Consider the following 144,179-nt stretch of genomic DNA (forward strand, 5'->3'; position numbering starts at 1 on the left):
TTGTTAATGGTGAGGGGAAACTTAAAGAGGAGGCATATCAAAGAATCTGAGGTTGTTTTTGATGTTCTTCAATGGGTGTTAGAGGATGTGATAGGAACCGGATCTTAAATGTGCATGGGATGAGAAGAAGTCCATCCCTATTCCTGACTTCTGCATACATGTGTTTGGTCAAGAAATATGAGAGAAAGTAGAGGCATCCTGGATCCCATGTGTACAAAAGCCTGTGAGCTGAAGCCTGGTTGATGAGATATTATGCAGTATAGCTGTGGCAGCAGATGACTGATGTACACTGGCTTGGGTTTTAGACCAACTATCTGTATACGGCATGCAGAATGTGTTGGTGAGTGACCAGACAGGTAGCAGAGAAAGGAATTGGTGACGAATTGACTTTTATATTATCTGATTGGAAGATAGAAATATCCTGAACAGATGGAATAAGGCCATGGAAGGTGTGGTTATGAACCATGTCTCTTTTAGAAGCAGAAGGGTGGGGTGATGTTGGATAGGGGAGGTGACATGGTGAGACTACTCGGGTCTCTACTTTGAACTCTGGGCACACCCCTTCTGTAATGAAGAATCACAGGCAAGCAGGGACAGTAAAGGGAGGGATGAGGGGGTGTGTGGTTAGGGTCTGTGGAGTTGAGGAGAGCAAACATGCTAGGAAGTATTTTTAGAAGTCAGAAGAATATGGCGCCCTCAGGAAGGAGAGTTTGTCTCTATAGGTCAAGAGCACCATTGCTAGCTTGTGAGAAGGAGGGGTGGGGAGGTCTTGGTCAGCCTAGGTACATGAATGTGGGGTTGGGAGATGAGGGATCTGAAAGGTGTTCTAGAATGATCTACACAGGGACAGTGGCAAGCCATGGGAAGGACAAGAGGAAGGGCTTCTGGCCCTTCAGCTGGGAAGGCTCTACACTCCGCTGAAGTCTGATGGTGCTCCAGCATCCACCCCGGTCTGTTTTTGTAAAATGAACCTTTTGGAAGCCCCAGCCTTCCCTGCCTGACTGGTACTCTGATGATGCACCAGCCCAAGGGCTCCTCTCCAAGGTGACTGTGTGGAACAAGATTTAGAGATCAGTTCCCCTGGCCTTGAGGGGAGAGCAGTTCTTACCATTTGTGTGATCTGGCACCATACTCAGCCCAAGCTGGGAGTTTGGTGTTGAGGTGGCCCACACAGTTTCAGATACCTCGATGGTGTATACACCTTTTTAGCTCGTCCAGGGGACCATGGCAGGAGAGGGGCAGACAGTGTAGGCTCAGAATCTGAATGCTGGTTGAGGTCCTCTGCTCCCAGGCTTGAGCTGTGTGGCTCTGAGCCGAGTGGCTAAACTCTAGGAATGCTAGATTTGTGTAAAACGTGTATGTCAGGGTGGTTGCCTGCCCTGAGTCATGTGAGAAGCAGGTGAGGGGCAGCCTGAGACCTGGCTGGAATGTTTATGCTCTCACTACAGGCTAACATCCATCCTATCTAAACAGAGTATTATGTGGCAACCAACATGATTCTGCTTCACCTACCAACCAGGTGCCTGGTACTTTGCCAGATACTGGGCACTCAGAAGGAAAATCACCTCTGCTGGCTCTGCCGTTCTAGGACCTCTGGGATGGGACCTTGAGATACAAAGATCTTGCTCAAGCCTTCCAGTGTGTACTTTAGGAACTAAAGTGCTAAACTCAGTACACAGAAGCAGCTACCCAGAAGTCCTTCGGAATGGACATAGCTCGGATTTCCAAGCAATCTGTGACCTTTCCATTGTATTTTCCCTCATGTTCAAGGTACCATTCAGCATCTCCACCAAGTCCTCTCTGCCTTTGCTAGCCCACAGTTGTAACTGGGGTGAGCATCCTCGACCTCTATTCTCAGATACTGGGCATCCTGTCCTCTGGGGTGCCTCTCTATAGCCCACCCTACTGCCTTCATCTTTTAAGCCCTCTGATCAGCTTTAGCCCAGGGTTGACCAGGGCAGACCTGCTGAGTTGGCACAAATTGGCTCTAAGTCTGGGACAGGATCTCTGACATCAAGGAAAGATTTTGGCAGAGGTGGCCAGTTGCCCTCGAGGATTCTGGAACTTCTATCCCACCATTCATTTTCCCATTATGATGTTGTGTGGGCCATGAAACTCCTGCTGGTCAATGGACCTAGTATGGAAATGATGGGTATCAGATGTAACTGGAGACATTGGAGAGCTTATGAGCCATTACCAGCTTCTTGTGCAGTGACCTTGAAGGCTATGTGCTGAAGGAGGTGAAGCTGGTAATGCCCTTTTGTAAAATTTTATTTATTTATTTTATGTATATGAGTACACTATAGGTGTCTTCAGACACACCAAAGAGAGTATCAGATCCCATTACAGATGGCTGTGAGCCATCATGTGGTTGCTGGGGAATGAACTCAGGACCTTTGGAAGAGTAGTCAGTGCTCTTAACCAGTGAGCCATCTCTCCAGTAATGTCTTTCATGACAGGCTAGGTCACCACATGAGGGAAAGCCCCAAACCCCTGAAATTGCCCCTAGAAGAAACTCGCCTTGTTTTACGTTAGTGGGACTCGAAGTTTATTTGTTTCTGCAGCATTATCCTGTCCCAGCCTGACAGACACACAGTTAACTCTGGTCTTTGTTCTTGGATGAGGTGTTATGAACAGGGTGACCAGAGGCAAGTGGTATTATAGTCGTAAATATTGTGCGGAAACCACTGCCATCTCTGTCTCTTGGAATAATTCAGGGAGGAACATGTTAAGTGTTAGGCATATAGAACATCTCAGAACATGGCTGGCACAATGCTTCGTGTCTGCCATGCCATTTAATATCCTTTTACTATCCTTTTTAATAAAGCATGATTCAAAGATATCAAGCTCCCTTATAGACATACAGTTCAGAAATAACAGAGAATCAAGAACAAATTTCAGGTCCCAGGGTCCCAGTGGACCTGGGTTTCATGTGAATCATGTGGAATCCTGTTCACACCGTCTGGGGACTTTGTCCCCTACTGGGCCCAGACCTGTTTTCTTGACTGGTTTACTCAGTTGAGTGACAGCGATCTTATCAGAAAGGTGTTGGGCTTGCTCATGGCTAAGGCAAAGTCCTCTGGAGGTCTGACTTCGTTCACAGGTGTGTGCCTTTTCTCCAGTGACTTTCAAAAGCTTCTGCATAGCTGCTAAACTCAACCCAACATGATCTTGACTAAGGCGGCTCTGTTGCACCCTCTGGTGGCCACCACCACTCAACATTCTGGATAGCACCTTAAGTCAAGGGGTCACAAGGAACTGGGCAGGTCCTGCAATTATTAGTTCAAACCATTGTGTAGGGTTCATGTCTAGAATTCTTCTGCTAGGAGCACCACCTAGAGTCCTCGCCTCCAGGCCCCAAATGCCATGATCAGTGTTCAGGACACAGTGACCCAGACCTCACTTTTGATGTGTTTGCTAACTCCACCCTTTGACGCACTACAAGTCTCCCCGAGTCTGTTTCTCTTCCTCAGAGAGATGCCTCATCAAATTAGTGCATATGAAGCCATAAGCAATGCACTCTCTTGTTTTTTATGGATGTGACTGCTGTCTGGTTATGACTACTGTCTGGTTACCTGCCTGTCACCATGACTTCTGACCTTCTGGCAGAGTCCTATTCTTGCCCACAGTCATCTGCAGTACCCGTTGCCTTTGATGAAGCAGATACTAAGCCTGCATTTTCTCATGGCACCAACTGTGGCATCCCTTTCATAGAGGCCCATCTCTGGATGCTGGCTTTGACCACCAATTCCCAGGACCCCTAGGTACCCGTGTTCCAACCAGAGCTCCTCTTAGGGGAAAGAAACCTTCCATCCATGGGTAGACCTAGATCAACTTGAGCTCCTTGCTTGGAACAATGCTTCCAAGAGTGTCTCAGAGTCCAGAGGCAGCCAAGGAGGCCACCAGAGGAGGCTGTGCCTAGGTGCTTGAGGCTGAGAAGCCCTCAGCCCATGGAACTTTCTATTTCAGCAGTATTCCTGGAACCCTGACCTGAGATCTCAAAGTAGACACCAAGATCCTTTGTTTTAGGTCTGCCCTGCGCCAGGAGTATGCCTGTGCTAAGTGGATGAGAACCTGAGAGAAACGGCTTGATTCCCTGATGGTGGACCATCAGTGTCCAGGGGCCCCCACAGTATCCAGGGGCCCCACAACCCTGACCTTTGCCACTTTTCCATCCTTTTTGTTATCCAATGACACCATCCAGAAAAGGATTCCACCATCATTTTCCCCCACAAGAGCTTCGGGTGCTTTTTCTGTGAGGTAAGCAACCCAGGCGCTCCGCCTCAGCAGCCTGACCCCCACCACCTGGCTGCCTGTGTGCTCCTGTGCCGGTGAACTGCAGGCGGGTCGATGTGGTTTGACTCAGCTCGACCCTTTGTGTGGTTGTCCTCAGTGTCCCACTGCAGTCATGTACATCCATTGCTGGGGCTGGTGGCCTCTCTAGCCCTTTCTTCTATTTCTTAGACAGTTGTCTCTCCTCAGAACTCTCCTTTACCTGTTAGCATCTGTGATCCAGACTCAGGGCTTCAGGACCTGCAGCCTGACCAGGCCTCACTCCTATGACCAAACAGTTCAGACACAAATCCTCAGCCCTACTTCAGGGCCCAGTTGAAGTGATGGAGAAGCTAAATCAGCAAACAGTAGAGGCTAAGTATGTTCTCTTTTGCTATAGACTTGAGTATAAGGCTTAGCACTGCAAGGAGCTATGGACGGTCCTCTTGGTCCTCCTGACCATTTGAAATGTCCATTTAGTTTCGTGTGTGTATGTGTGAGTGTGTGTGTTCGTATTGTGTGTATGTGTGTGTATATATCTGTGACTGTGTGTGCACATGTGTGTGTATGAACATGTGTGTGTATGTGTGTATATGTGTGACTGTGTGTGCACATGTATGTATATGTATGAACATGTGTGTATTGTATGTGTATATATGTGACCATGTGTGCACATGTGTGTTGTATGCATGTGTATGTGAGTGTGCATACTATGTATATATATGTGTGTGTGTATATATATGTAACCATGTGTGCACATGTGTATATGTGTGCACATGTGTGTATTGTGTATACGTGTGTATATGTGTGTGTGCACATGTGTATATATGTGTGCACGTGTGAGTGTATGTGTGTGTGTGTGTCTGTACACCTTATTCTGCAGTACTGGAGCTGAAAGTTGTAAAATACTAGATGTGAGAACCAGGAACAGCCAGTTTCTGTGAGGTGACTGAGAATTAGGATGACTGAATTTAGCAATGCACATGGAAGAGAATTCACTTTACTTTCTGGTTCAGGCCCTGGACAGTCCCCCTGTAGGACCTGAGGGGCAGGGAAGTGAGGAGACGTTCTTATGGCGGTAGGAGTGTCTGAACCACACCCTCAGAGATGCCTGTGGTGAGTAAGTGAGGCTGAAGCAGAGGCCAACCCCTCCCAGCAGCTCCTGCTTAGCTCTTCCAGCCCAGGGGTGCTGGGCCTCTAAAGTCCACTAACACTTAGTAAGGGATGGGCCTCTGTGGACACAGTGTATCAGAGGACTTGCGCTAGCTCTTTCATGATTTGAAAACCCAGTGATGCTGAAATACCTTACATCAGACACAGGAGCAGCCTGGGGCATTCTCTGGATTCGCCATGGCACTGTGGCCAGATGGGCTGTCCTGAGGGATGGCATGGCTGCTGTTTCAGGCCACTATATGCAGGAGGTGCCAGGGAACCCTTAGTGCTTTACAGCTAAGGTACATTCCAGGAACTCAGATCTAAGACCGGGTGTGAGGAGACTGATGCACAGGGGACAAAGGAAGGAAGCCAGGCATGCTTCCTATAGCATGCTGCCACCGTGTGGCTGCTCGTCTACTGCGCAGCTGAAACCATAAGCCAGGCTAAGGTCTGTGTTGGTTGAGTGTATGTGCATATGTGTGATGTGTTATATGTACATGTATGTTTTATATATACCCATATGCATATGTGTGTATGTGGTATGTGTTGTGACTATGCACACTGTGCATGTGTAGTGTGTGTTTTGCCTCTCTGTGTTGCGTGTCTTCACGTAGGTTATGTGTGTCTGCAGTTTGTATGTCTATTGTGTGTGTGCTTTGACAATGAATGAACATGACCTCCGGTAAAGAAACACATGTGATAGAAGAAAAGGAATTCTAGAGATGAAGAAGCCTCCTGGAGAAGATGCACGGTGAAGCCTGCCACTGAAGACAGGAGACAGGGATGGAGACACAGGGAGCAAGGGTAAAGTCACACAGGGCTGTTGCTCAAGTGCTGCCCAGTACTGGGCTGCTTGCAAGGCCGTTAGATGTGCTAACCGAGTGACTAACTCAGTAACTCAGTGAATACTCAGTGTGTCGCTATCCCACCTTTACCAATAGAGGTCAGGCACAGGACCACACAGCCAAGCAGTAGCCCCCACACTGCCTGGTTCTAGGGCCACATCTGTATATGTTGTCTTGGACCAGCAAGGGGAAGCGAGGTGGCATAGAATCTGTAAGGAGGGATCACAGGCACACACCAACTTCACAGGGCAAAGTTCCATTGTAAGGCTTCTGGAAATATTTCTTTAAAAATCCAAGGAAGAGTGCTTATGTCGTTCAGACCTGGCCTGTGTCCCTCCCAGGGTGTGGCTATCCACTCTGTGTACACTGGGCCTCAGCCAAGCAAACATCAGAGCCCCTGGCCCTGTGTCCACTTGGGCCTCCTAGGATGTTTTGTTTCTGATCTCAGGCCCCTCTGAAGATTGGCAAGGTCAAGTCCATGTGACAGATGAGAGAGCAGAGGTTCAGGGAGGTTAGGTAACTCACAACAGTCCCACCGCAGGGAAAGGCTCCACTCTGTCTCCGGAGCCCCCTTCCAACGGGGAGGAGGGCAACATCCCAGGAGACCCTGGGAGATGATGCATCCAGCCATTTCAGGACTGAACAGAACCCTGAAAGAGAAACTGCACCAAAGCAGAACTCCGAACACACCCAAACAATAAAATAGCTCTTTTTATTCACTCTGATTCGATTCATTGGAAATATTCAACAATAAATAAAACGGAGCAGAGGCTGAGGAAGGCAGACTCCATAACATCATTGGAAATGCATTCAGACCAATCAGGAGGATTACAACATGTGGGCAGGAGAAAGCAAAAGTTTAAATGGGCGATGCTGGGCCACAGGAGGCAAGGAAGGAAAAGCTTTTAGGCAGAAAGTGCTTGGAAAACTTTGGCTCTGAAGCAAACTTGGCAAAGGGCTAAAGTAACTACCTGGAGGTGCGGGAGGTACCATGTCTACCTACTAGGGCGAGTCAAGCGAGGTGCAGATCAGGCTCTTGGGAAACGGTTAAGGTGATTGTGCAAGGGTCTGGGGGAGCAGGAGTTACCCATGATCACCTAGTAGGGTGTGCAAGATCCGGATTAGGCTCTGGAGAAACGGTTAAAGCTGTTGTCGCAGGTGGAGCCAAAGTAAAAACTAAGTGAGCAGAGAGGTTGGGGAGGCAAGATGGGGTTCAGCAGGCGGAAGCAGGCTCCAGGCCAGGCTGATGATGCCTTTACTATACTCGGAGGCTGAAGGCATGGGGCACTACTCTGCTGGTCTCTGCCTTCTCTCTTCACCCTCCGGTGTTTTGTAGAGGTTTTAGGTAACACCTGGGGCACAGGAGAGGGCAACACAGAGGAGAGCCGGTGCTGATGCTATCTGAAAATTGGCTAGCCAGGCCTTGGTGGCTGAGCTGCTGCCTAGAGCCAGTCTTTCTCACCTCGTAGCCACCTGGCTATGATGGAACCTCCAGCTGCCAGCTCCTGAGGGCATACAGCTGTCACTCTATCCTGTGGGCGGGATTACCTAGGGCCTCTCCCACCCTGCCTGTTGGGAGCCACTTTAATGGGGCACAGGTGAAGCCACCCTCTGGGTTCTCAATATCCACTGTGGTCCTTTCCACCTGGGACAGGGAAGTCACATTCCCAGGAGGTGTGATGGTCCTCTAGCAGACCCATGTGGTCACGGAGGAGACTGCAGCACCATCTGTATCCTTCTATGGTCCCCAGATCTTTATAGATGATCAGGGCCCTAGATGGTTGCTAGTCTATCCCTGTTTTGGGGGTCTGTTCCACTAACCCTGCCCACATGGCTTCCCGGATGATGTCTGATGCCCAGAAAGCCAGGCTAAAGGCATCAACATCAAGATTTTCCTCTTTGGCTTGTCACTTTCAGGAACCAAAGGCTACAGATGTGAAGCCCACCACCAGTGTAAGAAACACCAGCCTCCTGGTTCACTGCAGGTTAGTAGTCTGGGTGCTGATGAGAAACCCCACCCCCCAATTCCCTTGGCCTTAGTAGATTCCTGTGTACTGGGAGCCAGTCCCTGAGCCCAGGACCAGCTCCTCTGTCAGCCAGCCCAGTCAGTCTCTTTGGGGAAGGCTCTTCCTGTTCTTAGCCACCCACACCCAAGGAAAGCTCCAGTTACTTTAAACTAATTGGTGCACTTCATTCTGGCCACAAGGGGCTGTATTTTATTCAGTTAAGAGCGCACTCCTAAGCCAGTGAAACACAGGGGAGGGATGAGGGTTGTGGGAAAGAGAACCATTGGCTGCTTGGCTGGAAGAGGAACAGAGAGAGGAAGAGAGGAAGGCAGGGGGGCAGGGGGTGGGGGCAGGGAAGGGGAGTGGGAGGGGCTAATGAAGACCAGAAGAACTTGAGCAGTGCTCAGCTAGAAATGGCTACACTCTTTCTGCAGACACTTGCTCTCTCGCGGCAGAACCCAACGACGCCTGAACCGTCACCCCTAAGCCAATGTCCACTACTTTTACTTTGTCTTCGGGACTGACCCGCTGACCCACAAACATCTGCTGAGTTCCTCAAACTGGGACCCTTGAGGAGGTTGAGGAGGGCCTTCCACAGCAAGGACCTTACAGGAGTCCAGCCTTTTCAGCCAAGGGTTTTATGTCAGAAAGATTTTAAAAGTGAATCATATTTGTCCCTCATTTAAAAGCCTGAATTCGGAGTCACTGAAAATTAAACAAAAGCAATTTCAAAGCCACTCGCAGGACAGACTCCTAGACAATGGCAATCTTAGCGTCTGCTCTTTGGTGATGCCTGTGAACAGACCAACGTTGAGAGGGGCTCCTGAGCCTTTACTTGCAGAGGGGAACCTGAGCAGGGGGAGATCTCCCAACCCTCAAGACACCTCTCTCATAATCTGCCTTGATGAAGCTGTCCTGGTCTTTAGGGACTACTTTTCAACAGAAACAGGAGTTTCTCTTATTGAGCATCTATAAGGAGGTGGCAGCTGCCTCCAAGTGTCTGCTCTCCTCCCTTCTGCAAAGAGGAAGAAGGCAAGTCACTTGTACTAGAAAGGGAGGCGACATGGGATTCTACAAAGGATCTGCCCGCCAGCAAGCCCGGAGTCCAGATGTTTCAACACATACATCCAGGATGCTTTCCCTTCTGCTCCTGCTCCCACTCAACCAGGCAGAGCAACAAAACACACTGTGATCAGCTGTGGAGAAGAGTGTACACACGGTCAGCTGAATTAGCAAATCAATAAATAATCAGGATTTCCGTAGAGGAAGGAGGGGAGAACAGACAGAACTCAGGAGAAGAGGTACATGCATTTCAGTCATAGTTCTAGGGTATCCCCAGTGCGACCCCCAAAGAGTCCAGGAAGGTGGCTGCTAGGGACTTGGCTCAACGTTCAGGACCCATGGGAGGATGCTGGTTGTTAGTGGTCCTGAACCCAGCAGTCTGAGGAAATAGAAGTAAGCACCCATCCCATGCCTGGCATACTCTGGGTGGTGCAGACTATCATTTGGAAAGAGATTTTGAGCTATGCAGTAAAGCGAGGTGCTGGTGGAGGTCCTCCTTGTCCAACTGGGGACTTTGCTTCATGTCAGCCAATGCATGCATTTCTTTCTCAAGTTCAAAGGCACATGGAAGTGGTCAGACCTGTTCTGGCCATCAGTATCACGACGGAAGGGGATCACACAGAATGGGGACAAGGGTTTCACTCCTGTCAGCGATCCATGGCCAGGTTTTCGTGGAAGAATTCTGGAGTCAGAAGCTTTGCCTAGTCATCATCGGTGAGCTTTTTGAAGAAAGGGACAATGGGGGTGTCATATCAAGTGACAGGCTAGGCTTCATGCAAAGGAGAAGGGTATCTTGCCCCTCTGCTGGTGTAGCCCAGTGTGGCTCTGCTCTGCAGGTGACTGTCCCAAACATTCCCAGCCAGAGTCTGAGTTGAGCATGAGGCCCACAGTTCCGTGGCAGCCTCTAAATGACTTCCCAGAAATGCTCACTCTTTTGAATACAAGAATCTTCAGGATTTATTTTTCCCCATCCCCTTCCTCCAATCCAATCCAGGAGACAAAGTAACTGGTGTCTGGAGGCTAGACCTTTCCTGCTATCTGCTTATTTTTCCCCAGCTAGGGGACAGCAGTGGGGAAGTGCTCCCACCTTAAAGGGGCCTGAGACTTGCTCTGTATCCTGGGAGAGTTGGACAATGTTGCTAAGTAGATGATACCAAAATGAAGGTGCAAGAGGCTGCCAGAAAGCCTGGGAACACCCCAAGTTCAGCCCTGGAAGCTTTCAGAACACACTGGCTCCAGGGGGATGCTGGGGCTGCAAACTGAGAGGTGTGATGTGTTGGGTCCATTCTTCGTGGGTCACAGCATCATCTCCCCTTGAAGATGCGGATTTTGTTGATGGCTGCCAGGGTAGTTGTGACGTTGTACTCAAAGTCGCCATCGTGAACTCCCGTCTTTCGGAATGCACCCGCTGATGGGTTGTTCTCCCAGTAATGGTGCCAATTTCCTTTGCTGTCTGCCCCAAAGCCATATAAGTCCACCTGTGGGGCAAAGCCAAGGTGAGACCCACAAAACAAGACCATGGTAGTGGGGTGGGGGAAATAGGAAAGGTAGCCAGTGTTTGCCCCTGAAATTTGATGTTAAATAGTAATGACTCATAGAGACTTTCTAGCCAAGTCATGTCAGGAAAGGCCCTAGGCCAACTCCAGCCCAAAGACAATTTGGGGTGACTTCACATGGGTGGTCCTGAGGTGGACAGGGCCTCTACTGGAGCCCTTAGGGGTCTTGGAGAGAAGGTGGGGACAGGGGCTTGGAAGGCAGGCAAATCGTCCCTCATCCAAGCTGACTCTTGACACATCAGATCATTTCAGAACCTCATTTCCTCCTATGGAGAGGAGGCCAAGAAGTATGACCATAGAAGGTAGGTGACAGGCTCTAAACCTTTCCTTCTGAGGCCAACATCTGAGGCTGGGGTCCATGCACACATGACAAACACAAATGGCTACTCATTGTACACCTAACATTGGGCTGACAAGTCAAAATGCAGACAGACCTACTTTCTTTAGTTGCCATTGAGCAGATACTAGGGACATCAGAGACATACCCATCAAGTCTTAACCTTTCCAGCTTATGGGATTTGTGGATAGAATGTCACTTAGAGAGACAAGAGTTATATTCAGGGCCCCCTAGGGCACCAAGGAGAGGCCACAGACCCAAGGTGATAGGAAGTTCTTTCCAAGAGTGGACATTTGAGTTGGGTCTTAGCTAATGAGTAGATGGTGACAAGTCTGGAGTCAGTCAGATGAGCATTAAATGAAGGACAGAGCATCTAGCTGCAGTGTGTGTGTGTGTGTGTGTGTGTGTGTGTGTGTGTCAGCCTGGAGCTAGAGGCGGCGAGCACAACAGAGCTGGGACAGCGCAGTTCAATGGCATTCAGTTTCTCAGCACAGGCCTGCCTTGGAGCGGGGATCTCTGGGTGGGATTGCAGATAAGAGATGGGAGCGATGTCTTTGAAGTCCCACTCTGGTTCTCACAGTTGGTGGGTAGTGGAAGCCCCAGAGGCCTGGTTGGCTTCCTGGCAATATGTGTGGGCCAGGGTGTGGATCCCCGAATGGCTCTAACAAGCAAGTCGGGGCTGGTAGCTATGGCCTTTATAGCTCTCCCAGTCTAAGCACTTTAGAACTCCCTTATTCATTTTGAGCTGTATCAGAGCTTAGCTATCCTTCATTGGAATGTATCTACAATCCTGCTCCTGAGAATGATATTATTATTTCGACACTCTTACACATGCCTGGTGAGACAGGCGCCAGGGACCCATGAGGGAGACATGGTTGGAAACAGTCTCTCCCCCCCCTCCCTACCCTGGACTCCCTGAAAACATGGAGTGATAGCCTTTGTTCTTGCAACATACAGGAGGGTGGGGTGTCATACCTCATCACAGATATGAATGGAGAAGATGATGGAGAGGATGCCAGTCGATGGATACCGCCCATGACCCTGAAGCCAGTTGTCAAAGACATACTTGATGAAGGCTGGGTGGTAAATCAGGATCTGCAGGGAGAACGGACTGGGTGAGACCAGTTAGCAAAAGACACAAAGCATCTAGTGGGTGCCCCACTGCTGTGGCCATAAGAACATGGTCATGAAGGGCTCTGACAAACATCCTTGCATTGGTGGACGTAGTGCTGGGGACACTGTTGAGAGGGAAGGTTTAAGAGTGACGTGGGCCGCAGGCAAGAATCGGCACAGAAGAGCTTCAAAGCGCTGGAGGAAGCCTTGAATAGGACAGAAAAATCCTATGGGGACAGCGAGTGTGACCCAAGACTCCAGAAGTGTTCTAGGAAGAAGTATGAGGGTTCATGACAGTGTTACGCTGCATTAAAAATGTACCCATGGGCCACATGTTCTGCCCGACACTGATTGGAAACTCTGACCTAAGGCAAACTATATGAAAGGCTTTCCTCTCCTGCTAATGAAGACACTAAGGCTCAGAAAGGCTAAGCATGCACAGTGTTACACATCCAGGGAGGTCTCCCTGTGACAGGCATGGCTTTGGACCTGACCCCCGTGGCTGCCTTGGGGACGGTGAAGGGGACTTTGGGAGCAGCAAAGGGTTTAGGCAGATCTCTGGAAGGCTCTTCATTTCTCAGCCTTGCTTCAGGGTACTGGGGTCATAGCAGAGAGACCCACTGTCTAAGATTCCTGTGGCTTCTTTCTGGGACCGTGGTGCCCAAGGCCAAGAACAGCATGCTGTAGGCCCGGAGGACTTCATCTAGTCCTAGCATGATCGAGGTAGGCTACATCCCTGGGAAAGTTACTGTCCTTCTCTGTGCCTCCTCAAGTATGACAGCGTATGCAAAGGTCCAGGGCGGTGGGGTTGGCACACATGTTCCTGCTTCTGCCCGTGACTGGGCCAGCGCAGTGCAAGGACCCACGGGAAAGGAGGCGAGAAAGAGGGGAGTGTGTTCAGAAACTCACTCAACTCAAGCAACTCAAACACAAACAGAAACAACTCAAAAACAAAAAACAAAAACAAAACCACAAACAAACAAACAAACAAACAAACAAAAACCCACTGAAGCCTATATTGCCCAGGATTGGCTGTAGAAGGTTTGGGTATTTCTGGAGGGTCACATCTGTGGCAAGTTCCCAGGTGGTACTTCTGTTCTGAAGACACTTTGAAGACCTGTTCTTAGCAGCTTCACAAGTGCCAGCAACTGCACCAAGCCAGGGCCTGGGCACTCTGAACCATCACAGCACCAAATCTTAGAAACGAGGACAGAGTAAGAGGGTCCCAAGCTGCCTCTTACCTTCTCTTGTTTCACCTTGATCTTCGGGGGCACAGGGACATAGGTGCTGCAGATGAGAAAGAGGAGGTATTTAGCATGGAGAGTGACACAGCCAGGTTGGTGCAGGTAGGGAAGATTAGTACCCCAGAAGCCATCTTCCTGCCCCAGCATAACTCCTGCAGTGGCTCCAGAAAGGCACCAGGGGGGCGACACTGGCTGGTTTGAGAATGTTCTATAGCTAAATGGGCCAGAATGGAGACTTGCTACAAGCATAGCCTTTCAGCGGCCTAGGGATATTTGTCTCCATTCTCCAGAACATCTGTGCTTATTACTGGGGCTCGGGCTGATGCTGGGGAACTGACAGGAGTGACCTATGGCTGTCTCTAGCTGATGCGAGCAGACACAGCAGACAAGGTTTAAAATCCACTAGCACATGGAATATAACTAGGACAATTTAGGCTCCCCGTGTGGTGCAGTATCAGGGGAGCACCTTGAGCCAGCTGCCTGGCCCAACCTCTTGCTGCGTCCTTCCCTCCCATTCTGTACCCTGAAGGCACTGAGTTCTTGGAACCCCAAGTCCTTGACTCTGGCTCTGTTCCTGGGAGACCAGGGCTAGGACTAGGAGTTATGTGCACATCTGGAAATAGAAGCCACTCCCCTTTGAGAAGAGTCCAGGACCGAGGAATTAGACCCAGATGGTTGCATGGGCTCTGGGTCAAGTACAGTGTTGGGCAAGTGGTTTGGCCCAACCACGGTGGCTCCCTGGAGGCCAGAGCTAACGAGAAGCACTGCTGGGGTGGGGCAAATGAGATGCCAAGTGATAGGCACCATGCCTGGGGAGCAGATGGCACCACTTACTGTTGGGGAGCCAGTCACTGACTTATCCACAAAGTATTGCGCGGCACCTCTGTGTGCCTGTTCTGGGCTGCCAAGGGGCCCCCAGCCCTGAGGATCAGCATGGAGCTGATCTACCTGCTGAGTCCTTTCCTGGGCTTTATCTAAGAGATTTCAGCGAGATGGAGAGAAGCAAACCATTAACACGAAGTTTGCAATATCAATGCTAGGAGGTGAGGGAACCAGTCAGGTGGGACTTGTCATCTCTGTGCCGGGAGGCATGGGGAAGAGGAGTCCTATGGGACAGCCCGGCAGGAATGAGACGTGGTGGGAGACAGATGGACACCGGGCAGACGCTAGAAGAACTTACTGAGTGATGGTGCCTGTGGTGGTGGCACTGATCACCCACTGCAGGTCGGTGGTCTTGAAGGGGACCAGGACCATGTTGACATTCTCTCCCAGCTCCCGGAAGCTCTCAGGATACACGAGATGGTGGGTGGTCCGTCTCCCAACATCTGCCTCAAAGCCCACTGTGGGTGCCTTGTTCATCCTGGAAGGGGAGAAAAATAGGGTGTGTGGTAAGGATGCTGGAGTTGGAGTGACCTGTGTGGTAACTGAAGGTGAATCCCTTGTTCCCTAGGCTTCCGTTTCTCTCTGTGTACAATGGGAACCTTGGAGATACAGGCCAGACAGGCCTGGCAGAGCAGGTCTGAAATTCCAGATACTTGAGAGGCTCAGCCTGGAGAATGGTAAGTTCAAAGCCAGCCTGAGGTGGGAAAGCAGCTAGGTCGGAGGAAGACAGCTTGCCTTGCAGGCACACCCACATTCCATCCCTCATTCAGCAAAACAGAGGCCAAGGCATTTAGTTATTTATTTATAAATGCAAGTTGGGCGGGTCTTGCCCTCTTATCATTGACCACCTGTGTCATAGGTGACATAGTAGGTGCGCCTTTTTTGTTATCCAGAGCCTGAGCTCCGTCTACCAAACGATAGCTTTGAACTCGGGTCTGACTGACCCCAAGCCTGACTCTGCCTCTCATCATGGCCATTCCCACAGGATACTAGGTACACAGAGAGCCAGGAAGGAGAGCCTATGGACCTGAAGTCAAAGACACAGAAATAACATTGTTCCAGATTCTAGAAGGTACCTGGGGGATACCGAGTCCCACCTCTAATTAGGTTCTCTGTTCCCAGAGCAATTATGAGTATGGATTATGGTAAACTCAAGGTATGGTGTGGTGCTTTTTCCCGCAAGATGCCAATTTCACTAGGGGACAGAGGAAGCAAAGTTGGCATTAAAAGTCTCTGGTTCAGTGTCTAGATTGAAAGCTGAGGGCAGATTTGACTTCAAATTTTGCTGCTCAATACTTTAGGTACCAAGTCCCCAGCCCATTGAAAATCTCTAGCAAAACCCTCTTTATTATAGGCCACCTTGCTAGGAAAAGATGAAGAAACTAAGAGCCAGAGGTCAGTCAGTACTAGTGCTGCAGGCCTTGAACCTTGGCCTTCTGAGCTAAGCCAAGGTATTTCACACACAGCTCTGAGGAACCTTGGGCTCGGGTCCAGTGCTCACCTCAGCACGAAGTCGTGGCTGTCAATCTCAGGCCCATACGACGAGTCCTTCAGGTTACCAGAGTTTCCTACAACCGCGCAGCGTCGGCAACCCACCGACCTCTTGTCCAACATGGGGTCCACATTCCCAGGCACCAGGCGGAACAGTTCCTTGACCGTGTCACTCAGGTTGTTGGGTTTCCTCTCTCTCTGGAGCCTCTGGGGCAGAGAACAGAGGGGATGGCCAGATTGGCTCCACTGCCTCTGGCTGAGCAGGCTGGCTCCCTGGCCACCAAACCCAGCCACTAAATGTAAAGGCACAGCTGACTGACACCCCCCGTCCCAGGAAAAAAAGACAGGAAGGAAACTCATTTATCCCTTCTACAGGTACTCCCTGGGAACCTTCTGTGTGTGAGCCCAGGGCTTGAAAAGCTGACTTTGGGGCATATAGGAAGGGACCGAGGCCAATCCCTAGACATGGAGGACCACTGTATTTACTGAATCCCACATTCACATCAACTGCTCAGATCTAGTTTTGCTATTGGTGGCAAGTGAGACCAGCCTGGATTCAGGGTACACCCTAGAGCCAAGGCCACACACGCTTCCTAGGAGAGGATATCAGAAATACAGGGAAACTTTGGGATGTGGGGGCAGAGACTGGGTGCTGTAGCCGTGAGTCAAGTGCTGACACAAATGGTCGGCAGCAGCAGTAGCAGCAGCAGTAGCAGGAGAGAGGCATGTGGGGAAAACTCTTGGCCTCCAGAACTGTGACCTGTGACCACCACAGATGTCTTAAGCTACCAGGTCCATGGTGATTTGTGATGGGAACCACAGGAAGGAAAAAAACAGCAGGGCTTTTCTCTGATATATGCATAATAGACGTTCGACAAACAGTTGCTCAGTGAAGGGATGGTGGGTGGGGTTGGTGTGTGTGTGTGTGTAACGATACTCTGAATGTTGTCAGATGCCTGGTGGGTCCCCAGGACACCCCAACCCCACTCCCAGACCCTAGTCTGCTCACCAGCCACCACCGGTACGTGTCCTCCTCCATCAGAGCATTGTGGGCTGTCAGCAGTGGCTGCATGGTCTTGTTGAAGCGCTGGTCGAACCAATAGGAGACCTTGCCCTGGCTGATGCAGTGTCTGCAGGTGCACGGCTGTGGCTTGATGAACTTGCGTAAATTCTCTGAGAATTCCAGGACAATCTGCTTGGGAAACCAGGCACTGGACACTCCCATGTTGTAGTTCAGGACAAAAGAAGTGAGGAAGATGAAGAGTAGGAAGAAGGTGAGGTACTTGAGGGTCCTCTTCCTTATGTTCACCATCTCCACCCTTTGCTGGGACCTCTGTGTGGATGGGAGGGTGGAAGAGGAAGAGACCCCCTCCTAGAGCTGAGAAGAAATCTCAGAGACACGGGAGCAGGCGGCAGGGAAGGGAGTCTTCAGGGAGGCCTCAGAGGCAGCTGGGGCAAACTTCAGCCTGTTGGAGACACGCCTAGGTTTGTGGTCTCGACATCCCCGTGTGGCACACAAGGGTCGTCTGTGCAGTGCTGTCTTGGCTGTCTTGGCTAACGGTGTGGTCTACTTCTTCTGCATCCCAAGCAAAGTCAAGAATGTGGCTTGACGACCCTTGAGTGAAGCCTGGGAAAAGCAATGTTCTCCCCAACTCAAAAGGGATCGAGCTTAGTTAGTTAATCTCAGCCTGGGGGAACCCCTGGACCATCTGTAGAAGGGTCTCCGAGTAGGGTGTGAAGCTGATTGGTCACTCTCCTCCAGAAAGCGGGTCTGAGGACAATCCTTAACTCGAGCTGTGTCTCCTAGGCTGTCACGGGGAATGGGGACTTGAAGGATGTCTCCTGGAAGGCACAGGGGTTGCTGAACATCTGTGTAGAAAGGAAGAAAGAAAGATGAAACTTGGTGACCTGGTTACAGAAATTATTTCTCTCTCCAGACTTCTGCCCCAAGCCTCCAGGTCTCTCTGTGGGCTACACTGGGGGTGGGGTTGATACCATTTACTTGTTTTTCTTGCTTCAGGCCTGAACTTTGCCTCCTCATCCACCTGAGTTTGTCGCTGCTGTGCTCTCAGTCTTGTCACCATGGACAAGGTCGCTCTGGCCGCTGTGCTTTGCCTAGCAGCCTCAGACAATACACCCTAAAATCATGCATCAAAGCAAATCCAACCTCTCTCAAGTTGTTTCCTGCCAGGAATACTGTCACAGCCAAAAATCAAACAAACAAACATCCAAGGACCTAAAACAATGGCCAGAGCACGAAGCTTAGCTTTATAGTTTCTCAGTTGCTGTTTCTCTCACCTTAAACTACGAACCTCTGCACCTTACACATAGGCAAATGCCCTGCAGTGACAGATAATGGCTCAGAACCTAAGTCGCTTACCCCGCGGTGGTTTCCTATGCTATGGATGCAGCCTCTCAGTGTTGGACATAGTGTCTGAAATTTTAATCTATCTCTCCACCCTTTCAATCACATCTCTGTTTGGCTCACTGCTGTCCTGGGGGGTGGGGAGGTCAGCATGCACCCCGTGCAGGGCATGGGCAGCTCTGTCTCCGCTTTATCTCTCCTCTTTCCCCTACTTCATCTCCCATTCCTTAGGCATTCCCACCCTTCAGGAGTTCTCTCTTTCTACCTGGAGTTCTCTACTTTGCAGCCACTCTCGGATGTGGGAGGAGAAAGGGTCTTACCCGTGTTAGACCCTGTGTCAGACAGAGAGGCTCCGGTGAGCTCTGGCGTTATCTCCCCTCTTTATAAACCCGAGCAGGTGGCTGGGCAGGAAGGGACAAAGTAACAACTGGGGCCTCCACAGCCCCTGCCCTGCCCAGAAGGGCTCAGAATTAGCTAATTATCTCTATGTCACACAGTCTTTGCGTGGCAGCCTTGACTCACGGCCCAAGGTCTTTTGGCCAAATCTTGTCCTTCTCATCACTGAATAGTAGACCCTCTCTGGGCCTCTGGGCTCTGGTTCCTGGCTTCATATGGCAGAATCAGAAACCAGAGAGAAAAGCCCAGGCCAGTGGAAGGCCTCCAACATGCTATAGCGAAGGGAGCGCCTTCCTCAAACTGCTCTCAAGCCCTGTCCTGGCCAGTGGCTAGTCAGTGCCACCAAGTCTTCTTATGGGAAGTTTTCAGCGGGGGCCTGGCCAACAGCCCCGAGCAAAAACAGTCATAGAAGGCGCACCACACAGTTCCTGTGTGTCGTGGACTAGGCGCTGCACGTCTCTGATCCTTGCTGTCTGAAACATTGTTCCTCCAGGCTGATGTGAGGAGAATGACTGGACTGGTATAAAGATGAGCATCTCAGAGCACGGAGTATGAGTACTATATGAATCATGACTGTTTCTATTCCTTGAATCCCAGATGCTTCCTGGGTACAGTGTAGGCCAACAAGATGGCTAGACTGTCTCAATACCAGGCATTAAAGAATACAAGCCAGGTTTCTGGGCTAATATCCATTTATCAATGAGTTCTTACCATGATTGATCTTTTGAGATTGGGTTACCTCACTTAGGATGATGTTCTCCAGCTCCATCCATTTGTCTAAGAATTTCATGAATTCATTGTTTCTAATGGCTGAATAGTACTCCATTGTGTATATAAACCACATTTTTGTATCCATTCCTCCGTTAATGGACATCTGGGTTCTTTACAGCTTCTGGCTATTATAAATAGGGCTGCTATGAACATAGTGGAGCATGTGTCCTTATTGCATGCTGGGGAATCCTCTGGGTATATGCCCAGGAGTGGTATAGCAGGGTCCTCCAGAAGTGACGTGCCCAGTTTTCTGAGGAACCGCCAGACAGATTTCCAGAGTGGTTGTACCAACTTGCAACCCCAGACATAATCCACATATCAAATGATGTCCAAGAAGAACGGAGGAGTGGCCTCCAGTTCTGGAACGGCTCAGTGCAGCAGTGTAGGGCAATACCAGAACAGCGAAGTGGGAAGGGGTGGATAGGGGAACCGGGGGAGGGAAGATGGCTTATCAGACTTTCAGGGAGCCAGGAAAAGGGAAATCATTTGAAATGTAAATAAAAAATATATTGAAAAAAAAAAAAAGAATACAAGCCAGGGACACCCTGTCTCCGTTCCTCCAGGTGGTGGCACCTGACTTGACTCTTCAGTGCTTTCTGAGGACCCAGAGAAAAGGGGTCCTAACGTATGGTGTGTGTGTGTGGTGTGTGTGTGTGTGTGTGTGTGTGTGTTAGGAGTCCCAGAACCAGAGATACAGCAAATAGGCAAACAGTGAGGCTGATCCAGTGAGACAGCAGCTAGTTTTGACTCCCCAGTGGCTCCTCCACAGTGGTTCTACTTAGTTTCCACCTGCCTGTCCCTCCGATTCCCTTCCCCCATGCTTGAGAGTACAGATGTCCTGCCCTTTGGAGCCTGGGAGAGTAACACCCCCTAGGAGAGGCCTGTCACCCTCATAATACTGGGCCCCAGGGTTGGATGGGGCCACCTCGTTCTTTGTACTTTGCAGTTCAGGGTCCCAACTGCCACCTGGTAGGCCCTCTGAGCAACCCTGCGCGCTGGGCTTTGACTAGAGCAAGTCTTTGTGTTGGGTTAGGTCTACTGAATGTTGAGCCTATCTTTCCTAGGTGATAGGTAGGCCCTGTGTAGGTCATTCTACCTCTCTCGGTGGGTCTGCTCCCTAAGGCAGAGCGATTGCACTTCTTTAAGGATCTATAGAAAGTAGGAGCGGAGCCTCCTGGCATCTAACATGCGTGGAAATAAGTTATCTTCACCACCAAGGCACGGGTGATGGGATTGAGGCTCGGTGGGGAAGCTTGGGACTGAATTCATACACCCAGGAACTGAACGATGAATTTGGACTTCCTCCTCCTCATTAAATACGGTGCTTTCTCAGACTTGGAAATGAAGAGCCTAGACATCCCCCACCCTTCCTTTCCTGTCTCTGGCACATCAACTCTGTGCTAAGCAAGAGATTCCAGGAAGCAGATGCTGGCCCTGAAGGTCGCGTCCCCTGAGCAGGATCTGGGGGTTCTGTGTTCTCATGCAGGGGTGTGCCTCACTTCTGCTTTAAGCCCTCATTTGGAGAACCCACGGTCCAGTGAGTCAGAGCTGGAACTCGCCCGCCTGGAGCTCAACAGTGCAGGGGAATGCCGCCTTCTCTGGTTTCTGTGCCATCCGTGACCGGCAGCTGAGGGATTCTCAGAGCTTCTTGCTGCTGACACCAGGCCACTAATGTCTTCCCTGAAGATGTTCCCCAGTACAGGTGGCTGGGGAACCTGGGAGACTGGAGATGTTGAAATCTTCCAGGTGAATTCTAGAAGTTTGTAGTTACAGACAAAGCATAGGGGCAGCCAGGCGCTAGGGAGGTATCTGCTTTTAAAATGGCTGATTCCTTCTCGTAGGTCTCACTGCTGTTTACCAGCCGAGGACTTTCAGGGACCTGGGCCCCAGTTTGGGTCACTGTCTACCACTGTGGGGGGATTACCTCCCCTCCTCCGTGTCCCCTCCCCCTCCCCCTCCAGTGATGCAGGGCTTGGGCAGCAAAGATCTCCTTTTTTGAGCTTTCATTGTTTAGACAACTCTGGAGTCAGTTAGTTGATGTCTGTGTTGATAGAACAGAGAGAGGCGAGGCCTTTCTTCTGCCCTACCTTAGTGGCGGAGGGTGCAGGTGGCTTCACATTGCCGTGCAGGACCTGCCTTCTTCTCTACCTCAAGGCGGAAAGTTCCTGAAGCTTCCTGGTTTCAGGGTCCTAGGCAGAATGGGTTCCCTAATTGCCTGAGGTCTCACACCCTCTCCCTTTCCTCAACTTAGTAAATGACTAGTCTCCATGGAACACTCATTTTCCTTCCATATTCTCTCAGACGGGATCCTCAGTGCTTGCCTTACAGACCCCTAGGGTATCTCCAACCAAGCCTGGCAGCCCACATGACTCTCCATTTTACCTCTACTTGGCTGGCCCTGCAAAGACAGAGCTATAGCCTAAGAGCCTTTGTGCACAGTATACTCGGGTGTAATGGATACTTTTCCTTGTCAAATTGACTAGATTTAGAATTACCGTGGAAGTACAATAAATCTTACCAATGTGGAAGGAGGTAGCTGGAGGAGTGGGTCAGAGGTTTAGAGAACTTACTGCTCTTATAGAGGATCAGGGTTTGAATCCCAGAACCCACATTGGATACCATACATGTACCTGTATGTAATCCCAGTTCTGAGGGATCTATGCCCACTTCTGACCTCTACAGGCACCTGTACATGTACACATGCACACATACACATATGCATGTACACACACAGACAATTTTTTTTTAAAAAGGGATTTCTATGAAAGAGGTTGTCTAGAAAGGCGTAACTGCGCTGGGAAGACCTATCCTGAATATAGGTGACATCATACTGGACTGAGTGAGAAGGAGAAAGTCAGAGCGTTAGCATTCATTCCTCTCTGTTTCCTGACTGTGGACGCAATGTGCTCAACCTCCTATCCCTCCCTATCCCTCCACTGTGCTACCCTTGCCAAGGTGATCTATAGCCCAGCTGTGAGCTGAAACAAACCCTCCAATGATGGTTGGAATGAAAAATGGATCATGTATTTGAATATGTGGATCTCAGATGGTGACACGGTTTGGAGAAGTTCCAGAATCTTTAGGAGGTTGAGGCTTGCTGGAGGAAGTACGTCAGTACTCTTGCAGATGTTGCTTTTGGTCAAAGTAACCAATATACCTCCCTTCCTTCCTTAACCAATATACCTCCCTTTCCTCCCTCTTTCACTGAGGAAAGCAACTGGTGAAGCTCAAGCAGCCGGAGAATCTCTGAGCAACTTTCTGGGACCCTGTTCTGTAGAGGAGGAAGTTAGGCCCTGAGAGGCCGACCTTCTCAAGGCTCCTGGAACTGGCAGAAACAGTCAGTCCCATTCACCAGAATGCAAGGTAAAGGCCTTGACTAAAGGAGCGAGCTCTGGGTCAAGGCTAGGAAGGACTCCGTCGTTCCCCAAGTCAGTCCTTCAGTGTCATGCTGCCTTGCCTGTCTCTTGGAAACCTGCAACACTCTTCTGAACACAGTAGGTGTGGTGGAGGAGAACATAGTAGGTGTGGTGGCTCCTCCAGCAGGAGACATCTGCTAAGCCTGCCTAACAGTGCTGCCAGCTGGGGACCAAATGTTCATTCAAATGCTTATGGAGGACAATCTCATTCAAACCACTGCTGGATGTGGGCATTGAGAGCTTAAGGTTTCACCCTAATCCTGGTTCACTGTCTCTGCTTTTTTGCTCCTGGTACAAGACATGAGTCCTCAGTTTCTGCTCCAGCTGCTATGCCTGCCACCCACTGCCTCTGCTCTACTACCATCCTGGACTTTAACTGTCTAGAATCATAATCCCAAATAAATTCTTCTTCTATCCGTTGCCTTGGTCACAGTGTTTTATCTCAGCAACAGAAGAATAACTAACACACCTGTGTGTGTCATGGTCACCAGTAGATAACGAAGCCACAATCTGGGCCAGAGCCAGGAAGTATCATGACAGTCCCTGGGTTAAATCCACTCAGAGGGGCCAGTGCCTGCCAAGAGGCCTCTCCAAAGACTTAAGTGACTCTGAGATAGCTAACCAGTAGCAGCTTAAAGGTTCCTTGGAACAAATGGCTCTGCAGACAGCTGAGGCTTTGTAAGGATGGGGAAGAAGGGGAAGAATCAGATTCATCTCAGCATGTAGTACTGGCAATGGCAATAACTAGTCAGGATTGTGGAGATCTGGGAATCCTGAACAGTGCTTGGGCCAGTGGACACTGCCTGGCCTTGGAGTATTCGGAAATGTGGACTCGAGATGAAGGTAAAGGGGATCCACAGCCAGTGTGTGAGAATCATCAGGGCTACAGTGACCTACAAGGCTGGAGTGTAGAGGGGGCTTGCGACACTCTAAGGAGGTTAGACAGCTTTATCTTCTCTCAGAGACTGCAGAAGTTTAACTCTCTAGAGGCCTCAGGTTCCACGATCCATCCTGTACATTCATCGATCTTTCCATAACCAGGAGGTGCTAGCAGATGGGAGAACCTGTGGCTACACTTGCAAGACTCTTTCCGGATTCTCTGACCTGCCCCTCTTGCTGATTTCCTTGCTGGGAGGATGGAGGGAGCAAAAACTCCCTTGAAACAGTGGTTAGCGATTCAGGACACAGTCTAGAGACTCCGTGAGAAGCCTGATTAACCAGGATTAGAGTCACATGGGGGACGGTCAGGTTGTGTTTTCATATTCTCAGCAGAACAAAAGGAATTTAAGTCCACAAATCTTCTTATGTGGATGGAAGGACGCTCAACTTGGAGTGTGACGGTGTGCAAACGGCATGAGAGGTGAAGAACTGGGAACCTGGGAAATCCTGCTGTCTGGGTACCCAGGTACGCGGGTCCTCAAAGGAAAGAGCATCCCTGGTTTGGATGGTGTAGCAAGCACAGCACAGGAAAGGCTGCACAGGAACCTGTACCCCACTGCAGTGGCCCCTGAAACCGTCAGTGACTCCCAAGGAGTGCATGTGAGTGAGATGTATCAGCCAGGCTGCTCGGAGCTAAGCTTCAAAAGGCTCTTAGGTGAAACAGAGGGTTCTTTCTGCATTGTCCCTTCATTTTCACAGGAATACTTTAATTCTGATTGCAAGGGCATTCGGCAGTCCTGGGAGAGGCTGGGTCTCCCTCTAGCATGCCTGGGATGGGCACTCAGACTACGGTACAGAGCCTGGCATTCACCAGCAGGTACCCTGATATGGAGGGTTCGGGCATGTCCCTGTGTGCAGTGGGGTCTTAGGTAAAGCTGCCTAGCCCCTGAGGTAAACAAAAACTTGTCAGAAGGAGCCACCCTCCCACTTGACAGTTCACTGCACTGCATTCAAGTTACCTGTTGCTATCTCTCCTAAATTCAGGAAATGAGAGGCATTGCCCTAGGCAAGGGACCATTGGGCAGTCCTCTCAGAGAACCAGGTTGGGGTACAAGGCTTGAGTAGAAACGAGACCAGCAGTGTAGAGGCAGAGAGCTCAAAACATCAGCAGCCAGGAAAGAAACGCGACTGTTAATGTCTCCCCGTGTGTACCATTGTTGGAGAAGCCTGAGCACTGTGATACAGCCCGATGCCGGGGAGGGCAGCACAGAGGCTGTCTTTAGTATATAGGCTGCTCTGTTGAGTGGCTCTGGGAACCTCAGCCTTGCAGCTCAGGGCTCATTTTTTCTTAGTATACTGGAAACATGGAGATAGGAAGGGCTGAGAACATAATTCATTGTGAGTGACAAGCCTCCAGTCACAGCCAGACGTGACTCCTGGGTCATGCTGCCATGCCTGTGATGATTACCATATGCTGGGGAACAGAGATGTTCTGATAGCACATCATGCTACCTGATGGGTCCCTGGTGCAGTGGGTGGTCACAGAGGCACTTCCTCATCAATCATTCCATGAACACAAGGCTTCAGGTTTCATGGAGAAACTCACTAAGAGACCGGCCCCTAGGTCTGGGGTCAGCTACAGAACCATAGCCTGCTATCCTTCTGGAGAAGACAATGTAACAACTCCTCCTCTGTCCACTAGAACAGAGTAAGAAAATGCAGGCCTTGTTTCCAGGAGGGTGTTAACATGCCTGTCCCTTCTCTGGTCCCCTCGCACTTCTGTGCCCAAGGCAGAGATCAGATAGCTGTATTTTTCTCCATCTAATCAGCCTGTTGATGTGTCCACTTTACACATTAGGATAATGGAGCTCAGAAAGGGGACTTCACTTGCTCCAATATGGAACATCTTATAAGAGTTAAGCTAAAAGCCAGACTAACCACCGTGGCTGCAGAGCCCACGCTCTTTCTGCTGGGTCTCTTCCTGTGGCTAGAGCAGCCTGCTGCCTCAGGAAGTTCATGCAAAGCGGGGAGCCATCCCACTCAGTCCTGCACCTCTCAAAGTGACCACAGATGCTATCCTCCCTGTCGAACTGAGGACGCATGCGTGGAGGACAGAGGTGTTCTGAGCTAGTACCAGTTACGGCTGGAGGTAGAGCGGGAGCAGACCCAGGCAAATCGGCATTTAATTTAGATTTTCCCATGCCCCCCACCATGCGGCCAGTTCTGAGTATGGGGAGGGGTGAGGGGCCTGGACCGTGCATCTCTGTATCTCTTGCTGCCTATCAAAGGACCTCTTTAGAGGGAACACAGAGCTTTCAGAGCTTCAGGTTTGGGTTCATTCGCTTTAAAATATACAGGTGTCCTTTTATCTCTTCCTAGCACCTGTGGTTAAAGGCGGGTCTGGGAAAGAATGGCTGTTCTCCCTGGCTCTCAGAGAGATCCCAGGGCTGGGATGCAGGAGGGCACAGGTGTTCTAGGCAAGGGGAAACACACACACACACACAGGTTAGGATCAGAAACATCTCCTGAACCTTGCTTTCAGACTGTCAGTGCCTTCGACATGGCCTCTTCCATACAATGTGTTATTTAGATAATTTAAGGTACAGATCTTTCCTAAGAACACTAACATGCTCGGAGCACTTCTATGTGAGGGAGGGCACCGGATGGACGCGTAAAATAAAGCACTGTTCTAAATAAGGGCTGGCCCTTAACGTTTACTATGGTCCATTTTTTGACCCTTGTCATCTTTCCTCTCTTAATCATCCTTCCCTTTGTCAGGGAAGAGATTGCGACAAGTAGAAAAAGTGGAATTTGAAACTTTCAAGCATGTGTGTTTATGCGTGAGGGTGAATGTGTGTGCATGTGAATATGTGAGTGTCTGTGTGTGTGTGTGTGTGTGTGTATGTGTGTGTGTGTGTGAGTGTGTGTGTTGTACACTGGAGTTCAGAACAAAGATTATCATTCTCAGTAAAGAAAAGGAATAATCAAAGCCTGAAAGGCTGAGTGTGAGTGTGAACTGGCTTTTCCTGAGTGCAGAGAGCACCCATTGGCAAGGCGCACGGTGTGTATCTCTATAGCTCACTGACTATGCAACAGGGCCTTCTTCCTGACCCAAAAGTCTGATGTCCTCCGCAGGGTCTGGAATCACCTACAGCCTGAATGGTTAGTTACAAAAACATGAGAGAGAGAGAAAATCCAGGCCCAGACTCCCGCCTTTTTGCTTCCTGTACCTCTCTCTGCCCCCAAAGCTCCTCAGCTCCTCCACGCCTGGAATACTATCCAAGCCCTCATCACCTCCACGACACCCTACCTGAGTGACCCGCTGAGCTACAATAATGTCTCTCCTGGCAAGAGAGGCCATCAGTGCAATAGTGGCACCGCAGCCCTGGGAGTACCAATCACTCTTTGGTGATGAGTTCTCATGCCTGGCTAAGAATCCACACCTCGGAGGGCACAGGGAGAGGATGTTAATATTGTTTTATGAAAAAGACATAGCGTCAAACTACTTTTTAAATGCTTGTTTTATATTTATATTCCTAGATTAGTACATCACTCAGCCTTCAGGAGAGAAGCTCCTTTTTGTACTGGATGGTGGTTGATACAAAAACTCACAACTGGTCGAGTGTAGAGAATAGATGGTAGCTGAGTATTCATGTATATCACACACACACACACACACACACACACGCAGGCGCACACACACACAGGTACACACACGTACCCACATAAGGACACATACACACGCGCACACTCATGCACACACACACAGGTATACACAAACACACTCTCATGCACATGTACATGCACAGGTATACACGCATGCTCACACTTGAGAGTATGCATGCGCATGTGCACACATCTATAATACACCAAAATGTATCATCTGCATCACACCTCCTCCCTTTAAAGGCTAGGGTATGTTGCAAAAAAAAACAAAAAACAAAAAACAAAAAACAAAAAAAACAAAAACAAAACCCAACACCCCCCCCCCCAAAAAAAACCCAAACCAAACCAACCAAAGAAAAAAACCCAACTGTAAAGAAACAGTTCACAAAAGCCAGGGAGAAACAATGTTTTCTGAACATGTCAGGACCACTGTACTCATGAATTAATAGCAGCTGTGGTTCTCTGCTCAGGATCACAGCCAGTTGATACAGCACTGTGTGTGTGTGTGGGGGGGGGTTGCGCATGCACACTTGTGTGCGCACACTCGTGTGTGCTCATAAGGCCCAACCTCTAGCTGAGACGCTATTGCTACTTGATGGACACTCAGGAAGAAGAGTCGATTTTCTTCAGGAGTGTGGCCTCTGGTAGGTCGACCACGCTTCAGTGGATCATCTTACACTTACAAGGGTGAAACTAACTGAACACAAATGGGTACAAATTAAGAAAATGTCAAAAGATGACATCAAGTTGGGAGGTCTAGGAAGAGTTAGACAGGAGTAGGGTAGATATGATCAAAATACATTATACATATATGTTAAATTCAGAGAATAAATAAAATATATTTATACTTAAACACACCTTGAATTCCCATGAAGGCATTAGTTCCATCGTTACTAAAGTATTTGTGGTGTCTCTACCATGTCTCTGCTGTGACACATGTTGGGATGACTGGCACAGGAAGAAAAGGCCTTGCCCTGGGAAAATTTATTTTTGTCATTAGGAAGATAAGCAGTGACTAAGAAACATTAAAAAAAAATCTATCCCAGCCAAGATGGCTCTAAGGGACTCCTTAAGCTAACAGGCCTAGGAACTCGCATAAGCTGTCTGCCCTGCCCGGGGGCTCTTCCCTGACAGATCCATTCAAATCAGGATGGTGAGTGGGGCAAATGACACCTCCTAGGACAGACCGGAGAATTGTCCCTATGGCCTGTGCATTTTCATGCTCTAGACCACACAGAGATCAGTGAACATCACGGGTTGTGCAGAGCTGAAAGGGAGGGCCTGAAGCTAAGCCTCCCCCATGTTCTCCTTTCCACCCCTCCCCCAGCTCTGTTTTTCATGGTTCCCACCCTGCTCCTAGAAGAGAGACCAGGAATGCCTTTGACAATCACCTGGACAGCAGGGATGTGAGTTTTACAAATAAGGAAACTGAGGCTGGGATATATATATATATATGTATATATATATAGTTTTTGTTTTTTGTCTCTGTTTTAAATCATTCACTCTTCACATAGTAACTGTTTTTTCTAGTGTTGCCATGGTTGGGAGACTTCCTTCCCATCTCTTGTGTTCTCAGGGGTCATGCTGACACTCATTACAAGGTCAGGCTCCACGGCTCTGCGCCCACCTGTTGCAAATGGTGGCACTCTGCACTTGAGGTTCCTGTCTCAGAGTGCAATCCACTGTATGGGCAAGCATTGGTCCAGGCCTTTATTTGCCTCTCAGAACTTGGGAAAGAAAGAGTGGAGCCCTGTGACCCTCTGAAGCCTCCAGGAAGCAGGGACTGGGTAGCACATTCACTCACAAATGACATAAAAACCCATCCTACCCACAGGTCCAAATATTTTTATTAATAATATATCTTAGTAACAGAGCAGATCTCTGTCCCTGACTCTTCCTAGCCAGAGCACCCTATGTCTCAGCACTGTCGTCTTCTGGTCTCCACCTCCTCTCCCCCAAGGGTCTTTGGGGTGTTTGCATTTTTAGATAGAAGGCACCCAAAACCAATTGACCTGACTGAAAAATAAAATCAGCCATTATCAACAGGACCACGGTAAGCCAACGGATTCTGTGTGGATATTGGGAGGAAGAACACACAAGACAGTGGGTGAGAAATATCTTAACATTTACGTTTTGGAGACTGTGAGAACAAATTAGCCAAGAACTCTCTGCAGTATGGCCAATAGGGAAAGGCTACTAGGATGACCGGTCCTCACAAAGAGCTTCCTGTTAGAGACACCTTTGTTCTGTCCCCATTCAACTGACAAATGACATATTTTTCTTATTCCCTGCTGACATCCAATACGATAGGTTGTTGCAGATGACAGACAGGAAGATAAAGAGGAGTGGCAAGGTGGCAGTGATGGTTGGGGAGGTGGAAAAGGAACAAACAGATTAGTCAAGCAGGAAGAGAGCAATAGGATACCAAGTACATTCCCTGCCTCAGGGCCTTTGCACACACTGCTGTTTACACAACAGACTCCTTATCCCAGTCTGCAAGGATCTGACCCTCCTCCAACCAGGGTCTGAGTTTGTGCTAGAGACTGGGTTCTTGACCTTCCTGAATAACTGTTTCTTATCAGGCATATGGGATCAGGATAATCTGATAAGGCTCAGAGAACCAGGCTTGCTGGCAAAGTCACAGCCTGTCCCTGGGGTGGGGTGTAGCAGGGCTGGGTTGCATCACACCAGGCTGGAATTTTGGCCTGTTCCTTATGAAATACTTACAGGCCCTCCCAGCCTGGATCCAGACAGAATGGCTTTCTGATGATTCTTTTTCCAAGTGACTGAAATCCAGTTCACGGAAGATTTAATAATTCCTTCTGGGCTCCCAGGAAAGAACTGCTCAACTATTCCCAGAAATGTGGGATGCTGGCCTCAGACAGGGAGGCCCAGCAGGCAGAGACTGGAGTTTCAGCCTGTGCATTCCCAGGCCATGGAGGGTCTGGAGATATTAAGGCTAGTCCAAAGCTCCAGCCTGCAAGCCTAGGGCAGGAATGCCAGGGTTTGCAGTGTGCAGGGTGTTTCTTTGCTAAGAGTCAGAGGCCAGGAAACAAAATCCCGGATTGCTGCTAGGAGCTTATTCCCTGCTCACTGCTGCAGATGTCAGAGACAATCTTTGTCACATCTCTGGATTAGAGAAACATTCCGATGGCCTCACCTCCCTGCTTTAACATCTGAGGTTCAGAGAAGATGGAACCAATTTAGGGATGTTCACCAGTCTGTGATGGCGTTGAGGCTAGGACTTGGGGTCCTTGGCTGTCTGAGCATATCCCTTATAGAATGACCGGCTGTAGGAAGTGGACAGTGGGTGCCTGGCAGATGCCAGCGACACCACGTGTTGGAGAAGAACATCCAGATAGAAGCCATGCCCACCAGCTGCCTCTGCACCCCTCTAGCTCCAGCCTCCGAGGCCAGCATCCCATCTCGACCCAGCCTTGCTTTATGAATACAGCCTTCTGCTCCACTTGGAATTCCTTGCCTGCCTTAGTGATGTGCAGAGGCTCACAGTCCTATCTCTGAAATGCATTTTGAGAACCAACACGAAGCAACAAAATAAAGTCGTTTCAAATTTCACTGAGGGCAGTACACTAACGACCAGCAAACAGCTTCCTGGTAGAGACAGCCTTGTCCTGTTCTCATTGGATTTTTCTGAGTTTTCTTGTTCCCCCTGAATCCTATAGGCACTTGGAGATGATAGACAGGGGAAGACAGAGAGGAACGGTTGCTGTGTTGGTGGGAAGAGGGCAGACTGGACACACAGAGAGTCAAGGTGGAAGACTGCAACAGGGGGCCAAGTACGTTCCCTGCCTCGGGGCCATTGCTGTTTTTAGAGCAGTCTCCTTACTCCAGAATCGTTTCCTTCAGACTTTGTTACTTTGTGTTTATTCAGGCACACAAGTATGTGCAGGTACACACTCAGAGGCCAGAGGTCAATGACAGATGTCATTTTTGCTAGGACCAATCCGCCTTGTGTTTCGAGACAGGGACCTGGGATCACCAATTAGGCTATGCTGGCTGGCCAGCAAATCCTCGGGGATCTGATGTCTTAGTGTCCCTGGCGCTGAGTGTAGGAATCAAACTGAGGTCTTCCGACTCACGAGGCATGACTTTACTGACAGAGCCACCTCCATCACCCCTCACTGAATTTGTGACTCTGCCCAACCGTCCTCCTGACATTTTAAAGCCACCTCGCTTCATTCCCTAGTTCTGTAGCATTTCCCTTCCTGCCTTAAACATGAGATGACAGACACTGCAGCTCAACTGACTTGTTTTCCTCTGTGTCCACCGCTGACCCTGCTGATCTATGCGATTGGAGCTCAGTAGTCTGCCTTGCCCTGGGCCCTAGTGGAGAACAGTGACTTGGGACACAGAAGAGTACTCAGGACTGGGAACGATGTTCTTCCTGCCTGTGCCTCCCAAGGGCTGAGAGATCTCAGACTTCTCAGGCGCTGAGACCTCAGGAGGAAGAGGAGCTCGTCGGACAGTAGAGTCCACCTGGGGCAAGCATCCTTGAGACCTGGAGTCTGGAGTTTGGCTTTTCTGGTTGGCCCTGGGTGAGCAAATCATTGTTTCTGGGGGAGGGCCTTCCTTTGGCTTTGCAAAAAACCAAACAAGTAAAACAACCAAGCAGTGTAACTGTCCAATCAACCACCCAAGACTGTGTCACTGGGAGTGAGATGTATCTGTGGGCACCTCTGTGGGCTCAGGCAGGATGCGATGAAATCATGAGGAGGCACCTGGTCCCTGTGTGGGCTCAGGGTCCTGCTTCCTAGACAGCTGGGTCCTCAGAGGGCATTTTGGGCACCCGGATTCCTGTCAGTCACTCAGGTTTCATTCCCCCTGCAGAATATTGGAGCTCTGGAATGTCCTCACCACATTCCAGCCCTCCGCACCCTCCGTCTCAAAGGTCCCAACACTGTCTGATAAACCCACAGTCTGCGTGAGGTCACATCATAAAAGCCACAGCCCAGCCTTTGATGGAGGATACAATCAGCCCAACACCATCCCAGACAATCAGAGCACAGAGTCTCTGCAGTCGAGGAGAATGGGGTGCTTACCGGAAGTGCCCGTTAGTGGAGTTCCATAACCTCTCTGAGTCGCCGTTTCTTCATCTGGAAAACAGAAAAGAAGGGTTCAGCTCCAGCATCAAGAGGGCGGATGCTTGTAGGACCCACAGAGGGTTCCTAGAGTTTGCCCAGCTCCGCCTTACACAGCAAACACAAACTTGTGGAGTGATGTCCCTGTTAACTGTTCAGTGCCAGGGGAAAACACCCAAGTACCCAAAACAGCCCTGGGCAGAGGGAAAGAGCCATTTGTCCCGACTTCCTGTCCAAAACTCAAACAGCAAAAGCTCAGGAGAGTAGGCTTTTAAGACTCCAAAATGTTAACTGTGGAGCACTTGCCCCAGAGTCTAAACTACCTGGGGACGCTGGTGGGTCTAGCTCCTCCCACTCCTGGGGTCATGATGATTAGGGCGGGAAGCAGAGCTGGGGGCAGGGAATAGCCTCTTCCTGTGGGTCCACCAATACAGGCAGAGCCTAGCACACATCCCAACCTCCAGGGCATAGCGGCCTCCCAGGGAGGGGGAAGCGAGAAGAATGTGAGCTTCACTTAAACCATGAGGTCACAGCCTGGGCTGGAGATAAGGGTCTTAGGTGAAAGGCCATGACCTCTGACTCAGGTGTCTGCTGCAAGTCACCTAAGTGTCTCAGAATCGAGATTTATTAGGTGGGTTCTGAACACTACAGAAACCCAGCCCATGAGGGAGGAGGGGCTCTTAGAGGTTTTAGCGGTGGGGGAGAGACTCTCCTGCCCTGCAGTTAGTTGATGAGTAGCCAATGCCTGCATTCAGCATTCAGCTTGTCTCTGATTCCCAGGGACAGAAGCAGGCAGAAGTTACACCCTTGAGTTAATGTGTGTCCATCATGACCCTTTGCTTAGGGTCTCAACAGTCTTCCTTTAGGTAAGAAAGAAAGAATCGAACTCACAGACAGGAGGACTGTCCCAGTACCTATTATTTATTTCCCTGTAGCAGTGGGAATTACAGTCAATAGTGTGGAGGCTGTTGAAGGTGAAGACAGCTTGAAAGGCACTGGACCAAACTTAACAGTCATAGTTCACTCTGGGGCAGGAGGCAGAAAGAAGCTTTGAGTTTATACCAATCTTTTTTTGGGGAAGGAACACATAGCTTGTAGTTTGTAGAGGGAAGGACTTGAATCTGAGAATGAGGGAGGACTGATGTTTGGTTGAACTTGTGCCCTAAGTTCTGAGATATCACCAGACATTATGTCCGGAATAATGGCTCCTCCCAATTATTCTTCCTGCCAGGAGGAAAAGAACTTTCTGAGAGGCCAGGCCCTTCCCTCTCTTTCACTAGAATATTTCCATGGTCTTGAACCTGGGTTAGCTGAGGGATGCCATAAATAGTGGATGACCCAGCGCCCAGGATGTTCATGGTACATGTGTGTTTAGGGACACTAGCTATGGATCCAGATGTCTGGGGCTGTAATTCAGTGGCTCTGCACCCTTAGTGAGTCACAGCATGTGGTTACCCCTCAATTTCCCCATCTATAAAGAATGCCAATAGTGATTATCTCCCATGGTTGCTGGGGTGACTCAGAAACCAAACTAAAGACAGCACTGAAGACATGTATTATAAGTGCTATTCTATCGAAAGTCTGGGTATCACCCTCGTCACCATCATGGTCATAACCACAACTAACATCACCACGACCACTATCATCACCAACATTATTACTGTATTGTGCAAATAGTTATTCCCTGCCTTGTACTCATCGGTACTATTGCTGTCAAGATTATCATCATCAGAAACATGAATATCAACTCAGCATATCACCATCAATGCCATCACCATCATTATTATCAGAAACATCCACCATCACTATCATGATCAAAAAGAACACCACTATCATTGCGGTGGCCATCTGTCTCAGTTTCTTTTCTGGTGCTAGGGCAAAATGCCCCTACTAAAACAACTTAAAGGATAAAGGGTTTGTTGGGATCATAATTCCCCAGATTACCGCCCATCACAGAAGAAGTCAGGGCAGTGGAAAATTTAAGGGACTGTTATAGCACAGTCAGTCAAGAGCAGAGAGGAAGGCATTAATGAATGCATGCCTGTGGTCAGCTTCAGCTTGCCTTTTCTAATCTTAAAAGTTCAGGACCCCTATCAAGTAACTCCCCCACTTTCTTATTCCTTTATACCCCATTTCAGCCATGGATTCTCTTGTCCCCCCTCATTTTCCTCTCTCTCCTCCCCACCCCTCATGGTCTGCTCCATTCTGCTCGCCATGTTTAGTTTACTACCTTTTCCCCCTGCTCTCTACTCCTCTCAATACCTCTGGCAATTTTCTCCTTCGTATCTACAAGAAAAACCTTCCCCTCAACCTCAGAGAAGCCATGTCCTCACTTGATCCATCTGGTGCCTGAATGAAACAAGGACGTGACCACTTCTAGGTAGGGTTGAGGAGACGGTTTTTATTGTAGATATGAGGGAGGGCACAGCTAGAGGCATCTGGAAGAGTCCAGACTGAGCACGGCCAGCAGAATACATGGGACCATGAGAGGAGAGAGAGAAAGGAAGAACGAGAGAGGAAGAGAAGAGAGAGGGAGACAAAAGAAGACCAAGAAGGCAAAAAGAACTTAGCACATAGCCAAAATGGTGAGGTACACAGGAAAGGGAAGTTAGGGAAGAGAGGCAGAGCTGGGGGAGGAGGGCTGGAGATGTTTAGAGTAGGGGTGGGAGTGAGTTCTGACACTGTAACAGGTACTTTTGAGGCTGAGAGAGACTGGTGGCCAGAGTCTGCTTTGATATGTTAATAGGCACCTCCAGTTTCTTTAAGACCTAACAGTGTAGAGACCCTCAGTTTATACATCTGGTGCTGTGTTTTATATATTCACCTGTCTAGGGAATGGTGTCATTCACAGTGAGCTGAGCTTCCTACTTTAATTAGGATTATTGAGATAATCCCCTGTAGACATGCCCCCAGACCAACGTAATCTATACATCCTTATCAGATGATTCTAGACCTTATCAGGTTGATTATCCATCTTGAACTGCCATCACCATCCAGATAACCATCACCATCATCGGGACAGCTGTCCTCACTACCACGGTCACCATTGTCATCACCCTCACTACTGGTGACCACCGTCACTATTAGTCACCGCGGTCATCGTCACCTGCTCTAGGCTATGTGGTGCACATTTCCCATTTTCTTGTGCTTGCTTCCCAGATAAGGAAGTTGAGGTTGAGAAAGAAAAACAAATAGAATCAGTCATCACTACTATAGTTAATAATAGTGAGCTACGAGGAGGTCAAGAACTGATGCTTCCCCAGCACTGCTGAGGTGGGTCATGCGTCACCAGAAAACACAAAAGGGCAGAGTCATAGCCAGGCAGAAAAGAAAGGCCGTGAGGAAGGAGGGAGAGAGATCTGCAAGTCCGGAGGAGCCCTCACCAGATCCAATGCTAACACCTTGACTTTAGACGTCTAACCTCCAGAACTCATTTCTCTCCTGTAATCCTGCTGCTTACAGGTATTTCGCTATGGTTGCCCTCAGCAAGGGAATTCAAGGTTCTAGCTATAAACCCACCTTAAGATGGAGAAGCTGAGGTACAAGGCAGTAGTAGATCATGATGCTGATAGTCACACTACAGCCCAATGACAGAAGTATAGGTAAGACTTGGGCACCCAGCTGCATAACCAACTGGCTGGTAGGCAAAGGTACTGCGCAAGCATTTGTTCCCAGCCTCTTATCCCATCCACTTTAGGAGAGGGCAATACACAATCGATCCACCAATGTCACACAGCCATGCCGCTTGCTCTGGAAATGATGTGTGCCATCTCTGGCAGAAGGTACAAATGAGTGGTCCTTTCGGGTATCATAGAAGCTAGTCATGTCCCGGTTAGTGACTGCCTTCAGCCTGATCAAGGCAGAGAGAACTCCCAGAGCAGGACAGAGCCACAGGCCCAGATAACATTCACTTGCCTCAGGAGCAGAATCCTTTACTAGAGTTAAGTGTTAGGTATTGTTTGTATGCAGCAAAGCAGAAAGATCCAGAGTACTTGCTAGCTACTTCCTACCACTAAGCCTTTGATTTGTAAAAATCTATGCCCTGTGACATTTAGCACCTCAATGGCCATGAATAAAGCCACTTCACTTCTCTGACACCCTGTCCTCAAGTGCAAAAGAAGGGTAGCGTCAGCAATCACTACAAGCTCACAGAAAAGAGATGACCCAAAATTACCCTTCAGAACTTTATTGGGAGAGCCTTGTGACCATGGGCAGCCCTGGTGTGGCCTTGAAGCAGGAGAGAAAGAGAGAGTGGCTTTATTATATATATATAGATAACATGGTGGTGGTCCTGAAGAAAATAGCCTTGAATTCCTGAGAATGAGGTAGGGCTTATTCTCTTAAATTAAGAGAGCTGCAACAGGGTGTGGCCCGATTTCTGGGGGAGGGGAAGAGAGAGAGAGAGGAGAAAGGAGGGTCTGTGTTCTAATGTGCCGTGGACCTGTGTTCTTAGGCAATTACAGGAATTATGCGAGAGACTTAACACTGTGGCTGACAAAGGAGAACTGGGGAATAGACAGATCAGGATGACTGATGTAAGAGGATTGTAGACGGGCACAACGGGCTAGATCTAAAGGACATTGCTTTCACATATGCTTATAGCAGCTCCTCTGGGGTCCACTGGGTCGGAAGTTCACATTGCACTTGGATGGTGTGAGAGATTCTGCGAAGGGAAGGTTGATATCTATTGTTAGGCACCCAGAGGCACAGATGGGACAGTACGGTGGAAGGCACGTGTGGGACGACCCCTACTCCTTGCAAGATCTTTTTTTTCCGGTAGCCCAGGAATTTGGAGATCTGCCAAGCTTCATCCCGCTGTCTTCTGCTCACATAGGGGAAGCAAGTTCCCCCGCCTCCCCCCAAGCTTCCTTCAGACCAAGGTCAAGTGTCACCACTCTCAAGAGTGGGCTGCTCGGAGTTTACACATCACACCATGTTCTGAGTCACTTCCAAACTCCTCCTTTGCCTGGGAAAGAGCTGTCACACTTGGCGTCTCTAAAACAATCCACAGGACCCAAGGGACATTGGGTGTCTGAATCCCAGCCAAAGAAATAAACACCCGAAACCTGCCTGTCCAGTGAAGTGACCCCAAGGGTCACCGGATTTGTTTACATCCCAAAGAAAGCCCAGTCCTGGGTCCTGATCAACGAGCCCTGCTTACTCTTTTGCTGCTCAAGTTTCCTGACATATCATATAGTAGCAATTGCTTCACCTTAGAAATCCCTTCCCTTCTGGCCTACCACCACACAGGGCTGTCCCTGTGCTGTAGGTCAGAGTCAAAGCCAGCTCTCTCACCACTCCAGAAAGCTGGTCCCCCTGCCCTAACATGGGGCCATATCTATGCTGTGGATCAGAATAAAGACTAGCCTCAGCAGGAGCTCGGCAGCTCCTTCCGCCTGGCCCTGCTCCCGGACCCCTCTGGAAACACCTCAAACCGAGACACAGTGAGAGGTTGGTCTGAGCTGTGAGCATCAGAAAAATAAAAGCCCTCTGAAGTGATGCCCTTCCCAGTTCAGAGAATTTGTGGAGAGCACGATCCTCAGCGCAAGTCCTCTGGCTTCATACGCTGCGTCAGAAGCCTGCAGTCACTTGGCAAAAAAAATTTACCAGGCCCCCTAGTACATGTCATTCCTGATCCTGGCAATGTAAACAAGATGAAGTCTTTTCTGCCCTGGTTGCTTGTTGAGTCTAATCATACAAACGAGTAAACAGTGAACAGGTTTGTAGGAAAGCTTTGAGTCTTCAAGGCAAGTAGAAACTGAGCCCCACACCCCCCCTGCTGTGATGGACGGCATGAAACTGCATGAAACTCTCGTCTCTCGTCCAGATGCTTAGGGTCTTTGCAGCATCTGCCAGCAGGCTGATCTATTAGTTGGCATGACAGGCTCTCCCAATGCTTCAAAGCTAATTCTAATTAAAATTCAACCTTAGAATGAAAACATAGCTCCTTGGTTGTTCTAATCAATGAACCAATTAGCACTACTAATTCAATAAGGTAATTTGATCAAAATTAAATAGAAAAAAAAAGTCCCTCGAGGGCACCAAAATTCGGGTGCTTATTAGCCCGGGGGCTGGTGGCTACGGCCACAGCCCATGCTGCTTGCTGTATAACTCACTGTCACAAGCAAAGTCCAGCACTTTTCTCCAGTAGAAAGTGCAGACCGGAAAAGTCCTAGCAGAGTCCCTGCTGAGTGCCTTGGGTAAAATCCCTGTCCTATAGCTTCCTGGCAGTGTGGCTCTTTGTAGATTATAAACTCTCTCTGGTTTGTTTCTTCATCTTTAAGAATGGAGCAGGACTGACTGACACCTTGAGTTCTGATAAATACCTTTTGAATCACTGATGGGGGTCTGAGAGTGGGGATTGGGGAAAGGCCCCAGAAGAGCATCTTGATGAGGTCCAGAGGAAGACATTCAGGAAGCAGAGCGAGCAGACACCAGGAAGACTGAGGGACAGAGACCCTCCAGGTGGAAGGGACCTGCAGTGCATGGTGGGAGTTGGCAGCGAGCTGAGCAGAAGGGATCTATCTATAGGTTGGTAAAATAAGCGTCCCCTGCCAGACCCAGGGGCACTCACCCATCAAATTACTGAAGGACAAAGTCTCTTCACACACCTACTTTCATGTCCCTTCTATGGTTTCATCCTTGAGAACCTGAACATGCACCTGGGAGTCCCTAGGCCAAGCCTATCTTTTATGCTAGGTGTTGTTATGCCAAGATAGAGTAACTCCCAGGAAGAGACTGTCAGGGGCCTCTTGTCTACCCTCTAAGGTGACAAGTTCTCAACCTGTGAATTGCAACCCCTTTGGGGACTAAATGTTCTTTTCAAAGGGGTGCCTAAGGCCACTGGAAAACATGGATATTGACATTACAGCTCATAACAGTAGCAAAATTTACAGTTCTGAAGTAGTAATGAAAATAATTTTATGATTGGGGAGGTCACCACAACCTGAAGAACCATCATTAAAGGGGGCTCTGCATTAGGAAGGTTGAGAACCATTGCTCTAAGGACTTCTCTGGGCTCCAGGTGAGGATCCACGATGGACCTGAGCCAGGAAGAGGCTCAGCATCACCTTCATCTCCTATCAGCAAAAGGCTGGCCACAGAGGTGCGTGCGCCTGCAGGGCCCGAGAAAGATGGGGGCGGGGTGTGTGTGTGTATGGAGCTGAGCTGTGAAGAGACTCACTGTTCTCAGAAGACAAGACTCTGCAAACTTGCTGAATATGTGCACAGGTATCGTGTTTAAAGTCTCATGGTGGTCTCTTTTAATAGGCACTTAGAGGCTGCTTTTGCTAAAATGTTCTGACTCTTCACTTGGGTCCACACACAGGGGAAAGCCAGGCCCATTTACCTGCATTTAGCAATGACCTCTTTTACTTTGGGTCACTCCATGACCTCTGATGCTCGGCATGCTAACTATTCAAGGAGCATCCATCTATAAACCAGCTTTATTTCATTCACCTTTTCTTTTTTCTTTTTTTTTTTTTTGGATTTGGTTTATTCGAGACAGGGTTTCTCTGTGTAGCCCTGGCTGTCCTGGAACTCACTCTGTAGACCAGGCTGGTCTCGAACTCAGAAATCCCCCTGCCTCTGCCTCCCAGAGTGCTCATTAACCTTTAAGAACCTAGGGATAGGCGGGCGGTGGTGGCGCACACCTGTAATCCCAGAACTCTGGGAGGCAGAGGCAGGCGGATTTCTGAGTTTGAGGCCAGCCTGGTCTACAGAGTGAGTTCTAGGACAGCCAGGGCTACACAGAGAAACCCTGTCTTGAAAAACCAAATCAAAAAAAAAAAAAAAAAAAAAAAAGAAGGGAATTTAAAAAAGAAAAAAGAACATAGGGATTTGGGTTAGGACTGGTGGTGGTTTGAATGACTATGGTCCCAATAAACTCACAGGGAGTGGCATAATGAGGAAGTGTGGCCTTGTTGGAAGGAAGTATGTCCAGTCAATGGGGGCAGGCCTTGAATCTCAGTTGTTCAAGCCCGGCCAGTGTCTCAGGGTGTCTTCCTACTGCCTACTGATCAAGATGTAGAACTCTCAGCTACTTCTCCAGCACCAGGCCTATCGAGCTTGCTGCCATGCCCCCAGCCATGATGATAATGGACTAAACGTCCAAACTGTAAGTCAGCCCCAATTAAATTCTGTCCTTTATAAGAGTTCCTATACTCATGGTGTCAATTCACAGCAATAAAACCCTAAGACAGGACAGTAGCTCCTTTAGCACAGTAATTATCTAGCATTCTTAAAGCCTTGGGTTGGATCTTTATTATCCCCAAAACAGGGCTTGGTGTGCACACTTACAACCTCTGCATAAATGGAGGTAGGATCATCTTAAGTTCAAAGTCACCATAGCCCACAAAGCCAAGTTCAGGGACATCCTGGGATAACTGAGATTTATTCTCCATCGAAACAAAACAAACGGAAGCAGAAAAGATAAGACATGGCCCTAGCCTTGTAATTCCCTTGAGTTCCAGGAATAGCGAGACCTGTAGGCAGACAGCCCACCCTCAAGATGAGAACAATTATCTATGAAGGAGAGGCTGCACCCAGGAGTATTTCATATGGGAAAAAAAAATAGATTGGTCCCCCTTGGGCAAAGATGGTGAAGGAAGTGAAGACAGAGATTAATAACTTATTGATCCCCTTGCATGATTGAAGCTGAGACAATGAGGATTGAGACTACATCTTAAACAGGACTGATGCTCATACCAGGACCCTGATGGAAGCCAACTTGGGAGTCACTGGACTCTTCCAAGATGCATTGATGAGATCTCTTTGTTTTAGCCTTTTTCATCTCCTTCATAGATGTGTCTGGATGGGGTTGAGCTGAGACTGCTGGACCTGCTGGGGATGGGGCTTTGAGTGTGAAGTTGCAGTTGTTCTCTGAGATGAGGAAATCCATTGGCATAAAACTGCAATAACGGTGACCTGCAAATCTGCCTAGGTTTTCATCGGGACAGACAGCATCCCATGCTGGCCACAGAGATGCTCTCGGTGCATGTGGCATCAGGTAGGCTTCATAAGATGAAACAGTGAAAGGGCAGGGATTAGAGTGTGGAAAGAGCACGAAATGGCCGGCTCCCAGGTCTTTATCTCTAAGTTCCCGCAGGGAGCTTTCCTTTGGAATTTCTCAGCCCAGCAGAGAAAGGGAGAGGAAATGCAACCCTTTCCATTTCCTAGTGTAATCTCCAGCATTCTCTCATGGCCCTGGGTTAAACCTGGACGTCATGGGCAGACTGCACTCACCTCCACAATTCCAAAAGATCCACAAACACATTCTGTGAATCATTGTCAAGCCAACATTTGCTAGGACAGAAAAGCAAGGTTGGGGGCATTGAGGGAAGGCTCAGGAGAATGAGGGTTGTGGGGGATAAGGGTGTCTAGCATCTTAAATGCTTGTAAAAAACCCCAACCAAGAGTAGAATGGGACTTTTCTGGTTCACCTATCAGTAGATGGGTGCTTATACTTACTAATCATCTATTGCATGCCTGGTACTTTCTATGCTAGCAAACGCTGACTACTTGGGTGTATACAGTTTCAAATATGTCAGGTAGATTAACACACCAGCCTTTGTAGATGCGCCATAGTTAGGCGACTTCCTGTCATTTCAAGTTTTCACAGGCAAGAAATGAAGCTCCTTATTTTGGATCTCACACATATCTGCGAAGGCAACAGTGCCAGTTCCTGAATTCAGGTCTCCTGGATCTAAAGCTGACGCCTGCAGGCACATATGATCCTAAGCTGCCTCTCTTCACCTTGGACTCTGACTTTTGGTGCGGTCTGACTCACAGTCCTCTCCATTGTAACAAGAGGTCCTGGATATCAGAAAGGAGACAGGGTTCCCCAGATGGGGACCATGCAGGCTCCACTCAGCTCCTCTAGTCTGGTTCTGTGGTGTATTACCAGGTCACAAAGCATGGACAAGCCAATGGGGAGGGAGCCACCCAGACAGCCTCTACAAAGCCAAACTGGGTTTTCCAGTTGACAACAAAAATTGGTGAAACTGCCCTGGCTGCACAAACATCTCTGGAGCTGGATCAGAGGGAGAAGAGGTGTTCTGCAAGCTACATTTTCCCATGTTCTTCAACCATAGACCAACAGGGTACTTGTTGTACAGCAACAGATACTGAGATCAAAACATTCCATTCCTCCTTCATAGAAGCTCAGTAAGATGGGAAACAAAAGACTCAAAATATCTTCAGGAAGTCCTTGAAACAAACTGGCCAGATTTTCTAGACCCTTCTGTCCCTGATGTATTTAAACACTAAAGAGTTCATCTTTGACTCAGACCTTTGGTGGGGCTGACAGTCTCCTCCACTGTAACAAGAGGCAATGGAAAAGGAAGGAGGGATTCTCACAAGATGGGGTCCAGGCAGGATCCACTCAACCCCTAAGCTTGCTTCTCTGGTATTTCACCAGGTCACCATTCATGACAGAGTCAACAAAACAGCCACTCAGAGGAGCCTCTGCAAAGCCAAATTGGGTCACTCCAGACAAGGCCACCCCACTGGAAGAAGCAGAGGCTAGCAGACCAACCTGGAACAGAGTCATCAGGAAAGGACACTCTCCAAACTGCTGAGTTGCCTGCAGGCTGGGCGGTGTGCTCCAGGTTCCCAACTTTTATGCCTGTCATCTATTCTGCTTTGGTGATACAAACTGTCATTGAAACATTTCTGTTCCTGTAATAACCCCTCACCCAGATTCCTGCAGTAACTCCAATAAAACTTACTGAGACACCAAGTAGGACTTTGGTTGTTGTCTCTACACTTGGGTCTGTTGATGGTTCCCTGCTGTGCATGCTGTGTCTGTCTCACAACAGTGATTCATAGAGGAAGGGGCTGGAGGGGCTGGTGGCCTCCATGCAAGGAAGATAGGATCCTCTTCTTATGTCCCCTAGACACATCACACCTGTACTGTCCCATGAATTGACTCCTACAGATGTGACACTTTGATCTTGTCGATGTTCACCTTTCTAACCCCTCTATCTTCCTCTGGGGTACACAAAATGCTCAGCTTGAGGCTATGCCTCCCACGGCCTCCTGGAGGGATCACCCTCCCTCTGCTGGACCCATGCCCTGGCCAGCAGAAAGACAGTAAGTCCCTCAGGGCACATAGAGAGCTCTGCCACCACCAAGGCCTCCTATAACCACCTTTTGGATGGAGTTGGATGGAATCAACGCCCAGATGAGACACTTGGGAAAGCTCCTACAGTGAGCGCCTTCCCTCCCATTAATTTCCTGCTTGTAGAATTCTAAGGTTGGGAGAGACTTGAACAAAAGCATCCAAATTAACTCAGCATTTTATGCCATATTCTCTTCCAGGAAGGCTGGTAACTCCCTGGAGGTCTAAGATACATTTCTGCTGCAGTGCATGGGACCCCAGAAGCCTGTAAGGAAATGCAAAACAGGTCAAGTCTAGGTACTCGCCCCTGCTCAACTGTATTATATGTCAGTTCCCAAGAAAACTCTCCCTGTTCCTTTCATCCTCAGCTTGCAGATAGAGACCTGAAGTTCAGAGAGGTGGAGGCCTCTAGTTAAGACTGTACAGCTGGGGCTAGAGAGATGGCTCAGAGGTTAAGAGAACTGACTGCTCTTCCAGAGGTCATGAGTTCAAATCCTAGCAACCATATGCTGGCTCACAAGCATCTGTAATGGGATCTGAAGCCCTCTTCTGGGGTGTCTGAAGACAGCTAGAGTGTACTTATATATAATAAGTAGGCTGGAGCGAGCGGGGCTGGAGCAGGATGGAAAAATATTTTAGAGCCAATTGTCAGAACACAGTCTGAAAATGAAGCTGTGTGTGGAGAATTCTGCGAGACTGTGAGATAACTGCAAGGAAACAAGATAAAAGTCTTATAACCTCTGTTTTTCCATAACATGATTTGGTTTTCCAGTGGGCTTCCATGCCTGTCCCAGGTGTAGTTAATAGTGGTTTTGCTTCAGATTGTCCATCATCTTACTTCTGTTATTAAAAAAAAAAAAAAGGATGGGTTGGTCTTCTAGGGATGACTGTATAAAACCTAAACTCTGGTGAACTTTGCTTATGACTTGCTTAACCCTCAGAATATAAATCACCGGATGCCCTGAATAAAGTTGGCTATTGCATGAAAAAAAAGAAAAAGAAAAAAGAAAAAAAGACTATACAGCCTTTATGTAGTGGAAAAGATTTTCATCTCAGGCACATGAGACTTAAGAGGCAGGCTTGGAAACCTGACTTCAGCCTGTTATGCCAGGAGAGAGCAGTTGAATGGAATCTGTCCAGGTAACTTGTGAAGGGCACGAAGTGGGTGGAGTGGGAGGGAAGCGGAGGCCAGTCGGAAGGAAGAGGAGGTAAAGAGTCTTCCTCAGCTATTGGGAAAAGGCACATGAAGACAGATGGTGACATCCTGTGACACTGATCAGTTTGGTGGAAATGACAAGACATTGGGACATCATGTGCAGGCTGTGATGTGTTCTTGTGTTTTCTTTTTTTTTTCAATATTTTTTATTCGATATATTTTTTATTTACATTTCAAATGACTTCTCCTTTTCTGACTCCTCACTCCCCGAAAGTCCCATAAGCCCTCTTCCCTCCCCCTATTCCCTCATCCACCCCTTCCCACTTCCCTGTTCTGGTATTCCCCTATACTGCTGCACTGAGTCTTTCCAGAACCAGGGGCCACTCCTCCATTCTTCTTGGACATCATTTCATATATGGATTATGTCTTGGGTATTCCACATTTCTAGGCTAATATCCACTTATCAGTGAGTGCATACCATGATTGATCTTTTGAGACTGGGTTGCCTCTACCAATGAGTGGGGGGAAGGCATTAACCACGCAGAGGAACCCTCTGGAACTACTATAAGACATGTTTCATACAGGCTTGTGAAATACCCTGGCAATTTCCCACTTGGGAGAACCCAGAGCTGCCCAAATTATCACACAGTCTCCTGGAGTTTGTCATACATGTTCAAAGAAGAAAAAAAATGGTGGTCTGTAAAGAATTTACAGTAGCGTGGGACGGTATTGCCATGAGACCATTTATAGTAGCATGGGACTATACTGCTATGACAACATTTACAATGTCATGGGACTGTACTGTTATGATACCATTTACAATAGCATGAGACTGAGTTGCTATGACACCATCTGCTATGGCATCAAAGTGGCAGTACTCAGAAAATAACTGGTATAATGACATAGCAGAGAAGCAGGCTTAGGACCTAGGTGGAACCTGCATGGACCCCATCTTGGAGGAATCCCAGACTCCTTTCTGGTCTCTATGACCTTTTGTTACAATGGAGGAGACTGTCAGTGGCACCAAAGGTCTGAGTCAAAGGTGAAGTCTTTAGTGTTTATATAGTCCAGGAGACAAAGGGACCTAGTGAATCTGACCAGTTTCAGGGACTTTCTGAAAGTCTCTAGCCACTACCCTTTGTCAGTAATAGTGTCTGAGAAGGCATGGGGCACACAACTCAACTTGACACAAGCTAGAGTCATCAGAGAGAAAGGAGCCTCAGTTAAGGAAATGTCTCCAGGAGATCTGGCTGTAAAGCATTTTCTCAGTGGTCAATGGCGAAGAACCCAGCTCAGTGTGGCTGGTACCATTCCTGGGGTGTTAGTCTTGGGTTCTATAAGAAGGCATGCTGAGCAAGACATGGGAAGCAACCTAGTAAGCAGCACCCCTCCATGGCCTCTACATCAACTCCTGACTCTAGGTTTCAGCCCTGCTTGAGTTCCTGTCCTGACTTCCTCCTGTGATGGATTGGACTATGATCTGTAAGTGTTAGCCAAATGAACCTTTTCCTCCCCAGCTTTCTTTTTGGTCATGGTGTTTCATTGCAGCAATAGAAAGCCTGACTAAGGTCAACTGCTAATGCTAGCTATCACTTTTGGGACCTGGGTGGGGGCTACCACAACGTCACCTATTCATTCTGCGTTTATTCCATCCATGATGACTGAAACCTTACGTCGGTCGAGTGATGTCGCAGGAGGAGGAGGACCACAGCAGGAACAAACCTGACTGCAAAGTGAAATTCTAAGAGTGTCAGAGAAAAAAATGAAGGCAGGAATGCACGACAGGTTCAATGTCTCTAAGGCTCTTGAAGAAGAATGCAGAATTGGACCAGAGACAGGGTTCACAGAGGTAGGTTCCCACTAGTACTGTTTTGTGCTTATTCTTTAAGGTCTTTTATTTTTGCTGGAGGTGGCCCCTTTTCTGGCATAGACGCTTCTGAGCATAGACATGCTGGGTCAGCCCTTCCGCGAGCTCGGAGTCCCGGTAGCCCTAAGGCAAACTTGATCTGATCCTAAGAATCTACACAGCTGCCAAGTCATTAGCGTAGGATGTGGAGTTAGATGCCAGCCATCTCTGCCTTTGCGGAGCCAGGAGCGCCTAGGGTTTGCTCTCTGTCCAGCACAAAGAGCCACAAGCCCCCGCCAGGAGGCCTGGTCCTCGCCAGGTCTGATCTACCACAGCCTTCCATCTGGTCTGGCATGAAAGAATGGTCACCCAGGCAGGAAAAAAGAAGTCTAGGAAAAGCCTGTCCCCTTCCAGCCTGAAAACCTCCTAAGAATCTATTCCAGGAAAAAGCTCAATGTATCATCATCTTTGTGTGCAGAGATGTTTATCATTTGGTCATTTTCATGAGCACCATGCCAGAGTGCTTCAACACGTGCTGTTGCAAGGAAATCCTAGTATGGGGTGAGGTAGAGCATGGGGCCGGCTGTGATCCCAGCATTCAGGAGGTGGAGGCAGGAGGATTAGGATTTGAAGGCTAGCTTCAACTATGTAGAAAATTTGAGGCGAGCCTGGGATATGTAAGATTCTATCCGAAAACAAAGAAGACATCAGGTAAGTCACTGGTACAAATATGCTCCCAGAGGAGCTATGAGGCACTCAGCATGCAGTATCCTCACACCTCAGAGCACACCTGAGTTTTCAATGGCACCGGAATTATCTGCTATACTGTGTAATCAGGAAACATGAAAAAAATTTACTGAACCAGAACTCCAGGGAATAAAAGAGCCTTAAACACTGGGACAGACAGGCATTTCCTAGAAGGGGCGGCCCATGGGAATCTGGGTGTCTATCTGTTTTGGTTTTGTTTTTTGTTTTTTTTTTTTGTTTTGTTTTGTTTTTTTTTTTTTTTTTGAGCTCTCATGGTTTTCTTCCCTTTCCAACATTTTCCTTCTGTGATCACACAGTAATTTCATGACTGGAAAATATAACGGTCTAACTAATTTAAAACACTGAAAACTGGTAGTGTCCAATGCTGGGCAGGGAACTGGGAGGTGGAGGAATCTCCACTCTCAGGATCTTGACCTGTGATCTCTAGAAACATCAGGGCAGAGGCAGCCTAGGAACCCCTTCCTGAGGGTCAGCTTGAAGTCAACAGAGCAGCGAAGGGCACCCCAGGCAGTTGAGCGTAGGACCAGTGTGTGAGAAAGAGCTGCCAATAGCAACACTTATAACTCAAAACCAAACCACTGATGCTGCCTTGTGACAGTGGCTGGAGGATGCTGTGCCGTGTCAGGGAGACCAGCCCAACTGCTGTCTCCAAATTCCAAGCCCAAACCCACCCTGGAGACAGTGCACCTCCCAGATCACTTCGGTCCCTTCTTTAGGACAAAGCCCTTCCTACTTTAGAATCATTTCCCTTGTCACAGTCAGGGCAAGCAAAGATGGCCAATGACCATAGGCCGGCTAAGAGTGGGTGATTATCAGGGCCTTGGAGAGGTTCGGGTTTCTTGTTCTTGGCGCTTGGCATCCGACGCGTGGGTCTTTGAACACAACCTTGGGCCAATCTTTGAACACAACCTTGGGCCAACTTGTAAAGCAAATGGCTCACAGCAAGCACAGAGCTGAGCAGTGTTGTTCTGGAAGTCTACCAGGCTTGAGGGACTTGAAGGGAAGATAAAAGGGGTGCTTGGAGTTGATAGAGCTTTGAGTGGTAGATTGGAAAGGATGCCCGTCTAATCTATGGTCCTCATAGTGCCTGGCGGTGGAAAAAAAACAACACCTTGAATTGGACGGCTGGCTCAGCTTGAGGCATTAATCACTGTGTAACGCTTCTCTGCGAGCACAAAAAAACCTGCTCAGCCCTGTCTCTAGACAGCCCAGACCCTCAACCGCAGTAACTGTTCGTTATCACCCAGGGCATGCAGGCTGTTGTGGAGTAAGAGGTGGGAAGGTAGAGAGAAGGGACAAGGATCTGGCTCTCTGGAGCCACAGAATTCCCACGGGAAGCTTCTGCATTTAGTTAGGCAGATTGCAAGGTTTGGTTCAAGCTGCCCAAGGCTTCTTTTTCTGTCTTGTTACAAAGCATCTCCAAGGGCTTGGGGCCTAATGGCTGGCTGTGAGTTCTTCGAGATACAATTAAAAATTAGAGCAAAAGAAAGACTGCTGGGTTTCAGGCAGCAGAGACTACCTTGAAGGCCTGCAATTACAGGCAAGCATGGAGGTCACAGCTAGGACTCTGGGTAAAAATAGCCCACAGGAGTTTCCTGTGAATTCGCAGGGCTAAAAGCGCTTTGGGCCTTTACATGAACTCACCAGTTGAGTATAGAAGGCGGAGTCCCCTCGTTCTCGAAGGGCTGAGAGTACGACACAGAAGAGAATGAGAGATTCAGGAAGCTATGTGTGTGGAGTGCCAGGGCTCAGCCACTGAGGTACTGCTGCCCAGCATGAGCTCTTAGAGCAACCCAGGCAATCACACTGTCTCCCCGTTGGCCAGCCAGGGTAACCGAAGGTCAGAGAGGTAAGAAGACCCACTGAATCCCATACTAGCATTGTCTTGATCCTGGGGCTGATGATTTGAGGCCCACACAGTCTCCCTCAGGTGATCATGCGAAGTCTGTCATCTGCGGTTTTTTTGGATTTGTTTTGCCAAAGATGGGTTATTTCACTGTCCAGAGAGAAAAGGAAAGGTGAGATTTTTGTCTGTTTGTCCCCAGTTGAAAATGAGCTTCTGTCTGGGGGACAGATGCTTGAAGCAGATGCCGTCTCTCACACTGTGAATACTGTACAGCAGTGTTCATATCTGGAGAATGGGCACGGAGATGGAAGAGTTCCTTGGGGGGCTCTGAGTACGTGCCAGGGTATATGATTTTACTGCTATGAGCAAGGATCACGATATCAGATTGCCAGGTACAAATGCCAGCTTGCCCTCACCTTCTGTGTGAACTCACACAAGCAACTTTCCTGGGACCAAGTTTCCTCTCTGAAAACAAGAGGATTAAAAACTACGGCATTTGCCCCACACATTGCGATGATAGCTAAAGAAGCGGATGTATACAGAGCCCTTTGTGGCATGTGGCACACACCGGTGCTGCAGGGTGAATACTAGGAACCACTGCCCATGTCAATGCAGAGCCAGGCTGTTCTTAGTCCAGAATAGCTTGCCTCTGCGAGCTTTAGCACCTCTCAGTTCCAGTCCTATAGCTAGCTACTCTCCAGAGATTTCAACCCTAATGGCCCCAGGCAAGGCTGGGAAGTGGTGAATCCCGGGGCCATTGTCAGGAGTATGGCATTCCCAGACACACAGGAAGCTTGAGAGCTAAGGTTGAATGCCCCTAACTGGCCAGCTGAGGTCACAAGGTCAACCCCTGCCGCAGCTCTTTGAATGTTTGCAGGATTTAACAGTGCATACGAGGAAGGGCTTTAGCTTAACTCCAAGCCTAGAAAGCCACAATGATGCCCCTCTTTATACCACAAGCATACAAAGCCACAAGTGTCCCTTTTACACTAACTAGGCTGGTAGTTACGAGGCATGGTACCCACAGGACAGTATCCACTGGTTCCCTGACACATTGGATTTGGGGGCGCAGACCATGGTCCCTGTCCAAGTCATTGAAAGTGCCTTGCTACCAGTGGCACGGTCTAGGGCCTGGAGGAGTCTCTGTCTAGTGATGGGGACATAAATCCTTAGTATGCAGAGGCACACTGGGTCACACGGGCTAAATATGGCCTGCTACCTATGTTTGTGAAGTGGTGTCTGTTGCCAGGACACAGCCACACCCAGTTGTCTCTGGGTCGCTGTGGCTACTTCTAATCCACAGTGGCAGAATTGAGTAATCAGGAGAGGAGGTCTGGCCAGTAAAATCTAGTCTACTCACTATCCTGTCTTTCACAATAACCCTACTCTGAAGCATGCATCAAAGCCGCAGTGTGCATCTTCCTCCTCTAGCCAGGGAGGGTCCCAGGTAGGGCAGGGCAGCCCAGTTCAGTGAGGCTTTATCGCGTCATTAGGGGCAGGGCCTGCTGTGATCTCTTTAGAGTCAGTGGATCACTTGCTAGCTGAAAGGAGAGGGGTAGGGCTTCTGGGCAGCGAGGCTAGCCTTTGCAAAGAGAACACAGCAGAGTGAGCTAGTGATGTTCTTTGGGGCCTGCTGGAGACAATCTGGGGCCGCAGGGGCACTAAGCATATGGCAGGAAAGACTTGGCACCCTGTAACTCTTAGTCTTTCATGCTGCCAGAAACAGGACACTTAAGAATGGTTTGCTATATCTCTTTGGCCACCAAGAAAGGGGGAGTGGGGGGAGAGAGAGAGAGAGAGAGAGAGAGAGAGAGAGAGAGAGAGAGAGAGAGAGAGAGAGAGAGAGAGAATTGTGGTGGAGTGGGCATGGGCCACATTTTTTGAGGTAGAACTTGTAGAATTTAGCATCTACAGGGGGAATCTGACAGGCAGATTGCAGCTGTCCCATAACGGGTTCTCGTGATGGATCTCGTGATGGAGCGAGATAGATGCCTCTGGTCCTTGAGGGGACTGTCCTTGGAAAGGGCCCTAGGGGCTGAGAGTGGCGGAATTCTTCTCTGGAATGGAGTTAGAATTTATAAAAATCAGGACTGCCTACTGTGAGCTGAACTTTTGAATAAACACAGGGTGCAGGCGCTCCAGCACCAGCCTTCAGAGTATGTCTTCAGGCAACTGTCACTTCAGGATCTCTGCAATGGCCTCTGGGGACCTCCCTTCCTCCTCCCAAGGTGCAGCTATGTCTGAACAGGAAGGCCAGATTTGGCTTCAGGTCCTAAAGAGTCTCACAGGTGGAGGCACTTGCACACTCTGGGTATTCTGGCAGAGAGCCCCGGGGGAAAGTGTTTCTAGCTGGGGCTCTGTGGGCTCTGGGCTGGCCCTGGGGTTTCCTGAGCTGATTTCTAGGCATCCAGGTGCTGCAAAAAACAGCAGCAAAATGTAGTAGACGAAAGTTACAGCTGTCACCAGCCTAAAGAGGGATTTCAGGGAATCAGAGGGGAGCGGGTGGCTCTTAGCAGCTGGTCATTCATTTGTACCCCACTTTTGCAACTACATTCTGTATAGCACCCCTGAACTGGTGGTTGTCCCCCTGTGTCCCTCATTCTGGTTGCAGAAGCAGGAGGAACTGGTTACTAAATATTCTAAATCTCAGAAATGAGAAAAAGCAAGTGACTTGCTGGAGTGACCCATGGGATTTTATTTAAATTGGTTTTAGTATGTGTACAAGACATTTAATATATTTATAAATGGATATGATACACATAACACACCAGTATAATATAGTGCATGCTACAGAGTGCTTTTGTGGATGTACATATATATATTACATGAATGAAGTAAGTACACACACATATATGCGTGCATACAATGCAATGGGTGTGTAGAAATACATGTACACATACATGTTCTATTTGCCCCTTGGGGTTTTATAACTATTAACTTGTTATCTCTCATAATAATCCTCTAAGAAGGTCTTGTTATGCCAGTTTATAGAGAAAGCAGGTGAGGCACAGGGAAAACTTCAACAGCTGGGTGTGTACACTGCAGCTGGATGAGGAATATGGAGGCTTCCCATCAACCCAAGAAAGCCCATGTACCTGCTGTTCTTAAATCCATCCCCAGAACTGCAAAGGAGAGGAGTGGAAGGAGAGGAGTGGGGGAGGGGAGGAAGTTCAGATTATGCTCGAGGTAGAGGTCTTCAAGGACCACCACGGCCCCTCTGTGGAGTAGACAGAACCATTCCCTTCGAACACCAGGCTTCCTCCCTCAGGGGCAGATGACATCTGATTTCATGACAGACTGAAGCAAAGGCAGAGACTGACACTTCCAAGACAAACCCTGACAAGATCCACCCAGCAACACCACTCTCCTCACTAGCTGGATTTCTGTCGAAGTATTTCTCACTGAAATGCTCCAGGCATCGCCTTATACCCAATGATTACTAGTTTTTGGACCATAAAACAAACATTTTAAGAATTCCTCAGTATTTTCATCCGGTACAGTGTATATTAACAGGTCTGAGCTATGTGAGTGATCTAGTTGGGACCACCCAGAGGCAGCATGGGGGAGGGGTGTTCTGTAATGAGCAAACTTAAGGGCTGATGTGCAGCCACACCACACGCCAGCCAGGCACACTATTTCTCAAGGGGACCTCTTCACTAGTGTCCCAAGCTGCTTTTCCTGCCACATGCAAGCCCATCTCTGGGACAGTGTGCAGTGTGCCTAGAAAGTATAAGAAGGTTCCTGCTGCTAGAACAAGGAGAGTTTCCAGCCCACCCCTGCGCTCTCTCTCTGTTTCTCTGTCTCTGTCTGTCTGTCTGTCTGTCTGTCTCTCTTTCTCTCTCACTCTCTCTCTCTGTATGACCCCTGTTGTGCCTCCCTTCCCTGTCTCATTCCCACAGCCAAGCCACAGATAGTTGATAATGTGCAGCTTATGCTATGAACTTCTTCTGTACTTCAGGACATTTAGAAGAACAAAGGCTCCCACAGGATGCTGGAGCCTTGGAAGTCCCCGAATGTAATCAGAATGTGAGCATTCCATCTCTCATGGCCCAAAGGTATTCTCAATTCCTTGGAGCCCCGAAGTACCACCACCAGGTACAAATGGCCTGCAGGCTCGGTAGACATTTGGAGCAAGCACCACTGAGCCACTCTTATTCCATTTTTGCCTTGTAGATTATCAACAACCCAAGACCCAATCCCGAAGTGGGTCACAGTCCTGTGTAGTTCATTCACTGCTAGCAAGCACCCCGCCCCGCCCACATGCTAGCCCCAGACAAGTGCGAGATTGGAGAGCTGGTTCTCGTCATAGCAGAAACAAGCTCCCTTGACCCCATGTCCTGCCTCTTCTTTGCCTGACATCTCCTTGCTCCTGTTCCTCCATGACCTGGATACTGAGGCCTGCAGAAAAAAGATCCACTTGCCTGTTACATGATCCCACCGTGCTGTGGAATCTCCTTGGTTTTTGCCCTGTCCCCCTCCCAGCCTCTTGGGATCATCTTCCAGCTCTTGTTCCCAATCTTCCTGGCTTCCTTCCCCAGCAAGGTCACAATTGCAAATAGGTGGGAGAAATTCTCAAAGCAGTTCCGCTCGTCCTGGCAATGCATCCCAGGAGCTTGGTACAAATGAAGGGAAATAAATGCTCACAACATCAGAGGGCTGGTAGCAGTAACCAGGGTGATCATATGTACTGATGTGCATGACCTACAAATATGCAGCAATAGAAGGATGGAAACTTCCAGGTCCTACTATTGTTTGCTAGAATATTACACAACCACCATGCAGTGCAGTGATTGTTCATGGTGATTCCTGGAACACTTTTAGAATGACTCTCCTTGACTCAAGTGCAGGATTGAAGCGGGGTGGGGAGACAGTCCCTGACCCCTAGAGGTCCTATTGAGTACACTGCCCATCTGCAAAGACTGCTAAGTGCAACAGGGTTATTTTATTCTAATGGACAAAGAGAAAAAGCAAGTCTGTGTTACCAGCCTTAACTTAAAGGTCCCTTTCCTGCTTTTTTTCTGATGGCCATTACTCTCAGCACAGAGGGTGATTTTAGTGCTTAGAAAAAGTGTTTACACAAAAACCATTGAGCAACATAGTGACGTGTCTTCCCCGAATAGCCTCTTGGACGTGCTGTGGGATGTAACACAAAGGCTTGCCAAATGGATCTCAGGCAGGCTGGCTCTGTTACCCTCCCTTCCTCCTCCTCCTCACACAGCCATTGATTTCAGGGAGGGCTGAAGACTACTTGGGTGTGCTTGCTTAATAAACTGGGAGACAGGGAGACATGTAGCTATTGGGGCCAGTGTTAAGAAAGAGGAAAAGTTCCCAAAGTCAAAAGACCTCAAGCCCACAGATAAGAGTATCTTCAGTTTCCATTGGCCTAAAACTAGATGTGGTGTCCCAGGGTGGCAGGGACCTGAGGAAGCTGAAGAGGGAAGAGAGGGCCCCAGGGTCCTGCCTGACCTGCACCCGGTCAGCTAGCTGCACTCTGAGTTTTGTGGTTATGGATGGAGCCGGTGGGCCAGCCTGTGGTTCTGAGAGCAGTGGGAAACAGCCTGGCTTTGGATTATGTTTTCTGGTGCATTGGGAATGCCTAGACTTGCCTGGTCCATCACCTTCCTCCGTGCTGGAAAGGAAAAGCTGCGCTTGATGAAGGCAGGCGCTCACAAGGGAAAGAGAAACCACCAGCCCTGTTCCTCCAGAATCCTAAATAGCACAGAGCTATTTAGAGCTGGCCAGGGTGACAATGACATCCGGTAGGGAGGTGGGGTAAATGTCAAAGGAGTCGGCCTGGTTGAAGACTGGGATGAAAATGGAACTGGAAAGGGGTGATTCCCAGAAGGCAGGACCTACACTTGCACAGAGTTTTGAAGAAGAGATGACAATTGACCGATGATAAGGCAAGGAATGAGCTGTTCTATGCAAACCATAGGGCCGTGATGTCCCTGAGGCAGGCTTCTTTCTGGAGTGGTCACAAGAGCTATGTATGACAACACAGCTATATCCCTACCCACAGCCACCCTTTTGTTGTAGACTTAAGTTCACACACACACACACACACACACACACACACACAAAGCCACACCTATGTTGAAGATTTAGCAGACTGATTAATGCTCAGTAACTGTAGGGAGCAGAACTGTTGTAGACAGAGAGAAAATATTATGGCCCCAGGCTAGGGGGTAGCTCAGTTGGTAGGGTGATGCTTCAATCTCTAGCACTGTAGAAGTGGGGCATGGCTTTGTAGACCTGTAACCTCAGCACCGGGGAAGCAGGGGCAGGAAGAAGAGAACTTTAAGGTTAACCTTAGCTACATAGCAAGTTCAAGGCCAGCTTGCCTATATAAGACCCTGACTCATAAACAATTATTTCAGGTTATTTTGAAGTCGTCTTCATATCCTTTAATCAATTACCTCTCACTCTGACCTAACATTCTTCAAGTGAGATCCTGAGGATGCATTAACACACTACTAGCTTTCACCAGCTTAAAGGCTAAGCATGTCATCAGATCTCCTCTGAAATCTGTAGCAGAGCTACCCTACCCCCTTTGCTGTAACTCATCCACCTGATGCTCCCACTGAAGTTTCGGGTAAATGCGTTATTTTATGATTTCCTTTTGTTCTGTGACTATAGAGTCCATGCTACCAGTAAATGGGGAAAACACATCGTTTGGGGCAACCTGAGTCTGTGTTCCTGATCCACAGTCACTTATATTTGTCTCAGAATAAACTTTCCTTCCCTGTGGAGCAAGAGCTGTGCTCCCATCGGTACGTATCGATGGCGCTTCTGTTTCATACTGGCCATCGGAGTGTGCTGTGTCTAGAAGGACTCTTGAGTACTTTTCTGTATAGTAACTAATTCAGGCTATCATTAGCTATTCTGCCCACTTCACAGGTAAGGAAACTGAAGTCAGGATAACTCGGTGAGTGGCAGAAGCATGATTTGCTGCTAAGCCACATTAATGTTCTGAAGATTGACTGCTTTGTGCCTAGCTGGAGGGGTGAGATTGGGAGAGCTGAGACTGGGAATTATGAGTAGACTTTGAGTCTTTACCTTCCTCCCACCGAACTTGGACTCTATACCAGGGCCATCATGGACATGAGCATTAGAAGGAAGGACACAAATAGAAACCACGTCAGAAACCAAGATTATCTGTAGAATCTGTAAATGTCTGAATGCCTCCTACCAGCTGGGTGTGGCCAGACCAAAAGCTGGCCGTTCATGAAGAGTGAAGGACTCAGTGTGTGCGGTTGGCTTCTAACAGCACCGTCACAATTTCCATGCCCCTGGTTCTGCTCCCTCATCCTGTGACACTGGACCCGGCCACCATGGTTGACTGAAAAATATCCGTTGTCTGTGAAGGAAAGTGTTGGATCCAAGGGAGGTTGACGTGCATTACATCTGGTACAACAGCAAAGAAGCAGACGATAGCAGAGAGCCCACAAGAGGCTGGACAGCGAGCAATCACAAGTGCAGGAACACTCCTGGCCCTGACCTTTAAAAGCCGCTGTGTCCTCAGGATTGGAACAATGGAACAGGCACTCATGGGTGTGGAGGTATGAGCCCTGCTGTAGCAAGCACAGCTGAAGGTGTGCAAGCCAAAGAGAGAACTTTACATCACCAGCCCCCAGTACTGCTGTTTCCTATACACAGACGAGCCTTTCCCCTTTGCATCTAATACCTGGATCAATCTAGTGTTCTAGGGAAAACTCTACATGGACCCACTGTGAGTGATTCCATTCTAAGTTGTACCCCCATTTAATCCTGCTCCTGAACTTGGCCGCTCAGGCTATTTTCTCAAGTATTAGAAAGCTATAAAAATTAGGAGCAGGGATCCTGAAAGGCAACAGAGTTGGTGGGCAAGGCTCTTGAAGCACGTTGTGACTTCCAGACCATCTCAGAGCCGTGTGTCTGTGGGTACATGACTAAGCCACCCTGTGCCTCTGTTCCATAAAAGGCTTACTCCGTTTGGAGTTGTTGCTAAGGAAACACTATACAAAGCCACGCATTTAAAACAAAATGCAAGCTCTTGATAAATGGAGTGCACCTGGCTTGTAGGTAGCTATTTCCCATAGTGGCTGGCCATGCGCTCTAAGAACTGAGCTCTAGCCAAGTCTTTGAAGGTACTTCCTCCCACAGGCGCCACCCACACCTTGCTCAGCCCTTCTGTAGTTCACTGGTCCTTGGGATGCAGCCTGGAAGTGGGATTCCCTAGGTCAGTGTCTTAGTTACTGCTCTAATACTATAAACAAACACCATGACCAAGGCAATTCCTATGAAAGAAAGCATCTAATTGAGGGCTTGATCAGAGTTTTTAAAGGTTAGTTCATGATCATCGTGGCAAGAAGCAGACAGACAGGCAGGGTGCTGGAGCAATAGCCAAGAGTTTTATGCCCGGATCTGAAGGCAACATGCAGAGAGAGGGAGAGAGAGAGACAGATAGAGATAGACAGACAGACAGACAGACGGGGACTGGTGTGGGCTTTTGAAGTCTCAAAGCCTACCCCAAGCAACATATGTCCTCCAACAAGCCTAAATCTCCTAATTCTTCTAATCCTTCTCAAACAGTTCCACTCCCTGGTGACTCAGCCTTACAATATAGAAGTAAACTACCAGTTGCCCTAAAGATTGTATAGCCTGTGTCTTTAAGCATCCCAGCAGCATGAAAGGAACAAGAGACTTCAACCCATTTTCATCAACCAGAAAACAAAACCAGGAACATGCATGCTACCAAACACCACACTGGATGTCCCTGTCCTTCCCAATGGCCTTCCTTCTGAGTATGTGTCCAGGCATTAGCAGATGACCTGTTCCCCACCTGAAAGCTCTAGAGACCCAGAAGAGAAAGCCAGACAATCCCTCAGCTATAAATCACCAGACACTGGCCCTCACCCAGGAGAATGGTACCCTGTCCCCAGAGCACCCCACTTATATTTTATTTTACGTCTATGACAATATATCATTTCTCTACAGAGAACTCCAAACTGCACAGACTCAATAAAGCCAAAATGATACCCTGCGCCTGCCACTGACTGCTGTATCTATTTTTTTCCTGCCTGGGCTATCAGCAGCATCCCAGAGGTACAGGACTTGCTTACCCTTTTCACCTTCCATGCCCAGCAAAGCCCCAAGGCTGGAGGCACCCCTGAGTGCCTGCCAAGAAACGGGGGATGGGATTATACAGACAGAAACTAAAGCTATCTTCTTTTCCTACTCATTCATCCACTAGGTTTACCCATTAATCGCCCTTACCAGCTAATCCTTCGCTACCTTACAGCCTTGCGGACAGGACATGTGAAGATTCTCCCTTGTGTGTGTGTGTGTGTGTGTGTGTTCCCTCTTCCAGGGAAGGGGTGCCTGCTCTTGACACTGCCCCTCTCTTTTCAAAGGCTATCAACAAAGGAAATTCCCCAAGCTCCTTTCCACCCAGGTCAGTATCTGGGGGCCGCCAACAAACCCTCTTATCTCAGCTACCGAGAGCCTCGCCTGCAGGCTGTCTCTGGTCTGACTGATAACATGGCCTGTTGTTTTTAGAGGAAATAACTTAGTGCTGAGAGCGTCCAAGCACATGACTCTGCCAGAATGTGTGGAGGCAGGAACAGTCCCAGGCCTCTACAGAGCCATAGCTCCTACTAAGGAGGAAACACGCCTGTTATGAGTTGTGACCAACAGTCTTCTCTTCCCTCCAACTCTTGCTCACCCATCAGCAGTGGGATCTGGCTCCCCACAGACACCCATGCACCCACAATTGCAACGCTCCATACTCTGGTGCCCTTGCCCACTATCCTGCCACTTCGATGCCATCCTTCCTTCTTCCCCTTAGCTACTCCAGGCAAGGACATGAACTCTCTGGATCACTGTCTAGAATCACACTTGACACACACACACACACACACACACACACACACACACACACACACACACAAAAGCACTTGTAGACATGCGAGGGAAACCAGTGTTTGTCAAGTGACGTTGGGAAGACAGCTGTGTTTAAACTACAGCTTTTTGCTAAGGCTGCTCACCTAGGTAAATTCGGGACAAGAGAAGAAAGTTCTCAAGTCTTCCTCCCACTCTGAGCTCAGGACAAGAGGCCATGTGCTGCGCTCTCACATGCATGGATAGTCACACGTTGCTAGGTATTGCCGGTGGACTTTTATATAAGACTGTGTGTGGGGGATACGGATCACATACATATATCATGGGGAGCAAGGAAGAGATGTCCATCAACAAGGTCCAGCTGGCCATTGCCAGGGCCAGAGACCTGTAGCCATGGCAACAAACACTTCCTATTGCTAAAGTTTGGAGGTGAAGTGTCTTTGTCTTATAGTCTTCCATGTTTGAATGACTGATCCCCAGTTGGTGGCCCCATTTGGGGAGTTATGGAACCTTTAAGATGTGGTTGTGGAACTCTCTGAAGATAAGGCTTGATTGGAGGAAGTGGGGCCTCCCTCTCCCCTACCCCCCCCTTTTGTGTGTGTTTATGGGTTATAGCTCAGCTCTAGTTGAAGGGGCTTAAAAAGAGAGAATGGGGATTAAGGGAGTGTGGCACGGTGGTGTGGGGGAAGGGGATGCCCAGGCAGGCCCTTGTCCAGGCATCTCTTCCCTCCGAGGGACCACACACACACACAGGCATGGTATAGAATAGAGTTTATTCAGGGTAGAGGTTGGAAGTTAGTGGTATAGTGGAAGTAGAGAAAGGCAGAGAGAGAGAGAGAGAGAGAGAGAGGGAGAGAGAGAAAGTAGTGGAGGCCGGCCATGACCACGAGGAGAGAGGGGGGAGGGGAGGAGAGCCCAAGGGGCAGAGAGTTGAGAGTGGGATGGAAGAGGGAAGAGAGAAAGAGAGGAGGGGCAAGTAGCCCCTTTTATAGTGGGCCAGATCTATGGGGTGGGGCATACCTGGCTTTTGTCAGGTAGGTATGGGGTGGAGCTTAGACAGAATACCAACACTAGTTCCTACACTAACTCTCTCTCCAGCTTCTAGGTCTATTTGAACTACCCAGATGTGAGCACACTTCTGCTGCTATAGCTAAAGCCATTCCTACCATGTCTTCACAATCATGCTGGGTGACATTCCCTTAAACCAGAATAAATCCATCTTCCCTAAGGTAACTTTCGTCAAGTATTTGATCACAGCAAGGAGGGATGGATCTTCGACACTCACCCTCTGCTCTGGGCTTTCTTCTTCCTTTTAGGGAGCATTCCTGGACCTTTTGATCTGAGCAGTCAAGACAGGGTGCTCACTGGGGGGAAACTGCATCATGGCATGACTTCATTAGTGTTTCAGGATAAGGGTCTAACACAGGCCCTGAGAGTTTAATAAATGCAGTAGCCGGAGTGGCGCCGAGCCACTTACTAGCAAGATAGTCTGGAACCTCACGGATGTTCTAGCATCATCAGTGAGAACTCAAGATGCACATACTATACAGGTCAGTCAATCAACTCGAGGAGGTTCAGAACTGCCATAGACATCAAGTTCTGGGCATGTCTCTGGGACTGTTTCTAGGTTAATGAATTGAGGAAGGAATACGTACCCTAATTGTGCTGGCACCCATGCAGGACTGGGGTCCTGAACTAAATCAGGAGAGAGGGAGTTAAGCACCAGCATTCATCTTTCGCTGCCTCCTGACTGTGGATGCATGTGACCAGCTGCTGCATGCTCCTGAGACTATATGGTCGCTGTCACTCTGGGCTCACTCTACCTTAAGCTGCAAGCCAGAATAAACTCGACCGTTCTTTAATTGCTTTTTGCCAGTGAGAAGCAGCCAGTAGAGTTTGTTTAGTAGTAATCTGGATGATGTGTATAGATGTGGGTGTGTGTTTACATATATATAAATGTATGTGTTTGTCATACGCAAATACATAATCTTCCCTAGCACTATATTCAGAATGTAGGGGAGCAATGCATATACCCAGGACTTCTTTGTGCCTGCCACCTCATTCTCCCCTGAGAGGCATCAAGGCACTGACAGATTCCTCACAACAGCCAGTCCATCATCAGATCTAGCTGCATAAGACGCAAAACTGGACGTTTAATGCAGTAGTGTCAGGCCAGGCTGTACTTGTACTGACAGTCACGTGTCACAGAACTTTCACAATTCAGGTGTCTCTTCTCAATTTTCAGGAGAACTGCGGAAGTTCTCTAACAGAAGCCTCCTCTGTACTTGTCCCCTCTGGGGGAGCTGTTCCACATGGCAGGCAGGGAATGCTACAAAGCCTCCAAGAAAACAGGCTACACCCCCTTGCTTTGCTATATAACCCACAGAAGAGACTGGAAAACAGCACATGTCTCATTCCCTGAACATTATTCCAAAGGATGGAAAGAACAGAGTATTTTTTCTCATCCCTCAATGCAAGCCACAGCACAGCCCGGTGGGAGAGTCTGGAAAAGACAGCACATCTCCCTCACCATGTGGGGAAAAACAGTCACTTACCTCAGGAAGCTGAGGCACTGTCTGTCTGCCCCTAGCTCACAGATACAACTGCCTGGCCCCACAGCTCCGAGCCTTGCTTAGCACAGACCCAACAGCTGCCAGTTGCTCTTTGACGGCATTGCTAGCTCAGCAAAGTCAAGCCTGAAATGGAGAATGGAGAGAAAGTACAAGTTACTTTGGGCATTAATCCCATCCCAGGCTTTTTTGAGATATTCTACCTTAAACTGCCAAGTCAGAATAAACTCGACCTTTCTTTCTTTCTTTCTTTCTTTCTTTCTTTCTTTCTTTCTTTCTTTCTTTCTTTCTTTCTTTCTTTCTTTCTTTCTTTCTTTTTTTCTTTCTTTCTTTCTTTCAAAAATTTATTTATTATTTATTTGGTTTTTCATGACTGTACTATCTTTAGACATCAGAAGAGGGCGTCAGATCTCATTACAGACGGTTGTGAGCCACCATGTGGTTGCTGGGACTTGAACTCAGAACCTCTGGAAGAGCAGTCAGTGCTCTTAACCTCTGAGCCATCTCTCCAGCCCAAACTCGACCTTTCTTAAATTGCTTTTGCCAGTGATAAGCAGCCAATAGAGTTTGTTTATTAGTAATCTGGATGATGTGTATAGATGTGGATATGTGTTTATATGTGTTTATAATGACAAAGAACCTACCTACCATCCAGCCCACCCAAACAGTCACACTGTACAGGGGGTTCCAATAGCACTACTGCCCCATGCAAGGACAGAACAGCAACCAATTATGACTCCTGCTTGCAAGAGGTGAGAGTCAGACAACTGCCCAGAAAATGCATGGTCATGGGATGCAAGATGTAAGGGACATTTGGAAGAACAGAGGAGGGAGTGACCAAATCATTCCTAGAGAAGGATGAGGAAGGAAGGAGGTGAGAGCTGTTAACCGCGACTACCCATCAGATGTCACTTTTATAAAAGCAAAAGGCATGAGGGAAGTGTCCCCAAGGACCAGGAAAGAGAAGGCCAGTATGAAAAATTAAGAGGATTACTGGATAGTGAGCAACAGTCGATGGTGTTCTTTGGCTGGTCCCCAGCTCTGCAATGTATTCGTGACATCACCAAGGTCATAGTCCAAAAGATTCCCAATTTATGAATTTGAAGAGCATGCAAATTAGCATTGCATGACAAGGGCAGCTGAGAATAGAAAAGAGATTGCATTGTCCCACCAGGACCATCATTGGGGGGGGGGTCCCAATTTTTCCCATGCTATATGTATTCAAAGTGGTTCTGCTTCCCCTAACAAGAAGAGTCCATTTCTTCATCTTTCAATCCTGAGGTTGACTTGTAGTAATAAAACAGCAGAACAGTGCAAAGGCTCAAACTCAGACTACAGTAGGGATTGGGTGTAGCAACAGAGTACATATTTCTAGCATTCAGGAGGCCTCAGATTCTACCTCTAGGATTACAAGCACCCTAAACAGTACTTATGCAACAAATCTACTTCCTCATCGCTGCAGGGACTCATTCTGGTATCACAGTCACTGGCTTGGACAGCCCTTTGGAGTACGCAAAACATCATGGAGATGTCTTGGGTCTTCCTAGCTAGCCAAGGCTTGCTTGCGTGACTATCCAAGACTGGACGAGTTCCAGCTAAATTAAGTAGATTTGAATCCACACAGAGTCGCAAAGATGAAAGTGGTGGGCTGGATCAGGCCCTGGGGTCTGAACTATGCATCTTGCATATTCACCCTGGTACCTCTCCACAGCAGTCCATGGCAAATTAGGAAGGACGCTGGCCTATGGATGACAGCAAGTATACAGGGTTGGGGCAAGAGGAGAAGGGAGATACACGAGCTGTTTCCGGTGAGAAATTGGCAGACAAGTGATCAACAGAAGCCAGCTTTGTCTAAAGGCTTAGGCCTGGCTTTGAAAACCACACATGATGTTGACTGTATACAGTCTGTTAGGAGCTGCTGATGGGACAGGATGTTTACAGGGAAGATACACGGAAGGGACATAAACAAAAGAACTCAGATTCTCAGTATGAAAGAAAAAAAAGACCCTTTCCTTCCAGCCCTGTCTTAAGTGAGCTGCAGGGAAGGGGGCATCAGTCCCAGCATCCTTCACTCTCTATGGCCACCTCCATTGAAGAAGTCTCACTTCTCACCAGCAGCTGAAGCAGGCCTTGATTATCACTAACAGCTGGAAGGACCTTGCTTATCAACAACAACTTCAGGGGGTCTTTCTTTTCAGTCACAGCTGGAGGGGGCCTTTATTCTTCCCTGCAACTGGAGGCTCTTGCTTCTTAACAGCTAGAGGAGGCCTTTACTTTCCTTAGCAGCCAGAGGGGACTTGGCCATTTAGCAACTGCTGAAGGGAGCTCTGACTCTCAGCAGCTGCTAGAATAGGCCTTGCTGACCTTAAGACTTTTTTTTTTATTCAATATATTTTTTATTTACATTTCAAATGATTTCCCCTTTCCTGCCCCCCCCCCACTCCCCATAAGCCCATAAGTCACATAAGCCCTCTTCCCTCCCTCTTTTCTCCCATCCCATCCCTTCCCACTTCCCTGTTCTGGTATTGCCCTATACTGCTACACTGAGTCTTTCCATAACCAGGGGCCACTCCTCCGTTCTTCTTGTACATCATTTGATGTGTGGATTATGTTTTGGGTATTCCAATTTTCTAGGCTAATGCATACCAAGATTGATTTTTTGAGACTGGGTTACCTCACTTAGTATGATGTTCCCCAGCGCTATCCATTTGCCTAAGAATTTCATGAATTCATTGTTTCTAATGGCTGAATAGTACTCCATTGTGTATATATACCACATTTTTTTGCATCCATTCTTCCGTTGAGGGACATCTGGGTTCTTTCCAGCTTCTGGCTATTATAAATAGGGCTGCTATGAACATAGTGGAGCACGTCTCCTTATTACATGCTGGGGAATCCTCTGGGTATATGCCCAGGAGTGGTATAGCAGGATCCTCCGGAAGTGATGTGCCCAGTTTTCCGAGGAACCGACAGACTGCCCAAGGAACCGCCAGACCGCTTCAGTCTGACCTTAAGACTTTAACCTGACCTCCCCACTTCACTGGCTGACATGACCTCCCCTCCCCCATTTCTACCCACCCCTCTCATTCCAGTACCAAGGGCACTTCCCAGGATCCTGCTACTTAACTCTGAGATGGGAAATACATTGCCACTGCAGTTCTTGGCATCTGTACTTCCACAAAGTTCTTTCCTGGCTTGCTAACCAGAGCCCCTAATGTGGCTTATTAAGGAAGTTAATCACAATTCTTCTCCCTCTTCTTCCTCCTCCTCCTTTCTCTTCCTCTTCTTTTTTTCTTTGTGTTACTGCTGGAAATCACATTCTGGCGGCATAAAAGCTGGGCTAGAGGCCTGTATTAGTCAGGGTTCTCTAGAGTCATAAGTTATGGGTAGTCTCTATATAGTAAGGGAATTTGTCAATGACGTACAGTCTGTAGTCCAACTCCCCACCAATGTGCAGCAGCAGCTGTGAATGGAAATCCAAGGATCTAGCAGTTGCTCAGTCCCACAAGGCAAGCAAGCTTAGAAGAGAGAGAAAATCTTCCTTCTTCCAATGTCCTTATGTAGGTCTCCAGCAGAAGGTGTGGCCAAGGTTAAAGGTGTGTGCCACCATGCCTCGATTTGGGACTTGCTTCATCCCAGAGGTCCTTGAACTCAGAGATCTCCCTTCTTTTTTTTTTTTTTTAATTTTCTGGGATTCACAGCCACTATGCCTCAAGATCTCCCAGCCTCCAGATTAGGATCACAGGTGAGCCTTCCAATTCTGGATTGTAGTTCATTCCAGATATAGTTGAGTTGACAACCATTCAAATAGCAACTACAAGGCCTTACCCTGGGGTGCCCACAGTTTCCTTTGCTCCACCCACTTTTTGTCTATTCATTCTTTGATGGGACACAGCTGTTTTTTTTTTTTTTAACACCAGATACCACCACACCCACACCCACACCCACACCCACACCCACACCCTCTCTGCGCATGCCTGCGTCTGTTGTCTTTGCTATCCCTAGAATGAGCCCCTTGGTGGAGGAGAGGGCTACACTTTGCCAGCTGGGTTTCCCAACCACCCTTGTTACCCATTGTACAATATTGTATGTTATAGACAATACTAATTAAGGAGGCACTTGGTGATTGTTTAATGAATGAACGAGTAAGAGATGAAGCTCTGAGTATCAATGGGATTAGGATTGGCTCCTAATTCTCTACAAGTCTGTACTTGAGTTTGAGCTTTATGAAAATTATATCTTACTGAGTAGCTGAAAACCATCACGATAGAAAGGACTACACACATCACGCACACACATAAGCATAACTAGAGATAATATGTTGATTGCTCTATAGCTTCAGGCATATGGGGGGAAATTAAGGATTCCTTTAACATGGAATCCTGCTCCCCATTGAGTTTCACTCTATATTCTAGCACTGTACAAACCATGTGAAGACTGGAGATCTCCCTGTAGCAATGCAATCAACCCTGAACTAATTCCTTTCTTGGTCTGTACATGGCTGGTTTGAATTCGAAATATTTCCCAAAGGCTTATAGGTCAAAGGCTCTGTTGTCAACTGAAGAGCCTCAGGGAACTAAATGGATCTCAAAGGTCATGACTTTATCCATGGATACATCTAGTGATGGGTTGCTTATTCGATAGCCTTACTGGGAGATGATGGAAAGTAGGACATGGGACCCTGGTTGGGGGGGGAGGAAGTCACTGGTAGCTATACCTTTCTCCTTCCCTTCCCCCCCCCCCCCCCCCCCCGTCTCCTTCAGCTTTCTGGTAGCCTTGAACTGAGTGAACTCCTTTGTCCCATGATCCCACAGGTTCTGCCCCACCACAGGCCCACTGGCATGCAATCAAGCCACAATGGATGGAAAGCTCAGAAATTGGACCAAACTAACCCTCTCTACTCATGTGATTCCTCTCAGACATTTTCACAGAGGGGTGGGAAACAAAAACCATCTCTCGGCATCAATGCTCAGCTAGCCTCCTGCAGCATCAGGTACTCAACTTTTAAGTCATAGCACTGAACTCTCAAACACAGAGAAGAGCCACTTATGGTGCCAAGAACAGCTAGTTCATTGCTGGGACTTCCCATGCCTTGCATTTGTTAAAACACAAGACCCCAAAAACCTTTGCTAAAAGGCCACCTTGCAACTCTGTTCCCATCTAGCCCTGATGTCATGCCGCTATCTGTCCAGGTTGATGCTTCCACAGGGGCTTCCAACATGGAAGACAACTAAATCCTCACCACTGACACACCATGGTGGGTGTTCAGACACTCTAAACACAAGCTTTAGATGAAAGAAAATCAGGCATCATAGTTATTCTCTGTGGGGCCTGGAACAACTTCCCAAGACCAAAACCAGGAAATCCAACTTCCAAGTGGTGGCTCCCTTAAGACGTAAGAGAGGCCCCTCCGCTGCCCAGCCTCTGGTGCAGGTCACCTGGAGTGCTACTAACAACCACTCTGTTCTCAGTTCTCAGTAGCAGCTTGTATGCCTGGCAGCCACAGCATAGTGTATATGCTGTGGGGGAGGATGACTATTAGTCTATGATTTTAATCTCACAGAAAGAATGAGGTGCAGAAAGGGAGAGAGGTACAGGGACATGAACAGGGGACTCAATACCGCAAAGATGGAGGCGCTGCGATACCACCACCTCCTTTCTTTCAGAACAAGTAGGTTAGAAGGAGACATGACAAGTTGGTAGAGAAGACATGTAAGAGCCCTCATTGCCTGCCCTGCCCTTGGAACTTGGATTTTGACTGGTTTTCATACCTCCCAGCCTCTCACTGTCAAAACATCAATAACACTGGTGTTCCCAACCCTACCCAGAAGAAGAAATGAACCAGAACAGCCAAACAGTGTACTCCCTGGTAGGTGCTTAGATGAATCAGGGGCAGAGAGAAGCTGACACAGACTTGCTCAGTGCATGGGGATGTCTTCGGAAAGTGGTTAGTGGTGTGGCAGTCTGGCAGCCACAATGAGGCCTGCTCCTTGGCCCACACTGATGTGTGAAGAGAGCAAGATAGGGACACTGAGACTACTGCTAAGCGGGCGGAACAAGCACAACTCAGGGCCTGGCCTGAGGGGCATAAAACACAGGTTCAGAGACCATTTTGCAGTTTTCCCCTGCCTCTGATGTCCAGCAAACAACTTCTGACATCCCAAACCTAGACAAAGTTCCTGAATTAAATTCAGATGGCTAAAGAGAGATCCAGCCTGCTCTGGAAAGACCCCCTTCCCCAAGTCAAAAAAGGAATGATTTTTTTTTTAATTTTTATTTTTATTTTTTTTTTTACCCTATGAAGCCTCTGTGGTTAGGTCCCTACATGCAGTGTGCAAGCCCAGTCACAATATCCACAGAGAGTCTAGCCAGGAAAGTGGCATCGAAGTGGCCAAGAAAGTGGGTTTCGCCAGGCCCTACAATGCTGGAGGAGGGCGCCATTCAGAGCCTTGTGTCAGCAACCCTTTCCAAACACTTCCAGAGCAGTGACTCCCTTGGCATTCGCATAGCACCTCCTGGACCTCTCTGTTTTATAGACGAGGAAACGGAAGCACAGAACAGCTAAACAACTCGCTCCAGGTCACGCAGCTAGCGCTTTAGCAGATGCACTGATGAATCAGTGCGTGACTCAGCAGATGAATAATTGAAGAACTGGGGAGAATGAGGTTGAACGAGGGCACCCACTAAGATTTCATAACTCTATCATGCTATCTATCTATGCACATTATCAATGTGCAACCTCTGTAACTTACTATCTCTGGATCGCCTTGTGGCATCCGCACCCACGCCAAGCAACAGTTGCGATTCCATAGCCCAAGGCTAAAAAGGAAACCTTCCTGACTGCGCTCTAGGGATGCTTTCCTGGAGTCTCGCTGGTTGTTAATATTCCAAACTCAGTCCGCAGTCTTCAGGGCTTCCTCCGCTTTGTGGGTTTGGCAGAGATTAGGGATTGGTTTCTTTTGTAAAATCCTATATGTACTTCTGGGCTCATAACTGCCTCCTTCAGCACGTTCCAGGTTGCAGGTACAGACAGGCAAACAGCAAAAGGCTTCCTGTTGGAGCTAGTGTCGCCTCTACAGAAGATAGGCTTTCTTAGTCTCTCTCTCTCTCTCTCTCTCTCTCTCTCTCTCTCTCTCTCTCTCTCTCTTTCTTTCTGTGAATGTGTGCATAAGGTAGGCTTTCTTTTTTATTTAGTCTCTCTCATTCTTTCTGTGTGTGTGTGTGTATGTGTGTGTGTGTGTGTGATGTGTGTGTTGGGAATGTGGCAAATGCTACTGTGCACACGACACGACGCGACATGTGTGTGGAAGTTGGGACAACTTTGGAAGTCGATTCTCTCCTCCCACGTGGGTTCTGGAGATGGAACAGGTCTTCAGGCTTGCTCGGCAAGCACTTACACCTGCTGCCAGCTCCCAGAATGTATTTTTCTCTTAATCCGCAGTTCCTATGAGGTAAGTGGGCAAGGACAACTAACAGCTCATCTTATCTTCTCACTTCATTTTTAATTTCCCTTTTGGCCCAAAGACCACATTTTTACATTGAAGATTAGCCATTGAAACTTCCAGCTCTGCACCCCACAGAGTAGCTCCTGGCTCTGGCAGCTAATATGTTTCCCAAGCAACAGCCCTTATCCCTCTGACCCTCTGCCAGGTGGTGGGATTAGCGGATCTTCCACTAAAGGAACAACGCACCTTCCTGCCTTTTGTAAAGATGTTATTAACAGGCAGGCTTTCAAAGTCATAGGCTTTCATTCCTCAATTCACTTGAAGCACGTTGGCCTCCCAGGGTGCCCATCTAGGGTGCCAGGGGAAACTCTCAGCCAACTAGGTGCTTAGTCTTGCTGCTACGTTTTGTCTCGTCCTGGAAGACTTACCATGGGCATCACTTGGTCCTTAGGCATTATAGCCTCTCTGGATTCAGTGCATGCCAGCACTGGGGGTGGGAGGTGGGGGGTGGGGAAATCCCATCAGAGACATGGGATCGGGATTTTTGTGAAGACGGCAAAAATCATGTGGGTTCAGAACCAACCAAGACAACTCATGAAGCCTGACTCTCGGAAGGTGACTCTTTGAACACACTGAAGTCAAGCACCAGTCTCCCACAGAGGGTGAGGAAGCTGGACTTAGACTCAGGAGAAAGGATGTGAGGAGTCTCAGGGCCTCCTGCTGACTAGGTAGTTAAAACATTGGGTCCATGGCTATTGATAAACATGGCTCTGTTGGGGTAAATCTAGGGGCCAGGCTGGGAGCTGATGCCCTGACAGATGCAGTTCTGCCTTCCCATAGTCCCCAACACTCCACAATACAAAGCTGTAGGGCACACAGGATGATGTTCTAAATACGCGGCATGTGGTCAGGGTCTTGAACTCTGAAAGTACCAGGAAATTCCAACTCTGTCACTTCTAGGTATGGGATTCACCTACATCAGTGTCTATTTTTAAAAAAGATTTATTATTTAATTATTATATATGTAAATACATTGTAGCTGTTTTCAGACACACAGGAAGAGGGCATCCCATCTTATCACAAATGGTTGTGAGCCACCGTGTGGTTGCTAAGATTTGAACTCAGGACCTCCGGAAGAGCTTTTAACTGCTGAGCCAACTCTCCAGCTCTCGCTCCGGTTCCACTCGCTTGGGCCCTGCTTACTGTGGCTGTCTTCAGAAACCCCAAAAGAGGACATCAGATCTCATTATGGATGGTTGTGAGCCACCACGTGGTTGCTGGGATTTGAACTCAGGACCTTTGGAAGAGCATTCAGCGTTCTTAACCGTTGAGCCATCTCTCCAGCCCTACATCAGTGTCTTAACCTGGATGACTCTCAGCTTCCAGTATCAGTGAAATGGGATTGGGATATAAATACTGAGACCACCTGTGAGGATGAAGATACAGTGTTAAGAGGAGTCAGAGTCTCCTGCCAGGGAGCCTGCTTGCTGGTTAGGCAGGGTTGAAGGAAGATCATGGCTCTCTGTGGTCGGGTAGGAGCCCAGACACTTTGTCTTCCTACTTTGAAGAATAAACGGTGCAGACAAGCCAGATGGCTCAGGAGGTAAAGGCACTTGGCACCACCCTGGCTACCTGAGCTGGATCCCTAGGACCCTCCATGTTGAGGGAGAGAACAGCAACCCAAAAGCTGTCCACTGACCTTCACAAAAGTGCCTTTCTACACTGATATCTCACAGTCCCTAGAGCTGCAAAGTAGGAAGAACTTCCATTGCTAGCGTGACACTCAGGAGGTGACCCAGTTACAGACACTCAGTCCAGGGGAGCTGAGGTTGTCTGGTCCCAAGATGCCTCAGTTCTCAGACCCTGGAGGCTCTTTCTGGTCCCGTTATAGCCACAGTTCACCGAAGCAGTGTAGAGGGCCGAGTCCTTCATTCCATGACCAATGAAATCAGGAGATTGAGTTGAAGCTCCCACCTATGCTTCTGAGGCTCTGAAGAAAGTGTACTGTGATTTTCTTCCCACTGACCCTTTTATTTTTGAAAAGATAAACAGCCAATTAGACGAATGGCTGTCTTTCATGTGGAGTTGTTCTGGGCCTGTTGAGCATGAAACAGTATTTTGGAGCCGTCCCACCTTCTCAGCTAAAAAAAGTCAAAGGTTTGTTTTGTTTTTTTGTTTTTTTAATGGATGATAGAGTTTTCTCAAGAGCTCTTTACTAAGGAAATATGCATGGAGATAGCTACTTGGCTCCATTAGTTTCTTGTATATTCAAATGGATTTCTGTTGTTTTTTTCAATGAAGCCAAATCTACCATCATACAATCTATGAGGGTTATTTTTTTTAACTGTATCTAGTAAAATTCAGGGAATGTATTTTCTTTGTGAATGCTAGTTGTCCATTCCTAAAGTCACTTTTTATTTCAACCAAGTCACTTGGAACTAATGTTATATTCAATTTTTCTGATGATTTATTTATTTTTGAGAAAATATGTTACTATATAGCCTCGACTGGCCGTAAACCCAGAGATCTACTTGCCTCTGCGTCCCAACTACTGAGATTAAAGGCATGTGCCATTAGATCAAATTGATTTTGATTTTTTAATCCTTATTTTATATTCTCTTTAAAAATTTCACATTTTAGACAGGAGAGTGGCTCAGCAATTAAGAACACATATTACTATTCCAGAGGTCCTGAGCTGGATCTGAGGTACTCTGGCTTCTGTACCCATGTGTACAAACACATATACAGAAGCATGCATATATATACATATTTAAAAAATTAAATTATTTTAAAAAATAATTACTTACAAATTTTATAAATAAATTAAAAAATAATTAAAAATAATTAAATAATAAAACATTAAAATTTATTTATTATTTAAATTAAATTAAAAAATAATTTTATATTTACATGGTTGAATAACTTCAGTATTTTAGGGGAAAACACACACACAAAAATGCAACACACATAGAAAGAATCAGAAAAAAAAAAAGTTCCAAATAACCCCAGACTAATCAGAAGGCACTTTTAACATACAAATATTTCCAGTCTTATTTATATGATCTTTGAATGGGCTTTTGAAAGGTTACGGTAAGATACCATCTATCCCCACACTAATCTGTCCAGAAGTTAACCTTCTCAGGAATAAAATCTCAGGGTTTAGAAAACTAGGGAGAAGGCTTAATGAGCAAAACACTTGCTTTGCAGAGAGAAAGACCTGAGTTTGAGCCCCCAGTACTCATGTAAAATGCCAAGCATGACTACACAAGCCTATAACCTCAGCATTGGGGTTCAGAGATAGCTGGATCCCAAGAATTTGCTGGCCCAACAGTCTTGACAAAACAGCATCTGGCTCAGTGAGGGACCCTGTCTCAATGGGATAAGGTAGAGAAAAGCAGAAGAAAACACTCCACGTCTTCCTCTCACTTCTGAATGTACTCTGCATACAAACATCACTGTATATTCACATGGGCATACACCCACTCACATACATGCACCAGATTCACACACAAACACATATACACAAAACCCCAGTATTTTCTGGGCAATTTTTTTAAATAAAGATTTGTTTATTTATTTATTTATTTATTTATTTATTTATTTATTTATTTAGTATACAGTGTTGTGTCTGCATATATGCCTGTACACCAGAAGAGAGGACCAAATCTCATTATAGATGGTGAGCCGCCATGTGGTGCTAGGAATTGAACTCAGGACCTTTGGAACAGTAGTCAGTGCTCTCAACCTCTGACATCTCTCCAGCTCCCTGGGAAATTTTTATAATCCAAGATTTATGGTGAATTTATTAACAAATAAAGTAGTTTTCTCAACTGTACTGGCTAGTTTTGTGTGTCAACTTGACACAGGCTGGAGTTATCACAGAGAAAGGAGCTTCAGTTGGGGAAGTGCCTCCATGAGATCCAGCTGTGGGGCATTTTCTCAATTAGTGATCAAGTGATGAGGGCCCCTGGTGGGTGGTTCCACCTTTGGGCTGGTGCTCTTGGGTTCTATAAGAGAGCAGGCTGAGCAAGCCAGGGGAAGCAAGCCAGTAAGAAACATCCCTCCATGGCCTGTGCATCAGCTCCTGCTTCCTGACCTGCTTGAGTTCCAGTCCTGACTTCCTTTAGTGATGAACTGCGACGTGGAAGTGTAAGCTCAATAAACCCTTTCCTCCCCAACTTGCTTTTTGGTCATGATGTTTTGTGCAGGAATAGAAACCCTGACTAAGACACTCAACAATTATACAAAGTATATCTGTGTGACAAAAATAAAAACCTAGGCAGGGAGGAGGTGAGTGATCTGGTTGGTGAACTGAGTATCTAGTTGAAATGCCTTGAAATCCAAGCAATCTTTGATCCTTTCCATTAAGATGTGACCGCAGACAAGCTGAAGGTCTGCAGGGATTAGATGTGACTTCAGTGGGTCCCCTAAGTATCCAAGTGTTGGACGCTCAGGTCTCCAGTAAACAGTGTGAAGGGAAGGGGTGGGACCTAGTGGGAGGACAGCAGACTAGCCTATCCTCACCCTGCCCTGTTTTTTGACTGGTGAGTCACCAGAGGAATCTCTCCCTAGGATGCACCACCTTTCATGCCATTTGCTAGAACCTGAGCCAGGGGATCTCATGGGACCTTAGCCACACTGCTTGAATTCTCAACTCCCAATACGGTAAATGAAATAAAACCCTTTTATCTACAATTACTCAGCCTCAGACATTTGGTGTATCAAGAGAAAACTAATAAAGGACCTTGCTACCATCTTATCTTTGACACAAGTTAAACCGATACTTCTAAGAACACTGTAGCCCCCACCTATAGGATCCACCTTTAATCTCTGGACTGACATACTGTGGCCTGAGGCTGTGGCAGAATCAGAGTAGATAACAAGTCTGGATGGGACTTCACCAGTCTACCCAGCATGCCCTCTACACCTGACTCCTCCCAGTTTCCTGAGCTGCTCCCACAGCTGGCCCGTGAGGCCCAAGCTGCTCCCACAGCTGGCCCGTGAGGCCCGAGCTGCTCACACAGCTGACCTGTGACTGTGTCCCACTGAAAGCCAACACCCTTTCCTCACCTCTGCCTGCTGTCTCCTTAGCTCCATCCTCCCCAATCTGCTGTTCAAATAGAATGGGAGGTGTATGCACAGGAGCAAGTCAAATATTCAAAATAAAGCATTAAGTTGTGTCTTCCAAGAGAATCTAATGCAGCCTCTTGGCTTCACACAATCATGCTGAGGTCTGGAATCCTATTGTCAGAAGGGCCCTGTATGCTCGGATCATCCTAGTGTGTAAACTGGCCCGAGAAAAGGACACACTGCAGGAATAGGAGGCCAGCGCATCTAGTTCCTACCACCTCTAGCTGCCTCACCTCTTTGTTGCAGAAGCTGACCGCAGCCTGGCAACTCGGTCGCTCTATTTCTCTTGCATACGCAGGGTATACAACACTTTTGATAACTGCATGACCTCCCCTCAAAAAAAAAAAAAAAAAACCATACACACACACATCTGTTCTACTGCAGACTGACAGCAGAAACCCCACATCCCTGAGGCTTAGAATCCCCAGGTCTCCTTCTGTGGACGCTTCAAAGATGGGGGTTCTCACCATCTTTCAGCACAAGTGGCTTTGGTTCTGATAAATACCACACATGGCGTTGCTCTTCATCATCACATGTATCTCCCCCAGAATACCAAGACCTCCCGGACAGCCAGTTTTTCCACTGCAGTACCTCCAGAATCCTGTGAGGTATGTGGAACCAAATGAAGTTCCCATAAACACGAGCTCAGATGGAATCATAGAAATCCGACCCTTACCACCAAAGTTAACCAACGAAATAGTGAATTCCAGACTCTCCAATGATGTGTGATGTTGGGTATCCACTAAGAATGTCAAGATATGAGTGGTGAATAAAAATGAGTGGTTTTGGAGACGAAGAGCATAAAGTGTTAACATATCACTCTGGTGTTGTTTCCTAGGGCTCATAGTTTTGCATGAAAGCTAAAGAACGGAAGAGAATAATGTCTAAGATCACTTTTAGCGGGTGGACAAGGAGGTCATACTGATCTCTCTTACATCTGCACACAGAAAGCCCTTAGACACTACTATAAATGCACGGTCAGGAGTCAGACCTCACCTCTCAAACCCAGCATTGAGAACTGCTGGCAAACACTTGATTTAGTGAAAGACAGGAAGTCACTCTATCAGTGAGAGGGGAGGAGCCTGGGGTAATACTCTAGTCTCCCCAAGCCGACTGGTTCTGAGGAAGAATCTTGAGTGAACCTAAAGGAGGTGGGGACTGCCTTCACGAAGGGGTTTTGCTCTTTGCCAGGAAGAGGGCCACAGCTTCTTAGTTTGCAGAGAGTGAAACTGAGACCCAGGACCCAGAATAGCTTGGGTGCCAGGTTGCAAAGCAATTGAGCCTCGGCACTGAGACTCATAAACACAGGCTCTGATGGGGCTCATGTCTGGGTTCTCCTGACCAAATGAAAACAGACACGCTTTCTGGGTTCTCAAGCCAGTGATGAGGAATGCAGTTTCCATGTGGGCCATGCAACTGATCAAAAGGGCCTGAACGTCTGATTCTAGAATTCGTGCTAACCAGGCCACCTTTCCGTGCACAAAGCAGTCACTGGGAAGTACTCTAGAAGTCCCCCTTGACAGCTGTCTCACTTCCCTGTTTTCAGCAACTTACAATCAGCTGAAGTTCAAAAAAAAAATTACATAGAAAGTTCTAGAACTTTAAACTGATAAGTTTTGAAGCACTTTTTATTGCCGATTGTTGTTATAATTGTTCCGTTTATCATCAAACCTTTTTGCTGTGTTCAATATGAAATTTGGACTTTGTCATAATACTCCATATTAGCCAGGATCTTGAGTATTGACTGGGATTGGGATAAGAGACCACTGTACAAGGACAAGCTGACTGGTGGACTTTATTCTTTTTCTTCTCTGCTTTTTGGACACTAGGAAGGGCTTAGGATGAAAGCTAAGGTTCAGTTTCCACAAAGCGAAGCTCTATCCAAACCCAAACTCCTGGAGTCAGCAATTCCAGCCAGGTAAATTGATAGGGTCAGGTATCAAAGGCACACATCTGGAGGTTCCTTCCTGGGGAGGTCTGCCCAACACTTGTTTGTAGGTTAGAGTTCTGACAAGACAGGCTGCTTGGCAGGAGGAGAGGGACATTGACTTGCCACAAAGTCATACTGAGGATCCAGGACTCTGTGACATCCTCTTCTTTCAGGCCCATCCACAAACTACTTCCCCCAAGGGGAAGGAGGAATCATGAACCTCTAACCCTGGTGACAGCTAACTGTTCCGAGGTCCCAACCTCAGAAGGAGTGTGGGAGAGGTGGTGATGGCCTGCACCTGAAGATTGAACTCAGAACCATCTACAAGCTGCTCAGAAAAGGTCAGCTTCTGCTTGCTGCTACAGAGCCTAAAAGAGTGACGCTCTCACACTCCTGCAGAAACCTCTGTGGTCACGTCCAGCAACACTTCCTGTTTTCTAGCCCTAGATCTGCTCAAAGCCAGTGTGGGAAAGCTCCTGCTAAGTAAGCCCAGGCCCTGACTTTGCTGGCCAGCATGACCCGCAAAAAATAAATAAATAAAATAAATAAATAAAGAAAGAAAGAAAGAAAGAAAGAAAAGAAAGAAAAGAAAGAAAAGAAAAGGCAAGAGAGGAAATGTCAGAAAGGGCAGGGTAGAAGTCCTCTACCCACTCTTTTATTCCTTTATTCTGCTCCTGTTCGCATACACATATGCACACAAGCATATTGTGAGCATGTTTGCACAATATACGTCTACATACAGTTACACGTAGTATCTATTCTTCAGGACTCATTTTGGAGCCTGTAGGAACGGCTCCTGCTTTACAGATATGGAAACTGGTTTTCAGAGGCTAAGTTACACGTTCAAAGCGAAATTCTTCATCTTACACCCAGTTTTAGGCACACACAGGAGACACAGATGGAGAACTTTAGTTATTTTTTTTTTTTCAGCCAATCACGAAAGTTCAGAAAATGACTAGGCTTCAATGTTTGGGACAGGAAAGGGAAGTGAGGAGGCGCAGGGGCCCAACCCCAGAGGCTTGCTTTGGTCACCCTTTCTCACAGCTTAGCTTAACAGTTGTTTCCAAAGCAACCGACAGGGGGCAATGTATCCCTCTTTTTCAAACCTGGGGGCGCTCTGGGCCATCATCCAAGAAAGAAAACCTAGGGACACCGCCCGCAGTTTCCAGAACTGCGCACACTGGTTTAGCAGGGTGGGTGCTCAGCGCTCTCTTGGAAGCCACTGGGTGAATTTTAATTCAGTAGTAATAGTTGAAAGAGACGAGGGGCGTCCTGACTAGCAGCGCCTCCTGTCCTAGAGGCCCTTTCATGGAGCACAGTATTAGCATCAACTATGTGCCAGAAGCAGTGGCAGAGATCATCCCCCTGATCCTTGCAGTTTTTCTGCTGGGGAGCGCCCCTCAACTGCAGCAGGGAGGCGTGGGCTCGCCATCTCCTCACAAGTTCGTGGAGGCGTGGGGGACCCGAGACAGTGGGAAGTCAGTCGGGAGAGGACAGTGTTAGCCACAAACACAGTCAAAAGTCTGGCGAATGCCTGAGGCAGCAACTGTGTGAGCTTGCGCCTGTCCTCGGGGTCGCTAGTGTCTCCTGAGGACTCATTCAGCTTCCAAGATGCCTTGACCATCCCAGCTCCCACCCACTCGCACGCTTTTGGGCGCGCACATGTCTTCTCGTGGAGCGCCACCAATTCCTGCTGGCAGTAGAAGCCGGCCAGGACCATTGTGCAAGAGGCTGGAGAAACTCCAGGTTCTAGCAGATAGACGGAGGTCCGGGCACCCTTTTTGAGACTCTACGATGAGGCAAGGCGCACGCCGCCCTACCTGCACTATGAGGCAGATACCATGAGATTTAATCCACATTTCGAGTTCAGCCTCGCTGCCTCCCGCAAGGTCACGCTCAAACACCCACGCGTAGAAAAACAGCGAGGGCTGAAAGTTGCTTGCGCAAAGGTCCGATTCCGAGCTAACAGTACTCCTATCAAGTCTCCTTGTCCGGTGTCACCATTTCCCACCCCGTGCCCAGATCAAAGCGGCAGACCTTGCCCTGTGCAGGTCAATGTAAACAAGTTGCTAACTTTTGTCCCATTATTTCTTGGCAGCTGCGGCGCCTAACGGGTTTGGAGCAGATTCCAAGTTTAGAGTTACCACCGCTGAGCTTACTTTGTCCACCCTCATCTATCCACTTTCCAACACACCACACCGCCTCTTGTTGGGCTGTCCTAAGCTCCAACTTCTCTGAAGCAGGGCGGTATCAGGTGTCCCGGGGGTCAACAGCCTCCTCCAGGGTCTGCGCCTGCCCTCAGCTGACTGGGAGACTCCATCCGGATACTGTCCCACCATCTCTGGTCTAGAAAGCCAACGCTCTCCAAGCGTTCCCAATATCCCAGCCCGAGACCTCCGCTTCCCTAGAGTGGGGGCAAACTGCGCCTGATGGAGTCTCCTACCCGCGGCCCGCGCGGGATCCACTGCGGTGCTGGGTGCAATGTCACCGCGGCCGCTCCGGGAGCAGCTGCCACAACCGCCTCAGGCTCTCCACTGAGCTCCAGCAGACTCCTCCAGTAAGCGCCAAAGAGCCTGGAGCACCAGAGCTGGAGTCTCCTCCCTGACCCTTTCCCTGAGACCACCGTGGTGGCGGTGGCGGAGACAGGGATCTCTTTCCTTGTGTCTCCCTCTTGGCGCCTAGGGTCTTTGGTCACACTTCTACTGTTACACCTTCCTAGTCCCTTCCCCACCCCTTCTGTTCCCGGGTCGGGACGATCACCTCAGCACTCTGAGAACACAAGCAAAATTTCTCTGGCCCCAACTCGCGAGGGGGCGCCGTCCCTGGGGCACCGGGACAGGGACCAGCTGGGTGCGCACTCACCAAAGCCCGAGACACGCTGAAGTTGCCCGGTTTGGGGAACCGAAGAGGTTCAGAGGAGTATCTAAGGAGATGTGTCCAGGATACTTACCCCAGCCAGCTCACACCTCACGGTCCTTCTCTGCCTCCTCCTCTCTCCTCCCTCCGGTCTAGGGCTCTTTGTCTTTGCAAAGTGTCGAAAGTGTCTGGCATAGTGGGCTCCGGCGGCAGAGGTTAGCGGAGAGGCGGGGTGAGGATGGGAGCGGCCTCTGGAACACCTTCCCGGGAGTGTAACGGGAGTGAGAGGCGGGGCGTCCGGGGAGGAGCCGCTTTCGCCCGCCGGCTGGGACCAAGCGGCGACTCTGGCGCGCCCTGCCCCGAGCTCCGGCTTTTCGAAGCTCAGATCCTCCCCTTCCTCCGCCCAGCGCCCGCCCCTTGGCGCTCGGGCGCCCCCCTCCGCCCCTCCCGCCGGCCTCAGCTCGGCTTTCCCCTTGCATGGGGCTTCCTGCAAGCCCAATATAGCTCAGCCGAGCCACGTGGACCGCAGCGGGCTGGGTGGAGGCCGGACCGGCCTGAGAGACACCGGAGGAGGCAGCGCGGGGACAAGGTCACTGCCCCAAGAGAGGGATCTGCGGGAACAACTGGAGAGAGTAGGGAAGAACTCCCGAGAGAGCCGAAACCCGTGGGGTCAACCCCCTGGGACGAGGCGTTGGGCGTGCACCGAGAGGATGTGGCTGGCGGTGCCCAGAAGAGCCCCATTCCGGGGAGCGGTGGAGAGAGGGGGCGATCAGGCAAAGCCACCACTTTCTCTAAGGGCGCGGGACTCGAGGTGGGATTTAGATAGTCTGGGGGGAGGGGCACGGCGGGGTTAGGGATCGCGGTGACCAGAACCTTGGACCGCGCGGCCAGGACTGGGAGCCTCAGAGCAGGTCACTATAAGCATCCACATCCCCTCCCTTCCCGTCTGCTCTGTCGAGCGTTTTTCCTTTGCAGATGGACAGACAGCCTAGCGGTCCCGAGCTGAGCTGAGGCTGACAGTGGGAATCAGTTAGAAAGGTTCCCAAGGCAGCCTGGGGGTGGGGATTTGGTTTAGCTTAGGGTAGAGACTTTTCTGGCTCTCCCTGTTTTAATAGGGAAGTGAGGCTAGTGGGTACGGAATTTAACATGTGTGGGTCGTAGATCATAGAAGGTCGATTACAAAAGCATTTCTAAGATCTGGTTTGTCAGTGGGTATCCTCTCACTGGGACTAGCTCTTCTACAACTTTTCCGTAGAATGTTAAGAGGAAAGAAGGCATGTGCAGGAGTCTTTCCGCTTTCAGCTCTGGCTGCTTCTGGGGACAAACCTTTGCAGTAGGGGTGGCTAGAGCTGCCTGCCTGGTCACTCACCAGAATGAGGCTGTAATGTTGGGGCGAATTTGCAGTGCTTCTCCATTACTGTGTGATCTTGGGCTCATTGGGGGGATGTCCTCTGTTTCCTAGGTTTGTGCTTTGGCATACTCCCTTGCAAAGGTCCCTGGTCCTAGCGTTTGTTTGCTTGGGCTGTACTGAGCAAGAGGATATGGGCTCTTGAAACTGCCCTTGGCATCTAAGAGCTCAGTCCAAGCCAGCTTGCAGAAGGAGGAAGGAGTGGGTTTCAACTCTGCCCCTGGACTGCCTAAGTAGGGTTGAGACATTGTGTAAGGCCCGGGGAAGTAGAAGAGAAATTATTAAAAAGGGAGAAAGGGGAAGACAGACAAAGAAACAACAAACTACCAGAAAAGGAAGGAAAAGAGTGGAAACCTACAAGTTCCATTCACGTGTGTTGGGGGCAGGAGGCGGGGAGTAATGTTGCAAGGACCCATCCAGTTAAGCCTCACTGGGACTAATCTGCCACCCTGCTGTCCCTCACCAGGATTTTGAAAGGAGGGCTGTCCAAGGTATTCTGTGACCTCTGCTGTTCTAGGTTGGCTTGGGTTTCCATGCTAGAAATGGGGTGAAGTTCTTATCTCTGGAAATATCTCTCTATGAGCTTTGCTGATTCTGAGAAGCTGTTCAAATTGCAGCGCCTGGCATTCTTTTGTGTGTATGGGAGAGGAAGGCAGAGATCCCATCCTGTCAGCTACTGTCCTCTGTAGCACAACATCTTCCAGCCATATCTAGTGTGAGCCACTTAGATCCTTGGTCCCCAGAGATTCAGTTTGGAGCAGGCACACACACCGAGGTGACTTTTGATAGAATACAATTTAAATGGTCACCTAATTGAGCCCCAGATGAAGAAAAGAGCCCTGAAGTTTGCAAGTCTGTATCTGCTGGCCATGTGCCTCTTAATTTGATGAGGCTTCCTGTGGCTAAGGAACACTGTACCTTGCTTCCTGCTGACTGGAGTCCTCTCCGTGTGTCTCCAGAAGGTAGTAAGGGAGTGCTGGATGAATTAATTGTAGAGGTCTTGCAAGGAACCAGAGTGCATAGGTAATCACTTAGGGAAATGGAAAAATACTATATGAATGGAAGGCTGCTATTATAATCTAATGGATTCTGTGGAGGGAAGGTTAGATTAGGCAAATGAATAGCCCCACATCATCCAGCCAGTTATGCTTATGTTGCTGAGAGCCCACACCAGCTCTGTGTCCACCTCAGAGACTTAGTGGGTCTCTGGATAACGCCAAAAATAACTCCGGTGAGCTCTGGTGAAGGTATCTAAACCATTACCTTATCGACATAAAATAAGCCTACTTCTAGTAAGAAAATGTAGGTAGGCCTCCATATTCTTCCCTTCTTCCATTTATTTGTTTGTTTGTTTGTTTGTTTGTTTATTTATTTATTTATTTATTTATGTTGTGGCATTCCGTGCAAGCAGCACTTTTGACACCTTGGACGGTGTCCAGAGGCAAGGGAAACAGGCTGCACTGCCAGGGGAGGATGTCTGCATTTCTTTTTGTCTCCCTGATCATGTCTCCCAACATGCCCTGCTGGGAAACAACTGGAAGTAGTCATTACTGGGAGTGCCTGCACAGCAGGTCTCCTGGGGAGCCTGGACATGGATTTAGTGCACGTTGTCACCTCCCCACGAGTTCAGAGCACAGCAAAGCTATCTTGCTGATGGCTGAGGAAATTGATTTTCCCCCTTTGTTGGCACAAGAGAGGTGGACAAGTCTTAATGGGTTCCAGTCCCACCAGGCAATTGTGCAGAAAAGAGGAGGGTGACAGGGCTTGTTGGAGGCTTGTAAGAGAGCCAGCACCTGCTATTCTGAGTTTTGGGTGGTGCTTTCTTAGGTCTCAGGGCTATAAGGAATTCCTGAAGTCTCCTTAGGAAATGTGGTTCATGTAGAAATGTCCAAAATAATGTGACTTGAGAAGCTGGAAAGAGACTGCTTGTTACTGTCATTCTCTCTCTCTCTCTCTCTCTCTCTCTCTCTCTCTCTCTCTCTCTCTCTCTCTCTCTGTGTGTGTGTGTGTGTGTGTGTGTGTGTGTGTTGCATTAGTCTTTCTAAGGAGATGCACAGAAATGTATTCACACCTGATAGAGAGGTCACTGACAATCTGAGGAAATTATTCCATTCAGGTTTAGCTTAGTGAACCGACACATTGATGGGGTTATTAATCAGAGCCTGGGTGTTAGAAAGGTAGCATCACTAGAGTTCCCTACATAATATACAGACAATTACTACACCAAAGACTCCTCTTTCCCAGACAATTGCTACCTGCTTATAAAATCTCAGGGAGGGTCCCTTCAAGTCCTATACATTTCTTATGAGTTTAATGAGCTTCCTTCTACCTTATCTCTTGTGGGAATGTTTTCAATATGAAGTTATACAACACATTAAAAACAGTTATGCAGCAGTGTGTGTGTGTGTGTGTGTGTGTGTGTACATACTTGCGCAAGTGCATGTGTGTGTAAAGTTTCTTCTTCTGGAATGCCCCCTTAATATTTTGAATTTTTGCCCCAGCCTTTAATACCACTGAAAACAGAGAGAGTTATTTTGGTCTCACTGTCACTGTTGGCCCCTGCAATCTTTGAGTCTGCTGAGGAGAGGAACCCAGTTGACAAGCTCGTCCAGGGGTTAATGGGGTCACCAGTCAACCTGCATAGGTTGCCAAGCATCGAGTGTCCATCACAGAATAGACCGCGATGAGGAAGAGCCCTCTAGATTTGGCACTTGGCAGAATGTAGAGACTAGAGCCTGTTAACCCCCTCCAATCCTGAGACGGGCTTTGGAGCCAGCTGGGTCTGTATGACCAAACCTCAATTCCAAACTCAGTGTCCATCCATGCATGTTTCGGGGGTCAATCATTTGTGACTACCCTAATTTGTCCTGAGGTGAGCTTTGATACTAGGTAGAGACACCTGAATAGGGAGATAAATGGACTTGATTTCTTAAGAATAAAGCTTAGACTGGATATTTGGGTCCATGGTAGAGCACTTGACTAGTCTGTGTGAGGTCTAGGTTCAGTTTACAGTACTTTAGAAAAAAAGGAGGAAAGATAAACTTTGGAATAGAGACAGAAAGCCCCTTTCAACTTGTATAAAACCAAAAAATTTTGTTTGTTTGTTTGTTTGTTTAGGGGGAACACTCGTGTAGAGCTGAGAGGACAACCTGCAGAAGTTGATTCTCTTTACCATGTCAGCCTCTGGAATCAAGCCAGTCATAAGGTTTGGTGGCAAAGTGCCGTTACCAGCTTAGCCATCTCACAGGACTGAACAGGAAATTTTTAATTCATTTTCTCTGTTTGATATCTTGTGCTTAGGAAAGAAGTTAGAAGGAAGACCAGTAGCTTTCTGGGTGGTGTTCATTTAATCCCTTTAGGACTGTAAGTGGAGGTTTGATCACAGCATGGAAATAGTAAAAAAAGTGCTCTGTACCTTTAAGAGGTGGAGCCTCTTGGGAGGTCTTTAAGTCACTGGGGAGCTTGCTGCCTTTGAAGAGACCATGAGAGCCTGTCCATCCTCTCTACTCTGTTTAGACCTATGCCTGCTCCTCCATGGGATTCCAATGCAAAGTGTTGCTGTCAGATACCCTCAGCAGACAGCCTAAACAGTGGTGCTATCTGATCTTGGAGATAAATAAATCTCTTGTTAAGTTCACAGTGTCGGGGATTGTGTAGTAGTTATGCACAACATATGTAGATCCAGACTTGCTAATTGCATGAGTCAATACACATATTTTGCTTAGACCACTGCGGTCATGGTTCTGTGACTTGTAGCCAAGCATGGAGTCACTGTAGCCGAGTTTATTTTCCAGAACTACTTCCCCACTTTCTCTTTGGACACTCCCAAAACCCAAACCCTTAAAACCTAGTATATCTTCAATACCTGGACAAACGAATCCCAAATTTCTGAAGTCCTTCCTGGTGTGACCCCAGTGTGCTCCTCAGCTGTCCTCTTACTTTCAGATCCTAGGTTAGCAGGTGTGTTGGTTAATTTACATGTCACATTTTTGATGGCACCAGTTTGCTGGGTTCTTATCACTTCAGTGTCAGCCAGCCTGGATTCCCTAGCCCTCAAATGTCTAGAGGGCTTATGCAGGGTCTGGCTTTTTGGAAGGCTTCACGGCATCTGAAGCTTTTTCCAACTGCTGTAGGATACATGGGGACCGTGGTTTAGAAGCATCCTTACTCTGGCATCTTCTCAACTGAAGGAGCTTAGTTGTGCTGATGTGCCTGGCTGAAAAGAGGAATTCAAGAAGCTCAGGGTTTGATCTAAGGCATAGATAGAAAGGGGGAGGGGGCTTTTAGAGGAATGAGTCAGAAATGGCCCCATCCCTCTTTGACCAATGGCCATACTTGATATTTCTTAACTAGTGGCTACTGCTGCTCTTACTTCTAACACCCCAAGACCGTGTGTGTGTGTGTGTGTGTGTGTGTGTGTGTGTGTGTGTAAGCCTCCAAGTCTTTGAATTTAGGACCCACCCCAATCCAGTATGAATGGCATCATCTTAAACTTATTTCATTGTATTTGCAAAAGCATATTTTCAAATAAAGTGAGACTCAGGTTCCTTTGGGTCATGAATTTGGAAGAGACAGCATTCAGCCCACTGTGTCCAAGATACTTGATCTCTTCCTGCTCAGCCCTCTTCCGGGAGCATCTCTGAAGTGTGGTCCCACTGGCCAAAGCAGCAGCTGATGCCCAAGCTTAGATACAATCCTTTTTTTTCCTTTCCGTTTCTTTTGGTTCCTTTTTGTTTCTAAGAAGCCGGATCCCCAGCCACTTCTTCATGTCTATTAGGCAGCAACCCTGAGGCCAAGACCCTGAAAAACATTAGTTTTACAATGTTAACCCCAAATTAACATTTAAATCAAGTGTTTTCCACACCCATATACATCCATCATCAGAGGACTCTTCATTCCTTCTAGAAAACCTAACACTAAGCTATGTGTTTGGATCACTGATACCCTGGAAGGCTCCTACCTCTCAAGTTCTTCTCAACTGGTATACACCTGAAGCAATCCTGCCTACCTTTTGGGACTCCGATATAACCTTTGTAGCTACTTGCTTGTAAGTTTAATTCTTCCTAAGTGGACAGACCTGAAGAGGTACAGTTCCAAACCATATTCCGTGAAACTGAGGGGTGTTAGTAGGAAATCGTTTGGAGTCAGTCTATGACAACACACAGCCACAGGGGGGAAAAATGTGTGCTGCATAGGCTTGGGCTCCATTGGAGAAACACACCAGACATTTCATCTGCCCTTAGAGTCAGACGCTGCAAGGTAGGCCCGGTCCAATAGCGGTAGACATTGTGAAGGGATTTGGAAGAGAGGCACAAAAGTTTGACAAGGTGGGCAGCAGTGACAAAGAAGACAATGGCAGGGTGACGTCTGTCTTAGGGTGTGTGTGTGCTTTGCGCTACTGTTTGGGTAAGTTCTCAGGATTGAAACCCTGGCTTAGCTAACAGTCCTTGAAATAGAAACCTTTTGTTCTATGATATTTTCCCTGACTGGAGTCAAAACAGGAAAGACAAAATGACGGCCTTCATTCTTGGAAAGAAACAGTGAGACTCCTCAGGGATAGAGAATGCTCTGTGTCACAAGTCTAATAACAATCACAGCCAGTACCTGAACACAGGAACTGAGTGTGAGGCTCAGGAGAGGGGTGAGCCCGTTCCTGCTGTTACCAGTGTGAACAGACAGTAGCCGTAAGCCCGAAGGAAGCACCTACATAGTTCCTTACACTGGGGTCTTCGGCTCCAGCATCTCAAACTGGCATCTCAGCTTTTTAAAGAAGAAAGATGCCATACAGAATAGACTAGCTGAGTGCCACATACTCAGAAAGCCTCTGATAATTGATGGCCATTATTAATTTAAGTATCTTTCTGATGTGTATTAGGCTTGTCAACGTATCTATGGATGTTTTATAAATGAGAAAGGAAAAGTACACAGTTTGTGAGTTGCCAAGACATCCGAGGTCTCTGCCAGTCTGGCTGCTTCTCTTTGGAAGAATTTCCAATTGTGCAAGCCTATGCATGTGTGCGTGTGTGTGTGTGTGTGTGCGTGTGTGTGTGTGTGTGTGTGTGTGTGTGTGTGTGTGATCTGTCTATGGGAGTTGCTTCAACACTTGTTTTCCCTTTGCCTCTTCTGTTTTTCTGTGTTTTTAAATTTGTTTGTTACATTTTTCTCCAGTTAAAACCAAGTGTAAACATCTAAATCTGTAATAAATGATCTCCATGCTTGAAAGGGGTGTAGATGGCATCCAAATCTGTTCCTGGGAAAAATAAATAAATCCTGATGCAAATTCTCTGGTGTTTTGTTTTGGTTTTTTCTTGCACCTTTGTAGAACAGGTTGACTGTTCTTGAGACAAGTCCGCCAAGCTTTCCCTTTTGCTTTTGATAGTTGAAGCATACCCAGAATACATCAGTGGGAACATCTCTGTGCCTTGTCAGGTGGAACTGTTTTATACATAGGCAAGGTGTCCAGACTAACAGGAGTAATGATGGAGTTAACCTTGAACTGCTGGGAAGGCCCAATATCTTGACATGTTAAATGAGCACACTATTTTTATTATTATTATTATTATTGTTGTTGTTGTTGTTTACTGTTGGACCACACACCTGAGAAGTACCTTCAGGGAAGAAGGCTTTCTTTTGGCTCATGGTCGAAGGGTACAGTCCATCATAGTAAAGTACTGCGGCGGCAGGGTTATGGCAGCAGAACTCTGGGGCTGCTTGCTCACATCTTAGTGGTTCAGGAAGCCAGAAGATCAGGGCTGAAAGCAGGGATGGGCACTAAACCACAGGCACAGTCCTCCAGGAAGCCAGCTCCTTCAGTAAGACTCCATCTTCTAAGGTTTCCACGGCCTTTGAAACAGCACCACCAGGTGGAGAGCGTGCATTCAAACACACGAGTCTATGGGGGATATTTTCTATCCAAACCACAACTACTTCGTCATGTAGAAGTGAATTTCTCCCTTTTTCAGTTCTGAGAGCAATTCTGTTATGCTATTTTGCAATTTGCAGGGCCCCACAGCTGTTAATAATAAAATTCCAGCCATTCCCGAGTCTCATAGGACAAATTGTTCTAGCTTTAGGCATCAGATTTTCTATTTTGAACATTAGGAGAAAAGAGCACTCCCCCTTACCATTAAAGACACTACCTATACGCTCTCCTGAACACTTCCACTAACATATCCATTCTAGGTCTAGTTTCAATTCTGTAGCTTTGAGGGGTTCTAAATAAACATTTTATCTCAAATATTCAGATGCTAAAGGCAGGGGCTATCTGGGGGCCATTCGCAGTCTGTGCTGCAAAGTACAAGAGGCTAAATCACTAAACTTAGATCAAGGCCAAGGGTATGAAAACCAGACCCATCTATACAATGTGGAATTGTAGTTTCTTGTTGCCATAGTAACTAGAAAATAGTCTAAATCCACCTGTGAAGAGGAAGGAAACTGCCTCTGCACTGCAGCCAGAACCGGCTGGCTGCTAAATCTTAAGTTCAGGATGGAACTTGCCTGTGGTATTAAGTTCAACTTGTTTATGCCAGCTCCAGACCCCTGTCCACACTGGGAACGTTCAGAGTCATACAGAGATTTGGAAAAGACAGGGTGGCTGTGGATGAGAACTAGCCCCTTTGGAAATGGGGTGCACTTAAAGACATTTCCAATGGGCTCAAGGCAGACTAGTCTTTGATGACTATTTCAAATGGGACTGAGTTGTCCCTTAATTTGGATATAGCCTTTCATTGAGGTAATTTAAATAAGATACTGCCAACCTTGCCACATTTCATGAATTCAAAGAACCTGGTGGCCATCCCATTTGTAAGTCTCCTTATTCTCTTACTGCCGGCTTTCCATCCGTTGGCATATCCTGTCTGTTTAAACACTAGGGGAGAACGTTTAAGGAATCTGTTCTCTGAACTCTGTTTAAAGTGAACATCTAACAGGAGACCTCTTAAGGGGAATAGTTAATATTTCATCTATGTTGACATGGATTTGTGAGTTGAATTCAAAGACTAAAATAAAGCTGGATTTGGCAAATTCAGGGACTGGAAAGATGAATGACTTGGGAAATAATATTTGCAGCTCTTGCAAAGCAATAGGGTCCGGCTCTCAGCGTGAATACAGTGGCTCAACCATTACTGACACCCTCTTCTGGCCTCTATGTTCTTAGCAAGGAGATGGCCTAAATACAAGCAAAAACATTCATAAAATAAAAATGAAAAATGTTTACATTAATACATTTATAACAACAAATATTTTATTTATTCAGATGATGCATAGATAATATATGTATGTATGTGTATACAATATGCATCTGTGGGTGTGTGGGTGTGGGTGTGTGTGCGCGCTCATGTATGCTTGCATGTGCATCTAGAGATCAAAGGTTACAAGCCAGTGTTGGTTGTCTTTCTTCAGGTAATGTCCTGATTGTTTGAGATGAGGTCACTCTGGTTTGGAGGTTGCCATGTAGTCAGGACTGGCCTACCAGCAGGAGTCCTGTCTCCACCTCCCTGGGACTGGAATTGAACCTGTGCACATCACACTTGACCTTTTACATTCTGGGACTCAAGCTCAGATCTTAGTGCTAGTAAAACAAAGATTGGCAAGTTACCAACCTTGCCATCTTCCTTCCACTCAAAAGTCTATGCTTTAAATGCATACTGACACAATAACCTTTATCTTTGTTCATTAATATACAAAGCTAGAAGTCTCTGGGATTGTTTATTTTTCTTTTGTAAGGATAGTTGCTATTTCCTTTTTTTGTTTCATACTGAGTTTTATGTGAAGGGTTGTGTTGACTCTCTTTTGGGAAGTAGCATTTCCTGTTGCATGGTGTTTGAGGAGCTTATAGTCAGGAGACCTTCCCTTCCTTTAGGCAGTCCTAGTGAGGTCATTTTATCACCTTCTCTCTAGATTCCAGGACTTCCTGTCTTTAGCATAGTAGCCTACACCCCTACCCAGTAGCCAAACTCTGTGTATTTAGTTCAGGTACCCCATGCTTTCTAGCCCTATGACCTTGGGTTTGTTACTTCTCTGAGTCTTTGCTTCCTCATCTGTGAAATCAGGAAAGTGACTACACATTCCTAAAGTCATTATAGGAAATCAGCAAGTGGATACATAGCATGGTCTTAGGACAATGGTAGGCTCAAAAAAAAAAAGTTGCTCTACCTCAGTGAATTGTCAGAATGTATTCTTTAACTTTACTTTTCTTTGTAGAAAAAGGTTTAGTTGCTGAGTTTTTCTCTCCACTGAAGCCCCTCCCCATCCTCTTTTTAACCTGATCTTTGCAATCAGAGCACTCTAAAGATGTAGGCTGTGTATAAGAAGGTATACATAGTAGAAGCAGGGACCAGGTCCGCTTTCTAGACTCCTGCTATCTTCTGCAACACCGAGCATCTCTCCAGTGTCATGGGCAAAGGTTGGGTCCTGATGAGCATCCACAGGGATTCCCAGCACTGTGAATCCTGGAAAAGTGTTGCAGACAGTGATGTGTGGAAGATAGTGGAAACAGAGACAGCTTATTAACAAAGAAGGCTTCTGTGGGTTAGGCAGGTAGATCAGGAGGCAAAAGGCTAGGCTTCTAGGTGTAAAGACTGGAGTTCATCTTCTAGAACCCATGTATAAATGCTGGGAATGCTGGTAAGACCTTATTGGAGTAGCTTCTGACATTACTATGAGATACAGTCTCAGTAAACTCCCATGTGCTGTGCCGCCTACAATCTTCCTGCCTCCTCTTTTGCAGTGTTCCCTGAGCCTGAGGAAGACTGAGACAGGAGTTTCCTGGGGAATCATTGGCTACCTAGGCTAGCCTAATCTGCAAGCATTAGATCCCATCTTAAAAATAGGATAAAGTATACATACCTGGGTCACCACACCCAAGGTTGACCTCTGGCCTCCATGCACACACATACCCAGAAAGAGAGAGAGAAGAAAAAGGGAGAGAGAAAGATCACATGCTAAGAAGGAAGTATGTAATATTCCCTGGGGAAACATCAGTGGCTCAAAGGCAATGGCTGTACAAAGGGCTGTGATTTCAACAGTCCATACTGAGGACACCGAGCATCCTGAGCTGCAGCAGAGTTCAGCCTGGTAAGAACTTTCAGTCTTCCTTTCCCCCATTGGTTTTTCTCATATGCTAATTTTAACCTCACTCTGCCAGACTGCCCTATTCTTTGTCGGGACAGGGTTCAGGGCCTCCAGGCAACATCCTCAAAACTACCGGCTGATCAAACCACCCAAATGTTGGCTTAATGCACTCGATGGCTCTCATTGTCTGTCTTTCCGGGCCACAGGATCACGTAACCCATAGGGACTTCAGTCTGGGAACATAAGAGGTGGGTGTCCTTAAGACCCTTGTGAAGACATAAAATAAACTCTGGAATTTAAAGGATGGCTAGCAAGTCTCAATATAAGAAAAAGCAGAAGTTCAAGAGGAAGAAATGGAGAAGGGGAAGAAGGAAAAGAGGAGGAGGAAAAGGAAGATGAAAAGAAAGAGGAGGAGGAGGACATTCATGGAACTGTCTATTGTATGTCTATTGTGACCCCCTACTCTTTCATCTGTGGAGAATAAAGAACTATTCCTCAGTAAGACTCCAGACTCTTATCTTCTGCCCTGGTTCCTTCCCTCAGATACTTACTTACTCCTCCTCCTTCAGGTGGTTCAAATGAGAAATGTCCCCCACAATCTTGGGAATTCAAATACTTAGTCCCTACTTGGTGTGGGGTTTAGGTGGTGTAGCCTTGCTGGAGGCGTGGTGCTTTGGTAGTAAAAGACCTCGCTTATTTCTTGTTTACTCTTTCAGTTTTGTGCCTATGTTTGAAGATGTGAGCCCTCAGCTTCCTGCTACCATGCCTACTGCTTACTGCCATGACTCTACTGTTATCCCCTTGGAATCGCAAGCCAAAGTAACTCTTCCTTAAGTTGCCTTTCATTATGATGCTTTATCACTGCAACAGAGAAGTAACTAACATACCTTGTCTTGCCCTGTGTCCAGCAGAAACAGCCTCTGTGTGCTACTGCCCCAGGCTCTGTGTACTGCTAACCTTCTATGAGCTTCCTTTCCTCTCCATTCCATTCCCAGGTCCAACTTCTGCAACCTCAGCTCAGTTGCATTCTTCCGTGGAGAAATCCCGTGACTTCCCAGCATTTTATAGAATCAAATTGCCTGCTGCTAATTGGGTCTCAGATGGATTCCAGTTTCCTGTTTGACCACAGGTCCCATTCCTCCCTATCATTTTGTGCTCACTGTTGCCCTGGCTTATGGCACAGAATGTCTCAATAGTTCCCAAACTTTCTTTTGTCTGGAGATGCTGTCTTTTCTCTTCTCTTCTCTTCTCTTCTCTTCTCTTCTCTTCTCTTCTCTTCTCTTCTCTTCTCTTCTCTTCTCTTCTCTTCTCTTCTCTTCTCTTCTCTTCTCTTCCCTTCCCCTCCCCTCCCCTCCCCTCCCCTCCCCTCCCCTCCCTTCCCTTCTCTTCCTCTCTCTCTCTTTCTTTCTTTTTAATATTTTTTCTTTATTTTATATATGTGAGGACGCTGTTGCTGTTTTCAGACACACCAGAAGAGAGCATCAGAACCCATTATAAATGGTTGTGAGCCACCATGTGGTTGCTGGGAATTGAACTCAGGACATCTGGAAGTGTAGTCAGTGCTCTTAACCACTGAGCCATCTCTTCAGCCCCATGTTGTCTTTCTAAGGGATATTTTCTTTGAGTGTCTGGCTGGTAGAAACTTTGGTAGAACAAGTAGGCTGGTTGGTGGGCAGAGAGGTATTTTTTTAGTGCCTGCATCTCTGCTCAGTGAAATGACACTATCTTCTTTTCTAATGATGCCTCCCCAGTAGCAACATAGGTGAATTTAGAACACTCTAAATGAGAAGAGTTAGATAAAACAGCAGTTCTTGCATATGTGCACCTACAGGTCCCTGAGTATAATCTTGCTGTGACCTTAAGTGCAAAGGTGATTAATTCCAAGTAGTCAGCTAGATTGTCACACTTGTCTTTCATGACCATAAACAGATACCTGGTGACACCCAGCTGCAGAAGGATGGCCCTTGAAATCTGTAGATACCAGCACTCAGGGTCACAGTGAAATGATTTGGGGTAGGTATCAATCAGTAGTGTCTAGAGCTATAATAGGTGCAGGAGATAACGCCAACACCACTCAGTGTCAAGAATTATTCATAGCAAATTCCATTAGCGTGGGTTGAGGGAAACACGACTTGAGGCAGAAAAAGAATGTGGCAGGTGCCAGGCTGTTCGTTATTCATGCCCTCTTGTCCTCGTCCCCTCCTACAAAGGAGTGCACAGGCACCCATGGTCTCCATTGCTACTCTTCTGGGAAGGTGACAAAAAATATGTTGATTGTCTTGTGTGCTCATTTCTTTAATAAAATATAAGATGCTCTGAAATCACGAAATGACAGCTTCTTGCAAAACAATGAAAGCTTTAAGAATTCATTCATCCAGAATCATTGGGAAAGCTGTAGTGGCCATGTGTGCTGGCCATCTGCCACCTGCCCAGACTTGACGTTCTCTGTGGCGGGCAGAGGATCCTACACACAGTGTGACTATCACCCTCACAGAGTGCACTACAGAGTCTAGCTTGAGTTCTGACTCCTACACTGTATTGAAGCATTTGCTGCTCCCTCCTGTCTCCATGTGCCTCAGACCCATGGGCAGTTGTTGCCTCTTTGATACGATCCACCAAGTGTTCCTTGAACTACCTAAAACCTGAAAAAAGGTAGTGGTTTGAATGTGTACAGCGTGCATAAGTTCATATGCTTGACTACTCGGTTCCCAGTTGGTAGAACAGCATCAGTACCACATGTTTGGGAAGAGGTAGAAGGCCTTGTTGGGGGGAGGGGGAGATGTGTCACCAAGGGTGGGCGTTTCAGTTTTAAAAGACTGGAGGACTTGCCTGTATCTTTCTTTCTGCCCAGTGGTTGTGTCTCAAGAGTGTAGCTCTCAGCTAGTGACCCAGCACATATCTGGTGCCATGCTCCCTGTCGTGATGCTCACGGGCTCTAACCCTCTGAAACTCTAAATCTCCAACAAACCCCTTCTTCTATAGATTGTACTATTCATGGTGTAGGATCACAGTGATAGAAAGTAACCAACATACCCTGTTAGCCATGTTTTTCATCACCAAAAGTGGGCTCTGTGCTGGTTGAAGTGGCCAGGGCACTAGAAGCAGGCAGGATCCAGCTGTGCATTCATCCAACCAGTTTACTCTGTGACCACAGAAAGTTAATCACCCGAATTCTCCATTCGGTTCTTTACAGCATCAGTACCACATAAATGATTCTCCTCAGCCTCCCAGGGATCTTGTGAGGAGTCACTCCAGCACAGGTTGTGTAGGCATCCCAAGCTACATGTGGGTTTTATGTGTGTTGGTACTTGGTTCCTCTACACACCTCCAGATCCAACTTGTGGTCCACAAGCCACATGGGCCCAGGGACAGCTACAGAGGGAAGTCATCAATATACGCAGAACATGAAATATTTTTTCCCATTTGTTCTGCAACTTGATTGTGCAGATTTTGAGTGTGAGCACAGGAAGTGGCAGTGTCATGTCACTATATCAAAAAGCTGACATTGGACCCATGACGCCAGAAGTCACACTTTCAGGCAGCTCATGGAAACCTTCCATTACGCTGAAGAACAGAGCAGAGCCCAGGGAAGCTCTCCACCTCTTAGAGTCCTGAGTGGATGTCAGTTCACATGGGAGTCATATGCTGATTTATTTGTTTAATAAATACTTAAATAATGCTTATCAGTGCTATTTGGGGCTATTCACAAATATTAGCGCCTTTTCTTGTGTGTGTTTCTGGAAATTGTACCAAGGGGCTTCAGACATGTGAGGCAAGCACTCTCCCAGTGAATTACCTCCCCCCACCCCCATCCCTTTTGTATTTTATTTTGAATTAGAGTTCTATTAAGCTGCTTAGGCTGGCTTTGAACTCTTGTGACCCTTCTGTCTCAGCTGCCTCAGTAGTTTAGATGCAAGCAGGTGCAGCAATATTAGCTTATGCAGAAACTTTGGAATGTTATCTGCCACTAGCCACATGTCTTAGTTAAGGTTTCTATTGCTGTAAAGAGACATCATGACCAAGGCAACTTTTGCAAGGACGACATTTAATTGGGGCTGGCTTACAGGTTCAGAGGTTCAGTCCATTTTCATCAAGGCAGGAAACACATCAGCATCCAGGCAGGCATGGTCTGTTGGGAGCTGAGATTTCTACATCTTGTTCTGAAGGCAGACAGGAGAAGACTACTATCTTTCTGGCAGTTAGGAGGAGGGTCTCAAAGCCCACCCTCACAGTGGCACATTCCCTCCAACAGGCCACACCTATTCTAACAAGGCCACACCTCCTAATAGTGCCACTCCCTTCCTAGGATAAGCATATTTAAACCACCACACCACACTTTATTAAAAAAGAGGCAGAAAGTTATACCTATATAACCTGTGTAGCTACAGGAATAAAGAGGCAGACCTGATCAACTGGCTTTGGACTTTGCCTAGAGTTACCATCTCGGTCTTTGTTTTGTGATACCCCTCAATTTCCCTTCACAGCAACCAGAAGTTCAGCATCTCCCTCCCCAGCTTCTCTTTGCCTCCATCCCTTCTCCATTCTCTTCTTCTTTTACCCTCCCCTCTTGGGCCATCATAATGAAAAAGGGGGGAGGTGACATTTTCACGGGGCTCTGCCATATCTTTTGAGTTTCCTTTATAAAGGAGGAGAGGAGGAATGAGAACAAGTTGGAGCTCATGTTCCTGGGTTGAGCGCTGCTCAGTGCATCTCTTGGCATTCTCTCCCAAGATCCTATAGGGTGGTGGTAGTGGCAGGGAGTTCCTCCTGGGGTCCCCGTGGATTCAAAATTGTCTTTTGAGATACCTACATAGCCTCAGACAGGTTTACTATGTCTCATTAAGCAGGAGCAGGACAAGTGTTTGAGGTTGTCATGATAGAAGGGGCGGAGCTATGGGAATCTGGGTGGAAAAGAGGCTAAGGAGTAGAGACCAGGTAGACTGTGAAGAACTGAGGATTCCAGGATAGCTGGTGAAATCATTCACCTGAATCTTGTGGCTTTAGGGGCTTAGCAATAACAGGTCTAGCTTTTCTAGGAGCATTGGTCCTGACAGCACCATGGAGGAAGAAAGTTCAGATTATCTCCAAGCCAGTCAAAGGAAGCAAGACCAGTTCATGAGCCCCATGCTTCAGCTCTTCCTACATCTGTTGCACATCTAGAAGTCCAGACCCCTGGTAGGTCACTGTCTTAGTCAGGGTTTCTATTCCTGCACAGACATCATGACCAAGAAGCAAGTTGGGGAGGAAAGGGTTTATTCTTCTTACACTTCCACACAGCTGTTCATCACCAAAGGAAGTCAGGACTAGAACTCAAGCAGGTCAGGAAGCAGGAGCTGATGCAGAGGCCATAGAGGGATGTTTCTTACTGGCTTGCTTCCCCTGCCTTGCTCAGCCTGTTCTCGTATAGAACCCAAGAATACCAGCCCAGAGATGGTACCACCCACAAGGGGCCCTCCCACCATTGATCACTAATTGAGAAAATGCCCCACAGCTGGATCTCATGGAGGAGGCACTTCCCCAACTGAAACTCCTTTCTCTGTGATAACTCCAGCCTGTGTCAAGTTGACATACAAAACCAGCCAGTACAGTCACTAAAGTGGGGGCTGCTAGTCCTGAGGTGTGAGCTTTAGAGTCCCTTTATCAGTGGATGTCCCCTTTTTCAAAATGGCCCATTAAATGTTAGCAATTTCCCTCATTTGCCTTATTGTAAAATAGGTTAACTGAGTACCCAAGACATTTGGAAATGATTGATACAATGTGCAGTTCTGTGGGTAATAATCTCCAGGACCTTCAAGGCCAGTAGAGGAGGCTGTTGGAGGTACTGAGCATCTTTGATAACTTTATGCTCTTCTTAGGTTCCAAGCGCAGTTCAATGGGGGAACCACAGACACAATGCACTGAATCTTCCCTGCAGACCCGGGACAGAGAAATTGCCATGAATTTTTAGACAATGAAAACTGTGTCTTGGAGAAGTTTGGGGTCTTTCCTTATGTCATGCAGGTGACAAAGAGTGGAACAATGACTACAGGCCAAACTCCTGATAGTGGAGTCATGCTTTAGGCTTCTCTTTGCCTTTAAAAAGTGCCGGTTTATAATTTAGCCTGAAGGATAAATTGAAAACCTATTGCAGAAGGCTACAGGGTGAGGTTCTAGACCATCCATTACCCTAGGATTCCTCCTGTGCCAGGAACTTCACACTTTAAAACTGGGCTCAGCTACATTCTGGTTCAATGACCCTGAGGCAATCGTTACTGAGGGTTCACATCATGAGCCTCTGTCTTTTATCAGCAAAAAGACGAAAGCCTTTCCGTACAAGGTCAGGAGCACAACCCTGCAGCTCCAAGATAACCTCCAACTCAAGCCAGGAACCCCAGGAACTCTGCCAATATCTCCGCCAACATCCTCCCTTTCCCCTACTGAACTTCTGAACTTCCCCTGATATTACCCTACAACTGATCTCCCCCCTTCCAAATTCCTCAGCTATGACCTTTTCCTGCACATTCCCTGGTTGTTGGGAGCTTTGCCTTCTCTTCATTGGCTTGTGTCCATCCTGTCCTGGAGTTTCTATGTAGCTGGCTATGAATTTACCTCCTACAAATAGCCCAGAGCACAGTCACCTCCTAACACATGCTAGTCTCACAGGTAACCACCAGCAGAAACAGCATAAAGACAGGAACTCCTTCATCTAAGCATTTGGTAACTATTCAGGATTTAGGTTTGATTGGTAGCCAAGTGTGTGCCTGAACTGCCCTCCATGAGGACAATGGGAGAGGGTTGTATATACATACTTACATACACATACACACCCACCTATCCCCCACACACACCCTCTGTGTGGAGTCTAAAGTGAACTTCAGGGGCTGGTCTTACAAAGAGAACATAGCCCTCCTGCCCTAATCTCTGGCCTCATCACAACTCTTGCAAAGCCCCAAGCAAACAAATTAGCCACCTGAGGAACATTTTTAATGAATATACCCTTGTATTTGTTTGTTTGTTTGTTTGTTTATTTATTTATAGGGCTGGTAGCTCAACAGAAAAGGCAAGTTGGCAGGCTCAAATACAAAAAGGATATGGGTGTTTGCTTTTTCTATTCCTCCTGCCTGCACACACACACACACACACACACACACACACACAGAGAGAGACACACACACAAACATACATGCACACACACGCACGCATGCACGCACGCACGCACGGATGCACATACATACTCACGCTCACACGCACCCAGGCACACATGCACACAGGCACATGGAAGAGGGTGTGGTGCAAACCACTGGAAGGAGTCTACCTGCTGCTGTGTCAGCATGCACAGGAACATCTACTCTGATAGCATTCTGTGTGATGGACAGATGTGCCACGGAGAAGAAGAAGACAACAGAGGCTGATATGCCCTTACCTCCGTATAGACACAGGCGGATAAACAGTCAGTATGTGACCTTCAGGTGAACAAGTTTCTGGTTGGTGGGCTGAGCTCACACAGGCATGTGGCAGGGCTACACACTCTTTGACAGTAAACCTATGGACCATTTTACCAAGGAGTACCATTAAAGCAAGTCCAACGAGACCTGATGAAATCAGATCAGCAGACACCCTTGTCTTGTTATGGGTTATAGGATTCATGGTGTGTTTGGGGAGATGCATTTATGTGCAAATAACATGTGGGCCTCACTAGACGCAACCCTAGCACTCATCCTTGCCCATCTTGGTAGAGTCTTTCTTTCTTGTTTTTTTTTTTTTTTTTTTTTTTTACAAAAACAATTGTTGCATGTATGTATGTATGCATGTATGTTTGTATGTATGTATATAAAAGGAAGAGTGTATAGGCCATGGCATATGTGTAGGGTCTGTTCTTTCCCTTCCACTGTGCAGATTCCAAGGATTAAAGGAAGTTTTGTTAGTATTGGCAGGAAGCACTCCACCCACTGAGTCACATCATCACTCCCTATTTTGAGAATTGTTTATTTTTTAAGTATTGTTTTCATCTTATGTGTATAGGTGCTTAGCCTGCGCGCGTGCGCGCGCGCGCGTGTGTGTGTGTGTGTGTGTGTGTGTGTGTGTGTGTGTGTGTGTGTGTGCAGTGCCTGTGAAGGCCAGAAGAGGGTGTTACATTCTTGGAACTGGAGTTACAGATGGTTGACACCTGCCAAATGAGTGTTGGGAACTAACCCCAGATCCTTTAAACAAGCAACCAGTGCTCTTAATCACTGAGCCATTCTAGAAATTCTTTAGGGATTATCCCTTCCTTTTCCTCTCTTATCCCAATAGACAAATGCCCTTCCCTTCCTGGCTATCCTCCTTCAGCCACAACTTACTATCTTCCTAGGGTGTGGGGGTGTAAGACAGCTTGACAAGCACCAGCCTGTGAAACAGGAGGGAAATAGAAACCTACCTCATTGCATTGCTAGGCAAGAATTGGAAAGCATCCATTTTAGTCACACCATCCTCTGGATGGAGAAATGACCTATGTAAAAGAATGTTCCAGAATATGGCTATAAGCAGAGTTAGAATCTGCGCCTTGTGATACTTTGGATAGTCTTAAGGATGAGATGAGAGCAGCCTGCTTGGTTCAGGTTCCATCCTGCTCCAACCTGGCTTGGTGACCTAAGGGAAATTACTGAATTTCTGTGGGCCTTGGCTTCCCTTTCCTATGAATGAACAAGAACACTGCCAAATTAATGTGTGGAGTCACGTCTTAAGACAGATGATCCCAGCCCCACATGCAGAGACACATTGCAGAGTCACAGGTAAGTGTAGCCTGCATCTACCACCCCAAGCACATCAGATTGGCATCAACCTCACGTCCTAATTATGTCTTTTTAAAGAAATGGCTGCAGCAAATTCTGTAGTCACTCTGACGCGGTACTTACTGTGTCATCTCGGAGAACTTCCCTGTCTGTGACCCGCTGTCTGCTCGAATGGCTGAGCAACTTATCCATGCAGCCTGCCCAGCAAGCCTGAGTCTGGAAAGTTGGCAGGGCCGTTGCGTTGGACAAGAGGTAATGCAGTGAGAGGACTTAGTCTAGGAGTCTGTTGCCTGTCGGGCCAGTTTTTAGGGATACACCTGCTTCTCGCCTACAAGTGAAGTGGGGAGAAGCATCTTTGTGGCCCAGCATTTTTACAATGTGGGGGATAAAATCCAAGCTCTCACTTATGCTAGACAAGTGCTCTACAGCAGTGTTACACCCCAGCCCTACTGTGTGCGTGTTGGTTCCACGGAGAATTATAATCATCACTTTATAAAGCCAGCTCTCACGTCTATCCACTCGACTCCTTTGTGCTTTCCTCCATACATTTCCACATATCTTTCCAGGTTGGCTATCCTATTATTTAAAGGACACTAAATAGTGTTTATGCTATTTTATGTTTCTGTCATTATATGTTTATGTTGTTTTATGTTTCTGCTTTGATTGTCCTAAAAATCATTTTTTTTTTGCTCCATTCTTTTTTTAAGATAGTCTCAGTGCCTATGTAGAATTCCAGGAGGCAAATATTTCCTTAATGTATTTTGAGGATGTCCTTCCATTGTCTCTTGGTTCATGTTGTTTCTGTTTAAAAGTAAGCTGCCTTAGGTACAAATGCAGTTTAATGGCTTTCACAAACTAAACATGCTAAGAGTAGCAACAAGTTGAAGGTAGACATGCCCTACTACACACACCCAGAACCTCTTTCCTAACACTATCAGCGCAAGCTGGCTTTTAATTCTTTTCTGTGCTCTATTTGAATGGAGTCACAGAGAACTTGTGTTGGCTCCTGTTCAGAATGTCTGGGAGGACTGTCCCTGAACCTGATCTTGCAGCTATAAGAGACTGCATTCTCAGTGCTGAGCATTGTTCCATGATAGGAGGCTCTACAATTCACTTACTTACCTCGGATGGGCATTTGGTCAGGGCCACTGGTGCTAAGAGTATTCCAGTACATTACATGGCTAAGCAAGGCATCTGGCTCCATGCATCCACAAAAATGCACATGTTCAGCCTTTGTCAACTAGTTAGCTGAAGACAGTGGTTGTGATTTCCAGCTGCACTAGTGTGAGTGATCTGTTTCGTACCATGCTGACCAATAAACTTTGTTTTTTCATCTCTGTCATCCTGGGGGATACTCATTGCTGAAACCCCAGGCCCATGAGACTCACAGACCTCAGAGCAGAGGCATAAGGCAGTAAGGCATGCAGAGGGCAGATACAGTAGTCTTGTCTCTGTTTTACATAATTAAGGGAGAACCTCTGAGAAACTCCAGGGACTTGCCAATGGCTGCTAAGCTAGCAGGAGACAGACTGTAGTCCAGATTATTTTGCTCTACCCCTGAGCCTCAGAAAACCATACTAGAGGCTCCATGTTCTCTTCTGGTGCAGCATGCTGCCTGCTTCTCTTGAATCCCCATGTCTAACTTTAGGTATTGTCTTTGGGTCTTTTGTTCTGCACATGCATGCATGTGACACCACCTCTACACACACACACACACACACACACACACACACACAAACAAACAAACACCACCACTAACACACCATGGAAGGATGGAAAGCAGAACATGCACAATTCAGCTTTCAATGATCTTCCTGATTTATACTGATTTACAGGTGAGTCTCAAGATCAGAGCAGTGACAAGATTTTCCTGAGTTCACAAAACTACCTAGCAACCAGGCAAACTCCTGACCTGCTAAGCTGCTGCTGTCCTGCCTGGCCACTCCTCTGGTCTCCTGAGAAATGCTAAGGAAAGGGGAAGACAGATTTGTATTTCATATCCTTGACATGAATGGATGTTTGCTTTGAACCATAAGGTAAGTGTCATTTCCAGTGTGTGTGTGTGTGTGTGTGTGTGTGTATGTGTGTGTGTACACAAGCAGCTGTGCTGTGGTGGCCCCAGCATATTAAACATTGCTACAGTTCTTTGCTTCAATTTCAAAACCTTCACTTGAGAAAACCTTGAACACAGATACTGTTATATTTTTCAAATAAACTGATGATTTTGTTTATTTGTAAATGAAGCACATACAAATGCATTTATACACACGTGTCTGAGTACTTTAGTCATGTCCCTGTTTTGGGCAGAATAGCGACAGAACTAAAGGATAACATTCGTTGCTCAGGATATTGTGCTATGAAGGATTCCTAGAACACGAGGAAGCATGTCTGGTTTTAGGTCCAGCATGTGATTAGAAATGGGAGCAGGAAGGATCTTAGATTATGCTCTGTCTGTATCTGTCTGCTCACTGGCACATCTACCTACCCACCCATCCACTCATTCACTCATCTACCCATCCATCCATCATCCATTCATCTATTCATTCATCCATCCATCATCCATCCATCCATCCATCCATCCACCCACCCTCCATCCATCCAAACTGAGTATCTGACATTCCCTACCCATGACTTGGACAGGGGACTTAGGCTTATTGTTCATAGGAATTTGGAGTATTTACTCACAATGTTTTTCCATTCTGTATGGACAGTGCCCTAGCTACATACATGCAGGCGTAGGAACTCTGAGAAAACAGGGGTTTTCCTTCTTGTGTTAACTTCCATATAGACATTCCCACTATGCTTCCTGGTGAGCAGGAAGGCGGGCTTGGCTTTACTTAAGCTCAGAGCAGGGAGAGGAAGTTAGCCAGCTTGTCTGACGCTAAAGCTTAGCTAGCAGGACACTGGCATCGTGGTTCCTATTCACTGCATTTGCAATGCTCCATCCATTCATCCTTTGTCCCCTCAGGGGTTCAGAGAGCCATCTCCTCTGTGCTGCTCATTGTATGGATGGCAGGGAAGGTAGAAAGATCACCATCCCACCAACCCCATTAATTTCTTTTTTCAGGCTCTAGTGAGACCTTGTCTCAAAAAAAAAAAAGGTGGAAGACACTTTGAGATATGGTAATTTAAATGAGAATAGTCCCCGTATACTCTTACATTTGAATACTTGGTCCTCAGGTAGTGGAACTGTTTGGGAATGATTAGGAGGAGTTATCATGCTAGAAGAGGTGTGTGACTAGTCTTTGAGGTTTCAAAAGCTCATGCTGTCCTCAGTCTCTCTCTCTCTCTCTCTCTCTCTCTCTCTCTCTCTCTCTCTCCCCCTCTCTCTTCCCCTTCATACCTCTGTTTCATGGTTGTGTCTCAAGATATAAGCTTTCAGCCACTGCTCCAGCATCAAGCTCATGTGCTTGCCCCCATGGTCTTTGCCATGATGGTCAAGGACTCTGACCTTCTGAAGCTGTAAGCGCCAAATAAACTCTTTCTTCTATAAGTTGTCTTACTTATGATTATTACAACAATAGAAAAGTAAGACACAAGGAAAGATACACAAGATGGTTCTCTGGTATTCATTGATCATGTACACCTACAAAACACACACACACGCGCACACACACACACACACACACACACACACACACACACGCAACTTTTAAATGGAATATATCAAACCAACCAAAGAGCCTTGCTTTGGTAGGAAGTGGGAGAAACTTGGTCCTATTTCTGCAGCTGACTTGAGTCCTGGTAATAGTCTCTAAGGTGTTTCAGGACTTAGAAGAGGCACAGCTGAGAACTTAACCTTGACAGTAAGAAGCAAGATGGGCACACATAAACACACACACACACACACATGTGCACACACGCATGTGGGGGGTGGGGGGTGGGGGTGGGGGAGTGGGGGGAGAGGGGGTGTCAAGGAGGATCCTCTCACAGCACAGACAGAGCTGACAGCATATCTAGGCCTCTTAACTTCCAGAGGAAGGATTCTTTCATGCATTCTCAGATAATTCAGCCATGATGGTGATGGACTGACTTTCTGAAACTATAAGGGAGTCCCCAACTAAATGTTTTCTTTTGTAAGTTGCCATGGTCATGGTATCATTTTGCATTAACAGAAAAGTAACTGAGACAGTTGTGTTGGGGAGAAATATTGGGTGACAGGAAGATGATATATCAGGGAGAAAGAATGTCAGGGAGTGTGGGTGTCAGAGGGAGGAAAGGTCAGAGACAGGGTGTATCAGATGGAGGGTGTATAAGAAAGAGAGTGTGACAGAAAAAGAATCTGTGAGAGTCTAAACATAGGAGCCCATAGGACTTCACTGATGTTACCTGCTCACTTATGTCTTGTGACGGTGGGCTTGTTATTTAATACCACACATGCATCTTGATCTTAAAACCAGGGAGGCTCACCCTAGTCTGCAGGATTGTCATCAAGTGGGGGTGAGGTGGTGTCTGCTCTGTATTTTAATAACATGGCCAGAGCCTCTGAGCTCAGACAATATTTCCTCTAATTAATGTTGTGCTGGATATTAAATTTCTGACCCAAGCCTTCACCCTGCTGAGGAACCCGCGGCCTTTAAAAATGAGTTGCTCACAGTAGAAGGAGGAAGTTATTTTGTCCCCTGTCCTAGCTTCCCACCCCTCAAGTCAGGCTCCTTGGTCCCCCTCCCACCCCACCCCTAATAGCACACTTCTTAGATTAAGGTCAGAAGGGCTGGAAAAAAGCATCCTTTACCACCTAAGAAGGGACCTTACTCAGCTGGTCTCTGGAGTTTCGAATTCCTTTGTGCTATTTAGCAGATGTAAATAAAGCCAACAAGACAAGCTTAGCCCAGAGGGTGACTGGGTAGCTCTTAGTTTGGAGCCACAAGGCCTTTCTATAAATACAGTCAGTCAACCAAAGAAAAATAAATGTTTCAACATTTGTCTTATCTACACTGTGTTCTATCAGAACCTCTGGGCACTTTTCCGATTTCTTCCTGTGGAATTACTTTGAGTGGAAATTGCATAGGGACATCCCCACGTCTATTCTTACACAAGGGGAGGAGCACCATTTTAAGGGGAAGCAAACCAGCAGAGTGAGACAATCAGGTAGCATACCTACTATGTGCAGTGAGGTTCTTCAATGCATTCACTTCCTCTGAAGTCCCAATTGGGCAGAACCAACTGGCTCTTCAAATCTTTCTCAACAATTTCTGTCATTAGAGCAGCTCCTCCTCAGCCTTCCTTATTGACACCTGAACACTAGGCCGAACCACTGTCACACTGGCTGTGTTTGTAGACATGGGGACACTGATGATCTGGCTGATGCCAAAAGTCTTTCAACTTCTGGGAAGAAGCTGGGGAGTGGAGGGTGGCCATGTATGTCCTGCTCCTTTGGAACTTCTGAGAATGTGTTGCTCTGATTTTTCTCACATATCTAGAACCGAAAAAAAAGAAAAAGGAAGTCTTGGTGGAGTATGGTGAGTCCATGGTGGGGCATAATGGGTGTGTGTATTCTAAGAGAAGTGAGTCAAAGTCTCCAGTTCTCCATTTCTACGTCTGAATGTGGGGGTGCACACAGCCTCCAAGTTCAGGGGTAAACACTTGCAATAGCACCTCCACAGAAACGGTGTTCACAGTCATCTCTAGGCCTTCAGGCCCAGGCAAGGGGATAGGAGCATCAGTCATGGAGGAAGGGGTGAGGGTAGATTCCTCAGCCATGAAGTCTGGGGGCAAGTATAGATGGTGACCTTGAAACAGTTCATTTACTCTCCTTCCCAACTCCATCATCTGATGACAGGACTGTCCTGATAGGAATGAAAATTCTGAAGAGTAGCATGCACCCCTCCCTTTGGCTGTTAAAATTTTCAAACCATAGTCCTCAGGGATTTAAATTTCTCAAGGATCTCATGCTGGGAGAAAGAAAAGACAGTCAGAGGCGGAACTTGTCTCCAAAAAAGAGATTTCGTACAGTTTTGACAACTTGTCATAGTACCTTGGAGGAGAGTACCGAGCCGAGACAAGGATGAGCCAGTGACGGGGTGGGGCTGCACCTGGAGCACGACGACTGCTTAGTGATGCCAACCTTTTGCCACCTATTGAAACCTAAACCTCTTGTCAGCCCCTGAAGATGAGTTTGTGGGGATGTTCGCGGTATCACTAGATCTCTTTGTTCCTCTTCCTGTAGTAGTCAAATTGAATAAATTTCATTTTTCTGCTTTTTCACTATTGTGTTTTTATTTGTCCTATCGAGGGTGGGTATCTGATCCTGGCTTGTTAGGATTTCCAGTATCCAGGTTCTCACCGAAACAACTGTAATGACATAGGGACAGAGTAAGCGCTCCCTAGGCTATTCTGAGAATTACATCTATGCAGAGCACAGTTCTTAGCTGCAGAGTTGAATGTAGAAATTAGGGAACGGAGATGTTGTGGGTTGGCTGACATATTTAGACATGGACTGAGTCTAATTTCCCAATTCACATGTACCTCACATACTGTAACTCCATCCTATGTGAGATCGGGGCCCATACAAAGGAAACAGTCCACCAAGAGCTAAATGCTCTAGCAGCAGAAAGGGAAGGTCGGAATCAATGTCATGGTCACTCACAGTTGACCTAACTAGTCTGCAGGCCAGGGTCCATGTCTTCTAGCTTCTGAAACTGTCTTCACACGTGCAGAGGCTTTCACATCAGCTCCTGGTCTGGGATACATCACTGTGACCCCACCCCTGACATACTGTTTAGGCTACACCCATCATGGGGAGTTGCTGGGTGTTCTAACTCTGGGTCCGTCTCCTGCTAGCTGCTCATGCGGACAGTGCTTTGATGATGTCATTGATGCCATTATCCACTGAGTAGATCCACAATGTCCTCTCTCCTTTCCTGCAAAGGAGAGTTCGTAGTACTCTTATACCTTTTGAAATCTGTAGTTCGCCATGGCTTTAGAATGAAATGGTAACTGAACTGAGCCACATCTTCCCCTGTCTAAATTTTTACTTTTACACAAGGCCCTTCAATTATACTGAGATCAAATCATGCTCACTGGAGAGGCCTTGCTTAATATTTGCCATATTCTTGTTAGGAAGGAACAATTGATGCTGTGAGAGCCCTTGGGCCTGTAGAGATGCTTGTGGACACCAGCACAGACAGGTACACTAGCACCTCTCCTATGACCCCGCATGCCTGGCTTCATTTAGATGCAGGACTTTCTCCACTAGTCTAGCTCAACAGCCTCTAGATCCTAAGGCTTCCGTGCTGTTTTAAATCTCTACTCAGTGTTTCCCTGCACATGTCTGTGAATGGACACAGCTTGGAAAGGCACCCCCCCCCCCCTGTCAACTGAACACATCTGTGAGCAGGGGCCTGAGCTTCCCTGGGGATATTCCCCCCCCCCTTCCTCACCAGCAAGAATGGTCAAGGCACCCATCTTCCTGGTGTCCTGGGAAAGAAGCTCCACACTTTCTTGACTTGCTGAGCTAACAGGAAGTGGCTTCCAAGCTGTGGGTGGTCTTACAACTTTTTAAAAAACAGTGCCCAAAGGCTGAGACTTGCTGTGAGCAAACTTTGCCTCAGGACTTTAGTGTGACCCCCTTCTTTCCACCTGTGAACTTCTGAGTTTCTGTCTATGTGGGTCAAGACAAGTGACAATAAGGAAGACTCCTGGTGTCTCCCACGTACAGCTCTCTAGAGAGGATTTTCTAAACACATTTTGACCATGTAGACAACATTAACATTATATTCCCATCCCCAATGTTTCTTCCATATCACTTTGAGAAACCAAACCAAATCCGGAATAATGAAACAGTTTAATAAAATAGTCCGTGCTTAGAGATGCTCTGAGTTTGAAGTACTAGATAGCTCCTGGTGACAGCAAGACGATCCCCTTTCACTCTTCCTCCTCTGCATACGGCATTTCTCTCCAAGATGCAGCTCATCATTGTGTGGTGACATCCACTTGTCCAGTAGGACTCCTTGTCTGTCCAGGCATTCCGTAAATGCAGGTCATTCCTAGACAGGTTGTGTGAAAGCAGTCTTACCCAAAGGGGATGGTCAGCATTTTGTTGCATAAACAACCAAATGACTGGCACAAGCTCGTTCTATGCCCTCTGGGCAGTTTTATGGAGCAGTTCATCTATTTTCTCACCTGTTCAACCCAAACACCTGGCCGCTGAGCCTCCTCTCCCTCTCTGAAGTCTAGTTCAGTGTGGGAGGCCTTGCCAGGAGCAGGAAGCAGCTGGACCAGTCATTTGTTTACATACTCAACAGCAGTATGTATGAGCTGGCTTTTAAAAAAGTGGCAAATGGATAAAGTTCAACACACTATTCCCTGTAGTCAATTAAAAATTTCTTTTGATTAAAAAAAAATACATGTTACTTCAAACACATAGAATCCACGTGTGGGATGTCTTATTAAACTGTTTCATTATTCTAGAATAATTGATTTGATTTTTTTTTCTTTTCAAAGTCAGATGGAAGAAAAACTGGGGATGAGGACATAATTTGCTGACATTGTCCACCTGGTTAAAGTGTCTTTAATAACTCCCCTTTGGAGAGGCGCATGTGGGAGTGGCCATGGGTAATGATTGCGGACAAAGTCTTGCCTCATGGCTAAATCACAGGCCTGCGAGCAAGCAGGGCCATGGAGCTGCTGGCTGAGTTTGAACCTTGGAGCCGTAGGCAGCTCCTGGCTTGCAAGCTGCAAAGCTGCCTGTGCCAAGTGAATATGGTTCTGTCTGTTCTCAGTCTTATGCTCACAATATCCAGCCCAACATAGCAGGAGCAGGGAGCAGACCATCAGCCTTCAGGGGACGTGGGAATGAATTCATTACATTAGTAACTCTCAGCGTCTCCTGGTAGCAGGAAGCCATGGTCATCCTTGGCTGATGTTGAGTTATTTCTAAATGTGTGTGTGTGTGTGTGTGTGTTGGTAGTAGTAGCAGTGAGCATCATCCTCTGTCCATTCAGCATAATTTTCATTCTCATGAGACATGAATGCTTCTAGCCAAATCTCATTCACCTTACATCTATCTGCAATGTCCAGTTGCACAATGGACCGGGGAGGATCACGATTCTGGAATTCTGGAGACTAGCTACTGATCTGCCTGTTTTTGACCTGTGAGTTCTCAGGAAAGCCAGGAACCATCTTCTTGCTCTCAAGGGCTGACCTGGCTGATGACCTTTAGCAGCCCTCCTGGGGGCTGATGTTATCACCCCCACCTCTTGGAATTATGGTTTGTGTATTTCCTACAGAACGAGATGACTGATCCTGGTTAGACAACCTTGCAGTGAGAGGAGTTGGCTGCTCCTTCCTGTCTTAAGGAACATTAATAATTTGTTTTTCTATGACCTGTGATGTCCTCAGGCCAACAAACGAAGAGCCTGACTGGTACTCATTCGCTACTTTATGAGTTTAGCTCATAACTGATGTGCTTTCGAGAGTTTATCAGTCCTTACACCTTTTTGCAAGGCTAGGAGTGTTCTCTTCTTATTTACTCAATAGATTCTTGCTATACTGCAAAAACAGTTTTAGCATTCTTTTTTCTTTCCTTTTTCCTTTTCTTTTTCCTTCTCTTCTCTTCTCTTCTCTTCTCTTCTCTTCTCTTCTCTTCTCTTCTCTTCTCTTCTCTTCTCTTCTCTTCTCTTCTCTTTTTATCTGACCTGCTTGGGAACATTGTGTATTTCAACCTTAATTTCTAGAGTATGATTACTTTTCCTGATGTCTTTATGAGAAGAGCAGCAACAACAACAATAACAACAAAAACTTGTCATAGAGATTGAGATAGGTCCAAACACACAAATCCCCCTCTAATAAGCAAGGCACAAGCTCTAGTGTCTTATGAAGAGGGTTCTAGCAGAAGGGAGCACACACACCCGTGAGAGCGGAGTTCTGAAGGAACCCGGTTGCTGATGTCCTCTGCACTGGGCCTCAGGCTGATGGCCAGAGCCTGGAGGATTTTTTTTTTTTCTGGCGGGGATTCAAAGGTTGTCTGCTTGCTAAGAATATGTGAGCTCTGAGCCTTTCAAGGTGAAGTCACTTAAGGTCCTCAGAGCTGCCTGCGTAGTCAATGGTAATGTTTTCCTAATTTAGCTAAGCAAGATGAAAATTTTTTTATTGGTTTAATATTACTTAAATTCAGAAATAATTTGACTAGAGAGTTACAAAGACCGAAGAGTACAGTGTGTGCCTGTGAACCCTTGGTCTGTTTCCATAGTGTTGACATTGTATGTGACCATAGCGTCTTTTCTTTTCTTTCTTTTTTAAAAGATGTATGCCTGTATGTATGTATGTATATGAGTACACCATTGCTCTCTTCAGACACACCAGAAGAGGGCATCAGACCCCATTACAGATGGTTGTAAGCTACCATGTGGTTGCGGGGAATTGAACTCAGGATCTCTGGAAGAGCAGTCAGCGCTCCAGCCCTATAATGTCTTTTCCAAAATGCAGAGGCATCATTACCACAGAGCTACCTGAGTCACAGACAGGATTTTGGCTTCTTGGGCTTCTCAATGACTTCTTTGTTCATGGAGACCACCTGGGATCCCATACTGTAATCAGTCATCAGGACACACTAATATCCAGCCAATGGTGTATCTCAACCCTCCTGGCATTATTAGCCTCTTTCTTAAGATATGCTTCAGGAATTGCCCCTATGGTGCCCTCCCCTCAACCTTAGCATCATTTGTAATCTCAAACTAAATGCATATGTAGGAATGATGCATGTATGCATTGAATATTTCTATAATTTATTTCTACTAACTAGACATTGAGAATATTTGCAACTCCTGGAAATGCATAAATTATTTGTTTCCTTAAATTATGGATGGCATGTTTATAACAAGTACATATAAATTGTGAGTGAACATTATAAATATATAATCCTGTTTGCCAACATTTATCACCATTGTGCTAGGGACTGAACTTCATGCTAAGCACTTTGCAACCAGAATTTCATTTGAGCTTCATTCTTAGTCCACGGAGGAAACAAAATGTCTCATATTTCAATTTTTGTTAAACAGAAACTTTATATATATATATATATATATATATATATATATATATATATATATATATATGCGTGTGTGTGTGTGTGTGTGTGTGTGTGTATTTTATATAAACTTTAATATTCAGAAGATAAAGACTTCTGGGGGAAGGTGAGGGTCATACTTCAGAAATATCCTACCTGGGGGACAGTGGTACCCCTAGCCTTTGAAATTAAGGCTGCTCCCAGGGACAATGTTCAATACAGACAAGCAGAGTAGACCTCAGTGACCTCCTGATATCCCTCCAATGAAGCCACCAGATGTGAAGGTGTTGTTGAGTGTCACATACCCAAGAACCAGCATGTTAGATCTCCCCTTGGAAGGAAGGCATGGGAAGAGTCCTGACAGTGGCTGCCAAAGCCAAACAGGTGGCAACCTGCTCTAGCCTTCAGAATGGCTAAGAAGAAAGGCTTCCTCATCACTGGGTCTTTGCTAGACTCAATTTCAAGTTCAAGTTGAAGTAGGTCTCTCCTTCCTCCAGGCTCAGCTCTCAGTGAATGCCTAGAAACTTCATCTCCATAGAGACTCTTTAGCAACTGGGGAGATAGTCCAGTTTCCCTGAGCATCAGATCCTTCAACCCAGGGCATCACCCCAGGACACTGGCATATATCTTGGCCTTTTGCTGTACATCAGGACATGAGTGGAGATGGTTTAAAAAACAGTACACCCAGAAGATAGGAACCAATACTCTATAGCTCTATCCAGAAAGGAACACTTTCTTGAGGGATGCTCAGAGCCATGCCCATAGATATCATTCAACCTTCTATTTATCCAACTGGAGGAACAGGGTTGCTGTTTTGATTCCTGCTTCCTGGTAGAGACCACAAGGATGTTTGCCCTCCTCAAGGTCAAAGAATTTGTTTCAAAGAGCATCCCAGCCTTTCTTCTTCAGATTTTACATTGCTACCCTGCTCTTCATTTGACCTAAGCTAAGAGGAGCCAGGAGTAGACTTGATGCTTCTAATTAGAGAGAGAGACTGCAGGGACTGTCACCCATCTGGACAGTGTGCTCTGCGTGCCCCAAGTCCCGCCCTAGAAACTTGTCCAGATGCCTAAGCCTGGAAGTAAAGGAGACTTCAAGGAGGGGCAGTGCCTCTTGTCCCTTGAGTTAAACTATGCTATTTATTTCCCATTCAATCACAGCGGAGGTACAGAAGCTCCAATTAACACTCTGGATGCATCTCGTGGGAGTGTCTCTCAAACACTGGCACGTAAATGTGTCCTCTAAAGCCAGACCCTATCACTAAGCACCCCTGCAGGTTCTGAGAGCTTAATCTGTCATGAGCTCTGCCTCTCCCCAGCTTTGGAGACTATGGGCACAAGTCATATCACCTTCATTATCAGTGTCAAGGCAGTGGCTGAGAGGTGTGGAATTTCTTTGTCGCCACATGACCTGGAAGGTCAAGTCTAGACCCTGAACACTCTGACACTTCCTGATTCATTCCATCACTCCATGACTTGAAGGAATCAATCCCACAGGCAAAATTGCCACAATTCTGGAGCAACCTTTGACCTTAAGCCCTACCTCATTTCCTGGGGATAGGATTGTGAATTCAAGGGCTTCATTAATTCTCATGATGATCCATCTCATATTTGAGCTGTAAAGCAAGATTTGATCCTGACAAAACCCTGGCTCCACATAAAGGTGATGAAAATTAAGACAGGCCTTGGCACCTGTAACACAGAAGTCGGTGCCTAGCCTGGCACAGAGCAGACACACTTACAAAGCAGAGCTGGTGCTCAGTGCTGTGATGCTTCTGCCCCTACTTCTGATGTTCCTTCATTGCAAGCTTCCCACAATTACTGTAACCTATATCTGTGGACCAGGAAGGCCAAGCATCAAACCCACAGACCATAGGGATCACCTTTTCAGTAGCCTATTGTGTCACCTTTTTGTCCTCTTGTCCGTGATGTGGTTCTTTAGAACAGGAACTTAATAATGTCACTCCAGGCCCTGCTTCTCCATGAGACCGGCCCAGCTCAGTTTCTTACCTTTCCCATTGAGCATGGGCTTATATAGTGGAAGTGACTCAAACTTTTCCTAGAAAACGTGACCCTGCCTCTGCCTCCAGGCCTTTGCAATACTTCCCCTTCCTTTTGATACCTTCTTCCTCCAGTCACTGTGATATTGATCACTTTGTGCTGGAATCTCTCAGCTAACTTATTGGAAGAAGAGTGACTGAAATCTATTCACAAGACAGAGTAGGGTGACCAAGAGATTCAAAGTTAAAGATTACGAGGTAATTGGGAGCAACAAATAAGGATCAAGCTCAGTTAAATGTCCCAGAGGCTGAGAAAGGGGTACAGATGCCTTATAAGGCACTGGGAAGGAACAGGACAAAGACTCAGAGCCAGGGTCAAGGAGGGAGACCTGTCTTTTAGTTCTGCATAAAGAACCGACAGGGCTGTATGGATTGAGCTGAGATGAGAAGGCAACAGGTCGAAGTCTCAGTTACATCCCTGGGATTGTATGGAGGTAGAGCTGTGTGGGTCTGCATTCACACCACTGGGCATGCCCTTCTGGGGAGGCAGAGCTTGGGTAGTTTGACTGTGCTTACCCCATGCGAGTGCCAGGTTGTATGAAAGCACCAAGACATCTCTCCCCAGGGCTGGGAAAGTGCAGTCTGAGATGTGAGAAAGCTGGAGCTGGTCCAGGGTTCCCCAGGCCTGCAATGAGGCCAGGGCCATGGGGTTCTCAGATTCTTGGTCATCCAGGTGGTGCCGTTGGAGTCTGGGGTCAGGGAAAGGAGGAGCTCTGGCTTGTCTCATCAGTAATTGCCCTTAGCTTGATGGAGGCAGGCTTGGTAATGGTTGTGGCTGAGAGTACAGAGAAGCCTTCTACAGGAAAATTAAGCTGAGGCTCTGTAGTCCAATGCCTTCTCCATGGTTCCTCACGGCGGATCTTGATGAATGAGACAGTCCATGGTTCTAAACAGTCTATTGGTTGTTTATGGCAGAAAATGGACCTATAACATACCATACTCACATCTCAGGGTAGAACTAAGATTAAATAACATTTGTGGGGAGGAACGTTTGGGAAGGGAAGATTATTGGCTGAGACCTCCGGGTTGCTAGGTACCTTGTTAGCATAGAGAACTCTGTTTGGGGCCTACATGACCATAGGGCACGTTCTTTTATTTGAGGAGCATGACATGTGTTCCAGGCCAGGAATCTGGCAGGGAGCAGGGAGTCACCTAAGTTGCAGGTGTATGCCTCTGAGTCTCAGCTTGCTCGATATTACCAACTTCTTGGCATGGTTTTACCATCCAACAGAGCTCGGGTAGAAATAGATAAAATTACACTCCAGAACCACTGGGTGTTTGGCTCTGTCTCTGGAAGAAAACCAGTGACCTGCAAGGGCTCATGCCCTTCAGGTCCTAGTCAGACTCCAGCTCTCGTAGCACTTGGTTTGGGGAGTGTGCTGATGATGAGCCTTTGCTCTCCCAATACCCGTCATCTCCCTGCCCTCCGGAAACTACAGTACAAATGCCTCACCATGACTTCTGAAAATTCCGCAAGACACAGTGCCTTTGATCCAGAGCACCATTTAGTACAGCCTTTCAATGTTTCAGGTTCCCTTAGAATTTTGCCCACAGGTCTGCCCAATCTACTGGCATCATGTCTTATGAGGATGTATCCAACTCCTCCAGAATTAGTTCACCATGGAGTTTAGAGTTAGAGAATGCCCATGTAATCCCAGATGCTTACATAGGCTTACGTGGACATTTGTGTGTCCTGAGGGCTGCATTTTACTTGCCTGTGGTTCCTGGAGCCTGGACATACATTTTATCCATCTGGTTCCTTTCATGCTCAGGACAGAACTGGCCATAGAACAGATGAATATAGCACTGAAGAGCTCACTTTCCACAGATTCTGCCCTTCCCTTGACCCCGATCACAGATCCTGGTCATGGGCAGTAGGCCTTTTCTGCCAAGGAGGAGCCTCTTAGTGATGAGGATGACTCATAGAGTTGGAGGTTTGGGGCCTTGAGGAGGGTGTTACAAAATCACTTAAGTGTTCTACCAATTGAATATCTTGATGACTCACGGTGCTGAGGACACCTGGAGCCAGCCCTGACTCTTGGTCCCAAGGAAAAGAAAGTCACACATCCATGTTTTTTAATGCCCAAGGGTCCTACATTTTTTTTCTAGAAGCTAGACCAAGTCTGGTGGCTCTTTAGTAAGTAGTCTTTTGGCACTTGTTGTATTGACCTATAAGAGAGACAGAGTTTGTGCTTCACTGAGCACAGAAAGGCACCGGGGACAGGGCAAGTCATGCTGAAACCTATATTATATCTATGTTGTTCACTCAGCTCAAGGACCTAGGTGTCTGGCTGTACAGGCATTTAGGTATATTTCTAGTCTCTGAGGGTTATTTCCTAACTGTACTCCTTACCTAAACTATTACTGCCTTGAAGTCGGCCATGATGAGAAACAGAGAGGGAAAAAGGACCTGATGTATGGCTCTGTGGAAGGAGGCCAGGGCTCAGTCACCAGCCTCAGCTGCCTTTTTCACGACACCTAGGACCCGAGGATGTGTGCCAGGACACACTCTTCCTCTCTTCCTTTATTCTTGTTTCACCCGCCCAGGCCTAGCAAGTTCTCCTTTCCATCTGGGGAAATTAAGGCAGTTCCTTGACCTTAACTCTTTCATGAGTGAAGCTTTTATCCCAGATCAAAAGGAATCTTCAGTTTTCTCCCTTGTGGCTCCCACCCTCCTGTAGGTTTACAAGAGAAGTGCCCTGGACTGCCAGGCTCTGGAGCTTTCTGACTTACTAGTACTTCTAGGGTTTAGGTGTTTTTATGTACATGACAGACAAGCGGTCCTGAGATCCTATAGCACATTGAATGGGTATTCCTACACCACCATATGTGCTGCTTATTTTTTTTCTCAAACTGACACAAGCTAGAGCCATCTGGGAAGAGGGAACCCCTTTTGAAAAATATACCTCTATTGCTTCGCCGGTAGGCATATTTGTGAGGTTTTTTGTTTTTTTTTTTTGATTGATGGTTTATGTGGGTGGGTCTTACCCACTATGGGCAGTGTCACTGCTGGGCAGGTTGTCTTGGGTGGTAGGGTGCTATGGGGAGCAAGCCTATTAACAGTGTTTCTCCATGGCATCTTTAGTTCTTGCCTCCAGGTTCCTGCCTTATGGTCCTGTCTTGACTTCCCTCCATGAAATAAAGCTGAAATAAATCCTTTCCTCCTCAAGTTGTTTTCAGTCATGTTTTTTTAAAATCATGGCAGTAGAAAACAAACTAAGACATAAATGTGCACAAATGAAAGCCAACATTTGAACTATGATAGTATAAAAGTAGGTCTTCTAAGTGATAAATACCATCTATTGCTGATAGAGTTTGACTTGTACCATCTATGAGAATCAAGGGCTTTCAACCACTGTAAGTCAGCAAAGCATGACTTAGACTCTCTCTCTCTCTCTCTCTCTCTCTCTCTCTCTCTCGCTCTCTCTCGCTCTCTCTCTCTCTCTCTCTCTGGTTAGGAAATACAGAGTGGTCAGCCTTAAATTCATAAACATACCACCAAAAATACAACCTTAGTTAGTTGTATTTATGTATTATGTATAATTAAGCATACACTTACATACATGCAGATGCATGTATATAACAAAGAAAAGGGAGCTGTCAATTTAAGAGTTGGGGGTAACAAAGCAGTGGTTTGAGGGAGGGTAGCTGGGAGGGACTGGAGGGAGAAAAATGATATAATTTTATTTCAATAACCAAAGAGACACTTATCAAGCAAATTTCTCATCTGCCTTGCCCCCTATGGTACCATCAAATTGCGAGTCACAGCACAGCGCAAACATCTTCCTATTGTTTCAGAATGTGGATACTGCCACAATATGAAGAAGTAAGGATGCATTTCTATGTAATGTGAGAATAGCAGGTCTGTCCACAGAAAGACCCATTCCATGTGTGAGGAGACTAGGGGCTTCTGTAGGGAGGTCAAATGGATAAGATGAATGAGGAATGGAGACAAGGCATTGGGCTCCAAAATGGTGCCCATGGAATGTGGAGGGGAGCTTGAAGCAGAACCATAGAGAAACTTGTCATCCCATGGAGACAGAAGATTAGCTAGGATCCTGGGGCCTCACAAGCGTGAGGCACCTACAATGGTTAGAAGATAGAAGGTATGTGAAGCTTCAGTAGGAGATAGGAAATGGTTGGACTTCCTAGTGACATCCAAGCAGCTGCATACTAAGTATGGAGACTAGAAGATGGTGCCTGCAAGTAGGCCTTCTGGGCCATCCAGGACAGAATACCAATAGGTCCCCAAATATTAGGTAGAATATGGCTCTGCCTGGCCTACAGGGCTGTTTCAAGAGCCACCAATCAGATGCCTGGTAGGCAGGACCCAAGCACAGCTAAGGAGAAAGACATCTGCTCTGTCTTCTTTACTCTCTTTCCTGCTACTGACCCAGAGCATCCAGAACAGCAGAGGATAGTCAAGGCTAGCATGGTTGGCTGGGCATATATTTATATAAGTTGAATCTTACTCTGGGCTCTTGACTATTTCTGAAGTTGAACTTGAAATTATGATATCTTTTAGAGGTGTCATTCAGGGGTGGGGGAGGGAGAGATGACAAACTGTGTCTTAACTGCCTAGCTTGTAATTATACCCGGCTAAATTTAGCTGTCAAATAAAGACAGTAATTACCAGCAGGCCTAAGGATCATCAAGGCATCTGCCCAGAGCAAGTATACTCTTTGGATGCATCCAGCTTTAGATTAAGGACGATTCAGGCTTCTATTCTATTGTTGCATCCTGCATTTTTCAAGGCATATCAATGTCCACCAAAGTCATGAATTTCTATGTTCACACTGCACTGGGTGTATCATGTCATGTTCTTAAGGTGCAGAGATGATAAGGAGTATATCTGTCCATATAATATGGGACTAGTCCAGGCTATACAGGTAGTCAGGGGACAGAACTCCTAAGTATTTTGTGTTTAAAATCAGAGATGATATGTCCTTGCTTACAACTTATGCAGCCAGGGAAAGCTTCCTAGAAGAGTGAATTTCTAGGGTGACTCATCTTCAAGAAAGTAGTAATTCTTCAGAAAGAGAATATAGCACACATACAGATTTGGAAGTAAGAAAGACATAGAAATGCAAGGGCATCATGTGAAGGGTAGGGGGTGGGTAGGTGAGAAAAGTGAGCTATGGGGAGACACCATGTCCACCCACACACTTTGTTCAAAATTCCCTTCACCCATCTGTTGTAGATGAGATATGAAGGTGCTGGCTGTGGCCTGATCCCATTGCTAAAAAAAAATCATTCTAGCTGGGGAGGCGAGGATTAAGTGATATTAATTGTAGTCACTGGTCAAAGCAAGCTGCAGCTGCAGCCGTCCAGGAAGGAGGCTGAGTGAAGGAGGTGGAGGCTGGGAAGGAAGTACTGCTCACTCATTTGCTGTAGGAAGAAGGGGTTTGCAGAGAGAACTGGGCACTTCATTGTGATAGATCTTACTACAGTGGATGTAGAGAAGAGATTGAAAATGAAAGGTATGAAACAAATAAACAAACAAATGGAATGTGGAAATAGAAGTAGAAAGAGAGTCCATGTGGAAATTGCTTAAGCTTTGGTGAATCTCACCTTGACCTAACTTCTCCAATAAGAATTGATTATGATATTCATTCTGCCAGATTTCTATTCTAACAAAGAATGGCAGTGTTTTCCATACACTGGTTTAGTGTAACTGTATTTACCTTGTTATGTAAATGTCCCACTCCCAGGTCTTCAAATGATTCTGAATTATGCAATCTTGGACTTGGACTTTTGTTTTGTCTTGCTTTTATTTGTCTTCCTATAGAGAGTTAGACTTTTGGAACCGGCGTCCGAAGCAGCAAGCTGGGTGTCAGAAGTGAAGGCCCCTCCACATGGTTACTCATTCCCTTTTGGTGGCTTAACCCTATAATTAGCCTCACAAATTGTCTCTGGAGAGAGAGAAATATCAAACCTTTAACTGCAATCATGGTTCTGGATAAAAATAAGAGACTGGGGGAAAATCCGTTCAGTTTTTTTTTTTTTTTTTTAAAACATGCTTTCCCATAAATTATAAATCTCAGTAGAGCGAATATTGAATAGACAGATCTATGGGCTGAGCTACTGTTCCAATTGCCAAAAAGGCTTCTGAGCCACATACTACTTATCACCACTATTTTAAGCCGGTTTGGATGGAGGCTCAGGAGATTGGCATTCTCATGGTAAAGAAGGCTCATGAATTGTTCTCTCCATGGAACTATATGAGTCACTGTCAGGGCAGGATATTGGTTTGTGGGTTTAGTGCTAGCAGAGAAATTTGCTGACCATTCAGTGGTGGAGAGGGTGGGTAACTTATAAGTAGTCTGTATTTGTCATTTCAGCCATGTCTCTCGGTATTTGCCAGATCAATTCTCTGTAAAAAGGTTTGCAGCATCATGCTGTGACACAAGGCTCCCTTATCTTAATTATGGCTATTAATGTAATTAAAAATAAGGATGTGCTATTCAGGGCTGCTAAGTTGCCTCAGCAGGTAAGTCTGCCACGTCTGATGAGCTGAGTTTGATTCCTAGAATGCACATGGTAGAAGAAAGAACTGACCTACACACACACAGTGTGGTATGCATGCCCCTACTCTTGGCCACAAAATAATGAATAAATGTAGTTAAGTGTTCTCAAAAAGAATATCCTAGATACATTTAGACATTATAGTAATCAATAGTATGCTAATCACAGCCATACTAGATGCTTTCAAAGATGATGACCTTATTCTGAGAAATATTCTGAGTAGATATTAATGTTTCCCTAAATAAGAAGCTTGCATCTAAGAGATGTCAGTTGACTCTTCCAAGATGATACTGTCAGAACGTAACTCTCCTGCCCTTAAAGTTTACATCCTTTGGAATGTTAGGAGGGACTTAATGTGGACTTTTCTCCCATGATGGCCAGAGAATGGATGACTGATTCTATCCATGGTCCTTCAACCCTTTATTTTCCAAAGGGAGTTCAATGACAGATTCTAAATAGTAAAATTCTATTTGTAAGACTAGATTCTGATCTGGTTACAAGGGCAGAACTTGGGTGTAATACAAGTGTTGGCCCAAGGTAGCAACTTCTGCTAACTTCTGTACCCAGCAATGACTCTTTGAAGCCATGTCTTGGTGTCATGCTTTCTTCTGAAGATCAGAAACACATCTATATCCCTTAGTGCTGGCCCAAAGTTGGCATAGAAGAAGGCCCCTTCCTTTGAGTCATGGAGACACAGACGTACTGTTGTACAGGACAATTCTCTTGAGACAAACAATTGCCACCTTTGGGAGTCTAGCTGTTCCCATTTGCAAATGACAATTCCAGCTGGGCTCAATGACTGGTGACACTCCCTCATAGAAGGAGATGGGAATGTCAAAAGACCCTCATCTGAGTATCTGGTCACTTCATTCTTCCTATTGCACACAATTCTATCTAACTATAAGTGGTCTCAGGGAGAGCAAGATTATATAAGCCAGGGAAGGTTTGGATGGGGATGCATTTATGGCTATGAGAAATCCACAACTTCTGGATAGAGGCTTTCCAGTAAGGCCTTTTCAAGGGAACACTCACACTCCTGTAAGTAATCTTTCACCTGTGATCTCTAAATAAAGCCAACAAATGTACTCACTATTCAGAATGAACTTGGCTAGAATCATACTCTAATTTGTTGGAGGGATAACAGGAGGAGAAAAAGAGGTGGAAGGAGGAGGAGAGGGTGGGAGAAGGAAGAGAAGAGGAGAGGAGGAGGAAGAAGAGGAGGAGGAGAGGAGAAGGTGAGAGGTAAATAATGTTTATGTCTGTCTCAAGGAAAGAATTTTAGCAACAACTACTGAATATTAAGTGATCTGGTCCAGGGTGCTCTTTCTCCTATGGCTTCTGACTGCTCTCAGCTTCCTGTCTGTCCTTGGTCATCTGCTTCTACACTCTCCTTTCAGGAAGTCATCATTTCCTTTGCTACCCATCTTTTAAAATTTTTGAGTGTTTTAAATCTCATACTCATTAATATAAGTAAAATACAAGTCTCATACTCAATACTTACTTTTTCTTGAAAACCTAGAAGATAACCAGGCAGAAAATCATCCCAGAGAAAAGGTAAAACCAAATTTGGCCTTATTTCTTTCCAACTTTTTTTTTTTTTTTTTTGAGTTCTGTCCTAGTGATTTCTGAAAGCTTTATTTTTTCTTTTTTTTTTTTTAATTTTCTATATTCTTTGTTTACATTCCAAATGATTTCCCCTTTCCCAGTTACCCCCTCCCCAAATGTTCCATAAGCCTTTTTCTCTCCACCCATTCTCCAATCTCCTTCCTTTTACTCTGTCCTAGTACTCCCCTACAATGCTAGATCAAGCCTTTCCAGGATCAGGGCCCTCTCCTTACTTCTTCATGGGAGTCATTTGTTATGCAATTTGTGCCTTGGGTATTCAGAGCTTCTGGGTTAATTAATATCCACTTATTAGAGATTGCATTCCATGTGTATTCTTTTGTGATTGGGTTACCTCACTTAGGATAATATTTTCCAGTTCCAACCATTTGCCTACAAATTTCATGAATTCATTGTTTTTAATTGCTGGGTAGTATTCCATTGTGTAAATATACCACATTTTCTGTATCCAGCCCTCCATTGAGGGACATCTGGGTTCTTTCCAGCTTCTAGCTATTATAAATAAGGCTGCTATGAACATAATGGAGCATGTGTCCTTATTGCATGCCAGAGTATGCGTATATGGGTATATGTGGAGTATGGGTATATGCGTAGGAGAGGTATAGCAGGATCCTCTGGAAATGTCATGTCCAGTTTTCTGAGGAACCCCTAGACTGATTTCCATAGTGGTTGTACCATCTTACAATCCTACCAGCAGTGGAGGAGTGTTCCTCTTTCTCCACAACCTTGCCAACACCTGCTGTCTCCTGAGTTTTTAACCTTAGCCATTCTGACTGGTGTGAGGTGAAATCTCAGGGTTGTTTTGATTTGCATTTCTCTAATGACTAATGATGTTGAGCATTTCTTAAGGTGCTTCTCAGCTATCAGAATTTCTTCAGGTGAATATTCTTTGTTTAGCTCTGTACCCCATTTTTTAATAGGGTTATTTGGTTCCCTTGGGTCTAACTTCTTGTGTTCTTTGCATATATTGGATATTAGCCCTATATCGGATGTAGGGTTAGTGAAGATCTTTTCCCAATTTGTTGGTTGCCATTTTGTCCTTTTGACAGTGGCCTTTGCCTTAGAGAAACTTTGTAATTTTATGAGGTCCCATTTGTCAATTCTTGATCTTAGAACATAAGCTATTGGTGTTCTGTTCAGGAACTTTTCCCCTGTGCCCATGTCCTCAAGGATTTTCCCCAGTTTCTTTTCTATAAGTTTCAGTGTGTCTGGTTTTATGTGGAGGTCCTTGATCCACTTGGAGTTGAGCTTAGTACAAGGAGATAAGAATGGATCAATTCACATTCTTCTGCATGTTGACCTCCAGTTGAACCAGCACCATTTTTTGAAAAAGCTATCTTTTTTCCCGCTGATATTTTCCTCTCCTTTGTCAAAGATCAAGTGGCCATAGGTATGTGGATTCATTTCTGGGTTTTCAATTCTATTCCATTGGTCCACTTGCCTGTCACTGTGCCAATACCATGCAGTTTTTTTTTTTTTAAACACTATTGCTCTGTAGTATTTCTTGAGGTCTGGGATACTGATTCCCCCAGAAGTTCTTTTACTGTTGAGAATAGTTTTAGCTATCCTGGGTTTTCTGTTATTCCAGATAAATTTGAGAATTGCTTTTTCTAACTCTGTGAAGAACTGAGTTGGGATTTTGATGGGGATTGCATCGAATCTGTATCTTGCTTTTGGCAAGATGGCCATTTTAACATATTCATCCTGCCAATCCACGAGCATGGAAGATTTTTCCATTTTCTGAGGTCTTCTTTGATTTCCTTCTTCAGAGACCTGAAGTTCTTGTCATATAGATCTTTCACTTGTTTGGTTAGAGTCACACCAAGACACTTTATATTGTTTGTGGATATTGTGAAGGGTGTCATTTCTCTAACTTCTTTCTCAGCCTGCTTATCCTTTGAATATAGGAAGGCAACTGATTTGCTTGAGTTGATTTTATAACCAGTCACTTTGCTGAAGTTGTTTATCAGCTGTAGGAGTTCTCTGGTGGAGTTTTTTGGATCACTTAAGTATACTACCATATCTGCAAATAGTGACAATTTGACTTCTTCCTTTCCAATTTGTATCCCTTTGACCTCCTTATGTTATTTAATTGCTCTAGCTAGAACTTCAAGTACTATATTGAAAAGACATGGGGAGAGAGGGCAACCTTGTCTAGTCCCTGATTTTAATGGGGTTGCTTCAAGTTTCTCTCCATTTAGTTTGATGTTGGCTACCGGTTTGCTGTATATTACTTTAACTATGCTTAGGTATGGGCCTTGGATTCCTGTTCTTTCCAAGACTTTTAGCATGAAAGGATACTGAATTTTGTCAAATGCTTTTTCAGCATCTAATGAAATGATCATGTGGTTTTTTTTTCTTTTAGTTCGTTTATGTAGTAGATTGCATTGATGGATTTCCTTATATTGAACAATCCCTGCATTCCTGGGATAAAGCCTACTTGATCATGGTGGATGATTGTTTTGATGTGTTCTTAGATTCGGTTGGCAAGAATTTTATTCAGTATTTTTGCATCAATATTTGTAAGGGAAATTGGCCTGAATTTCCATTTCTTTGTTGGATCTTTGTGTGGTTTTGGTATCAGAGTAATTGTGGCTTCGTAGAAGGAGTTGGGTAGTGTTCCTTCTGTTTCTATTTTGTAGAATAGTTTGAAGAGTATTTGTGTTAGATCTTCTTTGAAGGTCTGATAGAATTCTACACTGAAGCCATCTAGTCCCGTGATTTTTTTGTTTGGGAGACTTTCTATGTCCCCTTTTATTTCTTTAGGGGTTATGGGATTGTTTAGATGATCTATTTGATCCTGATTTAATTTTGACGTTTGATATCTGTCTAGGAAACTGTCCATTTCCTCCAGATTCTCCAGTTGTATTGAATATAGGCTTTTGTAGTAGGATCTGATGTTTTTTTTTGAATTTCCTCAGTTTCTGTTGTAATATCTCCCTTTTCATTTCTAATTTTGTTAATCTGGATACTGTCTCTGTGCCCTTTGGTTAGTCTGGCTAAGGGTTTATCTATCTTGTTGATTTTCTCAAAGAACCAGCTTCTGGTTTTGTTGATTCTTTGTATGGTTCTCCTTGTTTCTACTTGCTTGATTTCAGCCCTGAGTTTGATGATTTCCTGGCTTCTACCCCTCCTGTGTGAATTAGCTTCCTTTTGTTCCAGGGCTTTCAGGTGTTTTGTTAAGCTGCTAGTGTACGCTCTCTCGATTTTCTTTTTGGAGGCACTCAGGGCTATGAGTTTTCCTCGTAGCACTGCTTTCATTGTGTCCCATAGATTTGGGTATGTTGTGTCTTCATTTTCATTAAATTCTAAAAAGTCTTTGATTTCTTTCTTTATTTCTTCCTTGACCAAGGCATCATTGAGTATTGCTCAGTTTCCACGTGTATGTGGGCTTTCTGTTGTTTTTGCTGCTATTGAAGACCACTTTTACTCCATAGTGATCTGATAGGAGGCATGGGATTATTTCGATCTTCTTATATTTGTTGAGGTCTGTCTTGTGACCAATGATATGGTCAATTTTGGAGAAGGTACCATGAGGTGCTGAGAAAAAAGTATATTCTTTTGATTTAGGATGAAATGTTCTATATCTATCTCTATCTCTATCTATATATCTCTATCTCTATCTCTATATCTCTATCTATCTATCTATCTATCTATCTATCTATCTATCTATCTATCTATCTATCTATCTATCTATATCTGTTAAATTTAATTGGTCCAAAGCTTCAGTTAGTTTCAGTGTTTCCCTGTTCAGTTTCTGTTTTCCTGATCGGTCCATTGAGGAAAGTGCAGTGTTGAAGTCACCCACAATTATTGTGTTAGGTGCAATGTGTGCTCTGAGCTTTAGTAAAGTTTCTTTTATGAATGAGGGTGCCCTTGCATTTAGAGCATATATGTTCAGGATTGAGAGTTCTTCTTGGCGTATTTTTCCTTTGACCTGCAAGAAGTGTCCCTCGTTGTCTCTTTTGATGACTTTAGGTTGAAAGTCAATTTTATCTGTTATTAGAATGGCTACTCCAGCTTGTTTCCTGAGACCATTGGCTTGTAAAATTGTCTTCCAGCGTTTTCCTCTAAGGTAGTGTTTGTCTTTGATACTGAGGTGTGTTTCCTGTATGCAGCAAAATGTAGGGTCCTGTTTATGAATCCAGTCTGTTAGTCTATGTCTTTTTATTGGGGAATCAAGTCCATTGATGTTAAGAGATATTAAAGAATAGTGATTATTACTCCCTGTCATTTTTGATGTTACTTTTTATATTTGATTGGTTATCTTCTTTTGGGTTTGATGAAAGAAGGCTACTATCTTGCTTTTTCCAGGGTGAAGTTTCTTTCCTTGTATTGGTGTTTTCCTCCTATTATCCTTTGTAGGGCTGGGTTTGTGGAAATATATTGGGTAAACTTGGTTTTGTCATGGAATATTTTGGTTTCTCCATCTATGGTGATTGAGAGTTTGGCTGGGTATAGTAGTTTGGGTTAGCATTTGTGTTCTCTTAGAGTCTGCATGAGATCTGCCCAGGATCTTCTAGGTTTCATAGTCTCTGGTGAGAAGTCTAATGTGATTCTGATAGGTTTTCCTTTATATGTTACTTGGCCTTTTTCTCTTACTGCCTTTAATATTCTTTCTTTCTTTAGTACACTTGCGGTTTTGATTATTATGTGATGGGAGGTATTTCTATTCTGGTCCCGTCTGTTTGGAGTTCTGTAGGCTTCTTGTATATTCATGGGCATCTCTCTCTTTAGGTTAGGGAAGTTTTCTTCCATCATTTTATTGAAGATATTTGCTGGCCCTTTAAGTTGTAAATCTTCACTCTCATCTATGCCTATAATCCTTAGGTTTGGTATTCTCCTTGTGACCTGGATTTCCTGGATGTTTTGGGTTACAAAATTTTTGCATTTTGCATTTTCTTTAACAGTTGAATCCATGATTTCTATGGTATCTTCAGCATCTGAGATTCTTTCTTCTATCTCTTATATTCTGTTTTTGATATTTGCATCTATGACCCCTGATTTCTTTCCAAGGTTTTCTGTCCCCAAAGTTGTCTCCTTTTGTGATTTCTTAGTTGTTTCTACTTCTGTTTTTAGATCTTGGATGGTTTTGCTCAGCTCCTTCACTTGCTTGTTTGTATTTTCTTGTAATTCTTTAAGAGATTTTTGTGTTTCCTCTTTCATGACCTCAGCCTGTTGACCAAAGTTCTCCTGTATTTCTTTAAGTGATTTTTGCATTTCCTCCTTATTGGCGTCTATCTCTTGACCCGTATTCTCCTGAATTTCTTTCAGTGATTTTTTGTGTTTCCCTTGTAAGGGCTTCTAACTTTTGATCCATTTTCTCCTGAATTTCATTAAGAGATTTATTTATGTCCTTCATGTGTTCCTGTAACAGCATCATGACCAGTGATTTTTTTTTTTTTAGTTTATAGCATTTATTTATTTATTTATTTATTTATTTATTTTTATTTACATTGCAAGTGATTTCCCCTTTTCTGGGTCCCCACTCCCCGCAAGTCCCATAAGCCCTCTTCCGTCCCCCTATTCTTCCATCTACCCCTTCCCACTTCCCTGTTCTGGAATTCCCCTATACTCTTGCACTGAGTCTTTCCAGAACCAGGGCTCACTCCATGACCAGTGATTTTAAATACAAATTTTGTTTTTCTGGTGTGTTGGGGTATCCAGGACATGCTGTTAATGGAGAATTGGGTTCAGATGCTGCCATATTGCCTTGATTTCTGCTAATAATGTTCCTACATTTGCCTTTTGCCATCTAGTTCTCACTGGTGTTAGTTGGTCTTGTTGTCAATGCCAGACTCACCAGTGCAAGCTGCCTCTTCCTAGCTGGCCTCTGGGTGCACAGCTGGCCTCCTTCACTGCCTGGAGACAGGGCACGGTGGCCCAGGCTGTTCCGATCCAGAGGCAGAGACTGGAAAGCTCCCACCAGAGGCCTCTAGACTGGATCCTCTGCTCTGCAGGGCCAGACTCACCAGAGCACACTGCCTCCTCCCAGCTGGCCTCTGGGTGCCCAGCTTTCCTCCTGCACTCCTTGCAAACTTTTATAATGTGAATATAATAATAGCTTCATGATCACTGCTATTAAATATCTGTTGCTATTAATCAGAGGTAGCCTAAAGAGTCATAGCAACAGAGGAGGGAAATGAAACATAGAAATACATTCATCCTTTCCTATCACTATCATCCAGAATGAAAAGAAACTGGTGCTTTAAAGTCAGGGTCTCTTCCCTGGGTATGCAGAGTCTGGGAGATCAAGTTGGAGGACCTCCTAGGAGAGGATTGATAGGTTTTCAAAATAGTTTACTGAGTCCATGCATGCAAAAAAAAATTCAGCCATCATTGGTCTGAAATGTGCCTGGTGTGGGTGATAGATGTAGGAATGCACAGATGTTTTAGGAAGGTAAGAATTCATTCTCTCTCACATCGACTTACTAGTAGTACTAGTAGCAGTGGCATACTGGATGACTGAATTGTTCAGGTTTTGAGCTAAGCATTAAGTAACTTAACAATAAAAAAAATAGCTGCGATTTCTAATTTCAAGAAAAATGCACACAGTCAAGAGCAAGCAGTCACAACTAATCTGGTTAGTTTTTGTTTGTTTGTGCTAACTTGATACTTGATACAAGCTAGAGTTATCTGGAAAGAAGAACCTCAATTAAGAAAATACATCCATCAAATTGATCTGTAGATAAGTCTGCAGAGCATTTTCTTGATGAATGATTGATGTGGGAGGAACTAGCCACTATGGATGATGCCACCTCTAGACCTAGGGGGTCCTGGGAAGTAAAAGAAAGATGGCTGAGTGTGCACTGGAGAAGCACAGGAATGACCAGCATTCCCACATGGTTACTGCTTCAGTTTGTCCTACAAGTTCTTGTCTTGGCTTCCCTCAATGATGGTTTATAAGCTTTAAGATGAAATAAACCCTTTCCTCCTCAAGTTGGTTTTGGTCAGTATTTTATCACAGTAATAGAAAGAAAACCAAAGCAATGACCTTAGCATTGTTGATATTTTGAGTCATTTCAGTCTCTGTTGGCAGAGAGAGTCTGTTTGAGGCATTATAGGCTTTCAACATTGTCCCTACTCTTTCTCTGCAATCAAAACTGTCACCTGGAAAATACCAAATGTCAAGGGGAGGAAATGACCACCAGTTGAAAAGCTCTTTTATCAGAAGTATTGAAGCAGGTAATTTGGCCATGTGGAGAGAATTCAGTAAGCCTTCTTCCATCCAGGGTTCAGTGCCCATAAAGTCAATCTGCCACAGGTTTAAAATTGGGGGAAAAAGTCATCTGCTAATCCGGCGGAAGTGGATGTGATTTTCATGATCCCCTGAGAATGTCTGAAAGTGTTCCCTAAGTGTGTTTTCACTCTGCCACAAGATAAATTTGTCCTGCATGGGGGAGGGGTGCTTATTGCTCCTGGAATGAAGAGATGTGGGACAGAGATGTATGTCACTTGCAGTTTGCAGTGGATGTTGTCATCCTTCTTTATCTGGGATTCCTCTTTCTATGATTTCAGTTACCTGTGATCAACCATACTTTGAAAACTAAATAAAAAGTTTCAGAAATAAGAAACTCTTAAGGTTCAAATACACTTTGTTATAACATATCATAGTAATTGTTTTATCATCGATGATAATTGTTACACTCAAAGTGGGCTTGATTTATAGACATGGCTTCCTCGTAGGTTGATATGGATATGAAAAACAGTATGTATAGGCTTTGGAATTTCCTGAGGTTTTGGGCATTTGACATTTTGACTTATCTGTCTTAGGTGACGGATTAGCAATAAACCAGAAACAAATCTTGGCTTTTATAGTCCTTTATAGTTTTTTTGTGGCCCTCCATTCCTGAAGTACAAGCCTGTGGTGATGATATCCCCTTTGTGACTGTGGCTATACAGAATAAGTGACGTGGACAAAAGGTTGGGGTCAGGAATACCATACAAGACATTTGTAATAAACAGTTCAAGGGGACACAGTAGCTGGGAGGAGAACATGTTGAGAATTTGACCTTGTAGATGTGATGATTATTAGCTTAAGAAGCCTAGAAGACTAGCTGCTATCCTGGCAATGGGGGCGGGGTGTCACTAATGTGATTTTTTTTTTTTTTTTTTTTTTTTGTATTCCAGAAGGCCTTCCAAGTGAGATCACAGGCATTATCGCCTTGGATCTTTCCTCAGGTTCTAGAGATGCCTATTATTAGCAACACTTTAAAGACCAGGATATAGAGGCTTAGAGCAATTAGTCACATGTACAGTTCACCTGAAGCAGAGTGGTAATTCCTGTTCATCGGATCTCTTTGATGCCAACATCTCCCCATTCACTGGTAGGGTGGATTCCTGGCTGGGATACCTGTAGGCCTGCTCATGAAAAGATAGCGTCTGCTGGTGGCTGACTAGGAGGGTAAGAGTCATGGCTGACGGAGGGTAAGAGTCATCTGAGCAAATTGTTCCCCAGAAGCACTGATTCTCCACAGTTTGTTCTACGGAAGACTCCTCCCAGTGAGACTGGAGGGCAGGAAGGTGATGCTCTGAGATTAGAGGTGAAAGAGACAAGCGTGTAAATCACCTCCATTCACAAACTGAATTAATTATTGTTGACTGGCGCACAGGTGGAAGGAATCCAACTGGAGTTTGTCCAAAAAGCAAGAGAGAAAATGATGGAGGAGAAATGAAGGCAGGGTCTTGTAGTAAAAATTACTTTAAAAAATCTCATTGCAGGGGTAGGGGTAGATGTTGGGGGGGGAGCTTCTTCCCAGTTATGTTCCCGGATGACACACACACACACACACACACACACACACACACACACACACACAGACACACACACACCCCACACACAGCTTTTATATTTTAATATGCCTTATGCAACATATTAGCTGGGCAGTTGACCACGCTCCATGCTGTTAGAATTTACCTTCCTATTGATAATCCTAAACCATCAGTCACTATTCACTATGCTCCATCTGGGTTCCTCTCAATTGCAACCAGGCAGCCCTCTGGGCCACGTTCTCTTGGCCCCCTAGCCCATGGCGGCTCTCTCCTTTCTTCTCTCCCACAGGTTCTTTTCTAGCCCTAAACCTAAACCCCACCTGTTTAACAGCACAGAGGGTAGGCAGTTGCCCGGCTATTGTACTGCATAAGGCATATTTAAAAATATAAAAGCTGTGTGTGTGTCTTTCATCCGGGAACATAAATGGTCAAAGGCTGGAAGAATCCCCGCGATGGGATTTTTAAAATAGATATAGTACTACAGTGTCTTGAATGGGGGATAGGAATACGGCAGGGCTCAGGATGGCTGGAGCCAGAGCGTGGATTCCCTATGGCCTATTCTTGGTGTGTTCCTCGGTGGAAACACTTTCTATTTTCACTGCTCCAACCTTATGCAGCTGCCATCGCCTCTCAAGTTTCCTGATTTGTGTTTCAGCCACCATGGATATGCATGGCTCATTTTCATTCTCAAACACCGGAGGAAAAGACTGATTTAGTGGGCTGGGAATGCAGTTCAGTTAACAGAGTACTGGACTGGCATGCAGGAAGCTCTGGGCTTGACCCCTAGCATCTCAAAAATAGGGCATGGTCATGCCTACGTATAATCCCAGCGTTTAGGAGGATCAGGAGTTCAAGTTTATCCTTAGCTAGAAAGCAAATGCAAGGCTATCTGGGCCTGTATGGAAGCCAGTCTGAATCAGGAAATAATAATTTTGTGGCTTTTGATTCAAGTGCTACCTGGGTGTGGTGATACTACGCTCAAGACAATTCTTTCGATGCAGGTTGATGAGGCAGAGGGGTCTCAAAGGACCCCTAAGAGTGGGGCAGCTACTTCTTTGTAGGCCCAGAACACATATGCCCCAAAGGATGGCTAGATCTGAGGAAAAACAATAGGGAAAAAAGTGAAAAGCTCAAAGATACCTTTTCTTCCAAGAGAGGCCAGTCAGAATTGTCTGGTGTATGGTTACATTTTATATTTTAAATGCCACGTTTTATGTGGTTGAAAGTGTATCACTCACGCATAGTGTACTATTAACAGAGACTTGGTCCTACTGCCCAAGGCTTTAAAACTGCTTTATAATATAAAGTGATATATATATATATATATATATATATATATATATATATATATATATATAATTGACACATAATAAATGCTTTCATCTCTGAGTACAGAGTGAAATTTTAGCATATGTGTACAATATGCATATAATCAGGGCTCTAATATATTTATTGACTGAAGTGTTTATCATGTTTATGGGTTGTTGACATTTTGGAGTCCTCTCTGGGAGCCATTTTGAATTACATAATTATATGTTGTTCACCATAATCACTCGATCCTATAGGACATTCTAGAAACTCAGTTGCAGTGGTGGGTTCTGCTGGTGGAAGCTGCAGTGACTTAGAAATAACAGCTCTTAATATACTGGAGCTTCCATGTTTCTCCACTGGCTCGTTTAGCTGATCTCAAGTAAATCCAAACTTCATGACCCAGAAGAGGTGACCTGAGGCCAACTGGCCTTTATCTTCTGCACACTGAAGTCTGGACTCTTAAACAGATTTATCTGACTGGAGTATGTTCACTGAAGAGTCTTGATACGGAGCCAAATGAGCATTCAGAAATTACCTAGCAGGCAGTGAACAACAGGGTGGAGAGAAGGCCCAGGTGCTCTTAGGCATGACAAACCTTGAATGCCTTGTAGGATAATTCAGAGCAGAAGTGAGAAAGGCTAGTTGGAACTTGATGGCTCCTGAACTGAGGCAGCAGTCTCTTTATGAACCTTTAAAAACCAACCAACCAAAAACAAAAACAGGGAATCAACGGAGAAAACTTCAGTACGTCTAGTCTCTCCTTTTGGTAATGCCCCTTTTAATGCTGCCAGTTCTGGAGAGTTCTCTGGTCCTTGGTGGAGGATATGCTACTGACGAAGGAGACACTGCCTTCCCACCGACTGCCCTCCTGAGTAAGCTTGTTTCAGTTGGTTCTGCCAGCTACCTAGTGTCTGACCGTGCTCAGCCTTCCTTCCAGCCCCATACACTCCATCACAACACCCACTGCCACGGCTGGATTCATGAGTCAGACCAGCCTGCCACACGTCCGGGCCATTATGCCATTGTCATACTTGGCATTCGCTGGTCCTGTTATCCAGTTGCCTTCTGCGTGTCTAATTGCAAAAGGTTCATTTTCCATTTAAGCCCGCCACTTACTTAATAATGGAGCCTCAGAGGAAAAAGCATCTAGTCAGTAAAATTGTGGAGAGCACTTGATTCTTCTACCTAGGTGTCCGTATCGAGGTCATTTTGCCTGGAGTGGAGTGGGGTAAAGTGGTACCTGACACTACCATGAACCAGGGGCCAGTGACTAGAGTCAGGTATGTATCTGGACTTTTAGAATACAGCAGAAGTGTGTGTGTGTGTGTGTGTGTGTGTGTGTGTGCAAACATGAAAAATATGTTCATATTTGCCTTTGCATGTGTGCACTGTAGTCTGTACATGTGTGCTGGTGTGTTTGTGTTTACATTCTGACAATGTACCTGATGCAAGGGGTGGAACATGCACAGATATTTCAGGAAGGTGAGAATTCTTTCCCTCACATACTGCTTACCAGCCACAGGAGCACAGTGGAAGATGGTGCTACTCAGGATTTGGACTGCTACTCAGTCTTGGAGACTGACTGGAGAGTTGAGATTTTGGTCCTCCAGGAACATACACAGTGAAAATCGGGGGTTCATGACCATGGCACTGCTGACCTTTTGGGTCAGATCCTTCTTTGTTGGAGGATAGGGGCTCTTGGATGCATTGCTGTGCCCTTGATCCTTGCATATAATCACAAGCTTCTTCTGGAAATGTCATTGCCCCTGGTCTGCTCTGGGGTCAACCCACTATGGACTAAAACCTTGAGAAGCAGATATGTTTGATGGACCATAATCCAAGTAGTGGTTTCAGCCACAGAGTGCTTGTATGCTTATAGTGTGGATGACTAGTTCCTCACAGCTCATGGTGGGTGGCCTCTAAACCAAAGGAGGGACTGAGCCAACTCCAGGTCTCCCAGCTACATGTTCCCTCTAGAATCTATGATAGATACAAAATTTACAAAATCACCCAATGGCCAAGGACTGAAAATAGACATCTTAGCTCTTTGTGTGCCCCTGTTCTCCTGTGCTCACAATGCTTCCACTTTCTTCCTCCATCTGACTAGCATCCTGTTCTCACCATCAAGGCTGTGAGCCCTCACGTGGTGCCCCTAGGGTAATATATCCTGTTTCCAAAATGCTCTGGTGATGACATCATCACAATAGGGAGTTTGCTCTCAGGTCTATGAACAACCATGCCATACAATTGGATGGAAGTGGTGGGTGTTACCTGTTAAACACTGGGGAAAGGGACAAGTTTTTAGTAGGGAGCTGGACTGGCTGCTTTTGTGTGTCAATTTGACCCAAGTTAGAGAGAAAGGAGCCTCATTTGTGAAAACTACCTCCATGAGATCCAGCTGTAAGGCAATTACATTCTCAATTTGTGAGCACTAGTGAAGGGCCCAGGCCATTGTGGGTGGAGCCATCCCTGGGCTGGTAGTCATGTGGTCTATAAGAAAGCAGACAAAGCAAGCCAGCAGAAGCAAGCCAGTAAGAAACATACCTCTGTGGCCTCTATGCTAGATCCTGCTTCCAGGTTTCAGCCTATTTGAGTTCCTGTTGAGACTTATTCCAATATTATTGGATTGTTATTTGGATATGTAAGCTAAATGACCTTTTCCCCACAACTTGTGTGGTGTTTTGTTGCAATGATAGAAACCCTAACTAAAACAGGAGCCTAGCAAAGAGAAGGGACTGGCTTTTTGTATGTTTTGCTTCTTTTCTTCTATAGTAATATGACTAGGTTTGCAAGAGGAGGGTAATGTAAGGATCACTGACCATGGTGCACAGATATGAATGCTTCCTGACTTGAAGTAACAGTTTTGATTTTGTGTGCAGCAGGTAGATTTGGGTGGATGTGCTAGATTCTTCCAGGAGACCCCTTTCTTCTCAACAAACTGCAGAAAGAGTACCAGTTCCTAGAGTATAGTTAGTATGGGCAGAGGTCTTTATCAGAGGTTCAACCTTTGAGAGAACTGCTCCCTGGCAGCCGCTGGGAGCAAAGGGATCAGTTGTTCAGGACAATGACTTCAAAAGCCACAGGCATGGTGAATGCCACGTCTATATGGGCCTGGGAGCTTCATGGTTCTCTGGGACCAAGATTTATGGGACCAAAGCCATGCTTGGCATATACCAGGTGATCTGACATTTAATGGAATTGGGAAGGCTGATCAAGACAATTGCATGCCCACAGCTTTGTTCATAATCTTGAGAAAGCCTCATTGTTCTCATCTCTGTGTTGAACGTCTTACCAATACCAAACTGAAGAGTCTTTTGAGTGTTATTTTCTTTTTCTTTCCCTCTCTCCTTTCTTCCTTTTCCCCCTTCCCTCATTTCTTTCTCCAATCTTTTAGTCTCTCTCTTTAATAAGCATATAATCAGTGCACCTATGGGATATAGTCTGACATTTCTTTTTGTTCCCTTATCTTGTATTAGGTCTTTGAGAATTCTAAATGTATTTTGATAGGTATCCATCCCTCAACCATATCCACCTACTTCCCTATCCACCTATAACTTTGTGTTCTTTACTTCTTTATTTTTAGTAGTTGGGGCTTCCCATATACTCTTTGATATGTGGCTTCACTTATGGGTGGTCAATCCACTAGGGTCTACACCATTAAAGAAAACTGGTTTTCTTAACTGCAAATAGCTCCTTAGGTAGGGGTGTCCGACCCCCTTCCAGGCTACCTTGTCTGGATTGATCTTGCACAGGTCTTGTGCATGCTGCCCCAGCCAGTGTGAGGTCATATGTATAATCTCCACACCGAGTCTAGAAAACACTGTTTCCTTGTAGTCATTTGCCACCTCTGGTTCTTCCAATTTGCCTACTGTTCTAGAAAAATCTCTTGTGTCTTTTTGGAAGATACACATGTATCATTTAATGCTGACTGTTCCTCAGGGTCTCTTATTCTCTGCACCACTACAGGTATGCAGAGCATAGTGACCACATCATCATGTGAAACATTTCTTTGTGTAGGGAGTGCTTGAAATCTCCTTCAATCACTATTCTGAAGCATAGAGTTAATTGTTGCCAACCATAGTTACCCTGCTATGCTATGGAACACAAGGCATTATTCTCCCAATCCAAGTGCTTTGAAGATTAAATTAAAAAAAATGTATGTCCACATTCTATAGACCTGTACAGGATATATAAACTTGTGAACAAAAAGCTTAGGAAGCAGCCTCTTCAGTGCTCCATCATGAGTATTCCAAATGTTAATTTAGAGGCTGAGAGTGCCCATTTCCGTAGGTGTTGCTCAGCCCTAATAGTTACCTGTGTTGTGCAAATGTATATTATATGCTTGGGGCCCAGTAAAAGCTATTTTCATCTTCAGTGGGGAAGACATAACTTGTAAACATTTTAATTTTTCCTCAATTGGCCTTTGTGTCAAGAAAGGTTGTTGAGAACTGACTAGAATGTTACTCTTTGGAGATGGCATATGGAAAGGGAGAAAAGGTCATCAAAATTCTGTTCCTTGTAAATCAGGCGATTTTTTCCATTATCTTCTCTTGGTTATTAGGTGAAGGCATCTCCGAATCTGCAGCAATGCTGAGAGAGATGGGGCTGATGTCTGCGATGATCCCTGAAGCCACCCAACAGATGGCCAAGGTCTTCTTGCTTCTGTGACACATTATCACAAGGGTAGTAGTTTAAGGAGCACAAATTCACTCTTTCATAACTCTGGAAATGAGCATAGAATTAAGATGTCTATAGGGATATGTCCCTTCTAGAAGCTTCCTTCTAGCTTCTAGATGATATCTGGTTGCTTGGCTCATGACTTCGCTTTGAATGGGTTAACTTCTGTTGTTAACCCATCAGCCCCAAACCATCATTAACCTCTTAATTTGTTTCTGCCATGTATTTGTTTCACAGAGACTAAAGCTAACCGCTCTGGTGGCCTTGCTCACTCGCCCAAGCTACCATGCTTCAGATGTGAATCTCAGGTCCAGATGCAACTTCTCTTGTTCTGTACATTTAGGCTGAGGTCACTCATTGGCCACAAGATGAACCTTTCAGGGCTCCAGCTTGGAATTCTGGAACTGAGTCCTTAGCATTCTCCCAATCATGCATTAATCTTTAATAGATAGCATCGATTGTTTACTCCTGTCTACCCAAAGTGCTCACTTAACAGTGCCTTTTCTGGGCAAGCCTTTCAAGGTCATCATGATTTGTGACCTTCCTCCCTCTCTCCCTTCCTCCCTTCCTCTCTTTCTTCCTCCCCCCTCTCTCCCTCCTTCCCTCTTTCCTTTCCTTCCACTCTTTTCCTTCCCCTCCCTCCCTCCTTCCACATAGTCTTCTCAGATCCCCAGATTTCCTTCATACCCTTTGGCTATGTCATATACTTCTGTTCCTGAGTCCATCTTCATTAACACTCAGGATATCCACTGCCTTGTGGAAAACAGGGCTTTCTGGATTGATGCCAGTGTCTTGCTAATTTCTAGAGGCAGATTTCTCTCAGTCACTCTTGGTTCAGGGAGGTATATATACCTTAGGCGTTAGGACCTTATATACAGGCTGTGAATGCTGGTAAAAAGACACTGATATGACTGGGTATAAAGGTAGCCAAGATCTAATAGAGGGTATCTTCTATCACACTAGATCACATGTGACCATGGACAAGTTCCTTCATCTCTCTCGTCTGAGAAAAGGGACTAATGATCCTCCTCACAAATAAATCCTGGAGGCATGGGTTCCAATCACTTTCTAGTTGTTAGACACATACCTTATTTGGCTCCTCTGCCCACATCTGCAGCCATACTTTGGGAATGGTTCTGGGAAATGGTACTAGTGACTGTGGTGGTTTGAATAAGAATGGTCCCACAGGCTTGTTTGCTTTAATTCTTGGTCCCCAGTTAGTGGAACTTCTGGGGAAGGATTAGGAGATATGGCCTTATTGGAAGAGGTGTGGCTGGGGGGTGTGCTTCAAAGTTTCAAAAGTCCAGTGTCTCACTGTCTGCAATTTATAGATTAGACATAAGCTCTTAGTTACTGCTGCAGAACCGTGCCTGTCTACCTCTAGGCTTCCTGCCATGATGATCATAGACCAACCCTCTGAAACTGTAAGAAAGCCCCCAACTAAGTACTTCATTCTATAACTTGTCTTGGTCATGGTATCTCTTTTACAGCAACAGAACAATAACTTAGACAGTTTTCCCATTGTTGTGACAAAAGACCCTGACAGAAGTAGTTTAGAGAGAAGGAAGAATTTAATCTGACTTACTGTTTATAGTTCAAGAGGATCATTTCTTCATGGTGGGTGGAGACATAGTAGCAGGTAGGGAAAGCATAGCTGCAGGAGAGGGTAACTAACATCATATTCTTCATTCAAAATGGAGGAAGTGAACAGGAAGGGGCTGGGCTGTAAAACCTCAAAGCTTAGCTTCAATGAACCCACTTCCTCCAGTGAGGTTTCACAACCTCCCCAAGCAGTGTTTTCTCCCGGGAGCCAAGTATTCAAGCACATGGTGGGGCATTTCACATTTGAACCACAGAAGCCCAAGAGTTGTTAGGATATATAGCACTAATGTGTATACCAAGCCTGGCATTTAAAGGTACTTGGTTATCATGAATCATGATCGTAGATTTATGTTTGTGGGTTTCCTCAATGCTCTCCCTTTGACATTTCTCTAAGTCTCCATATATAATGTATCTAACAGCCACAGGAGAAAGTATGGTGTGGTCATGTTTAGAGTACCCAGACAAGTCTCCGTGGTCTAAGTTTGGACCACTTGTTGGCATGTTCTGCTTGTCTTTTATTTTATTTCTCTTTTATAACCACCGAGTGAAGAGATGGAATTCTTTGCTGGGCAGCATCTAAATCATCACGTGGTACTAGCATTTGCACACTCTGTGTGTGCAGCATATATCCATTCTCCAGACCCATTTTGATTTTAACAGAGCAAGCAGTCATAGGTGCCCTGCAGATCCCAGGCTCTCAGTGGACTTGTTTGCCATGTGGGCCTCAGTCACAGCCACCCTTGAGTCACTAAGCAGTGTCACCATCTGGAACATTGGAAAGGAAACTCTATCCAGAAGGCTGACTCTTCTAGGGGGATATCTGTCAAAGAGAGGTGTGGCCCAAGGACAGCCGGGGTCACCGTGAAGGATAATCTGCTGCCCTCAGTTAAGACTCTGGGAGGTGCAGAAGCCCGGATCCAACATGCAAGAGAACATTTTCTTGGTGGGAGAGATTCCAAGTTCTTCATTTCTATAACCAAATATAATGCATTTGTTTTCTTACCCTGGTGATCATGGTTTTCATTTCATCTTTGAAAATGCTTCTGGAACAAGAGTCATTTGAGGAGATTTACTGCCGAGATAAAACCCTCCTGGAAGGAGGAGTTAGGAAATAGCTTCTGGAGTGTGGAGTGGAATTCCTCAGTGGTAGAGCAGGCCTTTAACTATGGGGATGAGGAACTTGGTGGATTCAGCTGAGCAGAGGCCATGGAGGACGCCTTACTTCAGCTGTACCTGGGATGATCACTCTGCCCTGGGCCTCCAACCTCTCTTTTCTACTACCACATGTATGTATTAAGAAGGTGGCCCCTTTTCTGCCCTCTGTCCTTAGGCTTTTGTTTGGGAATGACAATAAAAGAATATTGTGCTGAAATCATAGCTGCCTCATAAAAGAGATATCTTACAATCCTGAGAAACCATGGCTGGCCTTTAGGATAAGGAAGAGGCATAGTCAAAATGAAGCTTCTAGAGAGTGAGTGGGGAACTTCCTCCTCTCCCTGCTCCCCCTTCCTTCCTCCCTCCCCTCCTCCTCCCAGTTCTTCCCCTTTCTCTACTCACCAAGCCCTGTATCTCCTGAGTGAGTGCATGATGGGTAAAAGGTTGCAGCCTGGCCCCGTGGACAGGTGGTCATTTATTCTGGACTTCCGGTTCCACCCCCCACTAAAGGGGTGGCCTCAGGGAGAGCTATTGAGCTTGGTGTGCTCCATGGGGGCCTCTCCATAAAGTGACTACATCCCCCTTAGTGACAATTAGCTGTTGACTCAGTGTGTTGTGGCAATTTTTGGGATAGAGTAAGGGTTAGAAAAAGAAGTGAAGTGGAGAAAGAATAAGAGATATTGGTAGATAGCATGAGCTGAGAATACTTAAATCTACAGAGCAGTCACAGAGCATATGGTGGAGTATCGACCACATGCGTCAACTCCTAGATGTCACAGAAGCAGAGAAAAGTTGTGTGGTACCTGTCTTTAAAGCTTCTCTTCTGTTGAGAGATGGGTCACATGAATCCTATATGCAGAAGATGAAGTATTACACCTCTTCAAAGTCCCTGCAGTGATGTAAATTGGGCCTAGGTCTTGGCATCTAGAAAGAACATTACACAGAGGTAGAACAGCCTTTATTCACCGTCTATTTCAATTTGGACTTTGTGACTGAGAACAAACCCATGGAAAGACACATGGCCAGTGGGTGGCCAAAGCCAGGACTGGGCTCTGGGTATCTCCCTTCCTGGAACACAGAGTATTTGGAAACTAGGTGACCTCTTTTTCCTTCCCGATTCTGAATATTGGGGAAACTCAAAGGCTAGATCCTAGACAAAAACCCAGTTTCCTGAAGGCCCTTGTTCTACAGTTATTAACAAGGTAAACACAGGTACCAAACAAGGAGAAGACAAACAGATTTTCTTTCTCTGCATGAAGGGCCTCCTTGCTTCAACTCTTAGCTGGACTGGCTCTGTGAGAAGACACTGCTGATGATTTGGAGGGAGACAGTAAAGCTGCTTTCCCGGAGGCATCTGGGGCAGACATTTTCCAGGTTCACAAGCAAGACCTTGGCTCCCTATAGCCACACCCCGCCCCCTATGTCTGTGACTGTCTGTACTTGTACAAAGTCTGCCTTGAATACTAAATACTGCCTCCTACTTGAGGTGTAAAGAGCCTAGGATTGTTAGGACAGTGGGGGAAAGCTTCTATTTCCCAGTAGTGCCAATAGAACTGGCTATGGTTCCAAGGGGCAACATCCCCTCAAACCATAAACGGGAATTAAAATCTGCTTTTAAGTTGCTCCTTTTAGATGTTTTTTCACTGGTAAGAAACATCTCTAATGGTGCACTGTAATGACCCTTGCTCTCCCAAGCACCCCACAATGCACAGGGATACTGGTGAACCCTACAACTTCTGTCGACTCCTTTCCCTTTGTTTTGACTCTGACCTTCTCAGTTATTTACTTTTTATTTTCTTCTTTTCTGCTCAGTCTCTTTGCCCTTTAGATGTGTTTTCTGCCAGTCAGGATCGTGGAATTGATTTCTGCAATGGGCAATACAGAGCCTCTTCCTAGATGACAAAGGGGCCTTTGTGTTACAAATGCATGATTCTGGGATATAGGACTTGTAGAGAAAATGAGTGAGGGTGGTTGAATCTTTTGAGTAAAATGTTGAATGTCTTGATATAAAATGGCAATTAAATAAAATAAAATTTTAAAAATTATTTCATAAAAATAGTACTAAACATTTAAAACACAAATGTATGTATTAATAAAACATTGTGACTATAATAAAGACAGATCAAAGATAATCAAAATGTGAATCATTTTTTTCATACCTAATATACCAAAATAATCTATTGTATAGTTACTGTTCAGCTACTGTCCCAGTTCAAGAGCACTATCTTTGGAAGACTAGACGTCCTGACAAATGAGGCTTATAATGTTTAGCAACATCCCTTACTGGGTGCTTCTAGCTCTCTGCTCTCTGGTAAGATTGTACCTCCTGATCTTCTTCAGGTGTGAATAGGACTTTGGCCAATGACCCTTGAACAGAGATCATTGAGCAGAGGTTAAATCTAACTGGAAACGTAAGGGCTTATAAGTGCTTTGCCTTGATACCCCTCCCCCTACAGCCAATCATGAATCACACAGTGGCTAATCCATGAGCCTGAACCTGGGGTGTTGATAGCATAGCCAGAGCCCTCGCTTCCCCTTGATGGACATCTAGTATAAAAAGAGAATATAACTTCATAGACTTAATCCATTAAGAATTTGCATAATTTGACATGCAAAATCACCAAATTTACTCCAACTGATATAAAATATTGCCTTAAAAATGAATACCAGATTGGTGTATCTCATTTGTGACCATGTCTTTATTTCCTTTATATTCCCTTCTTCCTCCCTTTCTCACTTTCTCTCATGTAGGATGAATGTTGAATTCATTATAATTTCCCTTACAAAATTGAATTAGTAAAGGAAAGGCTATAGTTTATTCATTCACAAAGACATGATTTTCTCAGAAATGTAATGTATTCAGAAGCAGTTTACTAACATCTTTTCACCCACCTGCATTGTTTTGGTTGCAGAGTTATAGAAAATTTGTGTCAATAATTCAATGGGTATTAAGCCAACATTAACCCAGATCAAAATGGCACAGTTAATTGCAGAGATAGGGCCCCAGCTAGAGTCCAGTGATGACAGAGGTAGAAAAAGCTTCTATATGCTGATGGCTTAATTGACTATGGCTTTGAGGATCAGAAGTGAAGAAATGGGAAGAAAAAGCAATGTGAGGCTGTGTCAGGAGGATGCCACTCTGTATAGTCAGTCCACATCCAGTAGGGCCACATGAGATGAACATTGGACCCTGCTTGGGATTCTCGGAAGGAATGACTGAAAGCTTATCATCTCCCTCTCCTTTCTCTTCCTTTTCTTTGAGGGAACCCTGAGTTACTCCCCTTACTCTATCTGCCTTATATTGATAGGTAACAGTTTGGAGAACATACCCACAGAGATGGTACACTTCTAGGCCAAGGATGATACTGCTGTGCTATGCAGTTTCTAGGTAGGATTCTGACATTATAAAGTATGCCTATGTATCTTGGAAATGTCTATTCCAGAGGCAGCTGAAATCAAAGTGGAGGATGAGAATGTGAGGCACAGGAACTCATGTCTACTTTGTACTGTGATGCAGCTTGGGACAACAAATGGGAATGTCTAGTATTTCTATTTACCAGTGCCCCAGGAAAGGCCAGCTGATTGCCAGCCTTGTTTTAGATGCAGCAAGGGACGGTAATGCATATTCTCAGGAAGGCATACAATTTACAATGGTATGCTCTCATGTGGGAAGTCAAGAAGTCCTGACTGTTCCTCACAACTGGGGAAATGGAGGTGGTATGGCTAATTGCCATGGTATGGACGTGGAGTGTCTCTTCAATCCCATGTACAATGCTTCAACCCAGGGTATTTTTATTAGCAAGTGATATAGCCTTTGGGAGATGGGCATCATGGGTGATCTTTAGGTCACTGGAAGACTCAAGAAAAGACTATTACGATCTTAACCCTTTTTTTCTTTTGTTTTTTTAAATATCTTTTTTAAAAATATTTTTTATTCGATATATTTTTATTTACATGTCAAATGATTTCACCTTTCTGGCCCCCCACTCCCCAAAAGTCCCATAAGCCCTCTTCCTTCCCCCTGTTCTCCCATCCACCCCTTCCCACGTCCCTGTTCTGGTTTTGCCCTATATTGCTACACTGAGTCTTTCCAGAACCAGACTACTCCTCCGTTCTTCTTGTACATCATTTGATGTGTGGATTATGTTTTGGGTATTCCAATTTTCTAGGCTAACATCCACTTATTAGTGAGTGCACACCATGATTAATCTTTTGAGACTGGGTTACCTCACTTAGTATGATGTTCTCCAGCTCCATCCATTTGTCTAAGAATTTCATGAATTCATTGTTTCTAATGGCTGAATAGTACTCCATTGTGTATATATACCACATTTTTTTTTTTTTGCATCCATTCTTCTGTTGAGGGATAACTGGGTTCTTTCCAGGTTCTGGCTATTATAAACAGGGCTGCTATGAACATAGTGGAGCACGTATCCTTATTACCTGCTGGGGAATCCTCTGGGTATATGCCCAGGAGTGGTAAAGCAGGATCCTCCGGAAGTGACCTGCCCAGTTTTCTGAGGAACCGTCAGATTGATTTAACAGAGTGGTTGTACCAATTTGCAACCCCACCAGCAGTGGAAGAGTGTTCCTCTTTATCCACATCCTCACCAACACCTGCTGTCTGCTGAGTTTTTAATCTTAGCCATTCTGACTGGTGTAAGGTGAAATCTCAGGGTTGTTTTGATTTGCATTTCCCTAATGACTAATGAAGTTGAGCATTTTTTAAAGATGCTTCTCAGCCATCCAAAGTTCTTTGGGTGAAAATTCTTTGTTTAGCTCTGTACCCCATTTTTAATAGCGTTATTTGGCTTTCTTGGGTCTAACTTGTTGAGTTCTTTGCATATATTGGATATTAGTCCTCTATCTGATGTAGGGTTGGTGAAGATCTTTTTCCAATTTGTTGGTTGCTGATTTGTCCTTTTGATGGCATCCTTTGCCTTACAGAAACTTTGTAATTTTATGAGGTCCCATTTGTCAATTCTTGATCTTAGAGCATACGCAATTGGTGTTCTGTTCAGGAACTTTCCCCCTATACCGATATCCTCAAGGGTCTTCCCCAGTTTCTTTTCTATTAGCTTCAGAGTGTCTGGCTTTATGTGGAGGTCCTTGATCCATTTGGAGTTGAGCTTAGTACAAGGAGATAAGGATGGATCAATTTGCCTTCTTCTGCATGCTGACCTACAGTTGAACCAGCACCATTTGTTGAAAAGGCTATCTTTTTTCCAATGGATGTTTTCAGGTCCTTTGTCGAGGATCAAGTAGCCATAGGTGTGTGGGTTCATTTCTGGATCTTCAATCCTATTCTATTGATCTGCCTGCCTATCACTGTACCATCTTAATTTTGAGATTATACTTACAAAATTTCTCTCATTTGTTCTCCCTAAACTCTCCCATATGTCCCTGTTTTTCACATTAATGGCCTCTTTTTTCACTAATTATTTTTGCACACACACACACACACATGCGCGCACCTAAACATAATTGGTTGGGTTGGGTTCATATGATGTTTCTTGTATGTACCCTTTTAAGGCTCACTGTTTAGCACTGGGCAAAAGGTTGATGTGCTCTTCTTTCCTGGGGAGGATTACCTCTTTATCTTTTAGCTTTACTTAGTTGCCTGTAGTTCTTGCACCGTCTTGAGAACTCATGGGCTTTTCCTAATTCCTTTGGCACATCCATTGTTGTCCTCCCTTTTAGTTCACATGGAATCATGTTAGTGAGACTTTATGGGACAGTCTCACAGCAAACTTCCTGATCATCTAGCTCTTGCAGTCTTTCTACCCTTCTTCCACAATGATCCCTGAGGCTTCAGTGTAGAAGTGTTTTATAGATGTATCCATTGTGTCTGTGCTCTACAACTCTGAATATTGATTGATGGTGGATTTTTTTTGTAGTTGTCTCCAACTGTTGCAAAGAGAAGTGTCCTTGATGAAGGGCTAAGACTACACTTATCTGTAGGTATAAGGAGAAGTGGTTGTAGATTGTTAGGGACTTTGCTTCTTGGCCATACGCTCCCACCATGAGGCAGTCTTCAGCTCATGTTTAAGGGTAATGGGAGTGAAATGATCAGCACTTGGAGCATCCCACACTGTGAATAAAGACTGAATCAGCTTTG

At 46.2% G+C, this 144,179-nt stretch overlaps 1 protein-coding gene across 3 annotated transcripts; it reads right to left on the reverse strand.

The window, feature by feature from the left end:
- Window positions 1-6,965: 6,965 nt before the first annotated feature.
- St3gal1 (ST3 beta-galactoside alpha-2,3-sialyltransferase 1) lies at window positions 6,966-79,459 on the reverse strand. 3 transcript variants are annotated; one of them, XM_052161636.1, is made up of 10 exons: window positions 79,195-79,459; window positions 61,725-61,865; window positions 32,517-32,570; window positions 28,315-28,430; window positions 16,973-17,832; window positions 15,974-16,170; window positions 14,771-14,950; window positions 13,588-13,633; window positions 12,209-12,328; window positions 6,966-10,818 (listed from the first exon to the last, which is right to left on the reverse strand). In XM_052161636.1, the coding sequence occupies exons 5-10, from the start codon at window positions 17,273-17,275 to the stop codon at window positions 10,645-10,647; spliced, it is 1,020 nt and encodes a 339-aa protein (XP_052017596.1). In that variant the 5' UTR covers window positions 17,276-17,832; window positions 28,315-28,430; window positions 32,517-32,570; window positions 61,725-61,865; window positions 79,195-79,459; the 3' UTR covers window positions 6,966-10,644. The 3 variants fall into 3 exon arrangements, with proteins under 3 accessions (XP_052017596.1, XP_052017595.1, XP_052017597.1); XM_052161635.1 differs by lacking the exon at window positions 28,315-28,430; XM_052161637.1 differs by lacking the exons at window positions 28,315-28,430; window positions 61,725-61,865.
- Between the last annotated feature and the right edge of the window lie 64,720 nt (window positions 79,460-144,179).

Source organism: Apodemus sylvaticus, chromosome 17 (assembly GCF_947179515.1).
Source record: "Apodemus sylvaticus chromosome 17, mApoSyl1.1, whole genome shotgun sequence".
Classification (NCBI taxonomy): domain Eukaryota; kingdom Metazoa; phylum Chordata; class Mammalia; order Rodentia; family Muridae; genus Apodemus; species Apodemus sylvaticus.

What these genes read in the sequence shown, in the direction of transcription:
- St3gal1 (XM_052161637.1), bottom strand. Translation starts at nt 17,275, where the DNA reads ATGGTGAACATAAGGAAGAGGACCCTCAAGTACCTCACCTTCTTCCTA. An exon ending in ACACGTACCGGTGGTGGCTG is followed by an intron (nt 16,171 to 16,972) that starts GTGAGCAGACTA and finishes TCTCTGCCCCAG; the next exon opens with AGGCTCCAGAGAGAGAGGAA. An exon ending in AGCCACGACTTCGTGCTGAG is followed by an intron (nt 14,951 to 15,973) that starts GTGAGCACTGGA and finishes CTCCCCTTCCAG; the next exon opens with GATGAACAAGGCACCCACAG.